At 40.6% G+C, this 144179-nt stretch overlaps 1 protein-coding gene across 2 annotated transcripts; it reads left to right on the top strand.

Annotated features, from left to right (window-relative positions):
• Positions 1–28670: 28670 nt before the first annotated feature.
• On the top strand, positions 28671–122328 carry PLA2G4A (phospholipase A2 group IVA). Of its 2 annotated transcripts, none has more exons than XM_075096754.1 (19): positions 28671–28759; positions 45595–45691; positions 45856–45996; positions 52911–52992; positions 72652–72800; positions 76400–76513; positions 79883–79920; positions 82073–82214; positions 91224–91360; positions 95365–95587; positions 97630–97744; positions 101963–102100; positions 102418–102510; positions 107817–107888; positions 109531–109773; positions 115028–115212; positions 117700–117895; positions 118104–118261; positions 119645–122328. In XM_075096754.1, the coding sequence occupies exons 3-19, from the start codon at positions 45964–45966 to the stop codon at positions 119774–119776; spliced, it is 2250 nt and encodes a 749-aa protein (XP_074952855.1). In that variant the 5' UTR covers positions 28671–28759; positions 45595–45691; positions 45856–45963; the 3' UTR covers positions 119777–122328. The 2 variants fall into 2 exon arrangements, with proteins under 2 accessions (XP_074952855.1, XP_074952856.1); XM_075096755.1 differs by having other exon boundaries at positions 118104–118322; positions 119645–119736.
• Positions 122329–144179: the final 21851 nt, after the last annotated feature.

Raw genomic sequence — 144179 nt, 5'->3', positions numbered from 1 at the left:
TGGGTTGGGTTTTTTGTTTTCCTCCTGGAATTATCAAAAAAAAAAAAGCGTAAAAAACAGGTGGATGAAACAAAAAGCTATGGCTGATTTAGGCAAGACCTGAGCAAGTTTAGGCCCCATTTTTTTGTTTCACCCCTTTTCAAAGAGGCTTGCCTTTGCACTCCAGCTACTGAAGGAGATACATACGTCCACTGCTTGTGTTTTATTTGGAAGCCAACAGGAATTCTGGGGGATGCTTTTCAATATGGAAGATTGTCATTGCTACAATTAATGTCTGCTTGGAGTAAACCCTGTTCAAGTAACCCATTCCACGCTTCTGTTTTTATTAGTGTCTCAGTTCTTTTATTAATCCTTCAACATTCTTGACAGATTCGGCTAAGAGTTAAAGGCTGAAGTTAAACTAAGCTGAAAAGAGTGACTTTATGTCGAAGTTAACTAGTGAGATGAGATGTGAAATGAGATATCTGTACACTTCATCATTCTGCGTCGTGGCCAGGTTTTTCCCAGGTAGGCCTGTTTGCTTTGCAAATTCTTTGCTGGTTACCTGTATTCTAATGTGGCTATAGGGCATGTGCACACTTCTTGGTACGTGGTGTCAATTTTTCACAAAAGTAGAGAGAAAAAGAACAGAAGAATTGCTCATTAATAGCAGCTAAAGTTTGAATCTCCACCTTATCCAAAGCAATGTTGATCTCCTTACTTTGGGAGGTGACTAGACATTTAATTCACGTTATTGTAAATGAAAGTTAATGAATGAAGCCTCACCAGAATGGCCTCCAGAACTGTTTGTTTTGGTTTTTAGATGAAATGTATTAGACAATATTATTCTTTTCCTCATTTGCAAACTTGGTAGTCACAAATTCAGTCCTGCCTGACTAGTTCCTGAAAAACAAGCCCTAAATGACTTAAACTCAGCTCGAAGCACTTTAGGACAAACTTTTTCCAAGGCATGTAGATGAATGGAGTACATAACATTTCTATCCCACATGGTAGTTTGAGTTTGAGGCAGAGGCTAACTCTGAAAATTTCATCCTAGCTATGATCGGTCCCATTATTTTTAGGTGGCAAGACTTTTAATTCCTTTTTATGGTGAACTTAAAGGAAAAGGCCATAAACATAAGCTATTAGATTTTGGCAGCCACAATCTGGATCAGATCTATGGATTTGTTTTTGTAAGTTCAAATATTTTTTCAAAGACCTTGTTTGGGTACACTCATCTCTGGGATTTTCTTCCTATTTGAACTGTACCTTTTAGAATGGAAAATATTTTTCATTGTTACTTGAATGTAGAAAACCTAATTTTCTTTATTGGCAATTGGGTACCAAACAAACTGTGAACTTCTCCACTATTGTGATTAGGTTTTCTGGGGTCAGAGCCCCTGTTGTTTTCTCCATGCAGCCTCAACATGCTTTGCATTTCCTCTGAAGACATTTGATCACAGTTACCTCTTAAAATTACATCATGAGATTTTGTAATTCCCTTATATAAGGAAGTGTCAGCTGACATTTTATCTGCTTTTTGTCATCTCACGAAACGGCTGTAACTCCTATTAGCGTAATTGTTTCTGTTATGCCATTTAAGTAAGCATTGTATATCAAAACAATTAAAAGGCTATCTTTCTGTGGAAAACCTCCACAGAAAATTTGTCCATAGAAAGAAGATTTGCAGATATTTTGTTTCTCATTGCAGATGCTGGTATTTTCTTTTAACTACTTTCTGCTTAACTTTTAGTGAATTCTTTCATCTAGTTTCATGCTCTTTTGTTGTGCAGCTGCAAGCTGGTCTGTTGTTAGGCAGCGAACACCATACTTCGTAATTTTCCTTCACCTTCCAGCATGCTGTCTTTACACTGGATAAAGGAAACTGTAATAGGTTTTACTGAGTAGTAAATAGTTTCAGCGTAATGCTTTTTTACGTAAAGCAGCTCTTTGGGTACTAAAGTTTATTTAGTTTTATTCATTAAACCCTTTTCATATTTAGTTTACAGAAAGTAAACAGTGTTTCTGCAAAGATTTTTTTTCCTGCAAGTGCATTTACCAAATCAATTTGCAACATTGCAAAAGCTGCTGTTCCATATAGTAACCTCTGCTCTGCAGGGTTTTGTAAGGTTTTCCAAGAATTCATAGTTTCATAAGGTGAGCTGCCTTTAGTCCCTCGAAGATGTCCACAGATCCTGTAGATACAGCATTCATAGGTGTATTCATCAAACACTCGAATATAAGAGCTGAACCCAGGGTGTGATACAAATACTCTTTTGTCATGCAGCTGAAACCCAGTCTTTTGTTATGGAGAGGTATATTATATCTCAGATATAATCAGTTAGCAAAGGAGAAAAACTGAAAAAGACAAAAAAGGGGCAGCACTTCAGCATAAACTGCATAAAACTAACCATGATAGGGTTTACTGCATAGAAGATCGAATCTAACTCCACTTAAAACATTTATCCATATATATATCTATCTACACTATATATATATATTCCACATATATAACTATATATCACTATAAATCATCTGTATTCACAGAATATTATGATCAAAGACTCAAAAAGAAAAAAAACCAAAACCAAACACCCCACTGCCTAAGTGCAGCTATGTACTTCTGATGTAGACATTTGTCTGATGGGATGCTGAGTTTTTTCCTGGAAGGCTTTGATGTGCAAAACTATGCAGAGTCATGCTGTCCTGTGGGCAGTTACAGTCTATAAAGGTATGTGACTGCTGGTGACTGTTCAGAGATGGATATATTAACTCATGCAGTTCATTGTAAACTTCTGTCCTTAAAGCAATTCTTAATAGAAGTATTGGGATATTTTTACAACCTTAAGTGCACAAGTGTAACATCTCATCATGGTTTTCCACTCTCTTAGCTATGGATGAGTTTTCATCAAGATCTAATACATTGCAATAAATTTTCTATATATGAAGATCTCATGTGAATAATAATTGTGAAAGCTTATGTGTACAGTGCAGTAAGACTTTTTGTTAGGGCTTTTACAGTTTCAATACATGATTGGACTTTGGTGATCAACAGCAGAATCTCACGAGGTGGATATACCTACAGCACATATTATAATATTCAGTGGAGATTTATTTTTGTGTAAGTCTGTGGAAGCATAAACTGTCCTCAGCTTGCCCTCTAATTTTCAAATGCTGCTTTGCAAGTATTGCACAGGTTGCTGTGTTGGTTGCTGTGACACTTTTGTACTTACTGTGATCAGCAAATTAATTTTCAAGTAACTACATTGGGGATCATAGTATGATCAACAGTAATGACATTCAGGGCTTTGAGAAGGGGGCAGCTCCACTCTGCAGCTTCTTGTTGTGAACCTTCACTCAGTGCCCACAGAAGAAGATGGCATCAAGATATATTTTTCATTGAGGACTAGATGAGGATTAAAAAATGTTGATATTAAGATGCTGAGTTCATTAAAACTGACTCTGGCCCTTCACAGCTGGGAGGCTAGAGGAGTCATCTGGTGTCAGACAAACAAAAACGTTCCATGACACAAATCTCATGGCAGCTCTTTGGGATGGACAGTGGAGACCATGCCTGCACAAATTATAGTAATAGCTTACACCAGGGTGGGGAGGTTCCTGGAGAAGGTTGTGCCCAGTGCAGGCTACCTGAAGTCCCAAAGGACTCAGAGACCAGATAAAAACTGTGATCCTTTTCATTAAAAGGCCTTTAGAAACTCAAGCAAGTGGGTAACTTGCTGTAATTATTTGTAGTTACCAGTGGAAATTGACGGAACTTTAAGAAATATTGCGAGTTAAACTACTCAGGTTGGAACAAGACTTTTAATCCAGGAAGATTCTGCCAAGAAAATGTGTGGCTTGGGAGAGAAAATCTGGAGAAAATCCTTTTTTCAAAGTGAAGTTAGGTGATTGTGAAGGAGACATCACATCATGTTATGTCTTGCCAAGTCATATGATTTTAAGCAAAGGCAAATAATTTAGAAATTGTTCAAATGCTTTTATGCTTTTTGAGACAGCCAATTATGTAATGGCATAAAAAACTGGCTGGCTCATTGGGCTCAAAAGCAAGCCTCCGAGGCAAATAATGCCATTGTGATACTCATCAGGAAATAAAGTCTCGCTGTCTTTAATTTCTTTTCCGTAGAATTTACAATTACTGAAAATGTATAGCAATTGAAAATATAAAAATAGAAGATAAGGAAGTACAAATACTGCAGTGGGTATAAGACATCAGACCCACAGCCCTTCTAGTTTAGCATCTGCTAAACTAGGGAAAACAACTGACATTTCTTTTTGACGCTTGAGCTCTGTTACAGGTTGAAGCCAGTGTGCTGCGAAAGGAATGTCATCGGCGTATCCTTTCTATTTGCGTATGCTAGTGAACAAGAACCCAGTGACCTGCACTGTTGCAGAGCACCTTTTGCCTGTAGGAATGCCCCTTTACAAAAAGCAAAATGAGGGAATACCTCCTGAAAGGATGTTTTCTCAGAAAAGGGTATGTGTTTATTTGTTCCAGATACTGAATTTTCAGCATACAGGTTAAAAGTCTAACTCATGTCTCAGTGGACATCTCATTACTGTTTGTAAGAGCAACGCATATGATCTTGTGAACAGTTTTTATTATTGTACTCCACACGATTCGTCCTATATCATGAATTTTGATGTTGCTTCTTTGTGGAGCTACTGTAAATTTGATTTAATATTGACGTGACTCTCTTCCACTATTTTCCTGTTTACTCAGAGGTGGTCTCTAAAACATTTTTGGATTTATTTCTCATCCTAACCCTCAGTGAAAAGAAGATAAATTATACAAACCCAACTGAAAACATTTCAGCTTGTCTTGTTCAGTTGTTTCCACAGCTGTGGAAATTCTGTGCTGGTGCCACTATTTGCCTTGCTGTGTGCTCCTTATAGGTAGTTCATTAAGTAAATGAGGGCTTTGCAACATGTTCTGGCAATGCATGTTATTTTGGGTTTTTATTTTGCGTGGCACTTCTCCTGGGATTGTTTTGGAGAGAGTTGCCAGAGACCTTGGGCCAGTCAGCCCTCAGCTTTGGCTTCAGGCCAGGTTTGGATGGAAATAGCAGGGTATGTTTCACCATTATAGAGTTCTGTCTGGGGAGCTAATTTTGTGCTCGTGTCCCCAAGGAGTTGTTGCTTCTTTGAGCCACAACCAGTTCCTTTGAAGTGACTGGTTCCAGACCATTGCAAAGGCTATCACAATCTTGTGATAGGCCTTCAGTGGTTTCTAGGTCAGCAGATGGGTGCAGGGCTGATGGGGATTACCGTTCCCTGCTGGCTCCCAGTGAGCTTTTCTTCCTTTCCTGCAGCTCCTTAAGAGCTTCTGCTCTTGCTGGGAAAAAAAAACACCTGACATGGCAGTGTGTGTCTTTCCTCTTGACTTGATTTTCATAAGGAAGGGCCATAGCTCCTGTGCAAATAGCTCCCCCATAGCTCGCTCTAACCACAAACACAACTCCCAAAAGGTTCCTCCACCCTGTCTCCTGGACTCAGTGAACTCAAATGATTCTGGGTCAGGCCCGTGGGCACCTCAGAGTAGCTGTTAGTGGAAGTGTGGATGTGGCAAGCAAGACCTTGTGAACTTCCTCTCGATGAACTAATTTGAAATAGCTGGCACTCCTGCCTTGATCAATTAAATATGGAGTGTTTCATGCCAAGTAGTTCTTAGGTATTGTAACTTAGCTCTTGGGGATTTTGAAATGTTTATAGACTTTCCAGAGGGTAGGAAAGAGGAGAAATATTTACATGTAGAAGATTCTGTTGTTTCACTTACCTGGTGAGAATGATTAGCCCCCTTGCCCAAGGCTCCTTATCCCCTGCTCTTTAACACTAATGAATGTAAATGACATAAAGGCAGTACTGTGAGAAGTCATATATTCTTGTCACACTATGAGCAATACTGTATGGGGAAGGAAAACCCCCGACAAATGCAAAGCACTTTGCACAGCAGGAATTACTAGGTAATCCGGGTAAGATCCTTTTTCTATTTGCTGCACTTCACTGTGCATACAGTATCATGGTATCAGTTGATTTGTTACCCACTCCCAAACAAGTCCTTGCAGCTCAATGGAGATTTACATTGTGACGTTTTGGAGTTATGAGTCTTACCCCATGGATGGAATATTTTTGCCAGTTTGCCAATTAGCTGGAAGTCCTCCTCAGCACAAGGCTGTGTAAGATTAATGTGAAATAAAGAACTCATGCACAGCATCAATATTTGGACAGTTAAAATGTTGTGCCAAACACGAGTGAAACAAGCCTGTATTCAGAACTCCAGATCAAATCCAAAAGGTCTCTTATGCTGCTACCAGCCCATCAGCTGGATAACACTTACCAAACTGTGCAACTTTGGAACCAGTTCCTATGCAAAAGCTATGACTTCAGGCTTGCAGTCATCAAAAATAGTGTTGATTAAGACTGGATTTCATCCAGGTGAAAATCTCAAAACCTCCCCTTCCCAGGGTGTTCTGATTCCAACTTAATTAGCAGGGTGGTTTTAATTTTCCTCTTGCTAAACTGTTCCTTCTTGCTCAGATGCTTAACTAAAATATTAATAAATTGTTAACCTCCTGTGGATTAAAAACAGGCTTTTCCACCTGGCATGTCCTTGTCTTAAGGTGAATCTTCTTCCCTCACTTTGAACTTCACATTTCATATAGCCATTTTTAACCATGTCTTTTAACTACCAGCGTCTGGGGTCAATGGCAGTATTAGTCCTGACTTTGGGATGGAGTGCTCAGCCCTGAGCTCTAATCCCAGCTGAGCCCAAGGCCAGGCATTCATAAACAGGAGCACTGCTAGGAAAGCTACAGGACATGTTTTTAAATATAGGGATCCCTGCCATATCCATCTTCCCATCCAGGTCCGAAATGGTATATTTGAAGCTCACAGCAAACATTGCATTCCACATTTGCATAATTTTTGTTTAAAATACACCACAATACTTTTTCTTGACTATACATAATGTGCTTTGTTTTAACAAAAGCTGAAAGTATTTTAGTCCAGCCTGGAATACATACTTGCTCCTCTGCTCATTCCATGCATGCGTCATCAATTAGAAGCGTGGCTCCCTACAGAGGTTTTTTGTGAGTATGGATTAATTTTTTTCAGCTGTTTGAATTGATGCTGGAAGACAACAGGCAGTTAGGAAAACATGAAAAACAGAAGCTGGAAAGACAGATTTGGAAGAAAACTTGCTGTTATTTTATGTCCAAGAGCACATCTAGAGCAGGAGAACTATCATGGTATGGTAGTGCTACATGGTTTTTCAGATAAAAGATGGACTGTGGCCAAAGAGCTTCCAAACTGACTTTAATGGATTTGCGTAAGGACACATAAAGCATTTCATTATGTCTTGCACTGGACAGAGGATTTGAAGGATTCCTCTTGCTTGTACTCACAAAAGTTATGAAACAAGAAGCTGCCGGTATATCTGATACCAATTTGTGCCTGATTCATTTGGTGGATTTCCTTGGCCAAGAGCTGATTTATTTGCTGAATTAAATATCACTTCAAAAGTAACTCTGTTTCTGCTAATTTGAGAGTATGAGTCATCATTTTTGACTTCTGTACAAAAAGGAGTAGATAACAAAATCTCCTTTTCTCCCTCCTTCTAGCCTGTACTCTCATCTTTCTTTTTCCAGTGAGAAAAAACTGAAAAAGCCTATTTTGAGAGTTAGTATAACTGTTGGGTATTGTAGCTAAGGGAGAAGATATATATAAAAACCTCTGGAAAGAAGAACAAAACCCCATAAAACCCAACACAAAACTTTATTTTGCTAACTTCAAAAATAAAAGATTATAATTGACATTAAGGTAAACAACACTAACAGAAATAAATGTTTTGTTTGGTTACTGAATAAAGTACCATTAGGCAAATTAGATTACAAATTTGAATTGACATGCACATTGTGCAAGGAATTAATCCTAAAATAATCCATACAAATTTTGTGGTAGTGGTAGCCACCTTTCTTGTTCTTTGAATTCACACCACTTCCTTTTGTCCATAAGTACATATCATGGTATGGGAGTTGTGTGACAGAGGATTGGTTGCCTTCTCTAGTTACAAGAACTGTTCAGCTCACAGAGGTTGACAAAAGCCCCACCTCTTGAAAAGTTTAGGGATTATGGTGAGCTGCAAGCTCTGCAACAAACACCAGGTTATTCCTGTGTAGCTGCCATAGTGTCTTCAGTTCAGAGATTGGACTTAATAAATGATGGGCATGGCGAGTTGATCATTTGTGGCTTGCTGTTGTTCTTTTGTCTGTTTGACAGTCCAGAGAATAAGGGTGAAAACTTAGCAAGACTGAAAACGATCACCTGTTTGCAGGTTCTCCCACTTCCTTTTCAAGAAGGAAAAATGTTGGTTTTCAAAATATTTGCCAACTGAAAATGCCCAGCAAGTTGCTCAGTTGGGTGTGTGCAGGTATATCATTCAGGTCCCTTTTTGCTGAAGCTCATGAGAGTGTACAAGTCATGTATTGCAATGTACTTACGTGCCGCCTTCTATCTCTTCTCTCAGGTTCTGACCCCAACATTTTACTTTTTTTTTCCAATTTTTTGTTTTACAAACTCAACTAGATAAATATGCATAAGGCATGCTGAAGTATTTATAAACATAGGAAATTAAAATTAATTGTAAAAAAAGTAACAAAAAGAAATAATATAAAACAAATTAACATTTTGGGGAGAGGACACAAAGTTTATCCACATAGCCAATAGCTCCCAAAGAGATTACTGGTCTGCTTGCCAGGGAATATAGTTAGAGAGGGCTTATGTGAGTAGGGCCAAACTACATGCAGGTCATCACAGCCCACGCAAGTTTCGCTGTATGAACTAGTGCAGTGTAATTTAAACTGATGCAGCCTTTTAGATTTTTCATACTCAGATATACATAAAAATATGAAGATTTTCCTTTGGCATACTTGCTCTTATAAACAATGATGACATTGGATAAAGGATCAAGCGTCGATAGTTGGGGATCCACTGTACAGGTATGATTCGTATCATAGAATCACAGAATTATATAGGTTGGAAAAGACCTCTAAGATCATCAAGTCCAACTGTCAACCCAACACCCCCATGCCTCCTAAACCATGTGCCGAAGTGCCATATCTACATGCTTTCTGAACACCTCCGGGGACAGTGACTCCACCACTCTGGGCAGCCTCTTCCAATACCTGACCTGAAGAAATTTTCCTAATATCCAATCTAAACCTCCCCTGACACAACTGGAGGACATTTCTTCTCATCCTCTTGCTAGTAACTTGGGAGAAGGGACCAACACCCACCTTGCTACAACCTCCTTTCAGGTAGTTGTAGAGAGCAATAAGGGCTCCCCTCAGCCTCCTCTTCTCCAGGCTAAACAACCCCAGCTCCCTCAGCTGATTCTCATCAGACTTATTCTCCAGACCCTTCACCAACTTCATTGACCTCCTCTGGACACGCTCCAGCACCTCAGTGTCCTTCGTGTCCTGAGGGGCCCAAAACTGAACACAATATTTAAGGTGCGGCCCCACCAGTGCCGAGTACAGGGGCACAATCACCTCCCTGTTCCTGCTGGCCACGCTGTTCCTGATACAAGCCAAGATGCTGTTAGCCTTCTTGGCCACCTGGGCACACTGCTGGCTCATGTTCAGTAGGCACATGCTCTGCTGGGTCTAGCTAGGCGTATGCCTGCATACTCTTCTACAAATATGTGCTTGAGTTTAAAAATGTGAATACCTAGACTAACAAGTCATAAAGAGCCCAACACATCTCTGTATAGCTTTTCAGGGCAGCCAGATTGAGAGGAAAATGCCTGAGCAAATCATAAAGACTCACAGATATTTGACAGGATAGAAACTAATTACCACCAGCTCCCAAAGGTACAGAAGAAGACATGGCCAAAAACCAGTACACCCTTGACAACATCAGATGAACAGAGGAGCTACGATTAAGATTTGCTAGCCATCATCTCTTATCCTTCATGTCATGGAAGGAAACCTGACTGCAGAACCTTGAAATGCATTCTTGGTGCATGAATGCTGATCAGACTGCTTGGACACACACATCCTAGTGCTTGCAATCCTGTGGGTATGAGAGTGTCAGTATGAGTAACTGAAATCAGCTTTGCTTTAAAACAAAGTCACTGTCCCCTTCTATAATCTTTTACACTGAGCTTTGATCCATTGTTACTGAATTGTTATATCCTCCACAGTTTGTTTTTCAAAGGCAGCAGTAGGTTTTCATACATATTATTTGGGTGACTTGGGCTTTCTTAGGCTTTAACTTTGTCAGAAAAAAATGTTTTCTGTTCTAATTTTTCAGTGACAAATTTTTTCTTCATTTCGCTTATCCAAGCCTTTAAATGCCTTTCAAAAAGCTTCTGTGAAGTAGTGGTTCTCTTAGTGCTGTCTCACTGCAACTTAAGAATGGGGAAGGTTTGGGCAAAATAAGGTTGATCTTGTGAAGGACTGATTTAAACACATCCTGTGAATATCTACATTGGAAGTGTCATGACCTTGTCCCCAGGCTTTAGCTTTAATATACAGAATTATGATGAGGAAAAGTCATTAATTTGCCATTGTGATGGTGTGTACAGTATGTAAAGTCTAGTCCATGAATTTAACGCTCCCTTGCTGAATCTGGTTATATCTGATACTGTCGCATGCTGACTTGGGCTGACATACTCTAAATAGCCAAGTATCTCTATAAGTGTAACAAAAATGGGAGTTAATACAAGTGGGATCCTACTGGAACAGCTTTAGAAATAGCTAAACCTGGAGGAAATTGAATGGGAAGTTGTTTTTTATGCTACTAACGCAAAACCCAGCACAAAGATAATGTACATGTATGTATTATGTTACAGATTTTTGTGTGATGCTTCTGCTGCTGTTCCAATTTGTGACCCATTCAGTTTAGAGGAGGGTGAAGATCCATCTATGTATTTCCATACACCAATCATAGATATTTATGTTCTGTGTTTAGGATTAGCGATAGTTACTTAAGGAGATGTATATTCTTAAGAGCAAAGCCATTGCTGTCTTCTCTATTTATAGCATAGAAACATATGGATCATATGAACATTCTCAAATCTTGACCTTATCACAGCCTCAAAGCTTCTGTCATTTGTGACCAAATGTCTAACTTGTTCTAGCAGAACAAAAATAAATGGGAAAAAAAATAACAGGGTTTTATTTAAAAGAAAGCATTATATTAGGAAGTGAGTAATTATTTTGCATGTTTCTAGTGTGTTACAGATTTCTGTGCTTGCCTTTTTACGTGAGGCACTGCGTTATTGTGTTAAGCCTTATTAAAGATATCCCTGAAGAAATGTAACAACCAGGATAAGTGAAACAGTTCTTCCAGAACGGCAAGAAGAAAGATGACTTTGAGATTAAAGTTAGGTTTTTGCCATTAGCTTCATGTGTAACCTGGTGAGAATCGTTCAGGCTCCTGTGCCAAATTCCTAAGTGTAAGCGCAGAACAGGACTTTTTTGTCACGTTTGCCTTGTATTCTGGGTGGGAGCGCTCTTCAGAGTTCCTACAGAATTTAATATACCTGGATTGCTGTGTCAGTGGGAGTCTCTGGTGTTATAATTTGCAAATAATCTCCCTAACAAGATGGATTGAACGTTTATGATTGTAAACGCTGACATTAGGTCTGACTTATGCTCATTGGATTGGCCCTCTAGACATTTTCAATTAAGAAAAATTTTCAGGTCCGTCTTAACCCATGCTGAGGAGAGATCCGCAAACATAATTGGAGAAAATTTTTTGGAAAGCGCTCAAAATAGTCTAAATTTAAAATGTAGATGAATACTGTGCCTGATACATGGCTGTTGGATCTCTACCTTTGACAGGCTTAGGTGTGATTTAATGACTCAGCTTTCTGTCTAATATGGGGTATTTGTCTTCTAATAGCAGCACTAGGTGGCACACAAGGTCAGATCAGAGCACCTCACTTCAGGAGCAGGGGTTTACCTGCTCCCCGGGATCACCTGTTGAAATGCTTGCAGGGAGCCTGTGGTTCACACTCCAAGGCCTCTTGCCATCTATTTCAGTTTACTGCAAAATCCAAAAGATGCTGAAGCTGTTCCTTATGACAGCTGCGTTTATGTGCCATAGCCATTTGCCACATCTGGATGTACTGTATCGTCTTCCTGCAAGCATAGTTAATTCTACTCAGACTTTAAAATGAAAAATCCCCTGAGAGTAAAGCGCACATGACCGAGAAAAAGCAGCCTCAATGTGAAAGTTCATCCATTCTTGCGTCTCATAACTTATGTCTTATGTTATACAGAAGAGCGGCTGGCTGCCAGAGAGTGATGAGTATCCTGATGGAAAGCATCATTGTTAATCTTCCAGCTTCATTAACAACAATTTGTTAAACCTGAGCATGTCCAGTTGTATAGAGAAAACCTGAGCTGGTAAGTATTTCTGTTTTGGTTTCTTTTATCTTTCTTGCTTGTGAGTAATTGATATTTTACACTATGTTGCAGATTATGTTTGCCATGCTTTTTGTGCATGTTACTGGCTCATACTGTACTGGACAGATGTACTTAAACTGACACAGAGAGAGTGTGTGTGTGTGTGTACATATGTGGCACATCCAGCCACATAAACACGTACTTACAAGATTTTCTGAGAGTCCGGTGTGAAAAAATACTATTTCACATCATTTATTCCTGCATTTCATGTGGATGAGAAAATGGCACGGCTATTGCTCTGTTCTGGGAAGGATGTTCAAGACTTCATGTATGTACACTGGGCAGCATAATCTGAGGCACTGCATAATACCAATAAAAAGTTGTTTTGGCATTGTAAAAGTTGTAATCAAAGAGAAACAGCATGCTTTGCTAGAACAAACAGTTCCCTATTAATACACAGTGCAAACAGAGAGACGTCCTCCTTGAGATTCTTTTAATTCTGTAGAGCTTTTACCATGGTACTAAATTTAAATTGGAAATACCATTTCCATTTAATTATTAGGAAAAGAGCGGTTAGGTTTTATTACCTAATCTTTCCTTGCTAATAACCCTCTGTGTATGCTGGACTACTTCTTATTTTCTCTCTGAGCCATTACACTTGTCTGGCAGATGAATAAAATGTACTCTGTGTGTAAAAAACTTAAAAATCTACTGCTAACAGGTATTCCTAGTGTGAAATAAGGGTACTGCATGTGGAGTAGGAGTTATTTCTATTCAAGATTCTCCTAAGCTTCAGTAAGGAGTCAGGAAGAATGGGTTCACTTTGGCAACCAGTGTCTTCTGACAAGAAAAGCAAGGACTGTTAACCTGGATTTATAAACTGTGCTGAGTTTTAACTGTAACGATTGTGAGCTTCAAATTCTTGCTCAGTTCTTAGATACGGTTAAACATCTCAATGTTTTTACAGTGAAGAATAAAAATTTCAAAAGAAAAATGTGTAGGGCAAAAGCGTCTGGATCCAAGACATATTTTTAGGACTTCAAAAGTGAATCAAACTTTCAAAACTTCAGGTGTTGTTTGATTCAAGTTTGGGTTAAAAATGCCACTGTAGACCCAGGAATAGTAATCCACTCCTCCAAAATTCTAACATTCCTTCTTAAGGGAGTTTTACTCCCTTAAGAGTACTCCCATGGCACAACTTGAGGCCATTTCAGGATTGGAACTGCAAAAACTTGCAAGTAAAAGAAAATAATCTGAAATGTATAGAAAGTAAAGGAGAAAAATAGGGAAAGAATTATGCAATTGAAATTCTGGTATAACAGTTCACAGCAACTTTGTCACAAATCCCCAAAACAACCCAGTATGATTTTGAGGTTGGTCCATCACATACCAGAGTGGACTGTAGTAATTTTTAGTGCACTTACACCTAGATCATGGTGTTCCCTTTTGAGCAGAAGACAACTGGAAGAAGTTCAGAGCAGACCTGGGAATAAAAAAGGTAATTGGCTGGAAGGTTTGGGTTATGAGAGGGTATTAAAGCAGGTAAATATACCACATAACTTGGCTAAATAACAACTCACTGGACAACTAACTATCTATGGACATTGGCAGGGTATATACAGGAGGATGAAGGAAGAATTTCAGGTATCTTTAAAAACAGCAGGCAAAATAATGGAAGAAACATTCATCTGGATAAAAGGGAGGGGATCCTTTAAAAATGATGGCTTGCAGGCCATCACATTCTTTCTCTGGGAAGTGGTGGAAACATATGAGGGTGCTGAACAGCTCATGAGGAATGGGGAGGAGGTGGCCTGGTAGTGAGAAGCAAAGCAGACACAAACAAGAGACAGGAGAGGTGGAGGAAAAGAAATATCCTGTTCTCTCCTCTTCCCACCCATGGTTGGCTGGTCCTATTGTTACTGCACTCAACTGACTTCCAGAGAACAACTGTTTTGCTGAGCAGCGGTGGTTTAATCTACTAGAGTCTTTCCAGGTCCAGCTTATTTGAACATTTGAACTCAGTGACTGAGAATTCATTCAGTCCTGATTAGAACATACATTTCATATGAATGACAGTGGATTTTTAGTTAGCAGCATGCACATTAATTGCCTTTTTTTCAGGTGATTGGTAGCAAGGAGCTCTGATGTGAAGAGATCCTGAATTCAAGATTAGCCTTGGACCAGAGAGGATGCATGCCAATCCAGAGCAGTCAGAGCAAGAAATGCCCATTGCCTACAGTGACAGCAATTAATTGGATAGTCATTTTAGAAATGATAATATTCTGTGTCTGTTCTTTAGTGATGTGTTATATTCCTAATGGGCCAACAGAAAAGAAATCAGGCTTGAGATCATAACTGGAAAGATGGAGTATGAGTGGAAAAAGCTTGTGGCAGAAGGATTTGTTTGGTGACTTTTACCCGTTGGTAGTGTTATAATAAATTCTAAGGAAATACACCTATGAAATTGGTTGTTTGAAACAAATGATGGCCTGAAGGAGCAGTTTGCAGCCTTAGGCAAAGCTTAAAACCAAAGACGTAGAAAAATAATTATTGACCACAGTAATGATTTGTTTTCAATGATTTATTGTAAGAAAAGCAGTTTTTAAATGTCATCTCTGAGAATTATTACTCAAGCTTTAGATATTTCTCCTGGTTAGGCTTAGGATGGTTTACACATACAGAATTAAGAAAGGATTTTGTCTTGAAAAAATGAATGTGTGAACAGAAGCATTAATACCCCTGAAATACAAGATCCCATAGGATTTTGAACAAATGTAGAAGGTGGCCATCTATGCCCCATTTCAGACCAGTCTTTAAGTGTACAATTAAAATAAAGCATATGCTTAAATTTCTTTGATGTCAATGGGACTTTAAAAGGTCTTAAGTGAAGTCCTGATTAGAGAAGCTTCCATCACCTCATACTTCTGCTGGTTTAAAACTGGACTAAAACAGAAGTCGTTAAAGCCTATGACCCTTTTATGTGGTATTCAAGTTCCACGGGCAAATATGTGCACAATAGAATAAAAATGCAGTGACAAGTCATATTCAGCACCAGAGCTAGCTGGATTATTTATTGCAAATTTTTACATAGCTTTTGCACAATTTTCTACACAGGAAGCTTCATCTGGGGGTGTACAGAAAAGTGTTTCATTAGGGGGGAGGCAGCGGGGAAGATTTTTACATTCATTGAATTAGATGTCATCCTGCCAGATGAGAAGGGAGGGAGGAGGTAGCCAGGAAGGAAACAAGAGTTTTATTCTGATAAGCATAATGCTGGAATAAGCTCTGTGCTCTTGGCATCAAATTAGAGGGAATAGTGATGTAAACTGTGCTGAACTTGCTGTGAAACCCGGTTTGCTGTTAATCAAGAAGAGTTCTGCTTGCTGAGATTTGAGTATTGACAATGCTTGCTGAAGGCTGGTAATGATTTATGTTACTTCTGTAGGTTAAAAAAAAAGGGGGGAAGCAGAACAAAAGAAGAAAGGTTGGGGTCTGTAAACCCAGAAGTGAAGAATGTAATTATTTTTCTTCAGTTGTTTTACTTGGCAACTTCGCAGGAGTAAGCCCTGTTGTACTGATGGTAAATACGGAGTTATGTCCCTTAAGAGAATTTAATTTGGGCATATCCAGGAATGTAAAGAAGCATAATCCTTGAGGACTAAGCTGTGCACCCATTTAGTCATTATTAAAAGAGACTAGGCTTTATCAAATAATAACATTCTCTATTAATTTGTGTATAAGGTTTGTTTTATTTGGCAAATAACTGCATATTCTTTTCCAGTAGATAGTGATACTTGTAAGGGGCAAGTAGATTAAGCATGAAGCTAAAGGGTATTTCAGAAGTTGCAACACTATGCTCTGATATATTTAGGCTGTATTTACTTAAATGCAGCCTTTTCATAGAGCCAAAAGGCTTTTCTTGCCTTGTACAGACTTGAGCAGCTCCACTAGGGATGCAAGACTGGGGTGAGGCAACCTGCTTTGTGCTGTTATTGATGTACTGTTACAGTCTTAGACTAGTCAGTTTGGCATTCCACACTGCTAAGCACTCCTCCCACTTCTCACCTCTTTAGACTAAATTGTTTGGAGAAACACATCTGCTAGCTGTGCTTTTGGAGGTCAGTCACACTGGGGCCTTAGGCTTGGTGGAAGCCTAACAAATAACAAGAAGATAGCTAATAACAGAAATTACAGCTCTTTGGAGGAAAAAAAAATTAATCGGGCCCTAGAAATTTTCAGTCTGCTTTAGTCTTGATGGAGCAAAGCACATTGTGTGTGCATCTGCCTGCAGGCTGAAATAGCCTCCACTGCGTATGTTCCTGTTTTAGAGATTATCTTTATTATTAAAAAAAAACAACCCCACCTGAAGTTTAAGAGAATGACGGAAGATATACGAAAATCACCTGGAGTGACTCTAAGTTGTGCAAAAAGGCAAATCAAAGCATATCCCAAGCCCCAGGTTCTGAGACATGCAATGCAGATTTTTTTTCTTGCTATATTGGGTTGCCCAGGTTTGTCTGTAGAATTTTAAAAAACAATTCTGAATGCATCATGTGTTATAAGCATTTCCATCTTGATGTCTCTGTTGGTCGCTTCAGATATTTCTAGGTTTTACTTCTATTTCTTAACTTCTACTTGCAAAGCTGAGTGTCAGTTTGTTATTTTGAGGAGAGTGACAGATTGCTGCGGGGTGAGGTGATGTTGGTGATGTTTGTTTGGCCTTAACGTTTTCCAGCCATTTCTGGGAGCAGCTGTCTTTAATCATTAGAATCCGTTACTTCAGAAATAAATAACGGAAGTATCCATAACAGTACATAAAATTAACTGCCAGGAGGAATTTGATAAGTAACAGCAATTCAAAAATTCAGCTTTCAGATAGTGGGAGGTTTTGGGGTTTACTCTTCTCCAGGAGTGCCTTTAACCATTTATAAGATAAAGACAGGATTTCAAAGTTTCTCAGTGAGAGATATTTAACTCTGTATAATCTCTGAGAAACAGCTGGCTCCTGATCTTCTTGGTTTTATTTGTATATTAAGGCAAATATTTGAGACATGTTTAACTTCCAAATGATGTATTCCTTATAGTATAAAACAAAAACAAAGCCAGAGAAAGATACCATTTTCTCATTCTGCAAATGTAAAAATTGTTCCTTCTGTGCTTATTCTGCACATTTGGACTCAATTCTTCCCAAGCTTTAGAAGTTCAGGTTGAAATATTGTTCAATACAAGACTTATTTTTGATTATTAGATGCTTGGTACCAGATAGCATGTGTACCTTGCAGTTCAGCTGTTCTAGAGGTATTCTGAAAATTCAAATGTCTCCATTTCTTTATAATAGAAAAGGACTGCAGGTCCATAACTCTTACTGGTAGAACAATTTCCTATTTAAGTTTAACTTGTTTTACGGAGTGTTTCTTTGTGTTTAGGGAATATTTTTATGTCCTTTGCTTTTTGTCATAATAATATAGTAGATTTAGAGCACTAGGGAGTAAGGTTTCCTGGTAATCAGAGACTCCTTAATGGTATCTAGGAACTTTACTGAATATCAGAACATATTAAAAAATAAAGCCACCTCTCTGCCTAATGTAGTTTCTCATATTGGTCTTTGATGTAGGCTTTTTATGTCTAACTTAGTTTACAGACATAAGACAAATGAAGTAACATTCAGGAGAATGAAGACAAAATAGTCCAAAGAGATTAAAGCAAAATTTATCAGCAGAAGATGCAATACTCAGCAAAAACATTTCTCAAGAGCTTCCTCGTGTTGGTCTGTCACACCTGGATTCCTAAGCAGCGAGCTCTCCCTGGAGAATTATCTGCTCTTTAGCAGCAGGAAGTAGCACCAGAGATTTTCACTACTCCTAAGTCTCTGTGTTAATTTCTGATATGGGTGTTGAATCTTCTTTTGTGATCACAGCAAAGCTGAGATTGATTTTAGCCAAAGGAGAAGCAGGAGAGTAATGGGCATTGTTAGAAAAAAAAATTTTCTTTTAGCATACAGGATAAATTGGAAACCAGGGCTTAAGTAACTAAGACAGCAGAGAGGACTGGAGTTGAAATGTTCATTAAAGAGGATGCAGCTGAAAAAATGCTTCACCTTCTTATTGTCACAGATTTTTAATTTTCTTAACTGCCTGAGCAAATAAACTCACTACAGACAGAATTGTATTAATCTGAATAAGAAAGACATTTCTGGAGGATTTTAAATGTTTAATTGAAACAGACTTATTTACTGCAAAGGAAGAAACACTTAAAAAATAAATCAGATGGAAAATTAATGCCAAAACGAGACACTGGAGGTTTGCTTACAGTGGTATGTTACAGTAGTGGAAATTTTGTCGGAAATAATACAATAAGGATCTTTGTCATTAAAAAAAAATAAAAAGGACATTATAACAGAAAAGCACTCATTTAGGAGAGGAAATGTGCAAGTTACCCTTTAACTGGAGTATTGCCTTTGAAGAACCTGAGCGAAGTATGCAGAAAACCAGTGACCCGCGATGTTAATAGTCTGTCAAGAGAATGTTTATTATGCAATAATTCCTAGAAGGACAAACAAGGTTGTCCAAACACTACCTTCTGCTTTTTAACAGAAATATTTTACCTCCTGAAAAGTGTCTCACAAGTGTAAACGATGGGTTTCCTTCAGTTTTCTTGTGATACTTGTGTGAGTTCTTCGCAGAAAACGTCATTTGCTTGATTGAAACCTTAGTCCTCTCCAGAACTATACACTCAAGCACAGCAAATGTTCTAGCTGCTCCATACTGTCAATGTCATAAACATATTTCTAAATATTCCATATTTTTTTAATCATGCAGTTTTTCCATAAGTCTCTTTGCACATGAAACACTTCCAAAAATAGAATAAGCAGTGAGTCCTGTGAATACTTGTTCCCAATACTAGTAGTGTTTTCTTTATTTGAGCAACTTGCATGAATAAACGTTTGTCAGAAGGAACATGACTGAGAAGGATGGCACGTGACAAAGTCCCTGAATGCCCTATATTCATATTCTTGTTATTGCTGTGATGAACAGAGTACAGTCCCAATGTGTACTTCTCTGCTTTTTACTGACATGGCCTTTCTAGCTCCTGGATATTTTGCTTTGAATATTTTCTACCACTCTACTGTTTAGTAGTGGGGTCAACTTAACTTCTTTTGATTTCTGTGTTGATGCAGTTTTTTCAAATCATGAAGTCTTCATTAGTTATTTATTTTTAGTTTTCTGTTTACACTGTCTTTTTCTATTCCTTTAGCTGCGTGCAAGGTGTAACAACAGCACTCAAGGACGACAGCAAAATGTAGGAAATCTAAATACATTTAATGCATCCACCCTCCATAGAGCAGAGTTCAGTGGGATTCCCACAGTGGAGCCATTCTGCACAGGATGGGGTTAGAGGGAAAGTCTTAGCAAAAGCATTTTGGGTCAGATTGATAATACAAATGTAAGCATAGCCCATGTAGCAATATTTTGAACTGCTGATTTTGATGTGTGAAGCCTATCACTTGATTCAGTTTCACTGCGAGGCCAGTAGCCAGTGTACTACTGGGTTTTTTGAGAACAGTTGTAAGGCAGAGCTGAGACTTAGAGACCAGTAAGTTCTTATTTCTTCCTAGGCAATAAATTATATCTATGAATATGTGACAGCAACATAATTTTTTCAAGGGGAAATCATGCCTCACAAATCCACTTTGAACATGTCAGCCACTCTTTAGGTGATTCAATTTGATAAACTGAGATTTTTTGAAAAGAAAGTAAAATATCCACAGTCTTCTCATGGATTAATAACTGGTTAAAAGAGGGGGAAAAGGATAGGAATGAGTGTTCAGTTTTTGTAAATGGGAGTGATAACCAGTGGAATCTCTTGCTGGAGCCTGTGCTATTTAATATATTCATTCAGGAAAAAGAAAGGTTTAATAGTGAAGAAATCAGCTTTGAAGCTAACTGAATTACTCTGTGTAGCTAGAACTGCAGTACATATACACAGATGTAGATCCAAATTCAGTATTACTCTTTAGGAAGGAGAGCTGTTCATCACTGTAGCTAGCTCAGCTAAATGAAAGACCAGTGACTTATGCACCTCAAGAAAAAAAGTAAATAAATGGGGATTCTTCAGCTTGGAAAACAGGTGACAGACAAAACCCTGTATGTGGTCATTTGGAAAAGATGTACAGGAAATTACTTGATGTTACTTACAGTATAAAAACTCATATTCAGCCAATAAATGACCAACCTATAGACAAGCAAACAAACAAAAGAAAGTAAGCTTTCTATTGATGCAAATTGTGGAATTTCTAGGCATAGGAAGGTACAGAGACTGAAGGTATTCCATCAAAAAGATTGGACAGATATGATAAGAGTTATGTCAGGGAAAGGAGCATGTTACACTCTTTCTGGTTCCTACATTTTTTCCTGAAGTCCCACTACTGGTCACAGTTGAAGACAAGATACTGGGCAAGAAGCAAGGTGGAAAATTACAGTGAGGACAGCAGATCTTCAGAATAATGAACTCGATATCATTCTTGGTGTTAAAATTATTTTTCTTGTCTATTGCTTCTTTTTGTGACTGATTTTTGTTTAGACTGAGGCAACTTTATTTACTTCTATAATGTAAATTGTACCCCAAAGTATAATATAATACAATATTTAGTCCTGTACTCATCTCCTCTAAGTGGTCCTAGTACAAATAAGGTCAGCTTAGTGTATAATTATTCTAATTTGTTGAGAAATAACATTATTTTCCTGTCAAGCATGTGGCAAAGAAGGTGGTAATACCATGTATGAGTTTTAAATAATGTAAAACTACCTTGAAACATCATCTGCTGTGAGATTACTTAAACTGACCTGGTAGCTCACAAACTGGCTATGAGGAGCATTCAGCTGGCCCTTCAGGTTGTGCTGATTCGGGGGAATCCAAGTGATGTGTCACTTTGTGATAGACGCGGTTGTTCGCCAAATCAGTATCCAATGTGATTTGTGGGGAGCAGATCGAGAAGATGGAGTCAGGTCCTTCACAGTGGTACATGACAGGGAAACCTCAGACGGTGGATGTGAGTTGAAATAAGAGGGGTACAGAATGGATCTAAAGAGAAACTTTTCCTCCACAATGACAGTCCAGCCATGGCACAGGCTGCCCAGAGAGGTTGTGCCATTGCTGACCTCAGAGGTTTTCGTGTCTCTGCTGGATCAAGCCCTGGGCAACCTGGTCTGACCCCAGAGCTGCCTCTGCTTTGAGCAGGAGGTTGGACCAGAAACCTCCTGAGGTCTCTTCCAGCCAGAGTTATCCTATGATCCTATCATTTTATGAGGTCAGACGTTATAGATATAATAGCAGACAATTACAGAGACTAACTTCTTCCTTAATATGAAGGTTTCACCCGATGTGCTGTACTTCAAGCTCTCAGAAGATATTTCAGGATTGCAGGATTGTGTCTGAAACCTGCTGTTATTTTAGCCCTTTGTGTTTGTTTCCATAACTGCCATGGGTGACTTGGCCACAACCCCAGAAAACCACCATGTAGGTGGAAGGAGGGACAGAAAGAAGGGGTCTGCCACGGAATCAGACACCTGAGCAGAATTCCCTTTGAGTGCAAATTTTCCTCATTCACAGTGGAGAGTCCTCCAGAATGAATACTTATTTTTTAAGTGATAGGGGAAATGTTTGCATGTGGATGTGGGGAAGTAAGTGCAGAGGCAAACTGGCTTAGAGGAAATTTCACTTTTCTGCTGTACCAATATTTCTGATAAATTGTCTTAGAGGAGCAAACTGGAAATTAGAGTACATTTATTCTGCCAAATGTCAACTGATAGGAGACATTGGATAGCTGCTGCTAGCTGAAAACCCAGCTTTAGGCAGGGACCCAGCTACACCATTTCAGGTTATGCAATTGATAAGCAAATGGCTATTTTTCACTAGAAGCAATCTTAATAGCAAGATTTACAATTTCTCTCCCCTGTGGTTTTATATACAATGGATTAAATTATTTTCATGGCAGAAAGAGAGAGATTTTATCTTGACAAGAGCAAATGTCTCAGGTCTCATGGAGGCCTCTGGAATGTGGAGCAGGAGGTAGTCCTCTGTGAAACACCTGGGGTTTGTAAGCCTGATGAAAAAGTGATTTTTTTTCTGATACATAGTGAAGTGTCTGTGCTTAAAAATGACTGGAATAAAATACTGGGTTTGTGTTCAGCGTCTGACAAAATATCCCTTTTTGTTTACTTAGTTGCTTATTTGTCCTGATAATGCCCAGTATTGCTTTTCCATGGTTTGCCTAAAGTTCTGTCTGAGCTTTGACGCTCTCAGGCAGCACACTAAAACACCCTCTCTAATTTGTCATAGCTTCCCTTACAAGTCTGCTTCAGGAAAGACCTTTGTCTGCTTTGTACTTCAAAATGCTGTTTTCCACACCCTCTAATTGCCTCACTGCAGTTCAGGGCTTGTTTCCACTGTGGATGAGCCGCTGTCAGGGAGAAAAGCCAAGGAGGCAGCTTGTGGTCTGGGGGCTCTGGCAGACTGAAACAGTGTGTGTTGATCAGTGGAAGGCAGAAGTGACATCTCACACTGTGGGGTATTGCAGAATGAACAGCAGCAGCAGGTAGTTGTTAGTGGGTTTAAATTGTCTGAAATAAAAAAAAGACTTCACAAAAAGAGAATGGAAGGAATCTTAACCGATGTCATTCAGAGATCAGCTGATGAGGCACCCCACAAAATCTTACACAGGTAAGGTGAGTAAGGAGTTGCAGTGCGTTTGAAAAAATGAGACGGGGAAGGCATCTGCTAAACTTGTTTTGTCACGGGAAAAATCATTAAAATGTACCCGTAATTTTCTTGAATAAATAGATAAAAAATAACTTTCATAGTTAATATTACAAAATAACAGGAACAGTCATAATGTAAAAGAAATCTTTTCATTTCTTCTTGCGTCAAAAGAAGGGAAGAGGAGTTTTTTCTCACTAGTTAGTCAGCCTCTTATCAACAGTCTGTGTTGTTTCCTTGGACTGGGAGAAATTGGAGTTTTGCTACTCAGAACTAAGTCATGGAGTTTTGACAGAAATACTGGAGTTCCCCTATTTGTTGGGTGTTGTGTTTATTTTTGCATTTGCTATCTCTGAAGCCACAAAGAAAGAATATAACCAGAGCCATACCCTGGGAATCATGTTTTGCATAAATTTAAAATGCCAAGAAAGAGAGTTGGAGATTAAGCCTCAGTTTGCAGATAACCCTTCCCTGGCACAGTACAGGGAATCAAGCCTGTCAGCAACATGTGGCTTCACAGAAGTTTGTACATGGCTGGAGTAGGACTGTGCCAGGGTGGAGATGCCTGGGAGAAAGTTGAGCAACAAGACCCCTAGGAACACAGCTCATACCTGGGCTGGAGTGGTGGGTGCTTACGGTCACCTCTGAGACATACACACCTTCTGGAAACTCTGCCTCTCCAGCACTCAGCACAATGTAGTACATCTCTTGGACACTTCAAAATAAGAAAATTTGGGGGATTTAGAGCACAGGAAAGATGGTCATACCCTCAGCCTTGCCAATCAATCACCAGTCAAAGGGAAGAAAGAAACTTGCTAAGAGCAATCATATTCATGCCCTTTGTCATTTCTGCATGTCTCAAGACCATTACTGAGCTCTTCTGACACATTTTAAAGAGCCTTTCCTACCAAAAGATGAGTTGATGGTGATCTTCAGACAGTAGTTGATGTGGAAGCCAGAAGAACCTGAATAATGACACTATTGTGGTTTTGCTGCGTTTTCCTTGTTAATGTTCCCTCAGAAAAAAACAAGGAGCATTTAGGACCTTTGGAAGAGGGGCAGGCAAGTCAGGAGGACTACAAAGGTGTAGCAAGGTTATGCAGGGAGAAAATTAGAAGGGTCAAAGCCCAACTAGAGCTTAATCTGCCTGGCTGCTGCCATAAAAGACAATAAAAAGTACTTCTATAAATACATTAGCAGCAAAAGGAGGACTATGGAGAATCTCCAGCCTTTAGTGGATGCAGGGGGGAACCATAGTGACAAAGGAAGGGGAAAAGGCTGAGGTACTTAATGCCTTCTTTGCCTCAATCTTTAATAGCAAGACCAGTTGTTCTCTGGGTACCCATCCCCCTGAGCTGGAAGACAGGGACAGGGAGCAGAATGGAGCCCCCATAATACAAGGGGAAATGGTTAGTGACCTGCTACATCATGTAGACACACACAAGTCCATGAGGCCAGATGGGATCCAACCAAGGGTACTGAAGAAACTGGTGGAAGTGCTCACCAAGCCACTTGCTATCCGTTATCAGCAGCCCTGGCTAACTGGGGAGGTCCCAGTTGACTGGAGATTAGCCAATGTGACGCCCATCTTCAAGAAAGGCTGGAAGGAGGATCTGGGGAACTACCTGTCCGTCTGACCATGGTGCTAGGGAAGGTTATGGAGCAGATCATCTTGAGTGCCATCATGCAGCATGTACAGGACAACCAGGTGATCAGGTCTGATCAGCATGGGTTTAGGAAAGGCAGGTAATGCGCAGCTAACCTGATCTCATTCTATGACCAGGTGACCCACTTAGTGGATGAGGGAAAGGCCATGGATGTTGTCTACCGAGACTTTAGCAAAGCCTTTGGCACCATTTCTCACATCATTCTCCTACAGAGACTGGCTGCTCATGGCTTGGATGGGCATACACTTTGCTGGGTAAAATATTGGCTGAATGGCTGGGCCCAAATTGTTGTGAATGGAGTTAAATCGAGTTGGCGGCCGGTCAGGCCCCCAAGCGGTGTTCCCCAGGGCTCAGTGTTGGGGCTGGTTCTGTTTAATATCTTTATCAATGATCTGGATGAGGGGATTGAATGCACCCTCAGTAAGTTTGCAGATGACACCAAGTTGGGTGGCAGTGTCAATCTGCTTAAGGGTAGGAAGGCTCTACAGAGGGACATGGACAGGCTGGCTCGATGTGAGGTATGAGGTTCAACAAGGCCAAGTGCCAGGTCCTGCACTTGGTCCACAACAACCCCATGCAAGGCTACAGGCTTGGGGAAGAGTGGCTGGAGAGCTGCCTGGCGGAGAAGGACCCGGGGGTGTTGGTTGACAGCCGGCTGAACATGAGCCAGCAGTGTGCCCAGGTGGCCAAGGTGGCCAACAGCATCCTGGCTTGTATCAGGAATAGTGTGGCCAGCAGGAGTAAGGCCATGAAGGCCAGCCCCTGTACTCGGCACTCGTGGGGCCACACCTTGAATATTGTGTTCAGTTTTGGGCCCCTCACTACAAGGACATTGAGGTGCTGGAGTGTGTCCAGAGAAGAGCAGTGAAGCTGGTGAAGGGTCTGGAAAACAAGTCTGAAGAGGAGCAGCTGAGGGAACTGGGGTTGTTTAGCCTTGGAGGAGGCTGAGGGGAGACCTTATCGCTCTCTACCTGAAAGGAGATTGTAGTGAAGTGGGTGTTGGTGTCTTCTCCCAAGTTACTGGCTACAGGATGAGAGGAAATGTCCTCCAATTGCAACAGGGGATGTTTAGACTGGATATTAGGAAAAATTACTTCACTGCAGCATTGTCAGATATTGGAAGAGGCTACCCAGGGAAGAGGTTGAGTCATCATCCGTGGAGGTATTTAAAAGGTGTTTGGATGTGGTGCTTAGGGACATGGTTTAGTGGTGGACTGGCAGCATCAGGTTTATAGTTGGACTTAGAGGTCTTTTCCAGCCTATACGATTCTGTCTATTCTGTGTGAAATAGGCATGATGAGGAAGTGGGTGAAGAGATTGTCCACATCAAATAAGTGCTTTCTGAGCTGGCAGTCCTAGGTTTACTTTCTAAACATAAACTTGCCTTTCTTTGTGACAGCACTTACAGGACAGCATTTTCCACCCATGCCTTTTTTTTCTTACAAGACAAGACAGAAAACTAGGTTAAAAGTAATGGCCAGAGTGCTCAGCTCTTGCAGTGCATCATAGGAGGCGACCAGTAAGATGATGGAGAAAATGAGGTTTTTGGCTTGCATTGCTTTGCACCAAGTGGCTTGCTGTCCTTTAATTGTAGCTACCAGTTTACTACACGTTAATGAATCTTGTTAACAGAATGTGAATGCCACTTACTTACCTCTCATTTGTGGAAGTGTACCCTTTGGTTTTCTGTGCTTTGAAGGGGTCCTAGCTGAGTCATTTAAGCCATTTTTTTCTTTTATCTCTGCTTTTTTATGGGCACATTTTTAAAAGAAATGAATTCCTGTTTAGACACTATGTGCAAAGCCCCAGCAAATTCCACCATAAAACTTAAAACTGGGTTTTTGGAAAGAGCTTGATGGCACAATCAAAGTGAAACTTGGTCTCGCCTTTTGATGTCTCTAGAGAACTGTTTTGTTTGAGATGTTATGTTGAGAGCCCTCATTATGGGCGAGCAGAAGCTGAGGTTCAAGTCTGTCATGGTCTCCCACTGACTCACTGTGAAGTCCACAAATGCAGATGGGAAATATTTATTTGGGTGTTAATGATGCAGCAAATAACACAATACTTTAATTTATAAATATACTTCAGTATATTTCAGAATACTTCGATTTTAGGTTCTTTAAAGCAAAACAGAAAAAATGTGGAAGGGAAACTTAAGGTCATCTTAAATCTTCACAAAGGGCAAAAGTGATAGAATTAATAAAAATGGCCATTAAAAACAACCAAAACCTGCCAGCTGCTTCTCTTAACCTCCTTCTTCCCACTTCCCTTTCCTCCAGGAAAGACCATTGCACACAGACAAAACGTGCAACTCTTAACTTCGTAAGTGGCAGATGAGAAGCTAATGGCATAATTTGAATAATTTGATGGGGGTGTGGTTCAGACTAGAATCTTTAATAATGCTGAAATGTGAGGGGAAGCAGAAGCCTGACAGTGAAAATACTTACAGTGACAAGGAATGACTTCCACGTGTGCATAAGCTCAGTTGCTTTGCATTTGTAAACCTTAGGGTGGTAAAACACTAACTTGAAAGTCAGATTCTGTGCTGCCGAGACTTTCTTCTTCCTGAGCTGAAGGATTTCTATATGGACCAAGACACAGAGACCTCACAGGCAGCCAGCCAGCAAGGCCATGCATGTGGTCAGCGCAGAGCCATGCAGTTACGCCAGGCTGGGCGCTGACCCCAGACTAATACCGCACATCTCTGGTTGTTAGTGTATGACGTTGGTGTGGAGCTTCTGGATCCAAACTGCCTGTTTACTGCTCTATTGTCCTACTAATTTAGGTATCTCTGCATCAAAGCGGGCATAATTTCATTCTGCCAGTCTCCTGCTTTGATGCCTTTTTCTGTATTTCAGGCCCATGGAAGGGAGGGGAAGCATCACCTGACAGTTTTAAAATGAGGTTGTGGTAAATGTTGTGTTTAATGGACAGAATTGCCATTCCTGTCCATCGCTCTGAGATTTTGGATGCTTTTCTGATACACCCCTGGTGTGGGGCCTGAAATCTGCTGCTGGGTCACTAACCAGAGCGCTGGTGCTCTTCCACCCACATTAGGAAGTGGTCACCAGCTGCAATGGCTGCGCCAGGTTGGGAGATTCCCGAGCAGGACTCGGGCCCTCGGCCTCCCTGCCGCTGCCGAGGTAAGTACGGCTGCCCAAGGCGCTGGGAACCGGCTGCTGAGCAGGGCCGTGGCCACCACCGGCTGCGTGCCCCGTTCCCACAGCACCCAACGCTGCGCTGCTGCGGGTGCTTCGGACAGCAAATGAACGTGGTATTGAATAACACACATTTATTCCTACAGGAAAATCCACATATTGTTACTGCAGCAATGGAAGATATGGATTTTTTTGGGAAGTTATTTTAATACAAACTTCCCTTTTCCGCCTGTTAGATAACTGAAGGTGGTTTTTTTTTTTATTCCACTCTCACAGTCAGTACCCGGTTGCTTTCTACGGCTCCACTTAACGCTGGCGGTGGAAAGGTGCCGCGGAGAGCCGGTGACCCCTCGATGGGGGCCGTCCCGTCCCGTCCCGTCCCGTCCTTCACCGTCCCCCTCCTCAGGGGAGCGCGGCCCGCGGCGGTGGGGCGGGCAGGTCACCTTTAAGGCTGGCAGGTCACCTTTAAGGCTGTCCGCCACTGCTCAATACTGCCTTCCCCTCCGTAGAGCCCTGACTGCCGCACCGCTCCACCTTCGCCGCCGTGCCTGCTCCAGCAGCGGCCGAGGAAAGAGAACCGTGTCCCGAACTCAGCGCTCTCCCTGCCGCAGCCGCCGGAGCCAGCCGGTGCCTCACGCCTCCTTAAGAGGCGGCGGTCCTCTTGGCGCCTCCCCCGCCGCCCGCGTGAAAAGTGCCGTACGCCCGCAATGGGGAAGGGACGGCGCCCCAGCCGAGAGGGACGGCCGAGCCCGCGGGACCCCAGGCGACCGTAAGCGCGGTGCCTCCTTCTTACGCGCTCGACAGCTGCTCCTCGGCGGGGTGGGAGGGGAGGTCTGGCAGGGCGGCCCCGCGGGGCGCGGAGGGCCCGGGTGAGGCGCGGCGGTGAGGAGAGGAGCGGAGCGGCGACGGCCGCCCTCTCCCTCGGCAGGGCCGGCGGCTGGTCAGCCGGATTCTGTTCGGGGCGGCCTGGGGCGCGGAGCGGCCTCTTCCTGCCGGGCGCCTCGTCAGGCACCTGCCCCCGTCCCCACGCTGCCCGCCCGTTCCCGGGCCCCGCTGCGGGCAGTGCCGCCGGGGTCGCCGGGGAAGGCGCGCTGACCGCCCGCCTCTCTGTCAGACACACGATCGCTGTGCGGCGTCCTCCCTCCCCCCCAAGCACATACGCGTGTAAAGCGAAGCTTTCATAAGGTAAAAAAAAGACAGCGAGGGGTAAAAAACGCCTTTGCGGCGCTCGCCGTGCGTGCCAGGGCAGCGCAGTGTGTGCAGCGAGGGTACGAAGGCAGGCCCGCGGGATCGCGGCGGGTGGAAGGAGGCACGCCAAAAGCTACATAACGGCATTACTCGCTACCGGCCCCTCGGTCTTGAGGTGGTACGTTCGCGCTTGCCTTCATTCATTGTGGCTGAAGCTGATTTTTGGCAGCAGTTACCGCGAACTGTGCCATCTCACTTACTTATCCCCACATAGTATGTGTGATGAAGCAATCCATTTTGAAATTTATAGGGAAGTAAAACAATGCATCTGTTAAGGAAAAACTTGACAAAATGTCTGCGACAGCAGCTTTTCTTTTGGGTCTGATATGAAAAAAACATGCGTAAGAGTTCCTGTACGTGACTTACAGCAGGCATCTGTTAGCCTATATTAGAAGTATGATCACAGACCATAAGCCCTTGTTTTCATGGGTTACATGTTCCTCTTTGGGAAAAAGCTTGCAAGCTTTTACTGGTAGAGATAAATTTGTTGCCCTGGTTGACCTCCGGTTAGTCCTGCTGCATTGTTTGGAGAAGCTGCTCCTCAGTGGTATGACCAGTTCCTGTGCTGGTGGTTGTGTTTCCCCCCAGTAGCTCAGGGGTTTGCATTGGTACAAAGTCAGTCACCTTCCCTCGAGCAGTTACTGAAAATGGGTTTGAACTGCTGTGCTGGACTGAGAACTGGAGCTGCTGAGGCTCCAGCACCTCTTGGTGTGCGACCCTGCAGAGCAGGTCACAGCTTATCTGTTGGCATTTTGTCATACCTTTGGGGAGAAGCCCTTCGGCCTCCTGAACTGTGGAGTGTGAAACTTTCAGTTTGGAGGCTCCTTTGGAGATGAAGGTGTGCTGACTCTGAAACTAAATGAAGATCTAATCCCAAGTGAGGAGCAGTGGTATGGGTAGTACTTCCAACGGCAGTGGATCTTGCTAGTGGGAAGATGGTTTTCTGCACCTCAGTAGGCTTGGATACGTAGTGTATTAAACAGCTGATTCATAAGATCAGCTTCTTTGTGGTTACTAAGACTGCTTCAGTATACTGAGACTTCTGGAGAGAAAATGTGAACCTAAAACTGATGTGCTTATTTTATTTTCTTTCTGTTAGGGGGAAGGTTTTGAATATCTAGTGCAGAGTTAAGTGCTCTTCTGCCATTGTTGTCTCTCAAAATCCCCACCTTGTCCCTTTATGACCACCTTTCTGCACTCTTTTGTTCTGCTATGGCAGGGATCCATAACAAAAGAGAAATGGAGATATTTATGCTCAAATCACATAATTTAATCTCTTCCTGCATGGCCAGTTAATTTGCACTGGAAAAATACCAGGTTGACTCTTGGCACCAAGTGCTGTTTATGACTTGTTTTTCTTAGAAGAATTAGACAAAAGGAAAAAAAAACTAATGCTGTTGCTTTACTCAGATTGTATACCTGAAGATTACATCTTAACTTGAATGTATTTTATTGAACATAGTTATCACAAGGTGCCCTTCTTGAATTTTCATGATACTTTGAATAGATAACTTTTGTCAGCTGGCCTAAAATAGCCAGGATAGGAAATGTTTCAGCCAATCTGTTTTTGCCATAATGTACTTAGGTGCGTAGCTTTTAGTCATACATAGGAGGAAAAATAATGAGTATGGAGTGAGACCTGACTGTTTCCTTTAGAGGTGTTCCTGCAAAGCCATTGAGCAGGCTTCACTGACATTTTGGGTGACCTCTACTCTTTCTTGGCATGTTTTCTTGACAATACCAAAGAACTGAATCCAGTGCAATGTAGCAATGACTTTTTTGACTTTCCAGGCGCACATCACTTCAGGAGTAATAGAAAATGGCTCTCTTTGGGCCTATTTTAATTGACATGCAATATTGAGGTATGTGGCAACTTCTGTGACTTGCATATAGGTTGGAAGAGGACAGCGTTGGCAGTAGAACTGAAGCTGTTCTCGATGCTTGGGAACGATGAGTTCAAGTTAAATTATTTGACCAGCTTGGGCTGGAAGATATCAAGGATAGACTTCTGTATCAGCCAGAGAAGGAGGTGTCTCCTGCTTCTACCCAGAAATTCAAGCATATGAAAGCTGACTACAAAATATGAGAAAACACTTAGTTTCCCATGGAAACAACAGGTAGAAGCTCAGAGTATGGTATAGCCCGTGGTTAGTGTGTGGAGTTGAGAGATGGGAGACTAAATTCAAATTTATTGTTTACCTGATGCAAAACACTGATGTGGATCAAAGTCTCCATATCCTTCAGGACAGTATCGTAACAACAGGAGTGACCTTAAGGGAGCAAACCCAACTTTTTGGCTAACTGTTTACTTGACATTGATGGGGAAGCCCACATTTCAGTAGTTGCTCTAAGACAAGTACATGTCAAAAATATGTGATTTATAGTCCAGAGGTGGTTTAACCAATAAAAACAAATACTTTCCTACAGTTCTGGTTCATCTGGTGTTTCAGCTCCCAGCGAAAGCCTGGGGGACCAGTCACGAGACACATTTTTAAACTGAGTTTACAACTGGTCTTTTTTTCGTTTCATTTGCCTCTTTCTAAACAGAAGCTCCATATAATCTGTGGAAGGATTTATCTTTGACTTCATGGGCAATGGCAGCAGAACTAGCTATCATCTTCCTGAGAGGTGATGAACTCTCTCGTGTGTTTGCCGTGCTTCAGTGATATAACTGTGTCTTTCTGAGTAGTTGTAAAAACAAATCCCAGAACCTGTCTTAGTAATGGAAATGATCTCATCACTGCCCTAGGTTATAATAACGTGATGTAGTAACAAAATACTTTCAAAAGAACTTTTTTTTTTTAAAAAAAGAAAACAAAATCCCCCAAAATGCAAGGAAAAAACCACCCTGGTATTCAGTCTTTCCTGAGGACTTTCATTTACTGTTTACCTCAGAAATGATACGAATTTTCTGACTGTACTGCTTTCCAGTAGCCTGTGTGTCAATGTCTAGAGCAGCATTAGTCAGCCCATGGTGCAGGGATGGGAGGTGGTCGGTAGGACATGTGAAAGCAGTTCACAAAGGATCAAACAAAGCACCAAGAAGCTCCAAATAAATTTTTTTTTTCAGACATATTGTGGGGGAAGTAAAAATAACTAATGAACATTTAAACTTCAGCCTAATTTCTTAAAAGGGAAAATATTGTGGCAATACTGCAAGAGAGAATTGGTGGACTTTCCTTAGAAAGATCAGCTACTTCTTCAGCTTGAAAGCACTGTATAGAATGAGATGATTTCTGTAGAAAACAAGACCACAGTGTTGGTGAGGGGAAAAAATCGGACATACATTGACAGAAGATGGGGCCATCCCTGTACAGATTTTACTTGTTCTCTCTAATGTTCATAGTGAGATCCATGGGCTGTTGCTGGTGGTAACTCTGAAGCCTGTGTTGGTCCTGTTTCAGTTGGCAGGGGCATGGGCACTGCAGTTCTCCAAATATCTTTTCCTTTCCCAGAAAGATGGTTGCTGAGGTGACACTTTCCATCTTGGCTCATGCTTTTGCTGCATGCTGGGGCTTCCAAGACTGTCAGCATGTGTAGTGACAGAAGGTTTTGGAATCTGGACTGGCAATTGTAGACATTGTAGAAGCTGATGTGTGAGTTGCCCAGACTCCTCAAGTAATCTGGGAGGAAAAACACGTGCTTTCAGGATGAAATTAATGTGATCCTAAAGCAGATATCCAACAGGCCACATAAATTATGTGCTAGGAGTGCCTCTTTCTCTCTACTAGCTAAGTACAGATGAAGACTTACATATGGTAGGGCATTTGAAGTTAAGCGACTCCTACCTCTGGGGTCTGTATCTCTGAGCACAATAGTCTCCTGTGCAGGCTGCATAGCTCTGTTTGCAAGCATTCGTTTTAAGTTTTGAGATGCACTCTCCTTTCAGGTGAGTGGTAGCACTGGTAATGGTGCATCCTAAAGCTGAGTGCAAAGAACATAGTGCTTCTTTTTGTCTGCTGATACCAAAACTACTTCAGCAGACACTAACAGGCTGAAGTACTAAATTAAATGTTACTCATTGTTAATTTTTACCACTTCAGGATGCCAGAAGCATATTTTTTTGAAATATAAAGTAGGCTGTTTGCAAAAAAGAATCCTTGTCTCCATCATTCCAGCTTCCATCCCTGAATATGCAGATTTAGGAAGACAGAAAATGTAGTGTCAAAAGCTTCCACATAGACAAACTCAGAACTATACATGATTTGACTCAGTCACATTTGTGTTTTTTGTGGTTCTCTGATAGTAAAGCCATTGAACTGACTCATCTTTGATATTTATCTAATATTTTCCTTAAAAAGATCTCAGCATAAATCAGTAAAACTTTTATTTTTTTGCCTACTGGTATTATCAGACATTTATAACAGTGCTTATGTCCTTAGCCAAGATCTGTAGGAATGTGCACTTCCATAACAAATTATCATTTTATATTTACAGCGATTATGAAGTTATATATTTATTTGCCCACACACAGGGGTTACAATAAGATCTGTACAAGTGTGTATTTATTGTAGTAAGTGTCAGGCACGGCCCCCAAGGGATTGCATTTTAAAAGACACGTGTGCTGAACAAGACTGGTAAGTGGAATGTTGGGGTAGATTGAGATGATGAAGTAAGGAGCATGGTGAATACATTTGTACGGGCGCTCTTATCCCATCTGGTCCATTGTGTTGGCTGCACTCTTTTAACGGAAAGATGTGGCTTTCGGAATGTCTTGTAGGTTAAGTGTGGGGTTTTTTTTGGTTGGGTTTTTACCCCCTCTTCTCTTACTATGCCCATGTCTCCACGATATAGGCTGTAAATGGGGCTTAACTACGAGAACTGTATTTCTCATGCATTTAGCTTATTGCATTGTGAACTGGACGCTCAGAATAAATGTCCCCAGGTAGAGGATTCATTTTGGCCTGTTGCACATTCCATTAATGTCAGTGGGTATACAAACAAAGACCACTTGTGGGCAATTATTGTTCCAGAGAAGCTCTTGCTGTGGCCTGAACTGTTACTTTGCATGCTCTGTCAGAAAAATTGGGCCTTTGTACTCAACATGCAAAAGTGTAACTCTCTATGCAAAATCTGCAGCTGCTGCCTAACATTGCAATTCTGTTAGAAATCAACCACAGAACTACAAACCATTTGGGGGAGTAGGTGACTGTAGATATACTCTTCGAATGTAACTAATTAGAAATTTTCTTGTTGTTACACTTGTGTACCATCTTTTAAAAATAACCTATAATGGAGAATTGTAAAAGATAATGCACTTTAGAGCCACTTCTATTCTTAAAAGTTTCATAAATATAGATGCCTTCTTAAATGAACAGCTGGAATAATGATGATATCTTGACCTAGGCAATTTCTGTAACATATGAAACAAACTATTATTATGTAGCTGTTCTGTTTGAATCCTTCCTCCTAATCCAAAGAGCATTGATAATGAGTTTCTGACTGGAGCACTAAGTGCAACACCCCTTTGCCTTTTGATAAAGGCATGAATTTGCTAAGTTTTTACAACCATGGTGTTTTTGGACTGTCATCTTCTGTGGAAAAATACCTTTTCTTCACATAACCAGAACCCTGCTGCTATGAATCAAGAACAGCACTAGTGAAAAACCTCAAGTCAATCTAGAACAGTAGCTTGTACAACATCTACCAGGAAGATGATAGGAAGACAGTCCTAGCTTTTCTTATATCCAGTTCATTCTTATGGGCTTCTGTGTGCTTAGTGATGATACTTACACACTAATTTTTTACCAAGCAGTTTAACCTTAAAACTATAGGAAGCTGGTGTGATGTCTGTGCTGACAGTAATGAAACCCAGCGTTTTTTTCTAGTTGCAAAATTTTACAACATCTCGCATTTCTCTGGCATTTTCCACCTTGAACAGCACATGCTCACACAGACCTTCCTGGTAAGTGACTGATTACATTTAACTATGGCATACTTCCAAGTATTAATTTGCCTTTTATACTTAAATTCCTTTTTCCAAGAATCCCAAATTTATTAATTTAATGAGCTCTTCAACTCTTCTGTGGCCTAGTGAGTATAGACTTAATTTTTAGAAGGATGTTTTTGATATAGAGAAATTAAATAGCTTCTTCCTAGTCATTAAGTCAAATCTGGATCAAAATTGTGTATAAAAACCTGAAACCATGTGTCAGTCTCACCTTAGACACTCTCCCCTCCCAAATCCACAGTGTTGTGAAAAACGGCCGCTATAATTGCGGTGAATTTTATTAGATACTGTTGTCTGAAAAAAATTAAGGTGTGAGTTTTGGTGGTGTGGTGTGGGGTTTTTTGTTTGGGTTTGGGTGTTTTGTGTTTTTTTTTTTTCCTTCTATGTGTTTCTGAGGATTATCTCTTCTATGTTAGGAACTGAAATAATGCAAGCATGAAAAAGATGTTTGATATGGCTAAAATGGAAGGAAAACAGGTTTTGTTTCTTCTAAAACTTTTTTTTCCACCAGTGAATGCAAAGTAAGGAGGATCATGTGAATTGACCCTGGCTTCTCCCTTCAGTTCTTTCTCCTCTTTAAAATTACTATTTTACGTAGGTCTGTCTATGATCAGCCATAACATTGTATAAATGTTTCTGAAAGAAGCTTATAAAAAATGATGGTGCTAAGTAGAGCAGAGCAGGACAGTGCTGGCTAACACACCCCTGTGTGCGGGAGGAGAGCAGCATCCAACCTGTTTTCTGCATGGTTCAGCTGAAGAATTTAACCCTGAATGTTTTGCATGCTAGAGAATAATATATGTTCGGTTGTGGGGCAGTCCTGCTTATTGGTATCACTTGCTATGCATAAATGAAGGGCTAGAGAAGGAACAAGCATTGGGGATGAGGGAGACCAAAATTCATATGCCTACTCTGAAATTAATTGTATGGGAAGGTGAGGATTATTCTTCCCCAACTGAGAGTGACCTGGCCATGTACGGATTGGCTATTTTGAATTAAATTAAGTTTTGAGTATAGCTGTGATAAACTCTTCTCCGAGTTTTATTAAAACTGATTAGTTCTTTAATGACAGCTTTTTCTTTGGCAAATTGACATTAGCTGAACAAAAACTCTTGTTGAAAAGTACTTGAACATCTGCACTGGGGATTCCTGTGTCCTGTAATACGTGTCAGTCATTTCCCTTTCAGCACAGGGTGGGCACATTAGATGGTGTTTTCATGTGCTGAGAGAGTTTGAGTTAGCAAGGGAGTTAGTAAGCCCTCGGTGTCTTAAGAAATAGTTAAAAGCTTAGACAGTTTGGTAAGAGAGTAGTCATAGCTCATCTAAGTTTTGCTGAACTTTCTCTGTCTGACCAATCCTCTATGCCTCAGAGAAGGGCATAAAAGTCCCCCTTATGCCCCTACTTTTTGCAAAGCAGTTTTAACAAGGGAATATGCAAATTTGGGGGTTCTTCCCGACTTTGACTGCAGTCCATTTATTTCTTGAGTCATTGTTTGTGGCTCCTTAGTGAATTGGATTGTTTGTATTGCATTCCGGAAGGCCACATTTAAGGTCTGGGTGGCTAGCAGTTACTACATTTTTGTTAGTTTTTTGCGTTTTGTTTGCTTTATGTAACCATTAGCGTAGGTAACCTTTTGGTACTGGTAGGATCAGATCATAGTAAGGCTTGACATATCTTCTTGCTTATGATAAATAGAATTTTTTTCCACAAATATATTAAATATAAATGTTATTTTCAGTTTGAGCCCATCTCCAAAGCCTTAGTTGCTAAGGTTGCGCATCTGATAATAGTGGCTTAGATCCTTCTCCTGATCTTCTCAGACCTTGGCTGTGTTGTTAACAGTAGCACTTGAGGTAGTTGTCTAAAAGTGAACCAAGCATCACCCTATTCAAAGGTTTCTTCCTAAATAATCAGAGAGATTGTACTAGAGCTCTTGCAGCAGCTTGGTGTTTTTGCTGTTACTCTGAACTCAGTGGAAGTGGTGGAGCAGAAAATTCATGCCATTTTGACACTGCTATTATAGCCCTGGGAAAAGAGCAGGCACAGGCACTTGTTGGCTGGAGCACAGATGGCAGAGATGATAGGGTAACAGAGAGCCTTGGCAAAGTGGTGAGAGGCATGGTACAGAAAGAGGAAGCTCAAGAAGGGGCAGAATAACGTGCTACTCCCTTGTGCAGTTGCCAGGCAGGAAGATAGCTCTCTGCTTGCCCTCTTCAGCAGGAGAGGAGGGGACAAAGTCTTACTTGAATTTGTACAGAAAATCAAAAGCCCTGAGTAAATGCTTTGCCAATGTAAGTTTGGCTTCAAACACAAGCTCGTAACTTGGAAATTTTTTGTAACAGCTCAAATCCTGGACTGAAGGCCTTTCCACCTAGAGGCTTGGCTGTGTGGGCTCAGGCAGACCTTACCCCAGGCCATGTGGAAGCTGGGTGTTAGATACCAGATGAAGGACACTGGTATGATGCACTTTCTATAGCAAAAGTGTCCCACTGCAGTCTTCTCAAGAAAATGGATAGGGCAGTTGGACTATTCTGCTAGGCCTAGTATTTTTTTATTATAAAATTATATATTAAAATTGCAAAGAAATCTTTCACAATATAAGTTTACCACTTAGTCTCTCCCTCAAGAATAACGTATGCAGGAGGGGTGTCTATGTGTTTGTGTGTAAAACAAGTTTATGTTACTCACTCAAACTCCAGCTTGGCAGTAGCCATAAAGTATTTCTATATAAACTTTACTCACATCATTTAAAAGAGGCTGAAAAATCTTAGCATCAGAAGTTTGTTCATGACTACTTTTACTAGAAAGCCCTGAGAAATTTTCTTGAGTCACTCTCCTTCATCATGCTTTTAACGTTATGATCATATAGACGAAAGGAAGTGCAGCACAATTGTCCCCTTTTATTGCAGACGGTGACCAGAGCTCATAGCTTGACTAAATAGTCCAAAACCAGAACATGGAAGTTGTAATGTTGAGTCATGTTGTACAGACACAGAGTATAAGATGACAAAATGCACCTTTTGTGTGCAGTCCTTTCTCCATTGCTGCAGTGCCAGCATGACAGCAGCCTGTGTGTGCTGGCTGGTGTTACAATTTGCACTGAAATGCCAGGAAATTCAGAAGAAAAGAGCAGTTTAGATAAGTTGCTTTGGATACCAACTGAATTGAAAAAGAATTGAAACAGAGATTAAAGGAAATGTTTGCCTAACTTTCAGGTAGATTTGTTTTATTGTTGACATGTGTTACCTGAACAGAAGCCAGCTGTTAATTTCACCAACTCCTTGCATTTTTAGCTATTCTTGTGGTTGTTTTTTTGTGTGTAATCACTTCATAACTATAATGCAGAAGGATTGTCATCTGCAATTGAAGCCTCAGAGCATTGGACAGCTTTGTGTGCTTGTCTCTTCCCCCAAAAGTTAAACATAAATACTTAAATAAAAATTTATTCTAATATTTTCCCTAGAGTTTTTTTTTTTTAAACCATCCCTATTTTACAGCAGGAAAGCAAAAGAAGGAATGAAGGTGTAGATAAGTTAAAGATATATAAGAACCAGACTTTCCATTATTTTAATAAAATCTTTAAAAGGTGTTGGCCCAGAAATACTTAGCAATTGGGTGACATCCCTGTTGTCACCAAGGGAGAGTGAAGGGTTTGGATTCAGATCGTTGGAGTCTAAATCTAGTGCCCTAAAACATTCAGCAATGGTTCTTTCCACAGTACCAATGAGCATTCTTAAAGGCTGTACTTGGAGGTTTTGGCAGGCAACAGCCCGTGGCCAGCGTACTGCAGCACAGTAGAGGAAATGGAGAGTTTTGTCAAAGATCCAGGTAAGAGTGAAATGCAGGGGAGTTTTTTCTTTTCTTCCCTTCACTTAAGTTTTAAAGGACAACAAACATCTTTGTCCATTGAGGTGTTGCACTTGAGATGTGTATCGATTAATTTTTAGAAGTTATTATTTAAGTGTTTGCATTTTTGGCAACACTTTTAAAGCTGCCACTGGTATTGAGTTTTTCCATTTTGGAGAGCCTGGCTTGAAACTCCAAACATGCTGGGTACTTGGGGCACCCATTATCTTGAAGTGTGAGTTTTTGTTTGCTGCTGCCTTGAATTGGGCTTCCAAAAGTAAGAATACCCTGAAATGAATAACTGGCATACATAAATAGTTTATTTGTGGAATAACTAAATTCCAAAATCCTACTGTACAGAAACGCTGGGCATTTTTTAATCTTGCTTTTTCTTAACTGCAGTGTGCATGTAGCAAATAGCCTACATAGATGATCTTCTTGAAATTGTGTAAATAATAGAGGGACTTGACTAGTGTACTGTAACTGTTTTTGTGGGTAATATATCCTAAAAATTCTTCATTTTCATGGATCTTCAATCAGGTTTTTCACATTCTTCTTTGGTTTTTGGCCGCCTTGCTGGAAAAACAAGCTGGCTGTTTCCCACGTAAGCTACAGGGAGTGTGACCTACACAGTGGGGATTACTAATCAGCTGCTTCAGTTTTATTTTTTGCCAGATTTTGAGACTGCCACCTGAACTATCTGTTTTGTGGCTTGGTTTTCTGTAGAAAGACAGTTATCTTAGCCATTTTAAATGAATATTCTCAGCGGAGGGACTCCAAGCTTTTTTTTTTTACATTCCAGGCTGTTTCTTATTTCTAGTGCAATTTCAACTGAAGTAAAATATAAGACATTGGAGAACAGCTATGTAAAGGTATTAAGAAACTCTTTCTTTCTCAGAATAAATTAATTCCTTACTTTGTATTTACGCAGTTCCACTTTCTAATATTTCTCAAGGTTCCTTGTACAGTAAAATCATGTATGATGCCGTGGCTTTTTCTTGTAATGTCTTGCACACTGTTGCAGTGAGTGTTTTTTGTTAACTCTCCTTTGTGTAAGAAGTGTAATTGTAAGGCAGCCCATCATGTCCTGAGTCAGTTGCTGCTTCTTTCAGGCCTGTAGTTAGTGTTCGTGGCAAATATACAGTATTTGGCTGGATAGGGAATGTACTGGGGGCTTCATGACTGATGTGAAACAGGTGCAGGTATTCAGGCAGAAATTATTCCAGCCTCTGGACTATTCCTGTTGGTAAGGTCTTACAGAATGTAAGACAGGGATTTTTTTTTTTTCTCTTGGACTAAATCCAGCTTAATTAAGTTTATTATGGGAACGTGTTTGATTTCCCCTGAATTACCAAGTCTGGCCTTCTGTTACAGGAGGTTACAGCAATGTGGATCTCTCCAGGAGGTACTGGGCAGCTGTATATAGAGAACTGGCTTGGTTATTTTATCACTTCTGTCTTTTGCGCTCGTGGCCTCTGAGGTAGCATCCAGTACTAGATAAGGTGTAAATTTACCTTGCTAAAGGTTTGTGACACTTCCAGAGTTTCAGCGCTGTAAGGGTATTCTATAGTGCTCTCCTTCGGTTGAAAGGAAATCTTAATTAGTGCATATCATGTGTAGTTTCAGTAATTGCTTTACAGGCTGATAGGTCATCTTTCACAAGGAGATTCACAATCTTTTCATCTGTTACGTCCTCTTTAGCAGGAAGTCAAACGTGGTTTCCCAATCTTAAAATCTCCTGTCTGGCTATTTATGCTGTGTCAGCTTCCTTGCCAAATTTCACCCCAGAGCATCCTCCAGAAATATGGCACAAAGGTTGAGCTTTTTGCTTTTCTGCTCAGAATCCTTCCTTCCACCCATGCTCTCTTAGCAAGGCATGGGAAGAACAGTCATTGCACATCAACAAAGAATATACTTTCTCATTTGTGATGAAAATGAAGTGATGGGTGCTCTACAAAGAGTAAGAGGTAAACCTTGTTTCTTGTGTGGGAAGACCTAAATTAAGAAATAACATTACAGTGATTTTCCAGGATGGTAGGCAAAATCATGTAGAAACAGATTATTTGTTATTTCTGTTCTACAATCGCAGAATCAATCTGTAACCAAATAAAATTCTGTAATATGATTTGATAAACATGGATGGCGACATTCATACCAAAAGCCTGAGTCAATATGTAGTTTATTCTGTACCCTGTACTCTTATCATATTAGATTGAGCATTAATGACTGTACTGGTGAGTCGCACTTATTCACTTATTTTTTTTAATTGTCCGTGTCTTTGATTTTTTAAGAAGAATTGGCCAGCTTGATATCAACAATCTCCTTTTATTAATTTTCTTACAATCTTGAGGATGTGTTCTGGTGGTGATATTTATACTGTCATGTGCTTTACTCACTTTCAGAGCTTTTCTGTTTGGTGAGACTAACTTGTGGAGTAAGCTCATACTCAGCATGAAGTGGAAAAATCTCATTATTTTTCTTGTCCTTTGTCTTTGACGTATCCAGTAAAACTGAATTATCTGTAGGAATTTACTGGATCAACACTAAGAATGAAAATGTTCCAGTAATAATCTTTGTCTGTGTGTGTAACAACTTTTTGCAGAATTGCTCTGTTATTGTTGGTCTTTCAAGACAATAATCCCTTATCCGTTTCAGTCTGCCATGTCAAGTGAAAATGAGCTGACATCATAGAAGAGCCTCGATTTAAACACCAGTCCGCCTATCCACTACTAGCTTGTTACTTTTGATGTTGCTTTTGATGTCTGACACTGTGTGTTAATTAAAATGCTCTTGGACAGGCAAAAGTAGAGTTCGCTTTTGGGTGAAAGTGAATTTTAAGAATGTAACAGGAGCCTGTCTGTGTATTACATGACCAAGTTAAACTGTGGCCTGGTCAAGAGGCTGTTTGCTCTGGTGTTTTGTAAACTTCTACAACCTGTAAACTAGGACTTTGTCAATAGAATTCTGGCCAGCTTAGCTAATTTTGGTGATACTCTATGAATTGGCAGAATTTATGCTTATGTTGTTGTAGAGGCACTGCCTGTGAGGCGCTTTGCTAGTCCTTCAGGAAGACATGCTATCAGCCCTGGGAACAACACAGTTCGCAGACAATGCCATACCACCAGATATCAGGGAAACAAAACAATACATGTTAATAATATTACAGTGTCCTTGAAGATCTGCTTAGAGGTGCTGCTTTCCCAGCAATCTGTCAAGGTTTGGTCTGCTGCTGGCTTGCCCTCAAGTTCAGTTCTTTGTATATGCTTGTGATGCAGTCCTTAATTGGTTGATGATTTTTCCATTAGGCTTTGTGGGATGGACAGTGTTAAGTGAGATGATTTGGGGATCACAACTCTGTTTACTGCAGATATTTGAATTAAACATTCTTCAAGACTTTCTTTAAGGCTCTTTGATGAGCATAATAGATATCTTCTGTTAGTGCGGTATTTTGGCTCCTCTGCCACACTAAGACCTTAAATACAGAAATATATTAGTGTGCTTAACCTGTACTCCATTGATAACATAGTGCAAGCTTGTGAAGGGTATGGTGTAATTTTATTAGGGTCAAGTAACTCTGATTTGAATTAAATCCACTGTAAAGGACATAAGTATTCAAGCCACTTAAACATGGATGTCTGTTCTACTTCAGATGTCCTGCTGGCTTCTGGCAGAGCATGGATACCTGTCCATCTGCCAGCCCCAGGCTGCCTCTGGTACAGTCACATGTCTGAAATGGCACTGGGTGCCTGTTTTTGGGTACCCGCCTCTTTAACACATCCTGAAAGACTGATTAAGACAGCAAATCAGGAGCTCCAATTTGGAGTGATACCAATGTGTCTGGAGCTGGCATCCATCATGCTATTGGTTGGAGCTGTATGGAAAACAAGGATGTTAGGCTTTGTGTATCACATCAGTGTCTACTTGTTCCCTGGCCCTTTCCTCCCTATTCAGAGACTCTGCCTGCATATCTTTAGCTTGCAGTTTGTGCATGTGTGTTTGTGATACAGTTGTTAATTACGTGATTGCATGATCGTTGCCTCATTCATCAAGGACGACAGGCGGCACGTGGGGATTCGTTACAGCTCTGTAGTCAGAGACACTTGTTCACAGGATCACAAATGTGTTTCCTGTAGATGTTGAAATAAATGAGGCAGGGGGTTATAGGAAAAGAAAGGATGGTCTAATGTCTAAGGCAGTTGACCAGTTGAATGATGATCTGGAGAACTGGAACTCAGCCTCTGGGATGCTGGCAAATAACTCAGACTAGGCTTCTTGTCCTAGACCTAACCCATTTTCTTATTTCCACAGATAGAGCAGTATCCTCAGGTTAGTTTTGTGTATCTTCTCAAAATGCGCATGGTAACTTGTTGGTAGTTGGCTGTGTAGTTAGGGTAAACAGTGTATTTTCTGTTCTATGACTTACAAATTTCCTCTTCATTGCAGTGCTTGGGTAGCCCTCACTGTTCCCTTTTCTTGATTGCCTTTGGAGTTTGCAACATTTCCTCAAAAACTAATATGGCAGGGCTTGTTTACCAAGGTCCTCCAATGTCCTACTTTAAGTAGGACAGAGGTAAAATAAACTTGAATATAACAAAGCAGTGATACAGTGTGCCTATAAACACAATGCTGTTTTCTTCCCATCTGCCTGTTTATGCCACTGCTGAATTTGGCTGATAAAATTTTAATATAAATAAGTCTTTGCAATTATTATTACAGTAGGAGAAATAATTGTGGATTTGTGTGTTTGAGAGCTTCCTTTAAGTCTGAAAAGCTACTTGCTTTCTGTGATAAAGACAGCTTGTTCCTGTTGCCCTGGCATTGAGCTGCCTTAAATGAAAACTATGAACTGTATATAAGCTAAAGTCTTTCAGACTTCCTTAGATAATAGCAAATAAATAAAACCAGGGTAATTTCTCTTCTCAAGCTATTGTTAGGGCTGTCAGGATCAAAGAAGGGATATGGTAATGCTGTAATGACCATAATGAAACAAAATTTTTATGGGAATGCCTGCATATAATTGCTCAAGAGCAAGGGTTTTGGGAGTGACATAAATCATCATTCTTTAGGGCTTATTCTGCCCTTTCAAAATTGGGGATTAGGAATCATTTCCTTGAGACCACATGGTGCTGCTCTTGTTTGCACTAGGAAGCTTCTGCTGATGTTTCAGATCTGGCTCTGGTCCAGCTGACTATGAGAACTGATCCTGTCCATCAGTTTCTGTGGTTTTTTAGAGATGCAGAAAGGGATAACCTCTCTTAAATATATTTTACCTTGATAGTTGGAAACAGTTATGAAGTTTAAGGCCTCTGGTGCCCTCTGATTTCAGTAGAAGTTTTCACAAAGTGTTCAGAAATAGCCTGGATTTGGCTGGGATAGAGTTAATTTTTGTCCTAGTAGCTGGTACAGTACTGTGTTTTGGATTTAGTATGAGAATAAGGTTGATAACACACTGTTTTGCTTTAGTTGTTGCTAAGTAGTGCTTAGGCTAAATCGAGGATTTTCCAGCTTCTCATGTTCTACTGACTGAGAATGCTGGAGATGCACAAGAAGCTCGGAGGGGACACAGCCAGGACAGCCGACCCCAACTGGCCAAAGGGATGTTCCACACCATATGATGTCATGCTCAGTTTATAAACTAGGGGAAAGCTGGCTGGGCATTGTTTGGCAGGTGGTGAGCAATTGCATTGTGCATCACTTGCATTGTATATTCTATTATTACTATTTTATTTCAATTATTAAACTGCTTTTATCTCAACCCATGAGTTTGTCACTTTTACTCTTCTGATTCTCTCCCCCATCCCACCCTGGGGTGGGGGAGCGAGTAAGCAGTGTGGTGGTGCTCAGTCACCACCCAGGATTAAACCATGACAAGAAAACTGGCCTATGAAGAACCTGTTTTAAATCCTGCAGTCTGCCTATGAAAGCCTCTTGTGGATCTCTGTAGACAGCTGGGGTGGCCAGGGGGCTTATACAGAGCTTCACTTGGAATTCCCAGGTTTACAGAGGGCACTATTGCTTCTTGTTTATAGTTAAATGAGCAGCTGCCAAATGAACTCTCCTGTGCTGTTGCTGTGGATTAGATGCGGGAATTTGTTTTCTATTATTAGACACAGTGAGGTGCGGCGTGAGGAATTTGCTGTTTGTGGAAAAAGCTTTCAAAGTGAAGGTATGGAAAGCTGCATTAAAGTTGCTAAACAGACCCTTACTGCAGAGGGTTGCAGTTGTCTGGTGCAAGTTGCTGACTGTTGTGCTTGTGCTCTCCAACTGGCTTTTCAGTTCCGAAATTCACGTTCCTTGGTGTGAGTACAGGACACATCCTTGTACCTCACCTTGTATCATGAGGAGGATACAAAGAGGAACTTCATCTTTCTCCTGTCCTGACCATGTGAGCATCTTAATATAGAAGCAAAGCATGGGAACCAAGAATTTGTCACTATAGTAAAAAGGCTATTAACTAAACACGGATTTTCTTAACTAGGATTGTAATGCATGGAAGCATATACATTTGAATGTTTGTAATGGATAAACGTAATTGCTGTATTCTTTTGTTTATCTGTAGAACTGCTAGAAACACTTGGATGACTGCAATTCAAGATATTTGTTTCATGCTTTTACCCTGAGGTAGAGGAAGTAAGCACAAGAAAGTTCTAGTTCAGGCAAGTAAATATCTATACTTCAATAACTTATATGAAATTCAGTTCATGGTAAACAAATGAATTGTGAGAACAGTCCTAATGTGGAGGAACTAATTTGCTCTGTAACAAACTATAGTTTAAAAGGAACAAAAGAATTTTAATGATTTTTTTTCATTATTTAATAGTTAAAGGATCTGTTATACTGAACTCTGCTTTGAAAAACTGGGAAGCCTCTTCCGCGTAGAATTGAAGTAGACATTTGACAGTTGTCTTGAATAAAACTTAAGGCAAAAATGTCTGTCATAGATCCCTATCAACACATTGTGGTAAGTAGCTTTGACTATTCTAGTCATACTGTCTTGTATAATAAATACTGTCTCTTTTAATATATCCTATTAGAAGTTATCCTAAATAAACACACAGCATTAAAGTTATCATTAATTCCTTAAGGAAATGGTAAATCTGGTTAGAGCAGATTTCTTCAGAAATTTGGATGAACTTTGAAAGATTCAAGTTAGTTTTTCAAAAGTTCGAGTGTATTTGCTCATGGGTAAGTCAAAATGAAACTAGGCTCCTAACAGCCTCATGGGTATGATGTCATAGGGTATCTTTCTGAAGGACTTGCCTGTTCAAAGTGTTTCAGCAAGGTCCCTGTAGTTGACTATTTCTTACAAGTTTTTCCACATGCTGATTGTCAAACTGAACTGTAGTCTGCAAAAGTAACATCACATGTCTAACTTTCTCTGTTGCAGTAAAAATTTTTTTTTATAATTGTAATTACCAAATAACTCTTATCCCGCTATCCATACTGATGAAAAGGGAAAAGTTGGCAATTTGGGGTATTTAGGTCTTAAACTAGTGTGTACCAGTGATGTTGATTTAAAGGCAATCTTCCAAATACAGCCTGCAATCTCTAAGTAAAAGATCTGTGCCACTCAGTGACACACTGCTGCCAAAAGCTCCTGCTCCCTCATTCCTGCTTTATTCCAATGTTCCTGCTGCATCCCTTGTACCAGCTCACAAAAGTATCTGATCAGAGTGAGCCAATTGACCTTGCTGAATTGGCAGAAAAACAGTTCAATGCAAAAGACTAGTTCTCTGCTGTCAGAACTGCCCCAAGGGAAGGGTACAACCGTATGAGCACAACCCATCTCAGTAGAAAAGTAGGGGCAAGTGTAGGAGGAGCAGGGAAGTGGGAGCAGAACTGCCCTTTATATGGCAAGCCAGCGGAGTGGCTCAGCATCTTGTTGAACACTGTCTTTTGGCTGTAATATTCACAAATATCTATGCTTCAGTGACTTTATAAAGTAAAACACCGAAATTGCAATTCCTGCTCAGACTGAAATCTTGAAATAAGCTGGGCGTGTTCCTATCAAGCACTTTTTTTAACAGTCCCAGAATCTCATGGCACGAAAGGTGACATATACTCTCAAAGATAGTTACCACACTTGTCATAACGTTGAACTTTTATGTTGCTAAAAATACAGCATATGCTTCCTTGAAATGATCTGTTATCAGTGATGTGGTTTCTACCTCACGCAGTCACATCCTTTGCAGGAGTTTGCAGCCAGCCGATGTCAAACTTGAGTTTTACTCACTCTGTAGTTCTGTGAATGCTGCTGTAAAGACAACTTTCAGGTTGCTGTGTTTAACAGTGTTAAAACAATACACTAACTTATTCTTTTCTGCATCGGTGCCCTCTCCTGGATGGAATGCTTGGTCTGATCTGTACCTATATGGGAGGGGTCTCTGAGGCACTCAGTTACATTTCATTAAATCACTAACGTAAAAGATTTTTTTGATATCAATATGTAAACCATAATGAACAAAATGAGCCTTAGAAGTACTCATATTTACAGTTTTCTGGCAATGCTGAATTGCTGCCGTGGGAATGTTGCTAATGCAGGAAGAAACACTGTTAATGCAAGAGCTGATCCTATAATTGCTTGAGAAGTGAGTGGAAATCTCTGAGGTTTCTTAATTTGAAAATTGAAGTTGCATGGAAATTCTTACTAAAATTTAAAACGGTTAAGGGCAGCAGGCTCATATCAATGCAAAAATCTTGGATTTTTAATGACATTTGGCATTAAAAGACTCAAAAGAATTCTGCATTTTCCAAAAGTCCTTCTGCTAACTATTATGTGTTTTCCAATCTCTTTATTTATCTTTTCTTTTTCTCATTTTATGAACAACTCAGAGGAATAAAATAAGGCTTTCACAAAGTTACTGCAGGTGCAGACAGAACTGACGGCACCAGAAATGCTTTTAGATTCAGAGAATAAAGATGTGTAATACATCTTCAGGTACATTGATATGGGGGATAAATATAACAGTAGGAATAATCACTTCAGGATAAAAATTGTGTGTGTGTATGCACAAATGTTTGTCTTAATTGTAATTCCCTGTGAAAGAAGAGCATGGACTTTATGAAAATCTGCTACTTAAGAAAACAGGCAAACATTTTCATTTGTCCAGCCCAATCATCAGCTCAAGTGTCCTTAATGTTAAGGAAGTAAGAGTAATAAATACTTATTACACAATCTATCTATACCAGAGCTTCCTGATTGGTATTTCATGTGCAAGTATATCTCCTGATTGAATTACATTTTGTGACTCAGCATTCTGGGATATGAAAAATATTATATTCAATGCATGCAAATACCTTGCTTTCTTAGTGAGTGTGGAAAGTTAGTAGGTAAAAGCCAATGGTGTTACAGGTGATCTTAGCATATTGTTCTGTTTCCCAGTCCCGTGGTGGGAAGGTAATGATGTTTATGTACATACAAATGCAGTAATATGTAAAATAGAGGAGATCAGATAATTAGGGAAATTTTACTGTGAGGGAACAAAGCAGTCACAGGTGGGAGAGGAACAAAGGAGGCAGGACGAGGAGGAGTTAGAGGTGGAGAGCTGTGGTGTGCGAACAGGAGGTATTGAACCATGGCTGTGCAGGATACTTGCAAAGTGTTGTGGATTGAACCAGTAGAGAGCAAATACCATCTACATGAGTTTCCATAATTCAGAAAACCCTTGTTCAGGGAAGGCATATTGAAAACTTTTTTCCTCCTTTCTTGTCTAAATTTATGGATAAAGAGGAGGTAAAATGGAACACATATGTAAAGCTAGGTCACTTGGATGATAGGATTCAGATTTGTGAATTATTTGTGAGTTTCTGAATTTTTTAACCTGGCTCAGATTTTTTCAGAAGTATGCAGATGTTGCTCCACTCAGTGTTGCAATGGTTAAGTGATTTATATACCATCGTCTTATTTTTCAGAAGTAATTGAGGAGTTGGCAATGTACTGATTTTTATCAAGACTTAAGTTGAACATAAGTCACTTCAGAAAATGCAGCTTAGTCATCTAAACTAGCAAGGGCTGGATTTATGAAAGTATTCAGAGTCAATATACTTCTTGTATTTTCAGGGAGCATCTGACTTCTTTAGAACTCAGTCTTTCCAAAGATGCTTCTGAAAGTTATGTTATCTGTTAATATGGACAATTAGGCCTCAATACCCTTAGAAACTGGATCCTAAGTGGAAAATTGCCTTAATTTCCGATTGCACTTAAATTGCATAAAAACCGTTTATTTTGGGGTAAGAAAAGGTCTAGGCTTTTGATCTTCCTGTGTATCTTTGTGTATTTTTTTGTGTTTTACTGAGGGAGATAATATTTGGCCATAATCACATGCTTGGAAGAAATTTGCAACTACTAAAATAAACTAATAACTCATAATTATAACCCTCAGTGTGTTATTTTGGGTGAGGCACGGGGAAAGAAGATAATGTTTTTCAGTTTTGCCAGACCTCTCTGTACTTGCATTAATTTCAGAGGATAGCAGATCTTAAACTAGACTTAACTTCCATGGCAGAACAAGAGCTGGAATGATGGTTTGCTGCGTAAGTCAATAAAAAAAGCAGTTCTCATAATAACATTAGCAAAACACTTACCCAACTTATAATGGAAAATAATGATAATGTCTATACTTCTCTAATGAGAATACACTAGTAAGAGGTGGTTTGGCCTTGTTTTGATGGTAGGCATTTTATTTAGGCATATAAGTTTCATAAAGAAGACTAAGAGATGCCAGAAAACTACTTTACAGAAGTGCTTTTTGTCAGTGAGCAACATGGAGTATCCCCATTTTGCAGCCAGGATTGAGGGGCACCAGAGTTGCATGAGTTCCACACAGCAGCTGAGAACTCAATTCAGGGCGCCCGTGTCCCGTACTTGTAACTTAATTATAGCTCTGTCCTCCTCTTTGTTGCTAAACGTTCAGTGATCTCTGATTTGTGGTCTCCAGTGAGGACAGGCTCTTTCTTAACAGCTAAGAATAAGGAGATGGGTGGTGTGTTTGTAGTTTAGGTTGTTTCTTTTAATTATAAGCTTGTATATGGCAAAGGAACTACATCAGTCTGTGTGAACAGACTCTGGGGCCAGTGCTGTATTGTGAAACCGGCACATCAGGGATCTGATGTGCGTGCGAAGGTGGCACACACTGATAAAGCAGTTTCAAGCACTTTCAAGAAGCAAACTGAAGCAAGGGACAGTGGGAGTTTTCTGCAGATTCACAGCTTGTAAAAATTCTTGAAGCAGGGTAAATGACAGAGCTGGGATAACTTTACATAGTTGTGTTTGCAGTAGTACCAGCTGTTCCCAGGTACCTGCTAAAATCCCCATTTACCCTGCTGTGGTGGAAAACTCTGGACTCTTTTTGCCACATGGCAGGGGCAGAAGTTTGTTCAGAAAGAAGTCCCATCTTCCTTCCGCTTAATCCATCCACTCTTGGAAGCTGCAGTGCATAAGGTGATGGATGTCGTGAAATCATTGGTATGCCTTCATGTCAGCACAAGGCAGGCTGTTAAATAGGTGTTGCTTCTTAATAACTTTGAATTCCCGCATCTAAGCCCTTTCTGTTGGGTTTGATACTCTTGAAGTGAGTTAACAGTCCCAGCTGGGAGAATTGATTAGAGTCTGGATTCCATTTTTACTGTGGTTGGTGAACCACTTACTAAAATAGTCATTGCACAGCATACCACTTGTAACAGTTTACATTGCCACAGTTTTCTTCCTGCCTGCTTGCTTGTTCTTTGAACCAGACAACTCCTACAGCTTACAGGAGAAAAATTACAGAGTTGGCATCTACTGCTGGGCAGACTATCATGAAATGAGCTTCCAGCAGTCATCACAACATGTGGGTGATTACAGCCTTAATAAAGATGTAACGATTCAGTGTCTGGGTCAGGCAGTGTCTGCAGTGAAGTCATAACCTTCAGTATCACTGTAGGCATTTTCCCCTAGATATTTTGCTACGGTGACGTGGCTATGCCTTTGCAAACCTGTAGACTACAGACTTGTGGAGGAGTTTGTTGGTATCATTTGCATTGTTTTTCAATGTGTCCTGACTCAACTGTTACTTAAGCATTCACAAGCTACTTTTGCATTAGAAGATTGCTTTGGGCTTTTTTTTAAGAAAATTTACAGTTTCTTATAGGTTATATGTAATCATTTTTTTGTTTATTTGTATTGGAAGGATCCCATTTGGTTCTAGTCTCTGGGTGTAACATGTTGTAGATGTGAAATAATGAGGCCTGGCTGTAGCAACCAGTTCTGAAATAGTTAGGAGAACCACCTGAAGGTCATTACAAAGTCTAGCAGTTGAAGTAGCAGTAGCTTAAATGGTGGGATGTGCCACTGCTGAAAGCTAAGCCTTGTGTGGATTGAGGGGTTTTGTTGGCTTATCTGTTCATTTAAAAAAAAAAAAAAGTATCCAGATGAAAACTTAGCAAGAAAGCACAAGGCACAGCTTGAATAAGTATGTTGCATGTTCCATATCAAAGGTGTTGTCTATCACAGTAAATAAATATCAATGAATTTCCTGATTCTAGTACTTCCCCCTTTTCCTTCTGATTAGAAGATGTTGTAAGACTTTAAATATTTGATTAGGTGTTTTGGGGCCTAATGACTGAGAGGCAGCGTTCATTTTAATGTATTTCAGAAAGTGAACGGGTGGTTAGAAAAAGATAGAAAATATCACTCTTTGATTTTTAGAAATGGAAACCTGAGGTAGGGGTGTATCACTATATGTTATAGGTGACTATCTAAGGTCCCCAGGAGGTATGCTTTTGGTACAGTGGCTTGAGCTGTAAAAGCCAGTCAGCTTGGACCTGATGCTCTTTGTAGAGGCTGAGCTCAGGTGTGAGGTGGCCCCGCCTGGTGCCCAAATTTCTGTTTCAGGAGAGTGAGCTGGTGCCCTCTAGGTTGTACCAGTGCATGAGTCAATGTCTAGGCACTGTGGGCAGTCAGAGTGTCTTAAGTCTTTAAGATAGCAGTGTAGATGTAAGTGCTGAGAGACAATTGTGTGAGACCTAATCCTGGCTAGGATATGTAAAACTTACCCCTGAGCCCTGTACTGTGTCCCTGTAAAGGCCAGTATTGTCTGCCTTGCAATATGCAATTGTGATTCTCATAATGGTATTCAGCAGGTTGTACAAATTTATGGCTATGCAGATAAAGTAACAATAGGTGTGAATTACTGACCTCTTTTCATTAAGGTTTTGTTTCTTAATGTCATGCCTTTTTCTGCTTCCCTAGTTTGTTCAGGACAGACCTGCTCCTAGAAAGGCAGCTCTTGCTGTGTGCTTAGGCTTTGCAGGAAACAGGAAGCTCCAGAAACTGCATCAAATTTGCTTGTGAATATTTTAACAGCTTGCTTTTCCCCTTCCCTCCATTGTCTTAAAGACACTTGCACTTTGAAAATTGATGGGTACTAAAAAGTTGTATTCCATGCGTTACTAACTATATCCCTTGTGTGTGCAGTATGCATCTATCTGTTCCAGAACGTATACTTTGAAATAATTGCAGCCATTATTTTTACTGGGGGAGGGTAATTACAGAGACAAGCATGCTGTGAAATAGCCCCCTTTTTATTTTTTTTCTTACCGTACCAAGTTGTCCCTGACTGACTAAATGCCTTAAAGCAGGTTTTGTAGAGGGGAGGAGTGTTAGTCATTGAGATTAGTAGGTGTGGCTGCAGGAAAATCAAGCAACCCTAGTATAAGGTCTGACCTTTCAGTAAAGCTACAGGGTGCAGTTCAGCTTTAAGATGCTCTATCCAGTATGAATTTCACTTACATTTTGACTGGGTGATTTCTCTCTCTGTTTTTGGACAAAATGAAACCTATTTTGATAGGTGGGTTTTGGTTCTGGAGCTTAATTGCCTTTAACTCTCTGACTTCCAGGTGGAACACCAGTATTCACATGTATTCACTGTGACAGTAAGGAAAGCCACAAATGTCACAAAAGGAGCGATTGGTGACATGCGTGAGTATTTCTGTTTTGTCTTTCTTCTAGGAGGCTGTTGCCGTAGGCAGGGGCAGATGACACATCATGCTTGTCATGCATTACATGATCATTAGTGGGTTGGTGGGTTTTTTGTCTTGCTTGTTAAAGCTAGGACAATGTACCCATTTTATTGCTCACTCACTCTAACTCAGAAAGTAGATTTGCTGCTCCTTCTTTCCAGTGATCAAGAAAAGCTGAGTGAGTTGTAAACAATTTGCCTACAAGCAAGCACCACCTACACGTAGTGTTTTGGCTGTCGGAAGCGCTGTTCTGAGAATAGTGAAACTGGAAATTGCTGTATCTTCAAAGGCTGTGGTTTGGTGGTGGGAACACTTAAAAAGAAAGAAGCCCAGAGCTCTGCTGAGTCAATACAGTAAGAAGGAAAAAGGAAAAAATATCCAAAATGGATAAGCAGATCTCATGGTGGAGAGCTATACTAAGACACCAGCACTTCTTCCCCTTTCTGTAAGGCTTCTGAGCCTGTGGACTTAGCAGCTGAACAGGAAACCACTAGGAAGAATGACCCATGAAAACTCCTGTCTACTCTTAAGGGGGGAAACATATATTGGCTGAATCTGTAAAAAGAATATTCCTGCTTCCTTGATTAGGACTGTTTTGCTGTCAGGTCATCTCTCCCTTTCCCTGGTGCTTCATGCAGAGCATTGCATAGCCCAAGGCTTGCAGGCTGGGGCTGGGAGGATGAGTGTGGTGCTTTGCTCCTGCTCTCTCATCAGGCTCATTTGACACAAAATTGTTTCTTCCCCAGCACATTCCTGGAAACTGCTTTCAGGTCAAACTACAGCAGCTGCTCTGACACACAGCTTTGCCTCAGTGGGTGAATAGTTTTTTTTCATAATTAATGTCTACTGTTGATATTAAACTTGGGGGAAAGTGGGAGGGGCAGTTGGAAGGGGAATGTTCAAGAGCCTGAAGTTATGAGAGGAGAGAGGGAAGCCCTGGCAGAACGAGGGAAGAAGGAATTGGTAATCTATTTAGCATCTACTATGGGGTGAAGGAAGGGAGCTCACAGAGAAGATGCAGTGGGGTGTTATCCTGGTGGCCTCTGAGAGGGTCGTCTTTATATAAAGACCTTGGGAAAAGTGCTTTAAAGAGTAGAACAAGGGGCCCACAGGTTTGTGACTGTGTAAGAAGGTGGGTTAAATAGAAAGGCACGGGCTCTCAGACACAGAAGTCTGTGGCATGTGGCTGTGTGGGGAACATAGGAAGGGAAGAAAGGGAATTGAAATGGGGACCCCATGGTATGGTATTAAAGGGAGTATATAAAGGGTGAAGAAAGCCAGAAGACCATGGCATTATTTCAACCTCCTCCCTACCCCAGGACAAGTATGGTCCTGTAGTATAAATTCCAAATATTATCCATCAATGTAATTGGATTTTTTTTCCAGACAAAACTCTTTATCTTACCAAATCATCAAAACCAAAATGCTGCTTGGGAAGATCTTTTTAATTTTGATAAAACCTGACAGAACTATGCTCAAGGGCCATTGAAACCTGCTTGGTTTCCTGTCTGAGGCAGCTATGAGTGCTCCATAGCCTGAGGCACCTGCAGTCTTGGGCATCTCTGAGTGAGCTTCCAAGTTCCTGGGGTTTGTTCTTGGAGTCCTGGCAAATCCGCTGAAGTTGGGGGGGGAGAAAAAAACAGATAATTTGTTTCTGTTTTTACTTTGGGAAAATGAAAAATGTTTTTATTTCCCATGTATATACAAATCTTGGTGTGTTGGAGCCTGGAAGCTATTTGATCAAATCAGTATACATGTTAATTACTTAAGATGCATGAAGCTTTGAGCAGTGGAGGGTCTTAACAGTTGATTGTGCCAGTCTCCCTCTCTCTGTATATATATTTAAAAATATTTGTTTTCACAGAATGGTAGGGGTCGGAAGGGACCTCTGGAGATAATCTCATCTGACCCCTTGCTTGAGCAGGTATACCTAGAGCAGGGGGCACAGGACCATGTCCAGGCAGGTTTTGAATGTCTCCAGGAAAGGAGACTCAACAACCTCCCTGGGCAGCCTGTTCCAGTGCTCTGTCACCCTCAAAGAATTTTTTCTCACATTGAGGTGGAACTTCCTGTGTTCCAACTTGTGCCCATTGCCCCTCATGCTGTCACTGGGCACTATTGAAAAGAGCCTGGAAGCATCCTCTTTACACCAACCATTTAGATATTTGTAAGTATTGATGAAATCCCCCCTCAGTCTTCGTTTCTCCAGGCTGAACAAACCCAAGACTCAGCCTTTCCTCATAAGGGAGATGCTCCAGTCCCCTGATCATCTTGGTAGCTCCATGCTGGACTTGCTCAAGCATTTCTGCATCCTTCTTAAACTGGGGGACCCAAAACTGGACACAGTACTCCAGATGTGGTTTCACTAGGGCAGAGTAGAGGGGGAGGATAACCTCTCTCGGCCTGCTGGTCGCACTCCTTTTAATGCATCCCAGGATACCTTTGGCCTTGGCCACAAGGGCACAGTACTGGCTCACGGTCAGCTTGCCATCCACCAGCGCTCCCAGGTCCTTCTCAGCAGAGCTGCTTTCCAGCATGTCAACCCCCAGCCTGTACTGTTGCATTGGGTTGTTCCTCCCCAGGGGCAGGACCTTGCACTTGCTCTTGTTGAACTTCATGAGGTTCCCCTTAGCCCAGCTCTCCAGCCTGTCCAGGTCTCATTAGATGGCAGCACAGCCTTCTGCTGTATCAGCTGCTCTTCCCAGCTTGGTGTCATCAGTGAACTTGCTGAGGTTACACTCTATCCCTTTCTGCAGGTCATTGATGAATATGTTGAACAGGACTGGACCCAGCACAGACCCCTGGGGAACACCACTAGTGGCAGACCTCCAACCAGACTCTGCTCCATTGATCACGACCCTCTGAGTTCTGTTCTTCTGCCAGTTCTCTGTCCACCTCACTGTCCACTCACGTAACCCACACTTCCTAAACTTACCTATGAGGATGCTATGGGAGACAGTGTCGAAAGCCTTGCTGAAGTCAAGGTAAACAACATCCACTGCTCTCCCTTCATCTACTCAGCCAGTCATGCTATAGAAGACTATGGGTCAAGCATGATCTCCCCTTCATGAATCCATGTTGACTACTTCTGATAACCTTCTTTTCCTCTGCATACCTGGAGATGACCTCCAGAATGACCTGTTCCATGACCTTTCCAGTGATGGAGGTGAGGCTGACTGGCCTGTAGTTCCTCAGGTCCTCCTTCTTGTCCTTTTTGAAGACCAGAGTGACACTGGCAACCCTCCAGTCCTTGGGCACCCCTCTTGTCCTCCACGACCTTTCAAAGATAATGGAGGGTGGCTCAGCACGAATATCCGCCAGCTTCCTCAGCACTCGTGGGTGAATCCCATCGGGGCTCATGGATTTGTAAGGATTCAGTTTGCCTAAATGATCTCTGACCCAATCCTGAACCAAGGGGAAGTCCTCCTTTCTCCAGATTTTTTTCTCTCACCTCTGGGGGATAAGATGCCTGAGGGCCAGCCTTAGCAGTAAAGGCTGAAGCAAAGAAGGCATTCAGTAACTCTGCCTTCGCTGCCTCCTGCGTCACCAGGGCACCCACCTCATTCAGCAGTAGGCCCAGTTTCCCCAGTTTTTCTTTTACTACTGATGTATTTGAAAAAACTCTTGTTATCCTTAACATCCCTCACCAGATTTAATTCCAAGTGGGCCTTAGCCTTCCTCGTTGCATCTCTGCATACCCTGACAATGTCCCTATATTCTTCCCAAGTGGCCAGTCCCTTTTTCCACATACTGTAAACCTCCTTCTTCCATTTGAGTTTTTCTAGAAGCTCTTTGGTCATCCATGTTGGTCTCCTGGCTCCTTTGCTTGACTTCTTTCTCACAGGGATGCACTGATCTTGAGCTTGGAGGAAGTGGCTCCTGAATACTGACCAGCTCTCTTGGACGCCCCTGCCTTCTAGAGCCCTAGCCCATGGGATTCCTCCCAGCAGGTCTTTGAAGAGGCCAAAGTTGGCTTTCTTGAAGTCCAAGGTTGTAACCTGACTCATAGCCCTGCTTCTACCTTGCAGTATCCTGAACTCAACCATCTCATAGTCAGTGCAGCCAAGGCTATCCCCAACCCTCACAGCCTCAACCAGACCTTCTTTGTTAGTTAGGATAAGGTCGAGCAGCACATCTCACCTTGTTGGGTCTTCCAGCTGTGTCAAAAAAGTTATCCTCAATGCTCTGCAGGAACCTCCTGGATTGCACATGCCTCGCTGTGTTGCTTTCACAGCAAATATCAGGGTGGTTGAAGTTCCCCACGTGTACCAGGGCCTGCAATTGTGAGGCTATGTCCAGCTGCCTGTAGAAGGCCTTGTTGACTTCCTTTACCTGATCACGTGCCCTGTAGCAAAGGCTCACAGCAGTGAAACCCATATTTGCCAGCCCCTTGATTTTTACCAACAAGCTCTCGACTTGTTCTTGCTCTACCCCTAGGCAGAGCTTGATACAGTCCAGTTGCTCCCTCACATAAAGAGCACCTCCCCCACCTCACCTTATTGGCCTTTCTTTCCTAAAAAGTATGTAGCCATCCATGACCCCATTCCAGTCATGTGAGCTATCCACCATGTCTCTGTAATTGCAGTGAGATGATGGCCCTGCGACTGCACATAGATATCTAGTTCCTCCTGTTTATTCTCCATGCTGCATGTGTTGGTGTAAAGGCATTTCAGAGAGGTAACTGAGCATATGGGTTTCCCCAGAGGTGTGTATGAGGACACACTATAGCCATGCAAATCCTTGAGGTGGTTGGTCTTCTGATTTGCTGAAACTGTAACTTGTTGAAAGAATTTCTGAATTTTTACATTGGGTTTCTGGTTTCAAGGATAGGCTTCACTACCAGGGAGCGTGGCTGTGTTAATACAATCATAAAATCATTAAGGTTGGAAAAGACCTCTAGGATCATCAAGTCCAACCATCAACCCAATGCTACCATGCTTCCTAAACCATGCCCTGAAGTGCCATGTCTACACGTCTTTTAAATACCGTCAGGGATGGCGACTCCACTGCCTCCCTCAGCAGCCTATTCCAACACCTGACCACTCTTTCAGTAAAGAAATTTTTCCTAATATCCAATCTAAACCTCCCTTGACACAGCTTGAAAGCATTTCCTCTTGTTCTATCACTTGGGAGAAGAGACCGACCCCCACCTCGCTACAACCTCCTTTCAGGTAGTTGTAGAGAGCGATAAGGGCTCCCCTCAGCCTCCTCTTCTCCAGGCTAAACAACCCCAGTTCCCTCAGCTGCTCCTCATAAGACCTGCTCTCTAGACCCTTCACCAGCTTTGTTACCCTTCTCTGGACACACTCCAGCACCTCAATGTCCTTCTTGTAGTGAGGGGCCCATAAATGAACACAGGATTCAAGGTGTGGCCTCACCAGTGCAAAGTACAGGGGCATAATATGAGATGCCTTGGTCGGGGTGGGTACCTGACTGTTGCTCTCCCATGATGGACACTACTGAGCTTTTGACTCTTCTGGTGGGTTTTTCCTAATTTATTCTGTTGTTGTTGCTCCAGTTTGTGTAGGCAGTGACTGCTTTGTGGGTAAGAGAGGTAATTTACATTGTGGTGGTGATGGAGGTCCTGGGGAACATGAGAGATTTTATATAATGTTTTGCTCTTTTTTTTTTTTCCATGTCAGTCTTTTCAAGACTTTTCTGGAATAGCTGTGAAAGATCTGAGTTGATCTATGTTTATTAAATATGTGGAAGTGCTTATAATTTTGCTGTTCGTGTGATATTTTTCATGTTAAGGATTTGAGGTCTATCTCTACTGAAGGAGTTTTAGATGATAGGCCTATTGTGCACAGTGCCCCAACTCTGTGGATGGGCACGGAGGGCCTGACTTCTCTGGCATAGTTATCCAAACATCTGTCTCCTCAACCCTAGACTGGGGAGATATGCAGTATTTTAAGCAAGTTTTTCAAGACTTTTAGAGCTCTAAATTAATGGAGAGCATAAATAGTTGTGTCATCCTTAAAACTAGGTAATAGATGCCCACTACCCTGTAACTTCCACAGGCAATATGTTTCCTTGAGTGAACAGTTCACACACAGCACTGCTGATTCAAGATGTATTTTTAGTGCCCTGACTGATCTGGGTGGCTGGAACAACAGAGAAAGCTGACGCTAGGATAGCTTCCAGCCCTCTATTTTTATTTTATTTGGCTGAGGTTTCCCATTGTTTCTGTAAGCTTTAAAATTTTTGTAGCGTGATCTGACAAAGACAAGCAATCAAATCTGAATCTGGGTCACACCAGGATCTGAGTAGCTAAGCTACTGTAGCTCCTTTTGTTTCTCACTGATAAAGCTCTCAAAATAAATGAAAATGGCAATAGTTGCATCATAGAAATTTTCCATGCAAATGCTTTTCATATATGAAGGAAGTTAGTCTACTTACACCAGTTTGTCATTCTGTGAATGTGTGTTGGGATGAAAAATCAGAATTGCTGTAAGAACACATGACCCAGGTGGGGTAAGTTTTGAGAGCAGACTCTCTCTTTCCCAGGAGTTCATTCAAGTCCCTTCTTATTTCAGGTATCTGCCTGTTATTTCAGGTACCTGACCACTTACTGTTGCCATTTATAGGAGTACTTCCTTTATTTTCCTTGTTTTAATTCTATGGTGTCCCTTTCAAGGTGACTCTCGCACTTTAGATATGGTACTATCAATATCCAGTCAATGCAGCTTTATCTTTACAAATATTTAAACTCTGTTTTAGTGACTGCTGTTCTAATAGCTGTGCTCGACTCTTCTGGCTAAGTCTTTTTACAGGTTGGAAGATTTATGAGATGACCAACTGCAGCAGATATGTGATGGGCTGACCTTGGCTGGCTGCCAGTTGCCCACCAAGCTGCTCTATCACTCCCCCTCCATTAGCAGGATGAGGGGGGGAAATATGATGAAAAGCTCTCATGGGTCAAGATGAGGACAGGGAGATCACTTACCTATTACCATCATGGGCAAAACAGACTCAATTTGAGGAAATGAATTTATTGCCAGTTAATAGTAACAGAGTAGGATAGTTAGAAATAAAACTAAAAACCCCTTCCCCACTATACCTCCCTTCTTTCCAGGCTCAGCTTCACTCCTGACTCTTCTATATCCTCCCCTCAAGCAACACAGGTGGATGGGGAATGGGGGTTTTGGTCAGTTCATAATACGTCTCTGTCACTCCTTCCTCCTCACAATTTTCCCCTGCTCCAGCGTGATGTCCCTCCCACAGTGTGAAGTCCTTCATGACCTTCTCCCGTGGGGGTCCTTCCCATGGGCTGCAGTCCTTCAAGAACTGATCCACCATGTACCCCTTTCCATGGTGTACAGTCTCCAGGAACATACTGTTCCAGCATGGTTCCCACATGGGCTACAGTTCCTGCCAGAAAATCTGCTCCTGCATGGTCTCTTCTCCATAAGCCACAGCTCCTGCCAAGAATCTGCTCCTGTATGGGCTCTACACAGGCTGTGGTGTCCTTCAGGACACATCTGCCTGCTCCAGTGTGGGATCCTCCACAGGCTTCAGTGTGGATCTCTTCTCTACCATGGCCCTCCATGGGCTCAGGGGGATAACCTGCATCGCTATGGGGGAATCTCTGCTCTGGCAGCTGGAGCACCTCCTCCCCTTCCTTCACTGACTTGGTATCTGCATAGTTGCTTCTCTCACATTTTCTTCTTCTCTTATGGCTACTGCACTCTGTTTTTTTTTTTACCCTTTCTTAAATATGTTATCACAGAGGTACCATCAGTGCTGCTGATGGGCTCAGCTTTGGCTAGCAGCTGGTCCATCTTGGAGCCAGCTAAAACTGGCTTGTTTATGGCATGGGGGCAGCTTCTGGTATCTTCTCACAGAGGCCACCCCTGCAGCCCTCCTATCCCCCTGCTGCCCAAAACCTCCCACATGAACTCAATACAAGATGGAATATCTCACAATCTGTATGTTTTTGGTGAGGATTTAATTATCTTAATTGCTTAGCTCTCTGCTGGTTGCAGGGGTCAGTAGACCCTGTAAAATCTCTTCTTTGACTGGAGGTTTTGGAAAAGACCTTGTCTTCAGTCCATTGAGTTTTTTTGTATCGTGGATGTTTAGTTTTGAATCTACTCCAGATACCACACCATACTGTAGAGCCTTTCCTTACACCTGTGACAGTACAAGAACTTGCAGAAAAAGACAAGACTCTGAAACTACAGCATTCTGGCAGAGAAATGCTTGCAAACTGTGGTGGTTCTTTCCATAGGATCTGTCCCCTTCTGGATTTTCAAGTGGCTTCATGGAAAACTGGGCCAAAGGAGGCACTGTAAAATTTGTCTTACATCTTTAGAGACCTGTTTTTCTTTAAGTATATGGACTTTCAAACCGATTGGTAGCATCTACAAAGGAAACCAGTTGTATGACTCTACTCTTAATGGTCATTAATCTTGCTTAATCCTGGTTTGAATTTTCAGCTTTTAGTTGCTTCATCTACTTTGGATATTATGATAATTAACAGTGTAATTCCAGGCATTTTAAGGAAAGTCTTTTCTTAAAAATAAAAACATTTAAAGTTTGGATAGCTTGTGCCACTAGTACTCAGCTTCTCTCCCTGTTTCTGTCCACCCAGTTGGAATAAAGGATGCACTTCCACTGTAGTTAGGATGCTCAGATAAGCAAGTTAAAGTATTGGGAGCATTCCTGTCAACAGAGCTCAAGCCTGGTTGCAAAACTTGCTAACACGGAGGTGGAAAGCAGCTTCTGTAAGTGGCTCTTGACGTGGTTAGCTCATGCTGCTGCAACCAGGAGGGGATATTCCCCACAAGTCTAGGAGGTGCTCTTCTGCTGGGGCAGTGTCATCGATGTGCTTCCAGGTTGCCTCCTGTATCTCTAAAGGGAATGAGGAGCTGTGGCATTTTGTGGGATCAGTGTTCACTTTTTCCTGCCTGCAGCATGAGCCTGGCCCTGGCCGTAGGATCTGCTTCAGCAATGTGAAGGAAAAGAGGAGGCGATGTCCAGTGCAGTTTCAGTCACCATTTCTCTCTTCATACGCTTTTACCTAGTGTTCCCTTTCAGCCATAGATCTCGGTGTTGAAGCTGGCTCATTTAAAGCCAGAGTCACAGTAGTCTAGTTCAGTTTAGGCATACATACGCGGTATTCTAAACCTGAGCTAGCTAAAAGGGAAGGAACTGGAGATTTGCCTGCTTGTGTTAGAGCAGGGACAGAACAGTCTGTGTTACAGCAGCTCATTTGGGATTAACCCAGCTCTTCTCTGTATCACAGCTCGGTGGTCTTGCACCCTGACTTAGCTACAGTATACTTGATTTAACTCTTGAAGTGTCATCAGATAATGCTCTTCCTGCAAGGCTGTGAAGCAGAACCTGATTTTTGCAAGGGAGCTTCAAGAGGAAAACAAGCCAAACACCTCCCTTTCCCAGCCTAACAAGCTGGAAAAAGTAGGTCAGAGTTGGCCAATCTTCCAAGTCCTAAAAGCTGCACATGCAGATCCTCACGTGGCCAGGAGCCATAAGATGTACTGCATGTCTAAGAGAGCAAAGCAGAGGAGGAATGCTGGAAGTATCTTACAGGAACGAGAAAGAAGTGTTCCATTTGGACCCATGCTGCTTCATTCTGTGCTAGGATGGCCTGGATGGGGAGCTGAGCCCCAGGATGACCAAGCTCTGTGGGCTTCAGCAAACCCTTTTGATTTGACTCTTCCTGGCAGCTCCTGTACCAGCCCTACTGTTGGTCATGTCCTGCAGTGATCCATGCTCCGTCGCCAACCGTAGCAGCTCACTCTGGCTCTAGAGCCATAGGCTGGGACTGAAACATGTATCCTTAAAAGATGCATATCTTCAAAAATGAACAACACTAGTAACAACTGCTCAGGAAATGCCTACTGCAGATCTCGGTCTAACACTGAGGCCGTTGTAGACTAGATTTCAGTTTCCTTGACACATGCAATATTTTTGCCTTGCTGTAGGGTTAGCCAGAAGCAGTGCTGAGATGTGAAAGTTGTGTTGGAAACAGGCTTGTGTGTTCCACAGTGAAACTGATCCAGAAAATGCTGCTCTTTCCAGTTCCAAAAATATATTTTTGAAGAGAACCAAATTCTCCCTTCTGAACACTTGCCATGTAGTTACTGAGGCAGGGATTGCTTCTGTAAAATGTTAGTGAAAGCTTGTAGCCATACTAGAGGAAGGCTTTCCTGTTATTCTGTTTCACTGTAATAACATCAAAGCAGTCATGCTGGCTTAGACCAAGGATCTATCCTGCCTGATATTCTGGTTGAAGGACCTCCTTGTCTCCCTTCCCTTGCCATGTTGTGACTGACTGCAGCCCCAGAAGGGAGGTTGTTGGTGACTGGGACCTGTTTCTGTTTCATATGCTGTCATGTCTCCAGCCAGAACTTTGTGGTGGGGCTGTCCTTCAGGGAGTTCTGGATACCACTGTTTCTCCAGTTTGAGCCTTTCTCTCCTTCCATTTAGGAGGGGACTCCCTCCTTTTATTCCATTTGTCCTCTCATAATTTGATTTCTTCCTGCTTTCTTTTCTTCTCATCCCCCTTTCCAGGGAGGGCTTTGAAGTTGTGTTAGGGTTGGGCTAATGCCTGATCCTAAGGGCAAGTCAGGAAGAACATCAGTCATAGTCAGATACAAAGGAAAAGTAGGAACAGGGTAAGCATGTGATAACTTTCCTCTGATCTTCTCCAAGCACTCAGCTGTCTTCAGTAAGGGACTCTCTGAGCTGGATGTGCTTCTGATGTAGCCTTCACTGGTTTTCCTTGAATCGACATAAGTCTTCTCATCCATGGCTCCTTTGATAAGGAGTTCTACAGGTTGCTATCTACTGCATGAAGATGACTTCTAATATGTTTTGAAAATGGGTTTTTAAAAGTGCGATTTGAAGCATCCTCTTGTTACTTGCATTTTGTAGGATAAGTGTCCCACATATCGGTCTATACTAAAGAAAAGTTCTTACGCATAAATAAACGTGCTAATTTATATATTTGTGACTGAATATACTCTGAAAGGGGGGGAAAAATAATTTAACCTTCATCACTATGGAAAGAAACACTTGTGTAAAGCCTGTCACTAAAAAATACGCTCTGTTAAAGTGTCCAGACAGCAGTGTTATAGGGCAGTTGAAATACAGGGAATGTCTGCTTAATGCTAGGTTATGTCCTGCTTAGCTGGACAGATTAACTCAGATGAACGATCATCCTTTTCCCTTTATGGATCTGTTAATGTTGGTGTGCATATGCTGTTCTGACTAAGTGCTTTGCAATCCATTCTTCAGGCCTGTAATAACCTGACTGAGCAGCAAGGTTGGGGCAGACACAGTTCACAGGTGTCACTTTATTTATGAATTTCCTGTAATTGCTTGCAGTAGCAATGATGATGGTTTTACTAAGATGTGATGTTTACGTAGCCAGCCTGAGCCTTTACTTAGCTATGGTTCTGCCCAGTTAGGACAGCTCCAGCTTTTTAAAATGTTCCTGACAATCATTCGAAATAAAAAGGGAAGAGCCTCTTCTCACTCAAAGGCCTGGAGGCTGCACTTCAGCAGTCTAATAAATCAAGCTCTAGGCCTGCTGGTAGAAGACCAAAACCTTTAAAGCCTCATGATACCAAACACAGATCCAGTGTAAACTTGTTCTGTGGATTCAGAAAACGTTGCCAGTTTAAATTTGTATTAGCAGACTTTATGCCAGACTAGGAATAATCTATACTCCATTAGCGAACATAAACATGGAATAAAAGTCATATTGTGGGTTTTCAGTAATTTACCAGGAATGTGGTGATATGCCTAAACCTACTCTAGACCACACCATCACTGCCCAGGTCTGGCTTTGCTATGGACCCACAGTTATTGCTGAACTAGGCAGCTATGCCGCCTGTTTCTTCTCTCCTGCTTGTGTCGTTGTTGGCAGAGTGAAACGTTTCACAAGTTTAACACTGAAAAAGCTCTTGAGCACTAGGCATTTCAATTAATTAAAAAAACCCACACAAACCCCTTAGATTCTGGCACACTACTAGAAAGCCAGATTTTTCTCTGGGCTATTGCAAGCTAATGTTTTAGTCACTTTTCACTGCTGTCTGTCTGGATAGGGAAGTGTACAGATAATGTAGAAGAGTGAATATTTTTTTGGTCTTGGCACTTCTATAAATTCAGTTTGAACCTACTGAAGGGTTCAGCTGACTTGTTTAGGTTTTTTTCCTTTCAAGGCTGGATCAGCAAAAGTGCTAGTGGTGTCCCACCCCAGTAAACTGGGTGGTAGTGCACAGCCTGTGCTGGGGAGTTCAGTTCTTTCCTTCACTTAAGTAATGCTGGAGAAGAAAAGCACTGTAATAAAAGGCACTAATAATCTCTAATAAATGTATTACCCAATGACAGGATTTCTCAGAGCATAGCTGCTGCTTTGGGAGTCATTAGTAGTCACCTTCTCCTCATGAAATCTCACATTGCGTCATCCCCTTTGCAAAATCCCTCTTGAAGATGAAGGCCAAGAGCCCTAGCATTCCCTATAGTACCTTAAACACAGGCAGAAAATAACCTGTCGCCTCCTCCTTAGGACCCCTTACTGATAATGTCTCTGTGTACTCCTGGATATTTTAGGTTCCATGTGGCCTTCTGGCATGTCTCCAGACTCTTAGTATAGCATCTGTATTACTGCTAGACTATGAATTTCTTCAAATCTGTTTGAAGCCTCTCAGAAGTATCTGCACCAAATGAATGGGAGGACTGACTTTATAGTAGACTCAGCTACAGTCCTCTTTGAAAATGGAGATTCAGAACATATCTAAAAAGACGGATCAGAAGTTCCACCTTGTTGCTGTTAGTTGCTGCAGAGTATTATTGTATTGAATGGAGGGCTTGTGATTGTGCAGCTGCAGTAGTTTTTAACACAAAGATTACCTAAGAGAGTGACGAGATGCATTTGTATGTGGCAGCCTGACACAGCCAGTTCTGCTCCCGGCATTCCCGGGCTCCACCTCTTCAGGTGGGAGAAGAACTTGGTTTCCAAAATCACACTGCCAGCAAGGTCTCTGCATACTTATTTGTTGCCTATGAATTGACAGGGAGGATGTACCAAACCGATGTCTTACCCTGAGCACTCAGTAGTCTAATCAGGGTCTTTACCATCCCATCACACAGCCAGGTCGCGTTGCTGGCTGCTGTATGGGGGACCTTGTGGCCCTGCCTTTTTTCCGTTCCTCCTTGCCCATCTGATACTGAATTAATTAATCAATTAGTGGTGCTTATGTTCTCCTGAACACAGGAAACAACTTTTTTTTTAGGCCCTTGAGTTAGTCTGTCCTTTCAATAGTGTGCTGCAGAGCAAGGGTAAGCTAAATCTAAGAATTCATATATTTGCTGATATGTTGTTTGGGGAATATTAATTATTTGGGAATTACTGATATTTGACAATTATTGATAAGTACTTTTTAAAATAATTCATTTTCTAAAAACTGGAAAATCACATTAAACTGGGAAAAAAATATGATTTTAAAATTCATTGTGTTTTCACCTGACTGTGGCAGAGAGATCAAATCATATTTCCGTGCCACTGTGAAGCATATTGTCCAGTGAGCCCTGTAAAATTCACTATTTAAATAAAAATTCAGTCATTATTTTTAAATACGCACCAAAACTATGTTTTTGGCCTAGGAAGAAACTCATGTAGCTCATCCGTGTGACAGGACAAGTGGTAATGGTTTTAAACTAAAGGAGGGTAGATTTAGACCGTATATAAGGAAGAAATTTCTTAAAATGAGGGTGGTGAAGTGCTGGAACAGGTTGCCCAGAGAGGTGGTGGAGGCCCCATCTCTAGAAACATTCAAGGTCAGGCTGGATGGGGCTCTGAGCAGCCTGATCTAGTTGAAGATGTCTCTGCTCACTGCAGGGGGGTTGGACTAGATGGCCTCTGAAGGTCCCTTCCAACCCAAACCATTCTATGATTCTAGCTCGTGCCATGCTGGTTTACTGTGGTTGGTACTAGCTAATGTTCCACCTGTTGAAAATACCTTTGTGCTCCCTGCTTCAGGTTTCCCTAGGGAAATGGTAGGTTTCATAACTTTCATAAAATTCAGCAGACCCCTACAGCCAGACAGCAGTGAGTATGCGCTGCACGGCCTGCTTGAACTCCCTTCCCCAGCCAGAACTGCTTGTGCATAAGGCACAGCTCACATTTTTTATCTTCCTTCCATCCCCTCAGAGGAGAGGGAGGTAGTCCATCAATTCCCGTTATTAGCTTGGCCTCAGTCAAGCTGCTCAGCTGCGTGTAACTTCATGCTAACCAAGTTGTGCTGTAGTGCACTAAGCCAAAAAAATGGTGGAAAGTAGATACAGATAGTAATTTGGGACCTAGTAAGGTTTTATGAATGGGGTTGCATGTAATCATGGAGGGCATTGGTTAACCAGAAGGCAAAAAACTCCAATGAACCAAGCAAACATAGCTCTTGAAGGAAGTTCTGCCATGTACTTGCTGGAATATTCCTGTAATTGCATAAGTGTGGAATCTGGAGATCATGGGTCCAAAAATTCTGGACTCAGATTTACTTTCTATAATGGTGATGCAACTGAATTATATGCAGGGGACTGGAGCATCTCTCTTCTGAGGAAAGGTTGAGAGAGCTGGGTTTGTTTAGCCTAGAGGAGGCTGAGGGGGAATCGCATCAGTGCTTCTAAATATCTAAATGGAGGGTGTAAAGAGGATGGGACCAGACTCTTTTCAGTGGTGCCCAATGACAGGACAAGGGGCAATGGGCACAAATTGGAACGGAGGAAGTTCCACCTCAATATGAGGAAAAACTTCTTAGAGGGTGACAGAGCACTGGAACAGGCTGCCCAGGGAGGTTGCAGAGTCTCCTTCTTTGGAAATATTCAAAACCTGCCTGGAACCACCTCCAGGCTCCTGTGCCCCCTGCTTTAGATGTCCCTGCTCAAACAGGGAGGTCCAGAGGTACCTTCCAATCCCCACCATTCTGTGATTCTGTGAAATTAAAGTTGTTATAGTTTTGTTTAATATCTATTATGGACACCAGTGTTTATGACATGCTCGTGGAAAAAAAAGGACAAATTCTTATGGTGTGGAATTTTTTTGTAGCAAACCAGATTTTGGAATACTTCAAGAACTTTACATTTCTTTCAACTTTTGATGGACAAATGAGATAAATTTTAATGTATTATGTAGTGGCTTCATCCTTGGTATTTTGTATTTGAAGAGGCTTTCTATAGTTTCTTTATGTCTATTATGCTATTGAAATAATTGAAATTGGAATGACTGAAATATAAATTATATGCCTGAAATATTAATTCTATTAATATGAGAGTCTGTTGACAGTCATCTCACCAAATTAGTAACATAAGATCAAAGGGTCTCCAGTCATTGTAGAAAATTTTACAGGTTTCTTTAATAGACAGATTGCTTAAAGCATTACTCATTTTTAATGTGAAAATGATTGATCTTAATTACTGTCCATTGTGTGTTTCACTTCATGATTCATAATGTAATTTAGAGATAGAATTCTATAGCAATTACTTAACCAGGAGATAAATCAAATGAGGAAAAGTCATTGAATCCTTACTTCCTACCTCTCAGACATTTCTTAAGCCAGTGTGTTTAAAAATAACAGTTTAGATTCTGACTCTGCTTTTGTTACTGGATATCTGTCTTCAAGCCCTGGAGATTTGGTGGATGCTATATATCTCACAAAAGGATTATTACAAACATTTTGTTAGTTACCTTTATAATTCATCTATGTATAAGATGCTAGTTGCAGGACCCTCTGTTAATTCCATTGACATCAATGCTGAAACTCTTAATTTTATTTTTTAGTGTAAAGGTGGGGTTTTAGATACGCTGTACTTAATTATCTGTTCATACCCATTTTTTCTTGAAAAATACTAATGGAGTCTGGCATCTCTATTCCAAAGCATTATCTATGCTGTTATATATAAAGTTCTTTGACACTGGAAGAAGTATGACATTTTAGTTGCGTGCATGTTGAGGCACTTACTGTAAATACTCGAAGAGTGCGAGGAAGAGAGGAATATGGAATCATGCCTTACAGTTACTGTCTTATGGTAATGCATGTGTCCATTTGCAAACCTTCCAAGTTTTCCATGTGCAAAACTTCCAAATGTTACCTACATTAAAAAGTTGAGATGCACTGCAGATAGCTAGCCCACAGATAATGGAGGAGTCATGCAAGAATGCTTGCGCAAAGAATAGCCCAGAGTCTAGATGAGCTGTATAGAAACTTTTTCTTCAGAAGTGTCTTGAGGAAGAAGTACAAATTCTTACACGTTGCTTCTTTTGAAAAGTCTGTGGTTGGTGTTTCAAGTAGGTTGCTAAAATAAAAAAGCAATCCATGACAGTGTTGTCCTCTATATAGATAATTCTCTTGTGCTGATTACACTCACAAGACATCAGCTTTTCACCTGTAAACAACTTCATAAAGATGCTTCCTTTTAAAATCGAAATATGGATAACAGCAGTGGTCGAGCTACCTTTCACTTACATTTTCAGATTAGTTTTTTTCAGAACTGTACCTGGCAAATCAACCAACAAAAACACAAACAGAAATAAATACATCCATGCAAAAGGATGCACACTCTGTCTGTTTTATCTGTGTTTGATAAGTTTGTTTTGAACTACATTAAGTGAATACTATTGTTGTTACATGCCAGATTTCTGGTAGCTAGTTTTTGGTCCCCAACCAATAATGAGGAATAAGATTTTGATTACTCTAGTATAGCTTAAAGCAACATCTTAATCAGAGCACACAATCTTCCAGTAATTTTCCTCTTCATCTGAAGAAGGAAGTTATAAAAGAATTGATTTTCATTTTCTTAATTGAAAATAGCACAAAATAAACTTTGAAACATGAATGGGCAGATGATTAACTCTTTACCTTGGATTAAAAAAGATAATAAGGGCAGGGAGTGAGGGGGTGACTTGGCAATACTGACTTACAAAGACTGATTTTTCTAATTTTAGTTTTTCTGTGCCTTGGGTTTCATTTCTGCTTCAACACTTATTTGGAGACTGATAGGAAGTTAGTGATGGCATCTGTATGCCAGCTCTGCAGCGGTATGGGGTTCCCACGAGCTTCGGGATTTTGAATACAGATAGGAAACCATTTGCTTTTTGTGTTTAAAAGAAAAAAACTAGACTTTTGTGACTTAGAGCTGATCACATAATCACATAAAAAAATTGAATGGAAAAGGAAGCATTGCCATTTTTGCCCAGAACACTGTTCAGCACCAGTATTTTGGTTAAAAACCAAGCTTCTGTAGGCAAGTTCAGTTCCTTGGCAGAACAAGTTTGTAGAGTTTATTGCCAAAGTAGTGCTAGATGTCCAGACTTACCAGATGAGATCTTGTCACTGCTGATTTTGGTAGATATTCAAGGGTCCTTGATTCCCTTCTTTCTGGCACAATTTTGTGTAGTAATTCAAGGGAGCTAATGTATTCAGTAAAAGTTGGCAATTAGTTACATCTGCCAGTGAGAAAACATTTAAAAAACACTTGGGGGTTGATCCCCCGGTTCCCCTGACTTTAAATAAGAGACAAGATCAGACATGCATTCTTAGGAGCTAATAAAGATTGCTATTTAAAGGCTTTCCACACTGATCCCCAACCTTAAATAGCTGCTTGTTAATTATACAGATAGCAGTGTGACCTGCCAAATCATGGCAGTTAGCGAAGCCCAACAGATATAAAGCACAGTGCAGAACTCCCTAAGAAGTTCTGGGGAGTGTTGTAGCAGTCCAATTAATTTAATTCTAGCATGAAGAGTTAATCCATTCTAACTTCCTTAAGAAAAGCAATAGCCAACCTTCCAGTTTTAAACTGAAATTAAGAGGAGCATGCAGTATCCTCTCCCCATCTCCTCAAAATCTCAGACCCTAGGTGCAGCAGATACAAGTAACAAAAAGAAAAATAATTTTGAATGAGTAAAAAATATTTGAATCACAAAGTCTACTTACATACAAAATTTTAATTGAGGGAGCCTGAGTCTAAGAGGAGGTTTGTTTACTGTCCCTAAAGTTACCTTAGTTAGAGGAATACTTAATACAAAGCATGTTTGTGTTATTGCATGTTATTCCGCATCTACAGAGCTATTTGAAGTTCTTTGTGGGTAAGTTCAGTATCTTTTGTGTTTGGCAAGGGCATCTGAAGGTGTGTTAGGTCTGGCTGATATTCCCTGCTAGAATTGCCAAGAGGCCAAATGTTTTGTTTTGATTCTGTTCTGCCCTGGTACACATACAGAACCTCCTGAGTGGTTTCAAAAAGCCTTTTTTCGGTCGGTTGGTTGGTTGGTTTTTTTTTTTTTCCCCTGCAAGATGATCAATTCCCATTTGGAAGTGTCAAACTTTTTTGATTTGCCCTTTTCGTCCTTCCAGCTGAAGTGACCATGTGGTTCTGGACCTCAGCAATCTCACTGATGATGTTTTATTGAAATCCAAGACTCTGAAAACATTTGGCTTTGTTGAAAAAAGTATCTTTAGACTTAAAGTGTGTACAAGGAGGAATGTTCAGACCTGTTTTGCCTAGCAATGGATTTTAATCTCTTTCAAAAAGAGACCTTTAAGGCAAAGATTCTTGTTTGTAGCGGGTATTCTATTTGCTTGCAAATGTTTCACTAAAGCAGAGGACAGACCTTGAAGAAAGGATGCTGGAAGGATATGCGTGTTTTACCACAGCAGAGCAGGTGGCTTTTCATGATCACCAAAACCACAGAAATACCTTTCCATGCTTTCCTGTGAAGCATCTGAGCAACGTTTTAAAGAAATCTGTAAAGGGCTACATCAACCTTGGCCCAATTTGACAGAAAAAAAATCTCATTGGACAGAAGAAACCTCATTGGACAAAAAAAATTTACATGCTTTAACCAGTGCGAAAGGTGGGATTTTTAGGACTGACAGCAATGCATTCTTTGCTCTCAGGAATGGCTATTATTAGACACATCAGATGAGTTTTGTCAACATATATTATCCTCCAACTGATAATTCTGATTAGCTCTAGTTGGCATACGTTTCTATATTTTCAGTTACTGTTCTGTGCAGTTTTTATTGAAATATGCTGTGTAAATAAGATCTTGATTCTGTGGTGACCTCCACAAAGTTCTGGTGATTGCGGTGGCTTCAGATTTGAACAGCACTCCGTACGCTGTGTTTAGCAGTACGTAAGTGGCTTGACTGATTTCCCTTATGATTGCCAAAGCACCAAAGGTGAAAGAGGATCCAAAACTGTATACCAAGCTGCTTGTTTTCGTTATTAACTGAAGACTGTTTTTGTGGAATACTTACTTCTGTGACACAAGCCAAAGTAATTAAACTCTAGAAGGAGAGGAGGGGGCAAGAACTTTTAAAAATAATTATTTCCAGTAAACGTGAATCAGTCCCAGTGCCATTCTGTTTGTTCCAGGCTTTTCTCCTTCCCTTTTAAAAGTATAAAGTCTGTTTCTTTTGGGGAGATTGTTAATATCATTGTATCGGTCATGACATTGTATACGTGTAATTTGTATAATTTAATATTTTTCTGTCGTAGACCATGAGGTGATCTGTGGTTTCACATAATTGTATTGATTATTAGAACCCAAAATTTAGTTTTATCTAACTTGAACATCGGTTTTGCTCTGTAGTTGACACTCCAGATCCCTATGTCGAGCTGTTCATCCCATCTGCCCCTGATTGCAGGAAGAGAACAAAACATTTCAATAACGATGTGAATCCTGTGTGGAATGAGACCTTTGAGTTCATTCTGGACCCCAACCAAGAGAATATTCTTGAGGTAAATCACATGGCTGAGCTGCATCTGGGAAAACGGAAGATCTACAATGTCTGGAAGGTTAAAATAACAGTAGCTTGTATGTGTACGGCATCTGATTTCTCAAGATTACAACTTTTTTTTAAACATTAAAGGCTGGTTTTTGCCTTTAGGCTTGGTGCTAAGCAAGAGGTGTTGAATAAATTGTATTATTCAAGGAGTAGCCTTGAGAGTTATTGTGAGTAGCCTGTGACTAATCTCTCGGACTGCTCCTGAGGGCTAGTAGCTTCCTATTTTTCTAATCAGCCATAAATTATTTTCTCCCTGCTTCCAGCACCGATTCAACTATTATGGGCAGTGAAGAGAGGGGTGGGGGAGGGGGGGGCGGGTAACGTCAAGTCTCTGCCCATTCCCTGCTTCTCCCTGAGGAGACAGGAAGCAGAAGGTTGGTTCTGCTGTCTCCACTACGCCTGGGACCAAGGGCCGAGTGGCCCGCCGAGTGATATTTTGGGTACTCTTATTCCAGGGGCAAGCTTGTTGACTAAGCCACCCTTAAGTCTCAGTATGTTAAGCCTTTCTGGGTTGTGTACAAAAGGTGAGTGTTAAGTGTAACCATTTTATAAGTGAGTATGGCAAGCGTTTAAGGTTATCTGTAGTCCTTCGTTAGCTTGATTCTTCACAGGGGATGGCCTGAACATGTGAAGTCTTCTGACCCAAGCTTATGGAGTTTCAGTCTAAATTGGTCAACTGTCAGTTGTTGTCAGAGGTTGTGAAGCTTTTCATTGAACTAGTCACCATAATCTCTTGGGACTAATCTGGTCAAGATCTGAAAATTGAATTGTGCTTCCTACAAGGCTCCCTGTGTTCCTGGGGAGGGGGGTAGGTTCTGCAGTTCGGGGAGGAAGAATCCCATGGTCAGCTGAATGGAGCATGAAGAACTATCATATGCATCCTGCACAAGAGACAACAATGTTAGGGAATTCACAGTAACTTCAACTACAGTTTTGCAGAAAGCAGGTTACCCAAAATAGCTTCCACCAGCTAGTCAGGTGCAACAGTCACCTGAGTTGATTCTTAATGTATGTTTTGGTTGTAGACATGCAAACTGCCATGTGAAACTTGAGAAAAGTGTGAAATTTCTAACTTAGTGCTTGCTTTCTAATGACAAGGCAGGCAAGTAGAGAGCAGGAATTAGAAAGAGGAATGGAGTGATTCTGACTGCTTTGTAAGAAAGCATTTGTGGAACTAGGAGGAAGAAAAGAACAACTTCGGTTCATCAGCTGTCTTTGTTGCAGTATGGGAACTAAAAATTGATTTGATTTTGCCTGATAAAGCCTTTGTGGATTCTAACAGAAGGCCTGGGACGGAGACTTTTACCTGTCTCTTTGCAGATCTTGTGGTTTTTTTGGACGATCTGCAGGAACTATGGCTGGCTAAACAATTGATGATCTTCAAAAGATGGTAAACTGAGGAATAGCAAATAATAGTTAAAATCTTGGTTTTACTGTCATTGTATAAAGACTGGGTCAGATTCTGCTTGTAGGTACACTTAGGCAGCTTCCCTGGTAATGTATAAATTTGTTGAGTACAAAATTTTGTTCAAGGATTTTTAAATTATAATTATTAGTCACAAACAGTAGCCAATGGCTTACTTGCTGCCTTCTTGGGAACAGTCACACCTCTTACTCTCTGAATCTTTATGCATTCTGATGTGAAGAAGTTGAGATGCTGGCAAGTCATTACTTTCTTACTGTTACATGATCTCAGATATTTTTGACCATGTGGAGGTCTGGGTCATTCACTTCCTTCTGTGGTAACAATGTGACTAGCTCATTTCCCACGAGGGTGAGAACCCCCAGTTACTAAAACATCTTTTGTAATTTGTCTAACATTTTGTAAGGTGTTTCTCAGTTTTTAGTATGGTTTTATGCAGTCATTATGAAGTACAGGATTTTATGAGCTGGCATGCAGTTGATTTCCAGAACAGTATGGCCATAGCATACTGCCAGGTTCTGCAAGTGTCTGTTTCCTGTAACAGAATGCAATAAGATTGATTAGAAGTAGAATTTGGAAATATATTTTTACAATAAATAAAGGCTGTCTCTTGCCTCTGACATACATGCTATAAAATTCCATTAAAATTGCCTGCAAAAGCTGGTGATACCATGTGATAATGGTTAATTGTGGACCTGGTTGATATATATATTTGCATACACATATATGTGTTGTTCACGATAAATGTTGTCTTCACCGTGAAAGGCATAGTCTTTAGGTTAAAACTGATGTTTGCATTCTGCCATTGTCATACACATCCTCAGTGCCCAGCACAGTCTTTGGATTCTGCATGGAGTCCAGTGTCAGAATTCAAATCTGAAACCACCTCCCTATCCAAAACCTTTTTGTGAATTCCCAAGCTCTCACAGACTGCACAATCGTCTCAACTCCTCAGATTATTTTAATCTACATCTTTAACTCTATCCCAAGTGCAGTTTTCACTCTGAAGTAAAATATGCTCTCCAGAATCCCCATTAAGAAGCTTTTGCTATTGCTGTTGGTTTTAAAAGACAGCCCTCAGAGATTACAGCAATGAGCATGAAGTTCTCCAAGGAAAGAGAAGACTGTAGATGCTGTTAAAGTGATGAGTTCTGTCATAAAATGCAGTTCATCATTTCAAAGGGTTGCTTGTGGCACAGGATGAAGAAGATTCTTTATAGCTGAGAAGAGGCTGAACCCAGATGTAGCAACTAGTTATTCAAGTGATTGTATCATAATTCCATTTGGTTTATGCAAAAGATATGGTCCAAGCCGCAAACATATGATATTTTAGAAGATACAGTTCCACAAAAAAATCATAAGCCAAATGAGTTTGGAGAACTCATTTAATAGAAACCATGTAAATTGTGACTTGAAATTAATTCTGAATATCTTGAGAACTTGGAAAGCTGCCACTGAGAAAAAAGTCTGCTAGATGTAGACCCAAGTAGATTAGAGCAAAAGCATTGAACAATGTTCTGCGGTATCCACATAAATTTTTGAATAACATCACATTTTGAAAAGGTATGTGCTCTGACATGGAGAATATGAGAAGAGACTTGAAGATCTGGCTGGGTATAGAGAAAGACTTTGTGTAATTTGGAATGCTGCATATTTTGCCAAATGATTGTTATAAAAACCTTGGTCTGTAGGTACAAGGCTGGGGTGTATAGTTTCTATCTTCACTAAAACGTGGGGGTTTTTTGTGTATCACATTTAAAACTGTATTAGTTTCTCCATAGTGAAGTTTTACTAACTGGAAATTTGAAATAATTGTATATTTTATATGTATAATTTGAAGTTATTATGTCTGCTTAGAAAATGGTGATTTACTGACAAATGTGCTCAGATGAAAAAAGCTTTGTAGATGATACTGTCATACTCATTCAGTTGAATGTGTTGAAGGTGCCACCTACACTATACATGAACTTAACTTGTTTAAAAGAACATGTCTGTTGGCATTGGGCGTTGACTGGGTTGGGTTAGGCCTATTCCTTTTCCACATAATTTTGTTTTTACTTTAGGCATAGGCTGTATGGAATTAAAAAGGGATTTACTGAAGTAGAATTGAATACTCGTGTCTTTTTTAGGTTACTTTGATGGATGCCAACTACGTTATGGATGAGACTCTTGGCACATCCACATTTCCTATATCTTCTCTGAAACTGGGAGAGAAGAAGGAGGTCCAGTTAACTTTCAACAACGTAAGTTGCAACATTCATAGCTTTGCCTGTGTTGGTGCAGCTTTGAACATGATGGAAAGTTCTTAAAAGAGCACCTGAACTGAGACACCTAAACTGTTGTGTAGACCAGGATGTACCACCTTTATCAGGTGTCTGAATTTTCTCTGTGCCACATTCTGGTTTGATCTTCACAAATCAATAGAGGATGGTGCTTATAAAGGCCGAGTGATGTGTCCTAAGGACTCTCATTGAGGCTGATGTTATGCAGAGTACTCCCTCAATCATTTTGTTGAAGGTTAAGAAAAACATTAGGCCTGCCCTGAGGTACTCCTCAGTAGTACATGTTCCTAGATGAAAGGAAAACCAAGATCCCGTCAGTCTGCCTCAGTACTATGTATGTATGTGTTTTCTTAATGTAAAGCTAAGTTTTGAATTCAAGAAGGGATTAGAATATATCATGGAGGGGATAAGGGTGACAGCCTTTCAGTCACAGTATGTGGGTAGGGGCACAGGAGGATCTCAAGTGAGGGTTGTTCTCTTCTTACCCTGTTCGGAAGCTTGTTTTCTAAGCATTCACTCTTGCCATGGTTAAACAGAGAGTACTGGCCTAAAGGCACTGTAGTTATCTTCTTACAGTCCTGCTGAAAGGAGAATTAAGCAGTGCCACTGAATGTCTTAGTGTCCCTTCTGAGAGAATCCTCTTTGAAAGTCTAGTTTCAAACTTTCACTTGCTAAACCAGTTTCTGCACCACTTGGTTCAATTTAGTTTAATGGTCTTTGGGAGCAGAAGAGGTTATGCAGATTTTGCTGGTCAGTATATTACCTCTGCTGCTGATGCCTGTGGCTTCTGGAAAGCTGATGGAAATTCTTTTATTATTATATGTTTCACTTTCAGTAAATGGCTTGTTGTAACACAGCCCTAGTTAACATGCAATAATGCACTGATGTGAATGCTCTAAGAAAAGGCAAGTCCCAATTGGATTAGTCTCTTTAAACACGTATACAAAACAGATGGAGTCAGTTTAGCAGGGATTGTCTGCCTGGAAATTGTTGTTAAATCCGTGTGTAATTGAGCTGTTCTATAGGTATTAAAATATCATCATTTATTAGAGTAACATAAGGCCATTCTGAACATAATTCAGTACTTTTAGTTATATCCATCACATCTGATTATCTTTATATGCATATATATTGTATGCATATACTGTATGTATAAATACTGTCTCCATTTCTGTTTTCGGCTATGGTTTGTTATATGATCAGAGGTCTTGATTTGTGACAGCTCTGCTGTTTTCCATGTGATGTAACTTCAAAAGTGCGATTATAGCAAATCACTGGTTAAGGCCTATTTATTGGAAATTGGAGAGTTTCATATGTAAGGTTTAGCATCTTTGTTTATTGAATAATATATACTATGTTAGTATTTAATGATATATATTATTTATATATATTTAGTCCTACATATAAATAGGATTGTTTTAAATTATAAAAACCTATAAAATATACTATTTTGTATATAAAAATATAGTAAATAATAAAAAATATTCCTTTAATTAGGCATAGCCTTAGGGCGTTTGGGATTTTGATGGCCTCATAGTTTTTTACCTTTTTTTTTTTTAGTTAATGCATTTTTTGAAGTTTCTGCATATTTATTTCACTAAGCGTTTCAGTAACTTGGGCTTCTAGAGTGTGGGCTGGCTGCGGATGGCTGGTTCTACCAGGCATGAGGTGAGGTAGTGAGAAAAAGCTGATGAATAAATTTTGAAAACACAGTTTACAAAGCCCATTCCAATAATATAAGGCCTTGCCACATGACAGATGTGCTTTAACTTCTCATCAGCACACAGCAAAGCTTGGTAGAATACACAGGAGGAAAAAAAATCAGTGAAAAAAGCCAAATACACTCTGAAATTTATAAGCAAATGGTAAGTGAACATCAAGTCAGGTTGAGCCCAATGTAGGCAATTTGTATACACAACATGTATTCCTGAGATTTCTGTGGCAATCCATATAAGGTACAGAAAATGGCATGCTATTTCCCTGTTGGAACATTTCACTTCAAGGGTTTATTTAATACCGTGTGCGTACACCATTTTCAACCATTTGATCACTGCATGGTTTCTGAAGTGCTTTCTAAATTAGTAATAACAGGTGTTGGAATAACGTAATTACTACCTTGTCTTTGAAGTATTTCTGTAAATGACTCTTCACTCTGTTTCTTCATGTTCTCCCTTTGTAATTTCTTTGCCTTTTCTTTTTCTCACCACCCTGTTAATGCGCCACCTCATTTACAATTCCCCTTTCAGAGGGCAGGAGTGGAATGCCAGGTTTTACCTGGCCCGTCAGCAGGTATGTGGGATGTGGGAGGCCAGAGGCAGCTTTGCACTTCCATGCCCTTAACTACTCTGTATAAGTGTCAAGCAAACATTCAGTCTGAGGCTTCTAGCTCCATTCCTAGTGATCACATTCCACAAATGAGGATATTCTGTTTATAGCTAGAGGCAGAGTGAGCAAGACGCCGTGTGTGAGTGTGTTACGTCTACAAGGCTGTACCAGCGCATCGGTGGCCATTGCATATGAGAGAGCTCTGGGAGATGAAAATGCCTGTCCATTCTGTCTTAGTTCTAGCAACCTTGTACTCTTGAATTTTGCCTAACAAATGCAATTGGTGCTTTAATAATAATTTTTTAACCTTTTAACCATTTACCTGCAGGGAATGACTTTAAGTGCTCTATGAAAGGCAGAGGAGACCGACCCATAGCTTATGGGTACAGGAGCTCTATGTGGTCTGCAAGTGAAATCATTATGTAGTGACATTTATTAGTTTACTTGCATCTTTCAGAAACTTGTAAGCAATCACTCTTACTGATTGATAATTTAAGAGTATTTAACTGTGGAAAGACACTTGGTGGCTCATGAAGAACACAGAGCAGTCAACGCCTTACAAGTCTGTTTCAGATACAAGTTGAGTATGAAGTTTACCTGGTGAACTAGGAAGCAAGTGGCAGATAGACTGTGACTGGGAGCAGAAACAGAGGACCATAAGAACATGAAGACAATTAGATCCCTTCAGGCCAAAGACGAATAGCACTATCAAAAAGTGATTGTCAAGAAGAAAGCCAAGACAAGGGGACCTGATGAATTAAAGTCAGGACCTAGCAGCACCTAGTAGCATTTTCTACTGTATTCAGTGGTAGTGGTGTATTTTGGAATCATATTGTGTGCTTTTAAAGAAAAAGATCTGCAGAAAAGAAACTCATATTTAAATGTCCTTCTTTAAAAAAATATATTTAAATTAAAATTCTGACAGTAATAGTTCATGTTCCAGGTGTGTTTGTGGTTTTTTCCCTTTGTAAGTGGTGTAACCATATTTGAATATTTCTTGTTTAGGTCACAGAAATGACTTTAGAATTGTCTCTTGAAGTATGGTAAGTATCTTGTGTTTAAAAAAAAAGGTAGAAAATGTCTTAGCAGCAAAAGTATTTTTTATTTAACTCTGTTCATTAGAATTTTCCTAAAAACATGTCAGGTAAGGCTTCCTTGTCTTAACATAAAAATACCAAGTACTGTAAAATCAAGAGATTTTAAAGTTGAGGGTTGTTTTCACATTGTAATTCTATCATTGAGTTGAACACCGTTACTTTTACTCATAGGTGTGCCCTTTCCAAATGCTTGCAGGAACAAGGCCATCATACATGAATTTCTCATCCTGGTTTATGTTCATGCTTTCTTTTTCAAGATCTTTTTCCTCTAATAATTTCATAGACATCAGGTTCAGCTATTATCCTCATTATTTTACCTGCTTTGGTAACTACCTCTCAGGTTAACTTCCAGCATATATGGATACTCAATACAAAGCTGTTGCTGAAATGTATTTGAATGTTAATACCACACAGTACTGAAGTCAAAGGTGGACATTGCAGTAGGGCCAGGATTTCACCATGTGTAAAGCTAAGCAGATGCCTACCTTTTTTTTTTCTCTCTAGCTGTCTTTCTCCCTCTTTCTTACCCTATTTAGGTGAGAGACCAAAAATCACCTTGAGGCATAATCAGAAAAATATCTTTTAAGTCTAAAAATAAATCACTGAGAACAAGGCATTTAAAGTTTCTTTTTTTGGCTGTTATTATAAATAGCAGTGCTGAGCATTGTAACTGTAAATGTAGAACTTTCTCATAATGACTCTGGAGACTGGCAAAAATCTGCCAGGGATAATTTCTGCTCATCATTTTGTAGTAGTAAAGATGCATATGTGGGTGGTCCTTGAGACCACCCCTAAACCTTCCAGGTCTTGTACATTACAAGTGTTTCATATCTCTGACATTAAATGAAGAGAAGATGCTTGCCGATGTCTTGCTGCTCTTAGGCAGTAGGCTTTAAAATATGTTAAACAAAATGATCTCATCAAGTTCTGTTCTGTTATTCTTGGCTGCATGGACTTCAGATTCTGCGTGGACCTCTTGTTCATATACCTTCATGGAACATTGCTTCTAGGCAGTCTTTCTCCCCTTTTCCTTAATCCCATTATTTTATTACACAACAGGTTTTTTAAAAATCTGAGGAATTATTATCTGTGCCTAAATAGATCCATTTCACCATTTTATGCTTTTCATAAGGACTCTTAAAAATGCTGGCTTGTAACTAGCATGTCAAAGTATCCACAAACATTTTTAGCTCATATTCGTAAATACAGGAATTTCAATGAAGTTAAATATTTCAATGAAATGAATACCAGAACAAATTTGTGCACTCCTCCTCACTGCTGTCTGCTAGAGGCAGTGCTCCTGGGGAGGTATTGTAGTCAAACCCTTTGAAAAACATACAGACTCAGAGAGTTAACTAGTGTGAATGGGGTGACAGTTCAATTTGTTTATCCTGCCTTGATACCTGAAATAAGAAGTGGGAGCTGAAGTTGTAGCTTTTATCGCAGTACTGAGGTCTTTATGCAGCTCTCTGTACATTTTTGATCACACAATGTGGGAAAGAAGCTAGAGAAAACAGCTTAGTTTTTCCTGTGGCCAGCCAGTAAATTTGTGCTGAGATCCATACAGCTTTTGATTGTAAGGCTGAACAGATACAGAGTTAAAATCACCCTCCCCTCCCTTAGCATGAACCTCTGACTTAAGAGTAGTATGTGTTAGTAGGAATGAATGAAAATTTTCCATTGCAGTTCTTTGTTCAGTGGATAAGTAGAGAATTCAAATTTTTAGACTGTCAATGTATAATTGTGTTGAGTGGTGAACTCGCTGTATTTTAATTTAGGGTTTTTTTGAGACCACATAATATACCACTAGAAGCTGCGTATTTAGTGTTTGGTTTTCACTAGTTTATGAACAATGAGGATTCTATATAAAATGCATACCTTAAAGATACAGTGTGCCATTATTCTTTGCATCCATCACTTCATGGAACCAGCTGATGCAATTGTATTGCATGAATAGTCATAATTTTATTTTATTTTATTTCGTCTTATGTAAGTTAATGAGGAATTTACTCTTACTTCCTCTCATTTCCCTAGGTGATATTTTTAATTCTGTTTTGAATTATGCATTTTGTTAAAGCCTGTCTGTTTTGCAAAATAGCTCTTCAACTGATCTCCGGTTCAGCATGGCTCTGTGTGACGAGGAGAAGAAATTTCGGCAACAGAGAAAAGATAATATCATGCAGAGCATGAAATCATTTCTAGGAGAGGAAAACAGCAAGAACTTGACCACTTCCCGTGATGTAAGTTTGGAAAGTTCATATCAAGATTAGTATCGCCTTTTGTGTCCTGCATTTGCCTCCTGAAGGAATGAAACAGACATGTGAGGTACAAGCGTTCGATGTAAAAACAGATGGCAGAATCAAGAAATATTTATTTTTCCTCTATGTGCATACAGTATTTAGGCTGGAGAATAATTTTTCTTGTGCTCTAAATTTATAGATTAAAGTTTAAGGAGACAAAATCCTGTGCCAAAGTGAAGCTGCCCTTAAATAATATATGCCTGTTATGTTCAAAACGACAATACTGCGTAAATGCCTTTGTAGGACAAAAGTCACAGGTTTTCATTTGCTCTGGCACCTTAAACAAAGTGCAGTAACTTTTATCTGATTCGTTATTGTTTTAATCCTTAGGAGGCTGTGCCTAGGTTAAAACTGGGCAAAGGAGATAAATCCACGCTTTTCATTTTGCTCTGATTCTGAATTCCATGCTTAGTTAAGGTGTTGGTTCTGAGCTGAGATCGTCATCTTAAAAATGCCTAAAAGGCATGTGAAATACCTGCTGCACAAGACGTGTGTGGTAGCTCTGGGCATGCATCCAGCTGCAGAATCTGCCCTTGCGTGCTTGATATCCAGCCTGTGCTCTTAAAATGGCCTTGGCTCTATGGCCTTCATGTCTAAAGGGTTAGGCAGGAAATGAGCCGTTTTGATGTTAGAGTCAGCTTAGAAATTAGTTTCTTTCTGTCCTTTCTTCTTTTGCTTTAGCCTCTTCTGTAAGATTAGAATTATGAAGTTTATTTCTCAGAGAAATTTCTTACAGAGCTAGTGCTCTGTACCGAGCCAACAGATCTATATGGACTGATGGTGGTTTGGGTCACATTAAAATGAGGAAAGGTGCTGAATCCTACTGATCTTTTCAGTGATTTCCTAAAACACTGCATTATTTTGAATTAATTAAGGATACACTTGGTACAGATCCACTTGTTTTGTAGTAGCTTTTCCATCCTCCTCTTCCTTGCTTGTTCCTAGTCCTGTTCTGCTCCCAGAATTGTGACAGGAAGACTGTGTATATGTGGGGCGTGTCATGCAATGAACACAGTCAATGAATTAATCTGGGTTGATAATTCATTGATATTGATTCCTTTTGTGCAGTTTTAGTGCAAGCAGAATGTAACAGTCTTTTGCAGAAACTGAAAACAATACTGAAGAATTCCTTTAAAATTCCTATGAAGTTTTGAGCAGGTGGTAAATGTGTCATTGTTGTATACTTTTGAGCTCTGTCTTGTGTAGTAAAATGTGCTTGTGTGAGTTTTCTGAGGAAGATGAAAGAATTTGACAAGTATCATACATATTTTATTTGTAGAGCTATAAATTGTGCATGTCGTGAAGAAACATTTTCAAGGTTTTTTAATTTTCAGTTCAGTTATTTTAATCTGAACACGTCCAAATCTTATCACAATAGATATTTGTGGATGTGACGTTGGTCTGATCTTCTACAGCAGAATAATATCTTTCTCAGAAAGGATGCAGATATTCTACCAAGATCCAGTTACGACTGGAGTGATACTCAGTGCCTGAAGTATCAGTTCTATGCAGGTGGTGTGTGCGCGCGTGAATTATTGTAAAGGCTAGGTAAGATTTCATATTCTTTTTGTAATCATCTTCCCTTGGTATCCCTCACTGTCTCAAATACTGAAGGCTTAACAGTTAAATTGCATCTTCCAAGACCAGACAGTAATCACTAATTGGAGGCCTATCAACTCTAGGAAGGACTGAGGTAATGTGATCCTCCCATTTTTCATATGTCAAGTGTGTATTTTTAAGCTGACTTGTCAGAATTTTTAGCTGCTTCTAGCGATGAAAAAAACCTTTTTGTTCAAATTAAAATATCATTTTGTCCTTATAGCCTATCATTTTTACTTTTATTGCTACAGATGGAAGATAGCAGGAGGATTTATAGGATGTTTTGTAGTCTTAACATGGCATCAGAAGCTGGGAGACATAATGAGTATTCTTAGCTGCCTGTGAGTCATTGTTTAATCTTAAACAAGTCACTCACTCAAAGTTCACCTAAGTTTCTTCATCTGGGAATAGCAACATGTGTGCCTTGCAGGGGTGCTATGAGACTTTAATACCTGTGAAATAATTATACATGCTGGCATGGGGAAATGAGTACTTCTAAATTTCCTTCCTTAATCTTCAGGCACATTCTGAAAACACAGAGGATGAGACTTCTTGTACCTGTGTTATTGCTTAGTTTATTTTTATGATTTTTGTTGCTTTAAACAATTTTCTAAAAATACCATAATCAATTAAAGAAGGCATATAGTGCCCTAAGACTTGATTTGCACAACAGTTTTTTAATAATTATCTGTGTGCCCTATGGCAATTTTTTTTCCACCATAGCTATTCTTGTCCAGATTTTGTGCACTGTGTTTCCAGGCATTTAGATAAAAACAGATACACCCATTCCCAAGATCATTCCCAAAACAAGATTTAATACATATTGGCTTTTTTTGCCAGATTACAGGGAAGTATGATTGAGATAATCTTTTCTGAAGCTTGCTTTTCTTAAAACATATCTTGTTTCCCAAATCCTTTTCATTTTCATGACCAGTTTGGTGGTTAAGCAATCGGCACATGTTGAGATGAGGCACCCGTTGATGGAAGTGGAACCATATGATGCTGAGCTTGTCCACGCAGTACAGTGCCCCGTGGATCCTAAAGACAGTGCAGATGTATTGACAAAACACTTCATCTGTGTTGGTATATCCTGTTCAGTGGAGTTTGTTTGGATGATATCTAAGCTGGTTTGTTCAAAACTAGCTTGGGTCCCTCAGCATTGTGCCATGCATAGGAACCATAGGAAAAAGAAAGCCATGCTGGCATGGCCTTTTGGTTGTTCAGAAGAGGGCACAGCCTTATATAATTGAGTGTGGCAGAGTGGCCAGGAACTAGAGCAATGGGCCTTTGTCTCCAAGACTTTTGAATTCAATTCACATTTTTGCCATTGACTCACCGCATCACTTTCTTGTGAGTCACGTACCCTTTTGGTCTAAATTTACTGATCTGTTTCAATGGGTTTAGTACCTCTACCCTGGTTTTACTGATGATGTATAAAGGACTTCAGGTTCAGAGTGCCTCAAAGGGTGGAGATCGTCAGCCCCAGCCTGTGTACATGGAGAAGCGTGCACGCCTTGGTATCCTGTCTTTTCTTCATTCTTTCTCAATTGTGATGTGGCTTTTTGTTTCTTTTCCCTTTGTACTCTGCACCTATAGAGAGCAGGTTTCCTCCCTGCCTCTGCCCTATTTATGCTAGAGGGCAACTTTTAAGATGGGTGTATGTAATTTCAGATTTTACCATTTCTTGCCCTTAAGTGTGTTGGAAACTGAATTGCAGCTAAAAAGCTGCTTTAACAAACCTACCTGCTTGGAAATGTGGTCTACCTTCCTATGCAAAGCAGGAAAGCACTCTTAAGCTTCATCACCTGACTTACACATGCAAGTCAACTTGTATTCAGTTGGCTGAAATAAATGAATGTAAATATGCAGTGGATGCTTATCTTCAGTTATTTTTCATCGTTTAAAAGCTTTATTTACTGTGGGAAGCTTACTTAAGCTGCTGCCCTCTGCTCTAGAGCTCTTTAGTTGAGTTTCATTTCTGGAAATAAAGTAGCGATTGCACCTCTTCATACTTTGCTTTGGTATCAAGTGGAAATGAAGAAATGTTATATATACACCTAATTCTCAGTATACCCACCCTCCCGCAGTATAGGAATGTATGATTCCCAGGATGCCTGTGGATTAAGTCTACAGGAAGCACTTGCCATCAGGGTGCTAGTGACTCTTCTCAACATTCTTTATTGATCCTCCTTACAGATTTCTCTGCATCCTGAAGAAAACTCAGATTTTCCCTTGTGCTCATGCCACTGCACTGATGAATAGATTTGTTGAGTAGTGGTGCTTTGGAAGTGTTCTCACATACTTTTTCCAGGCATACACCTGCAAACCACTGTCTTCATCCTGTTGGGATTTGTCTGTGTAAGTTAATTAGGTAGTGTTTGTAAAGAGCTTTCAAAGCCTAACATACATTATTAAGTTTGTGATTAGTAATGTGGCTCTTCTATTCAAAGCAACTGCTCCGTTATTGGGGTGTTGGCTTAACAAAACAGGCATGTCCTAAATCTTTACCTTTGTTGTGTCATTTATTTATAGATAGCTATCGCTGGAGGTGCATGATGAATGCTGATGCCAGTAAATACCTGTGGTTTCTATTACTAAAGCTTAACACTTACAAAGATAATAAAATAATCTTACTGCAGCAAGAATAAGTAGTTCTTGTGGAATGGAAGCCTCCAGAAATGTCTCAACATACCTGGTCATTGTGCATGGTCATTTCCATGTGACTGTGCGTTTTCAGTTCACAGAGGAGTTTCATGTCTTGGAGTGTAGAATGTGCAAAAATAAACTGAACTCAGTAGTCATATGGTTCCTCTTCTTATAACTAGTCCCATCTATTGGCACCTTAAATTGCGTTTCAGTGAAATTTTTGATTACCAGTTTGATCAGATAGGGGCTTTCTGCACAACTGTGTAATTCTTTTTATGTTTAATAACAACCAAGATGTTGTTACCTTACCACCACTGAACAGTGGAAAATTCTTCTAGGTTTTGGAAACTGGGAACCAGGGACTTTGCTGAAACACTTGATGATGGTAGCATGTTAAGTTTTAGAATCATGTAATCACAGACTGTCTCAAGTTGGAAGGGACCTATAAGAATCACAGACTGTCTCAAGTTGGAAGGGACCTATAAGGATCATCAACTCGAACTTCCCGCTCCTTGCAGGACCACCTAAAACTAAACCATATGACTAACAGCATCGTCCAGACACTCCTTGAACTCTGACAGGCTTGGTGCTGTGACCACTTCCCTGGGGAGCCTCGTCTGGTGACTGACCACCCTCTCCATGAAGAACTTCCTCCTATTGTCCGATCTGAACTTCCTCTGTTGCAGCTCCATTCCATTTCCTTGTGTCCTATCACTGGTCACCAGAGAGAGGAGATCAGCACCTCACCCTCCACTGCCCTGCTTGAGGAAGTTGTAGACTGCGATGAGGTCACCCCTCAGCCTTCTCTTCTCCAAGCTGAACAGGCCAAGTGACCTCAGCCGCTCCTTGTAAATCTCGCCCACAAGACCTTTCACCATCTTGGTTGCCCTCCTCTGGACTCACTCTAATAGTTTGATGTCCTTCTTATATTGAGGCACCCAAAACCACACACAGGACTTGAGTTGAGGCCTCACTGGTGCAGTGTAGAGTGGGACAATCACTTCCTTCGTCTGGCTAGTGATGCTGTGCTTGATGCACCCCAGGACACGGTTGGCCCTTTTGGCTGCCAGGGCACACTGTTGACTCATATCCAACTTGCCATTAACCCAAATCCACAGATCTCTTTCTGCAGAGCTACTCTCTAGCCTCTTATCCCAGAGTTTTTATGTACAACCAATATTACCTCATCCCAGCTGGAGAATTCAGCACTTGCTCGTGTTAAATGTCATATGGTTGGGGATGCCCAGCTCTAGTCTATCCAGATCTCTCTGTAAGGCCTTTCTACCCTCGAGGGAGTCCACAGCTCCTCCTTGTTTAGTATCATCGGCAAACTTGCTTAGTGTACATTCAATTCCTGCATCCAGACTATTTATAAAATATTTAAGAGCACTGGCCCTAAAATTGAGCCCTGGGAAACCCCACTGGTGACTGGCTGCCAGCCTGATGTAACTCCATTTACTGTAACTCTTCGAGCCTGACCCATCAGCCAATTGCTCACCCAACATATCGTCGGCTTGTCTAGCTGTGTGCTGGATGTTTTGTCCAGGGGGATGGTGTGAGAGACAGGATCCAAAACTTTGCTAAAATCCAAAACCCCCCACATCTGCTGGCTTCCCTTGGTCAACAAGATGGGTGACCTTGTCATAAAATTGTAATTAAGTTGGTCAAGCAGGAATTTCCCCTTGTGAACCTGTATTCTTGCTGTGTGGTAATATCAGGTGTTTTTATTATAAAATGTGTTTTAAAACTCCTAACCAAAATATTATTTGTCTCTCTTCTGTTTCTGATTAGTAACATGTACTGCTTCTGGCTCTGTCACAAAGATATCATTTGGATTAAAGCTGGTGTTTGGATTGCTTTAAAGATTTCTGTGGCTTTGTAACTAAACAGTTTATTTAAAAACTAAATTTAATATCTTCTCTATTTTGGATTACAGATAAGAAGGACATTCTTATGTCTTATCCCTAAAGAAATTCTGAGTATATTTTTATTTAGAAATCTTGCTGCAAGTGGCGACTTCTTCAAATAGATTCTAATTCTTCAGAAAGTAGGCAATTAGAGTTCTAAGTAACAGGGCCTTGGGGGGGGCAATAACTTGCTAATGCCGAGACCGGACATGATTAATTCACTCAATTTGTGGACTTGTTGGTTGTATTTTAAGGTCTGAAGCAGTGCAACAAATCTGTGCGAGTGAACTGAACTTGGAATTCCATACATTATTTCCGTAGACGGGAAGCTAAGGAGGGTCATAATGATAGTATTTGACCTGAAGAATCAGAAAAAACAGTCATTATCTTTCTGTGCCTGTAAGGAACGTAAAATGGAGGATTCTGTGCAGTGATAATATTGTACCCTATTAGGAAGTAGTATGGAATAAAAATTACACTATAATGGAGCTGTAGAAGTACTGTTTGGATGGAACTTCTGGAGGTTAGCTAGTCCCAGTTGTCTCTGAAGGGAGTGCTATTGCCAACACTCAATTTACTGCCAACAGAGAAAACTGGGGGGATTGTGCCTAGTGAGACCCAGAACAACCCAGAGTTTAGTGAATTCCAGAGTCCTAACTCTGGTGCTCACTTCCCAGCCTTGGTCTGATCCTGAACTAAATAACTTTGTGAGGAGTACAACCCAAGCAGCTCCCAGTGGCCACATTTGCCCCTGGTTCTTTACTATTTGTGAGCAGCAGGTGAGGTACAGCATTAGTCAGTCCTCCAGCATGTGCATTAGGAAATTGTCACCAAGGCAGTCTACAAACTTCCTGGATGGCTTATGCAGTGCTGACCTTTCAGCAGAGGGGTAAAATCCCCTGTGAGGATCGCAGCCAGATCAGGAGACTTCTGTTTTTCAGAGAAAGCCTTACCCACTTCATCTCATTGGTGAGCAGTCTGAGTCTGACTGCCACAACATTCTTAGCATTACCTTCTGTCTGATCACGACTCAGAAGCTCCCCAGAGGTGTGTCTCTGGTTGCATCCTGATGTTCTCTGCAATCAAGGAGCTGCTTATACCCTTATACCCTTATATCCCCTTATACCCTTTCTCCCCACCTGTATTCCCAGCTGCCACGCATGCTGTTCCACCAAGTCTATGGCATTCTAATTGTGTCATAGACCTGTGGCTCCACTTGAACTTCCAATTTTTCTTGTTTGATGTCTCTGCATCAATATAGAGACATTTGAGGTAAGCCTCTGAAAACACTCTTACTTCTGAGCAGGAACTTGCAGGTCTCACTGCTAGCTTTCTCCTGTGCACCCTTCCTGCATTTGCAACATTTGCACCATTTAATCACTTAGGTCCCTGTCATTGAAGTTAGTCTAAAGTTGTCCTCATTAAATTAGCAAGTCTGTTCGTGAAGGTGTTCCTCACTCTGTTGGTCAGGTGGATTCTTCATTTTTCCATACATGATCTTCATCAGGAACCAAGTCTTCATGGTCAAGAAGCCAAGAATCTCTCTAGTGACACCACCTGAGCCCGATAGAATCTGCTTGAACCTTTCCTCTTCCAGAATGGAAAGATCAAGTCCACAGGCCACAGCCCTGGGTGCCTGTGCCTTCATTCTTGCTCAAAGAGGGGGCAAAGCACCTCTCTTCTGCTCAGGGTCTCCTCAGCTTGTATCACTGTTGCTCACATGGATGAGCAGTGAGGAGTAGCAGCTGGAAGGCCAGGTGAGACTCAGCCATTTCTCCATGCCATCATGGATCTGGAGCCTGGGCAAGCATCAAACCTCCCTAAACAATCAGTCTGGCAGGCAGGCTGCCTGTATCCCATAGAAGAGGGAGTCATCAGCTACTGTCACTTGTCACTTTCTTATCCGGTAACCTGTGATGTCTGGTCCAAAATTGTCCCTGGCAGCATTTGTTCCTTCTCTGTCACCAGAGCTCTGAACCGAGGTGAAAAGCTGCAGGTGGAAGGGGAGACTTGCTGTGAGCAGCAAGCTTGCAGCTCCCCCTTTCCTGGGAATTCGGGCTTTCTTCCTGCCCTTCTGTTGCCTCAGTCATACCTTGCTTCTTGCCTGCATGAGAGCTAGGCACATTTAGCTTCCCTTTATATCCTTGCATGCCAGGTGCTTTGTTACATGCCATCTGTTTGTACCTACTGGTTGCTAATGGTCCCTAGGTACAAGATATATAGGAAACTGGAAGGAAGTCTGCTCTGCCTCTCTGTGATTTCCACCTTGGCAAACAGGACCTCTCATGCTGCTGGCTGGTTCCTGGCTTCCCCTGCTCATGATGCGCAGCGCTCTCCTCCCATGCTGCAGTCCAAAAGTACTTCTGCCATCCAGCTCTTTGTGAAGCAGAAGGGACTGAGTAAATGACATACAGATATTGTACATCACTCCTGGGCCCAGAGAACCTAAGAGAGACAGGCAGCTTCATGGATGGGATTAGGATACTTTTCATCTATGTACAGTGTTTAAAAGTCATATCTCAAAGTGCTTTATTAAAGTATTTTGCCATTCTCTGACACATGTACCACTATACCTTCTTTTTGGCTTATTAGAACGTTTGTGCACAGATTTGTAAAAGCACAGGTTTCTCCTCTGCTATGAGGATCTCTGGATGGTGATCAGAGATTGCACAAGGCTGGTATGTTTGGCCAGTGATTGATGAATAACGTTTATTTACTACTTTTAAGTCTTTATCAGAATTGATGTGGTGATATCAGAATTGATGTGGTGATGTGGCTATTCTTCTCATCTATGCAGGTACCAGTGATCGCGATATTGGGTTCAGGAGGTGGATTTCGTGCCATGGTAGGGTTTGCTGGAGTCATGAAAGCACTTTATGAATCAGGAATTTTAGACTGTGCAACTTACATTGCTGGTCTCTCAGGATCCACGTGGTAAGGGTTTTTTCTTTTGTTTTTCTTCTGTTTTTCTTCAGGAAGTTCAAGAACAAATTTTCATGAGAGTTGACTTATTTCTAAGGTTATAATTCACAGCAAATTTTACACAGGCACTATCGCTATGGAAAAGACATATGGAGACAGCTGTCAGTGGGGCAAGACTGCTGATGGAGGTGTTTCAGAATGCCTCGAAGGGTGAGCACAGCTCAGTCTCCAGGTGATCTTTCTGGGAGCTTTGATAGCAGGAAGGGATGAAAAGAAGTGCTATGCATTTGCACCCATGTTTCTGTATCAACAGCTAATACTCTGCGTAGTAGGACTGTGTAACTGATTGTTTCATCTTGGTAACCAAAAGTAGGAATTCAAGCTGTTGGTTAAATCCAAAATATTTTTTGTGTTGCTTTATTTTCCTGATGAAATGAAAAAAAAAAATTCCTTGCGATTTGAAGATGATGACTCAATCAATCCAAAATGGATTATATCCTTTTGGGACACTTTTCAGAGATTCTCAAAATCATTGAAAGATCTTTTGCTCCATTTTAGACTCAGTAGTCCCCTCCTAAGTGGATTTACAGGGGACATCTAGGACCTGTTCACTGATTCTTTCTTAGCATAAGGAGATTAGAGCAGATATACTTAAGCTTGTAGGAAAGAATACTGACTGACTGCCATCCGGCACGGCATCATGCTAGGGATTGCCTTGTACCACTCCTATTGTCACTGTTTAATTCAGAAGTTACATCGTTTTTAAAATAGTGTGTTAGTCAGATGGGAGAGAAGATCTTCCAAAATGTCTCAATTAGAATGCGCAGATCAGGTGGTTATGATGTTCTCCTGTCTGACTCAATGAATTCTTCAGCCCATTAACAGGAATAACATCACCAGGAGAAAATCAGAGTGACTTCACTGGGTGAAAGGCACTCTCTGGGCATTATGAGCTCAAGGCTTTGGAGGCAGCAGAATGCTTTGAACCCCAGTAATATGTCTGCCTCAACCACTCTTCTGAATCAGAGGGTTTCTCTTCTCCCTGCCCAGTGCTGTGAACCTGCAGCCTTTTGTTTCTTTGCTTTTATAAAAATTGTCCCAAATCACACTTATTACAAATGTTGAAACTATTTGTTTTGACATTTCTTAAATGAAATGATGAAACATTTAAAGCTGCGTGATTTTCATCAGCCAAAGCCATCTGACATATTCAATCCAAATTTCGTAACTGCTTGGACTCCTTAACACTACATTTTTTTCATTAACTGAAAAATTGTAGACTTTTTTTTGTCTAACTTTAAAACTTGCTTTTAATATTAATGGATCAAGTTGCAGTAGAGGATGTTTTAACTTAAGAAAATGTTGACCTTTTCAAGGGAGTATCCCAAATGTCACAAAATACCATTTTATCATATCCAGGGGGGTTTTTTATATACTAGTTTGAATACTGGAGCTGCATCTGAATCCAGTTTAGGGCCACCTAGTACAAGAAAGATGTTGACAAACTGGATTAATGCCATCAGAGTGCTACCTAGGCAATAAGTGGACTGGAGCACATAAGAAAGTGAGGCAGCTGGATTTATTTAGCCTTGAGGAGTAGGCAAAGGTAGTGGTGGCAGGAGATCTTGCTGCTACCTTCAGCTACCTAATGGGTAGCTGTAAAGAAAGCAGACTTTTTTTTGGAGATGCACAGAGAAAGGACAAGGGGTAGTGGCCAAAGTTAAAGCAAGATGAATTTGATTAGCTATTAGGAAAATTATTTTGCAGTGAGAGTGGTCAAGCACTGGAATGTATTGCCACATCCTTACTTGACTGGACTGGGTAAGGTGTCACCCTGTCTCTCTCTGACTCAGTGAATACTTATGTGAAAGTAGAACTTGCCTGAACAAAGCCCTGAGCAACCTGATCTGACTTTTAAGATGGTTCTGCATTGAGGAGGAGGTTGGAATAGAGACCTTGAGGTTCCTTCCAGTCTAAATTACGATATTATATAAATATCTCATTTCTTCAAGAGTAAGGGAAAAAGGCTTTTATTGGAATAAATAAATATAAGTGAGCAGGGAATCCCCCTGGGATGTGTTATATCCCCTGGTTTAACTCTAAGGAAGCACAGGAGTTTTGGTTCCACGTGTTCTAAGGAAATACTCTAACCCCAAAGTTGTTAACTCTTTTGAAATAGATAATGATCTGTTCTATTCCTTGTGTGGCTTTTTTCAATTATTCTTCGCTTGTGTGAACCTTGCTTCCCCCCTCCCAGACTAGAGAGAAAGCTTTCAGAGTGCCAGAAGGTTTTGAAATGCCAAAAGTGCCTGTGAACTAGTAAGTTTCTTGTTCAGATTGAACTGTAAAATATTGGCATCCCTAGAACCTGGGTTTTCTATCACTAGTGGTTGGGGAGCAGATTTATCACTGTCTATTGAGAGACTTGGATGTACTTTTGCCAAATTGCAAAAAGTGGTAGATACAATTTGGCAGGATGAAGAGCTATTGAATAGTGCAACGCAGTTTGAAAAGATTTCACTGTGTGTCTAGGGAATGGTATGTAGTCTGTGTTCTGAAAAGATGTCAGTCAGCTGGCCATGAGGTCCTTTTTTGGGAAAACCCAGGTGTGAATACATAGTTGATCTAATGTAAGCCTATAAAATCTGTATTAAAATAGCAAGATTATCAGAACTGATTCACTCAGGAACATATGTTGGAAACAGTTATATTTAAACAAATTTGCTTTTGCTGTCTTGGTGATGTCTATTCAGACTTACCTTGCTTGATGAATAAATAGATTGACGCTTTGGCACTGCCTTTCTTTTCTTTATTTCCATGCAGTCTGTTACTTGGGAATAATGCTCTTTTTAAAAAATTTTTTTTTCCCTGAAGGGTGGAGAATTCTTTTCCTGCAGGGAGAGGCAGGTTTTTGCTTGTTCACTCAGATGCATGCCTAACCTTGGAGCAATGCATTTCCCTCCCTGATCATTTCTGTCATCTTGCTTCAACCTTGTGCCGAATTCTTCATCCTGCAATTTCCTTTCTCTTCTCATATGGAAGCCTGCTGCTGTGCTTGTTCCACCCACAAGCTGATGAGCATGCTAAGCTTTAGAGCCTGTGCAAGGACTAATGAATCAAGGTCTTACATCATGCATGTGACAGGGTTCATCATGCTGTCAGGTAAATTGCCAGGCAGTGATCTCAGGGCCAAGCTTACACAGAGTGTATCTCAGTACTACGCAGAATTATGCCTGCAGTATGTTATGTATACCCGAGACAGCTAATTGAATAAATAATAGTGAAATGAGCATCTGGTAGATTGGGACAACCTGTTTTGAATCTTCAACCATAGTGTTACTTAAGCCAACCAAGTGCAAACCACAGCTGTCTGCATGTGTGTCTAAACTTTGTTTTGAGTAAACATAACTTCAGTTTCCAGAGTTATTCAGTGGCAAAACCAAGATTTGCCTGATAGGCATCTTCTGAATCCTGAGGGTCAATTAAATCTCTGCACAGGTTGCAGTTATGTGCTTCATCTTACTTATGAAAACGACTAGATCCTGGAAAGCATGCCATTACTAATATATGTTGGGAATTTTTGAACAGTAATAATGAACTGGAGAGTGACAGAGAGAGGTACATCTTAGAGTGAAAGAGCTGCATGTGTATACTTATAGGGCCTCCAGTCTGCCAATTTAGGTATGCTGTGACAACTTGATAAACTGTTTTTTTCAGCTTACGATGATTCTGTCCATTGTCCCTTAAAGAGATAAATGAGGAACACTTAATCTTTTACACCATACACATTATGGAAATATATGTTGAGTCTTTGATTGTACGCTTACATTTAGAACAAATTGTTTAGCTTTCTATGCCTGGAGAAAAAGGAAATGACAATTTACTTTATAAATAATGAGTAAATTAATCTGATTTAATCAGTAATTGTATCAAATTATTTATGAGCTTATTGTATGTTTCAGCCATCTGACATTGAACCAGGCTTTGATACTTACAGAGCCTATTTTCCATTGCAGGTACATGTCAACTTTGTATTCACACCCGGACTTTCCAGAAAAAGGACCAAAAGAGATTAACCAAGAATTAATGAACTCTGTGAGTCACAACCCACTTCTGCTGCTCACTCCTCAGAAAGTCAAACGCTACATTGAAGCACTGTGGAATAAGAAAAGCTCAGGCCAGCCTGTCACCTTCACAGATATCTTTGGAATGCTAATAGGTGAAACACTTATTCATGATGTGAGTTCATTTTTTTATGATTATCAAAGTCATGAAACTACTGCATAATAACCACTGTTACTATTTTTTTTAAATTACCTTGGTAACATTTAACAAAGCATGTTTAGCAAAAGGAATATTTAAAGTTATAGCTGAACAGATACTGGGTAAGAAACTTATAAAATGCTTTCCTTGCTCTGGGACAGGGACAGTACTCGTTTCTTTAAGAGCTAGGAAAACGTCATGCAACAGATGCATGTGCAACAGAAATTAACTCAACTGCTGAGTACTTGCAGCAAGCTCTTAACATTGTGTATCATCCATTAAAATTACTGCTCAAGCAATTTCAGCAAAAGAATTACAAAATGTGGTAACCCCTTTAAGCACATTTTGCTATAAGCAGCATTTGCTTAACAAAATACTAATTTCAAGGTGAAAGATTCACAACTTTATTTATTATTACTTGCTTTTCTGAAAAAAGAGACAATAGGAAGGCTTCACTGAAGGCTACATAGAGGGCTACAGCAGCTGTCCTGCTCTACTCTGCGCTGGTGTGGCCTCACCTTGAATGCTGTGTACAGTTTTGGGCGCCACAGTATATTGAGGGTATAAAGCTACCAGAGAGTGTCCAGAGGAGGACCACGAAGCTGGTGAAGGATTTAGAGGAGAAGCCATATGAGGAGCGGCTAAGGACACTTGGTTTGTTCAGCCTGGAGAAGAGGAGGCTGAGGGGAGACCTCATCGTGGTCTACAGCTTCCTCACAAGGGGAGGAGGAGGGGCAGGCGCTGATCTCTTCTCTCTGGTCACCAGTGATAGGACCCGAGGGAATGGCAGGAAGATGTGCCAGGGGTGGTTTAAGCAGGATATTAAGGAAACATTCTTCCCCCAGAGGGTAGTGGAGCACTGGAACAGGCTCCCCAGGGAGGCAGTCATGGCACCAAGCCTGACGCTATTCAAGAAGCACTTGGACAATGCTCTCCGAGATGTGGTGTGAATTTTGGGGTTGTCCTGTGCAGGGACAGGAGTTGGACTTAATGGATCCTTGTGGGTCCCTTCTAACTCAGGACATTCTATGATTGTATGATTGGTACCTTTGTATGTTATTGTTGACAAATCCTAATTGACTGAATCAGGCACACAGACTTCAGATGAGTCGGGTGAGCAGAGTTTGGATTTGATCTTATCGTAAGATTGAAATGTGTAAATAGATTCACAGACTTGTTTTATACACTTGCCCCTTTCATGAGTATACGTTGCCATTAGGTTTTAAATACAGGCAATACAGCTTTTAGTAACTGATATATAGGGTGAGTTTCTTATGATAAAGGGGTGTTAATGATCTGTGGGGTTGATTAGACGTCCCCATTTTCTAAGGAGTTAAACAAAGGCACAGATATTTGGCTTAAATCTGAACCTGACACAATCAGTGAAAAATGAAAATAAGGCTCTTGGTTATTCACAGATAGTACTATTAGTACATCTAATAATAGTACATCTACATAATAAACATCTACATAATAGTACATCTTAGTACTATTATGTCATAATGACTTTCAGTCTTTCTTGACTGCAGACTCCAGAATATTTTCTGGGGGAGATGCAGATCCTTGGTTAGCAAATATAAGCCTCTTAATAGTCCATTTGCTTTTCTTCGTTATCTTTGTTGATCTTTCAGAACCAGCACAGATAGAAAAACATTACGCGATCGTTAGTAGCAGTTTTGCCTAGGAGGTTTTTCCTTGTTTTTGTCTTTTACAGTAGCAGAGGGAAAGGATCTGCCTTGTCCAGCAATGCTGTTTTCTTTTTGGCCACGTTCTTTTGGATTCTATAACACATGCTTATTTCAGCTGCCTGCTGTGTCTTCTCCCACTCCTTCCTTAAGTATTAAAAGTATTCAAACAGATCACTTCCTTTTACAGTTCTTCTGTCCTGTTTTTCTTGGAAATAACTGAGTTTATCCATTTTCCTTCTCTTTGACGATTTCAGAGAAATGAGTAGTCTCCCAAATACCAGCAGGCCTCTATAGGATCTGTTTGGATATAATGTCTTTCTTTTCATGCAGAGAATGAACACCACTTTGAGCAACATGAAAGAGAAAATCGATAATGCACAGTGTGCTCTCCCACTCTTTACCTGTCTCCATGTCAAACCAGATGTCTCAGAGCTGATGTTTGCAGGTATGTTTTCAATCTGTGTATTGAGTAACTTGTGACAAGAAGAGACAAGTGCGTGGCTGAAAAGCCTATTTTTTATTACTTCTGTGAAAATTGTATCCTGCAACTTGGTACATGTTGAAATTACTAGTCTTATGGCAAGGATTAGGAAAGAATTTGCAATGAGATGAAACATTCTTCGGGGCTTAACAAAATTTGCTTTGTTATGAACAGAGTACAGGGACATTTTAATTTTGAAAAGAAGAGGAAGTTGTGATGTCGAAGGATATATCAAATAGGAACATCATAAGTACAATTCTGATAGGTTTTAAAAGGTGATGGGGAAATGGACACATTTGTGTTCAGCACCTTCTAGGAATCTGACAGTAGAGACTGATAACAAGAATTTACTCAGGGATAAGTGATCACATACTTAGGTAGGTGGATACTTATTCAGTTGGTGCAGTATTTGCACCAAGGTTAAAGGGTTGTGGAGAGCAGGCATCAAATGGACATGTTCCTCACAGCATACGGTGGAACTGAGCCTTTTCTTGGCTTTTAAGATGCATCTTTTCCTGTCCATGGAAAGACAGACTGTAGTTTAGGTCAATGGCCTTTTATTTCACTATCATTCTTGGGTTTGGAGACTTATTCTTAGAGCATTTTGTAAATTTTTTTTTCTTTTTACCTGAAAATAAGTCTAACACAGTAACAGCCTCTTTAGGTTTCTGTGAAATGTTAAGTGGTGGCCAATTTTTATTCTCTATATGTTACAAAAGAATTATTTCCTACCAATTGAAAAGAATATTGCTTATCCATGAAGTAGCTAACTACATTGCAGGAGCCAAGACAGAAAGAAAGCTTGTGTTTCTCCAACAGCCGACAGCTGCGTAACATCAGTATATCAAACAAAGGGAAATGTCTTCAGTCATACAAGATTGTTTCTCTCTCTAAGGAGGATGACATTCAAATTGAACAAACATATTAGATATACTCCCTCTTTTTTACTTCTTGCACAATGTAGAGTACTGTGCAAGTACAGAAAGTGCAAAGAACAAAAGGGGCTTTTGCTTTTCTTTATTCCATAGGTTTTAATCCCATCTAAGTGTCCTCAATTGAGAGTGGTTCCAGTTGTGCTAGATGCTGTACAAAGAAAGGGATATGTATGTCTGTGTGGTTTATATATAAGACTGAGAAGGGAAACACCAAGTGGCTTGCCCAAGGTTTATAAGTCAGAGATTGTATCCACATTTCCTAAAAAGATAATTTGGTAAAGTTGCTGTCAAAACTTGTTTGTAATGGAAAATGAGGTTGTAAATTAGATTAAATTTTTAATGGGAGAAATTCTACTTTCCTCCTTAGGAAACTGAAAACTTTTTGTTTGAAAAGAAAAGTATTTTGGTTTTCTATGAGCTTCTGTTTTCTGAGACATTTTATTTGGGTTACTTATTACCATTTTAAAAACAAAATTATCTTTAGTTAATAATGACCTTCTCTAAGCAAGACCAGAAGCACCTGAAGGCTGGTCTAATTCCTCTAGCCTTACCAACTGGTCTAAAACAGGTATTGCCTCTGCCAGTGGATTTTATTTTTGCTTTTTTGAGGCTATCATCTATAGCATTATATAGGTTGCTCGATCTTGATCATTTCTATTGTAAGCTTTTTTTCTCCTTATAGAACTCAACAGCTATTCTTTATATGAAATACATAGTAAGTTTTGAACAGAAATATTTGCACTTTGTTATTTATTAGATGTAGGTGAGATCATTGGTGATGTTTCAAGTTGAAATGCATTAATTATATCAGATAACATTCCTTCCAGGAGCGATGGTGCAAGATTTCATGCAGCTCCTAATAGCTTTAATGCTCCAGGCTCTGCATGTTTTCCCTTCCAATAGCATTTCTGACCCAGGTGGCGCCAGACATACCCAAAACTGCACTAATCATTTTAACTGAACATAATTACAGTGATTTAGTTAAAGACAGGGGTGTGTTTTGTTTTGTTTTATTACAATAGCTTCTTTAATGATAAGACATGACCTTAAGAAACTGATATTACTGATATCCATTGTTAAAGAGGGGAGTGGAAGTTAATGTTTGGCTTTGTATCACATGCTTCCATCCCCTAACAGCCTTGTTCACCAGCTTTGCTGCTGATGCAATGCCAGACCAGTCAAAATTTGGATTTTTGGGTTTTGCTCTTATAGTAAACTTATGTCTGTGAGAGGGTGTTTGTGTGACTCCATACCAGTAAGTGCTACAGAATTCATTTGGGAAGCAGGGCTGTCTTCAAGTATGGATTCATAGCACTCAGATTCCAGGTTCCATCCAGGTTTCAGAGGGATCCTTCAGTCAGTGCTCGGTTAGCCATGTTCATCACACATATACTGGGTTGGGTATGATTCTGATCTGCCTGCATGCAGCAAGGCTGGACTGTAAAGTGACTCTGGTCTCAGTGTGTGAGTACAGTGCATGTATTTATGTGCCCAGTAATGTTGGCAGAATATTACCTCTCTGTCTTCCCTGCTGCGAACAGGAAAAATCTGTTGCATCTTCAGCTGATATGAAGCAGTGTAGAGTTATGATCTAACTTACATCAGGGCCACACACAAAATGCAGTGAACACAGCTGAGTGGTTTGACTTTAGTACATTTTGGATTAAGCCACAGCCAAGGAACTAACCCAGTTTATACCCAGAGGTATAAACACTAATTATTTCTCTTGGTACAGAGGTCTTCTCCCTTGGGACATTCAAGTCCTGCTCATTTAAATGACCATTGTCTCAAGGAGCTTCTGGAATGGCAGAAGCTAATGCTGAAGCCCTTTAATTTTAAAGCAGAAATCATATTTCCCTATGCAGGGTATGTGATTTGAGAAATCTTCTTCAGTGCAAATACAAAAATGAAAGTGGATTATCACAGATTAAATTCATTCTAATTCTGAATTTAGTTTTGCTGTCAACATGGTTCTGAATACATATCTGCCAATTCCTGCTTATATATCTAAAGGGAAATATCATTAAATTCCTGGGTTGGGTCTTCAAAGGAATTTCCTCCTCTTCCAATAAATGTGAAGATTTGTGGGTGGTTTATTTGGAAAATAGGATGTTGTATTTGATTTAGGAGAGATAAGCATTGCCCCACAAAGCCAAACTCAGCAGTCGTGATTAAATCTTTCCTTTTCAGGATGAGTGGTTTAACATTTCAACAGAAACACTGAACATCTCAAGAAGTGGATGACATCCTGTGATTTGTGGGGCTTTTTTGAAGGCGTTTCTTTTGCCTTTCTATTTCAGAATTATTTCTAATTTGTCTACAGAAGCAGTCAAATCAATCACTACTTAAAACATGGAACATTAAATAGATGAATGGATGAAATGCTAAAAATGTAGGGTATTTTTTGTTCCTATTGCTGCCTTTTTGAAATGAATTCTCTGATGTCAGCAACTCCACTGGTATCAATGAAAATATTTCAAAATCAGCTAAAATCCATTTTCAAAAAAAGGCATACATCTTAAAATGTACGTCACTTCTGAAATTTTCTGCTAAGACCAGAAAGTGCATTTGACCATTCTGTTCCATATTTTTATTAAGGCTCTCCAGTCAATAAAATAGCATGTATTTTTATGTTTTGTATTGTTTGGTATTAATAAATTTCTCAGCTGCCTCTCACCTTTCCTTTTCATATTGGATTTCACTAGAAACTTTACGGTTTTGGTGGAATCCAAATGCCTCTCCTATAATCTTTCACAGCTTTTGTGACATTAAATAATTTTGCTGCTGCTTTTGTCACTGCCCTCCAAGTTTTTGTTAGGATCACAGTGAGAGAAAAGAAACTTGGAACTCAAGAGAAAAGAAACTCGGAACTTAGACACACGTTGCATTTCAGGGAATTGTATCAAAGCATGAGATGAAAACCAGATGTCATTTTGTTTTTCTCATTTGTGATTGCTGCTTTTGTACTTCTGTTTTTACAACCTCGTATTTCTTCACCACAGTTTGTTGTGATAAGAGAGAATGAGAATGAGAACTCCTTCTCTGCCAAGATGTTAGACTGTCCATGTGAAATAAAAATGTTGACTTCTGCTCAACCTAAGAGATATTCCTGTTGGTTATTTAGCTTCCCATTTAACTAAAATGTCTTTGCTTGGAGAGAGGTTTCATTCATTTATGTATTTTCATCCTCTGTTTCTATTCAGGTTGAGATTGCTAACTAAGCAAAATTTTGTTTCTTGTTTTGCAGACTGGGTGGAATTCAGTCCGTATGAGATTGGTATGGCAAAGTACGGCACTTTTATGTCACCTGATTTGTTTGGAAGCAAATTTTTTATGGGGACAGTGGTGAAGAAGTATAGTGAAAATCCCTTGCATTTCTTGATGGGTGAGTATGTGACAGAAAGAGACTTTAAAATAAAACTAGTTTCAGTAGTTCATGGACAAGGGCTTTTAAATACAATCACACAGAGTGTGAGACAAGAAGCAGAGTTCTCAATTTGTTGGAAGACGTCCATTTGAATGATTTGACAGACGTAGATTGGCATTCCCTGTTTTTTTGTTTCCAGTATGTACATTTGAGCTTATGACTTAGCATGTTCTAAAATCAGAGGTGTGTTCAGAGAGGGAGCAACTGCTTAAATAGTGCACTATGTTTTATTTATTCTACCAGCCTCCATTTATTGTTTACTTTTTCCCTTCCAGGTGTCTGGGGCAGTGCTTTTTCTATATTATTTAACAGAGTGCTTGGCGTCTCTAATTCTCAAAATAAAGGTCCCACCATGGAAGAAGAACTAGGTAGGTAACATTAGTAAATAATTCTTCTACTATGCAAAACAATTACTAGCAAGATTCAGTGCACTATTACTCTGTGGAAGGATGGCACTCTGCTGGTAGTCATTTTAAGAATGTGGAATTCAAGTAACTTTAATAGCTGAAATTGGTCGATGGTGATGAGGCATGGGAAAGAGGGTTAGTAATTTTCTTTATTTCTCTTTTGTTTCTGATCAGTGTCAGAGGTACTGATAACAACTTCGGGTTGACAACTTCTTGGTACAGGTACTAACTGAACTGAACTTAGGGTACTAAGGGAACTGACCAGGAAGGGTGCCTTCCTGGACTTGCTGCTTACTAACAGAGAGGGCCTTGTGGGTGAAGTGGAGATTGGGGACCGCCTTGGCCACAGTGACCATGAAACAGTCAAGTTTAAAATCTATGGTGATAGGAGGGAAGCTGCTAGCAAGACCTTAACTCTGGACATGAGGAGAGCAGACTTCAGTTGCTCAGGGAACTACTTAGAAAGGTCCCCTGGGAATAAGCTTTTGAAGGTGCTGGGGTCCGTCAGTGCTGGTCGCTTTTTAAGTACCATGTCCTAAAAGCACAGGAGCAGGCAATCCCAAAGTGTAGGAAGTCAAGCAGGTGAGGCAAAAGGCCAGCTCGGCTGACCAGGGATATTCTTCTTGAAATAAGGAGGAAAAACAAACTATATGGCCAGTGGAGGCAAGGTCAGGTGACATGGGAGGACTATAGAGATGCTGTTCACCACTGCAGGGAGGAAATATGTGCAGCCAAAGCTCAATTAAAGTTGAAGCTGGCCAGTACAGTGAAGGACAATAAGAAGGGCTTTTTAAAATACATTAATGGCAAAAGGGAGGCCAGAAATAACATTGGCCTGTTGCTTGAGGAGAATGACCACCTCACAAGAAGGGACATAGATAAGGCAGAGACATTTAATACTTTCTTCGCCTCGATCTTCAACACTGATGGTGGGCTTTGGGGGCCCCAGAGCACTGGGCTAGAGAACCGTGCCTGTGGGAATGATAAACTCCCAGTCAAGCCTGAACTTGTGCAGGACTTGCTGCTCCAGCTGGATCCCTACAAGTTGATGGGGCCTGATGGGATTCATCCAAGGGTACCTAAAAAGCTGGCTGATGTCATAGTGAGACTTCTCTCAATGATTTTTCAATGCTCTTGAGAATCTGGAGAGGTCGCAGTTGACTGGAAGCTGTCAAACGTTGTCCCGTTGTTCAAGAAGGGCGACAGGCATGACTCCAGTAACTGTAGGTCCGTCAGTGTCCCTTGTGTGTCTGGTAAAATTATGGAGAAGATTGTTCTTGGAGTTATTGAAAAACACCAGAAAGACAATGCAGTCATTGGTCCTAGCCAGCACAGGTTCACGAGGGGAAAGTCATGCCTAGCAAATTTGATTTCCTTCCATGGCAAGGTCACCCACCTAGTTGACCAAGGAAAGCCAGTTAATGTGATCTTTCTGGATTTCAGTAAAGCTTTCGATACTGTCTCTCACAGTATCCTCCTGGACAATATGTCCAGCACACAGCTGGATAAACACATAATGCAGTGGGTGAGCAATGGGCTGATGGGTCGGGCTCAAAGGGTCATAGTAAATGGGGTAACATCAGGCTGATGGCCAGTCACTAGCGGGGTTCTGCAGGGATCTGTCTTGGGACTGGTGCTCTTTAATATCTTTGTAAATGACTTGGATGCAGGACTGGAAGGAATACTCATTAAGTTTGATGACACAAAGCTGGGAGGAGCTGTTGACACTCTCGAGGGCAGAGAGGCCCTGCAGAGGGATCTGGACAGGCTGGAGAGCTGGGCAATCACCAGCCATATGAAGTTTAACAAGGGCAAGTGCTGGATTTTACATCTGGGGCTTGGTATTCCTGGCTGTACAGACAGGCTGAGGAACGAGAGGCTGGAGAGCAGCTCTGCGGGAGAGGGACCTGGGGGTTCTGGTCGACGGGAGGTTGAATGTGAGCCAACAGTGTGCCCTGGCAGTCAAGAGAGCCAACCGTGTCCCGGGGTGCATCAAGCCCTGCATTGCAGCCAGTCAAGGGAGGTGATTGTCCCACTCTGCGCTGGTGCAGCCTCACCTTGAGTGCTGTGTGCAGTTTTGGGCACCACAGTACATTAAGGATATGAAGCTACCAGAGAGTGTCCAGAGGAGGACCACGAAGCTGGTGAAGGATTTAGAGGAGAAGCCATATGAGGAGCGGCTAAGGACACTTGGTTTGTTTAGCCTGGAGAAGAGGAGGCTGAGGGGAGACCTCATGGCAGTCTACAGCTTCCTCACAAGGGGAGGAGGAGGGGCAGGCACTGATCTCTTCTCTCTGGTCACCAGTGATAGGACCCGAGGGAATGGCAGGAAGATGTGCCAGGGGAGGTTTAAGCAGGATATTAAGGAAACATTCTTCCCCCAGAGGGTGGTGGAGCACTGGAACAGGCTCCCCAGGGAGGCAGTCATGGCACCAAGCCTGACGCTATTCAAGAAGCACTTGGACAATGCTCTCCGAGATGTGGTGTGAATTTTGGGGTTGTCCTGTGCAGGGACAGGAGTTGGACTTAATGATCCTTGTGGGTCCCTTCTAACTCAGGACATTCTATGATTCTGTGATTCTAAACTGAAAGTCACCTGCATATATCCAAGTATTTTCATGAAGTTAAAAGAATCCAACTCCCTTTTTTATGTTGTTATGCTAGTTTCTGGAGATCAGAAGCTGACAAATACTTGCTGGTTACTTGTGTAATCTATTGACACTGGACTGTTTTATTCAAGGGATTAGTAAAGTAAAACCGGGTGTATCATCTCTGGATTGTTAGATTGTTCCATTCTGACCATAGGTCACCTGTTGGTATCTGATCCTTTGCTTACTAACTTAATTATTTCAGTTTCATTCCTAATCCACAAATAATGTAATGACTCTAAGGAAAGAGTTGTAGCTTGGTTTGAAGAGACTTTATTGTGTTTTATTCAAGAATGCAGTTGATAACAAAAGGGGGGGGGTTACACTTTTTTTTCCTTTTCAGAAGACAGCATTACAGGGAAAATATAACCAATAAATAAATTGTGCTAGACAGCCAGATATTTCTGAAGAGTGTGAAGAGAAAATGCAGATCGATTTGATTTAAAAAACAAACAAAAAAAGCCCCAAGCCCCTTTGCTGTCTGTCTCCTAATAGATGGTATGCAGCTGTTTGATAATGTGCTTAATTGTGGAGGAAAATGAGACATGTGCCTCCAGGTTCATATTTCTGATACACCTCATGAGTATTAATGCCTAGTAGTGGAGGAGCTCTTCCAGTAGATTTGATAGTGGAAAAGACTGTTACAGCTTTTTAAGATGTTTAGAGACAGAATGTTATGACTCATCCGTGGCTCATTTCACCTATAATTTAAAAAGTAGGATCTGAAGTGGGATTAGATGTGAAAATACTAATGTGACTTGAATCACAACCTATTACCGTAGCAGTAGATGTCCCAGTGAAACCTTGGTACCACCAAAGTGAATGGCAAAATGCCAGTAGACATCAGGAGAGGCAGTGTTACACACAGCATGTATAAATCACACCTAGAAGTAGTAAATAATAAATTTGGCATGCGGTTGCTTTAAAGAGATGTTTTGATGTCCAGAAATTGCATTTATTGTTTTTGTTAGCTTCCTTTTTCAGTCAACTACTTCTTATTTTGACCGGTCTCCTATGTCATCGCTCAAGAATTCGTACATGTTTGTCTTTGGTGTGTTTGATCATTGATGGTGTTTGGTATATTGAAGACCCATTGAGTATTAAAAAGAAAAAGTATTTAAGGAAAAATACATGATGACTAAGCTCTTCTGTTTCTGTGGGGATTTTTACAGTGTTGTAAGTCTAAGAGGGCATAATCCTCTTTACAAAAAAAGCAACAGTGGTGCTCATTTGTATCCAGCATTCTTTACCAAGGGTGATAAAGCTGTGATATTTTACACTTGACATTACAGTGACTCTTTCTTTAATAATCTCTTTCAGCCAGATGTGCTTATAGGAATTACATAGACTTAAGCAAAAAGTGCAAAGTGTAATTGACATTGTTTTAATACTGCATTTGGTAGGAATTACAGCACTGCTGGAAATTAGAGCCCGAAGCACAGGTGTGCCACCGGGGACCAACATCTACATTATCCTTCTGTGAGAAAAAGTAGATATTATTTTCCTTTTTTAATGGAAAAAGCAATTAGTTGATAACATATGTTCAAGCTCATTAGGAAACAACCCTCATTCAGTTTATTTTAGCTGGCTTCAAATTTCAGTCAGAGATGATTCCTAGCATACATTCTACTAGGGAATAAAGGGCTTTAATTTTCAAAAGTTCTCATGGATACAGTTGCATCACTGGGCTTCAGTCCCTGTCTCCAGTCTCTGTAGGATATAAGCTTCCAAGATGAGACTGCTCGTAAAACATTGCAGATTTACTGTACTTCAAGAAGGGCTTCCCTCTATAGTTAGTGAAAACAATATTTTCAGCCTAAAATCTATTTTTACATGAATTCCCCTTCACTACAAACCTTACCTGAGGAGTGGAATAGGTTGCTTTTTCAGTACTCATTTTGACTTTGAAATAATTGCTTGAGATAGTAATGAACAGTTAACAATGATTTTGTGATTGTTTTGGAAACAAATCTGTTAACCCTAAAAAAAGGCAGATTTTTGCCAGGGAAGTTCACTTATTTCTGTTTTTATTTCTCTCACTTAATGTTATGAGATGAAAACCATTGGCTTTTCTACCCATGTAACTGTGTTGGCCTTTATGTTTTAACACTAGTTATTATTCATAACGATCTTGGCTTTTGAGTTTTCCCCCACTATTTTTAAGGGTAACCATACATACAGGTATGAATGAGGTTAAGCATTCCTCCCTTTTTAAAAAATTAGCAGGTAATTAACAGAAATTATCGTCATCTTCCTAGTTCACTAAGAGTTACTGAGAGGACAGAAGCTCTACATCTAAATTTTAATCAAGGTGAAAGAAATGCATCAGATATGTAGTGCAGAGGTGAGTGGTAGGTACTACTTTAGGATTACATTTTGTTTTCTCAGCCCTTTGGCTAATCTCTTTAGTGCAGGAGCTTTACAAAAATTGCAGGCTAAAGCCAGTATATTCTGTTCAGATTCTGACCGTAGAGATCTCCACAGCAGATTGAATATCTTAGCTGTATTTTCTATTAAGATGACTGTGATAGTTTTATGACTCAAATTGTTTTCAAATCCTTAGCTGTTCTGATAATTAAACCCTAGCAGTTTAAAATAATTTTACATTTCTTTCAACAGAAAATATTAGGCTGAAGCACCTTGTAAGCAATGACAGTTCAGACAGTGAAGATGAATCACAGCATCCAAAAGGTAAGGAAATCCTCACATTTTATTTCATAGTTTACTGTTTTCATCAGCTTTCATGTAGCATGGTCAAGTTCATGGATGTTGGTAGCTGGCCATGGATGTTTTTCCTTAGTCTTACCAATAGTCTTTTCTAACTGAGAGCTCTGCTCTCATTTATACCAATGATAAAACTTACTTGCCTACCCTCGGATCTTAAGGGAGACAGTGGCTCAGCAGAATAGAGAAATGTTGAGCAAGACACCTCAGGAGGGCCTTTGGCTTGACTTCATGCCTCCTGCTCAAGCTGGTGATCAAATTATTCTCTGGCACATCTTCAATTTTGGCATCAGCTCAGCGGGGCTTCACAGAGGTCTGTGAATTTCACATACACCCCAAAATAAGATTTCCTAGCCAGGAACCCCCAGAAGGCTATTGCCAGCAAGCTACTGAGCTCAGAACCATGTTCGAATTATTATCAGCCCAGAATACTAGTGCTATCCATCATTTTCAAGGGTTCCTTGATCAAATATTAGTTTGTGTTTCCAGCATTCATAGATCTATTCTAGCACCTTTACAATTTATATCAGATACAGGAAATTCCTAGTGCTTGGTACAGTGTTTTAAAAAATGCCTAAGTCCAGTTTCCCAGAAGAGGCACAGCCACAAGGAAAACACGGGGCAGTGGGAAGAAAAGACCATATTGAAAATTATCTTTAGGTACCTAACCATGTGGGTTGGATGAGTGGGCAGGGAGGTAGATAGAGAACTGGCTCAACAACAGAACTCAGAGGGTCATGATCAATGGAGCAGAGTCTGGTTGGAGGTCTGTCACTAGTGGTGTTCCCCAGGGGTCTGTGCTGGGTCCAGTCCTGTTCAACATATTCATCAATGACCTGGATGAAGGGACAGAGTGTACCCTCAGCAAGTTCGCTGATGACACCAAGCTGCGAGGAGGGGCTGATACAGCAGAAGGCTGTGCTGCCATCCAGCAAGACCTGGACAGGCTGGAGAGCTGGGCCAACGGGAACGTTATGGGGAAAGGCTGAGAGACTTGGGTTTGTTCATTCTGGAGAAGAGAAGACTGAGGGGGGATTTCATAAATACCTATAAATATCTAAAGGGTGGGTGTCAGGACGACGGGACTAGGCTCTTTTCAGTAGTGCCCAATGACAGGACAAGGGGCAATGGGCACAAGTTGGAACACAGGAAGTTCCACCACAATATGAGAAAAAACTTCTTTCCTGTGAGGGTGACAGAGCAGTGGAACAGGCTGCTAGAGAGGTGGTTGTAACTTGAAACTCAGGTCTGTTCCTGGAGTCCAGGAGTTTGCAGTTTGGATGCTGGCACCGATAAAGCTGTATCTTTGTTGCCTTTGCTGTCCAGACTAGTTAAGTCCAGCTCAGGTCATTTAACACATTCCCAGTCTATTTTCCTGATGGACACATCCATACTACTATACTGCAGATGAAGTTTCACTGGCCTGTGAAGGTAAGAGGATGGTTTTTCTCCATTCCTCTGAACACTCAGTCCCTGGCTCCTTGAAATAAGGCTATGACCCATTCCTTTTATTTTAATAGGTTCTTTATTTTAGGAGACCCAGAAATCTTGGTTTTATACTTTATGTGTTAAGTGTCTCACAATTGGTTGTTTTCATTTTCCTCTACAGGCACTGAAAATGTTGAGGCAAATCAAGAATATCAGAACAACAGCCAAGAAAGCTGGGTGCAGCGAATGCTGATGGCTTTGGTGGGTGATAGTGCCCTTTTCAACACCAGGGAAGGGCGTGCTGGGAAAGTGCACAACTTCATGCTGGGATTGAACCTCAACAGCTGTTACCCGCTCTCTCCTCTGGCAGACCTTCTTACTCAGGAGTCTGTGGAGGAAGATGAACTAGATGCAGCCGTTGCAGGTTAGTTTGCAGAAAGCCTAAGTTGCTGCATGTTCATTAGTAAAACCAGAACCGGGAAGTTCTCAGTGTGGTAACATCTAACTATGAGACTTACAACAGCAGGTACCTGAAGGCAGGAAAACACTTCTGTAGCAGCAGTTGTGAATATTGATCAGCAGCAGAGGTTATGAGGTGACTGGATGTCACAGAGGGCACCGCATAGTGACTTCTGACTGCTGCGTACCTCCCATGTCCCCTGGCAGAGTGTGCAGAACAGTCAGTACCTTTTGGAGGGGAAGTGGCTCTTTGTTTTGAAGGAATTGCTGGCAGAGGTGACCAGGTTGCTTTTATGTATGGTGCCCTTCATTAAGGCCACTTTCTCACTGGGCTTGGATTTCTCCAAAGGGTATTCTGTGTTGTTCCTTTTCTCTTATTGGTGCTAAGCCTTCTGGTGGAAATAAAGCCTTTCCTTGTCCTCCTACAGGGCTTCCCTGTTGCAAAAATTTTGTAGCTCTTCTGCTGTCTTTGTCTTCCTCTGAAAAATCTGTGGAGACAACACACTTCTTCATGTGTAGATCCTTGCTTTGCTGACACTATGTTGTTCCCAGTGCAACTGATCTGTCAGTTGCATTCACATTTCACATGTGACTGATGAGTAGATGCATGCACATTTCATGTTGGCATAAGCAGGAAGCAGAAATGTGGATGGAAAATAAGAATTTCAGAAAAAAGTTAATTTGCAAAAGACTTTCAGTGTCTTCCCCCACTCTGTGAAGTATATGGTGTCTGGGACAGTAGCTGCAGAGAGTTAGGAATCATGTTCCAATGATTCTTAGTATTAGTATTCTTAGTATTCTTAGTATTCTTAGCCAATGAATTTCTTAGTATTCTTACGCTGGTGCTTTTTTTTAACTTCCTCCGTAGGCAACAGAGCACTGAGTTAAGGATGTGAGTTTCCTTATAGAAAAGTTAGGTCAGAGTGAAGATGCATACTTGGTGGAACCTCTATATACAGTTTCTGTGACAAAAACTGTAGTGCTTCTGGATTATTGTGGGTTATTACTGACATGTATCAAGCGGAAGAACTACAGGTCTCTGAATATGGTGTTCCTCCCATGTTCTTGTGTAGCGGCACAGCATTGCCAGCCATCCCTCCTAACAGCAGTAGTCATTTCAGCCCTTATTTTCTATTCAGAGGAAACAGATTGTCCTAGCTGCTCATTATGCAATATAAATACCAGATGTCGTTTAAAAGCTTAAGTAGCTGATGCGTTCTAATGTGTATTTTTTAATGTAACAAATCCCTTTGAGTGGTTGTAGCGTAATTCCCATCTGTACTCCACTTTCTAAATATTTTTATCATCTCAGAGGTGTTTACAACTGGGTAATCTTAATATTTATAGTAGTTGTAAAAGAGGCAGGAAAGTGGGTAGTAAATTTGTTGTTGGAAAAAATGATACTTGATGAGAATTTTGCATAATTAAGAAGTGGATAATCTTCAGAATCAATTATCAACTTCCTGGGGTTTAATTTCAATTGAAATTAAATGCTGGTTTGACAGAATGAGCCTGCACCTCTGAGACAGTTACTTTTGAGTGCCAGAAATTTCTTCGGGTAAAATGTCTGGGAAAAGTTTGAAATAACTGTGATTTTTTTAGTCTTAGATGAAGCCCACACTCATAAACTGAACTAATGACCCAAATCTAACAACTGTATGAGTAGTTGCAATATTATGGTCAAGAATAGTTAAAAAACCCTTGAAATTTCAGTAGTTAATATAAAATGTAATAATTTGGTAGTGTGATTAAGTGTATCCAGATTTTAATGCTGTGAATTTTGCTAATATATGTAAGAGCCTAAGAACTCAGAGGAGTAGATAGAAAGGAAACTTTGGTGTAAATTTCAAATATTATGTATTAGCAAGGCTCTGGAAGCATTTAAGCTTTTCATATTTATTTCTACCATTAGCAGTTTACCTATCAGCTTGAGTAGAGAGAGAAGTCTGAATTGCTTTTTCTTTATTGCCAGCCACTCCGAAGGAGAAACAAATAAATCAAAAAGGATATAAATAATACTTTACACCTCCAGTTATCTCAGACCTTCTGTAGACCCACTGAGTTGCACTGCAGAGGATGAACTGTCACAGACCTAAGCCAATCTTAACAGTCATTACTGAGGATTGAATTTAGGTTCTGCAGTGCCTACAGCAGAGATCCCAGCTACTTGATCTGAAAATGAAATTATTGGCTTTGCTTTGCTATGGATTCTGTTTATGCTGAGCATTTTCTTAATTGATCTCAAATACGCTTTAAAACTTTACACCCCTTGAATGATTTCATTGTGAACTCAGAGTTGTTCTGCTTCTGTGCCTTGATATTACAACACACAAAAATCACTTGAGAAAATGCCAAGTGAATAACAATAGGGAAAAAATAACTCATCATCTCTGCTTCCTTATTTCAATAGTTATGGAAACTGTGTTATAGTAAACTCACGTCAGTAGCAAATACCCTTTTCATCTCCCAGAATTCCATTGAAGCTGCCATCTGTGACAAAGTTTGGTCTCTAGAACATGCTCTCTTTTTTATTTCCAAACAATTCTTAATATCCATTTGTGTATCCGCTTACTGCAAATCAGATAGGCATGCTGTGCTGGTTTAACACAGAGCTATACTGTAAAACATCTTGTGCTTCTCCCAGCTGGGAGTGGGGAGCTGGGACTGAAAGCTTCTCATAATATGGATGCATCTTTCATAAAAGCAGTCCGCATGGGCTGAAAATTAATGTCCCAGGCTCTCAGAGCATAAATACTCCATTCAGTCCATACTGTTTGAAGAATAATGATGGATTGACTTACCAGGGGTGCATATATAGAACGATTGTCCTGGATTCTTGTGTTGTAAAGTATAAAAAGTAAAAAGGTTTCTTATCCAGCCCTTCAGAATAACTACAGCACAGGTTATAGAGTAGGTGGCACTTCTTTCAGCATCAGGGATATTTACTGTACATTATACCTCTCCCAGGAACAATTGCAGTCTCACCTGCAGTGTCCTGAGCCACAGTTCAGTCTGCCTGCTTGCCTTGTCTCACTGGGGTATTGTGTGCTGCTTCTGGCCTCTGGCTCCAGATCCTGTGTAAATCAAATCAAATTGCACGCTGAGTCTGCCTTTAAAGACATGTTGTTAAAATAACACTGGATTATCTTCATTGCTTTTTGCTTTTTGACCCCATAACACGGACACAAGTTGCATTTTGGAACTTTTCTTCTCAGTTCAAAGATTAGAAATGTGTTTCTAAAATGAATTATAATAAAAGAAAAACCTTGAAGTTTAATTTCTCCTGTAATCACAGAAGACCATGACAAATAAAAACCATCTATGTGGTCATTATAAATTTATTGATGGCATTATGATGTTTTATCGCGTAAAGTATCGTTAATCTATTATGAAAAATTTGATGCCAGAGTCATGAAGGCTGTAAGCAGTAGGAACCATCTTGTTCTTCAGTGCCTTTTGGGTAGGACATTTGTGTATGTAGTAACATTCCTGTCGCAAACATTATTATAGGTGGTGCTAGTCTTGTTTAAAGGAACACTGTTGACTTTCAGATTCAAATTTTGTAAAAAAAGATAATACAAAACTTGAACAAAAAATGTTTCTGCAATTTTTAAAAATTCTGTTGAGAACAAGGGTTAAATTATGTTTGAAATATTGTCTTTAAAAAAGGAAGGGGAAAACAAAACTGGTTTACTTATGCTAAAAGGATCTGTAGTAAGTGTATTTTTTACCAGTATTTTTTTAGTTACGATGAATTTGATAAACAGTAATTTCTTTTTATCGATGCATGCTAATTCATGGTTATGAAATGTGTCTGGTTCTAAAATAGGTCTATAAACACACTTGGCCGTTTAGCACAATAGGCAATGATTTGAAAGTGTTTTCTCCCTTACAAATCAAGGCAAATATTAGGAAAGTGGTACCTAATTTCTTAGCAAGGTGTCCTAAAATATTAATATTAATAATGATAATAATAATAATAATAATAGAAATAAAAAGAATACTGTTCTGAGATTTTATTGCTGCTCATAGCAATAATTTTTTCTCATGAAGCCTGAAATGATAGGAATGCGAGTTTGAATTATTTCTGATGGATTTTCTTCACATTAACATATCTTTTTTTCAGATTACTTCCATCACCAAGAAGTGGGTGCTAGGAAGTTTAAGAAATAATTATATTATTCTGTTCAGCATTCCTTATATTACACTGCCCTCTACAGATATGAGCATTAGTTTTTAGTCAAAAGGCAAGAACAAGCACTGGAAATATTTTCAAGATTTAGAGCAAGAAAAGACTGTCAGGACAAAAGTTTTAAGTACTGCAGGGATCATTTAGTAGTATCCAGAGACTTGGGTGAGTACAAAGGCACACAGGAAAAGTTGCTTGTTCTTTCCTGAGCTGCTCCCAGGGCATATTGGGGCTAAAAGGGAAACATGATCTTCTTCAGCCCTCAGTTTGGTCATTAGAGATCTTAGGAAATTATTTTATACTATACCATGACAGTAGCAGCAGTAAGTGGCTTACGTGTAATTCTGCCCAATGCTTAAGTTTCAGATATGGATTACTGTTTCTTTTGTTCCTAGTATAGTAGTGAGTATAAGGTCATGAGATTTGATGTAGGTTGAAAAACAAGTCATTTGACTTGGTAGTCCTAATCTTAATGGACAGGAACAGACATAGACAAGCATCAGTCAAGAGCCACACCAAGGCCATTAGGCAAATTTCAGTTATTTGGGAAAGAGGAGCTGGGAAGGATAGGGGGTCTGGGAGGGAATCTTAGGGAAGAGGTTTGGGCAGGGGTTGTAGGACACTGAGGGGATGTATGTTAGGAATCTGTCCCTTAATGTCCCATAAACACTTTCCTTTGTGTATGGGTTGTTAGGGATGAAGGGGTAAAGCTGGGAAGAGTAGGGTCAAATCTGGGCGTTTGTGCCCTTCGGTTTTGCCTTGAGCTGCCCCTGCTTCTGCCTTGGGACGTGGTGTTTGTGTACTTGACCTCCTGAGGTCCCCTCCAGCTCTGATTATTTCCCCTCATTCATCAGCTGTTAAAATGAGAGTTAAGGTTACACATGAGTTCATGGTATGGTTAGCTGGGATACTGTACATTTTGAATACTGTGGAATGTTCAGTACTTGGGGAAATGCTTGAAAGCCCATCACAATTTCAGTTCTTAACTTGTGTGTTCCTGGTTTGTTTTGTTTTCATTTGTTCTGTGCAGATCCTGATGAGTTTGAGAGGATATATGAGCCACTAGATGTGAAGAGCAAAAAGATTCATATAGTGGACAGTGGGCTTACCTTTAACTTACCATACCCACTTATCTTAAGACCTCAAAGAGGTGTTGATCTCATCATCTCTTTTGATTTTTCAGCAAGGCCAAGTGATTCCAGTCCTCCTTTCAAAGTAAGTAAGATAAGCTGTTCCTTTCTTTGTGTTCATAAATTTAAGTTGACTCAGTTGCATTCTTCCAGTCGGGTTGGTTGCACATTTCATGGTTCCAGAAGGCCTTAGTGGTGTTGTATCGACAGCATTGGAGCAATTTGTTTCCACATTAAGGCAGAATATTGCATTCTGCCTCAGTTCCTGTTTACATGAGTCACGTAGGACAACTGACACAAAGAAGGCTAATATAATTTGTTTGAAGAGGTAGCTCTGTTTTTTTTATGGAAGTTTTGCCTTCACACTGAATTGCAGAATTTTATTTTATGTAGTATTAAACAATTAAATAAGTCACTTACCATTGTGCTAGTGCTCTAGCTCTGTACAGCGGTTCCCCTCTGTGGTGCTGTGATGTAAATGGATGTTTTTCTGTCATCATCTTGCAGAAATATGTCTCAGTCACTCTGGTATTGCTAAATATATAACGTTTTGGAAGCGGGGCTAACTGTTCATTTACATCTCACTAGGATCTCTCATCATCCCAGTACACATCTCACATCATCCCAGTACTTGTGTAAGTAGGATTCCTAAATCCATTCAGGCAAGAGCAAAGCAACCACAGAAAAATCCAGCACACGTGGAAAGCACAGCTGTCATTCTGGACGACCTGTACAATCTGTGCATCCAGGCAGCTCCAACTGATCACAAAAATTTAATGATGCTCATTTTGGTAGCTAACACAGAAACAGCAGCGCTTACGAGACCATTGTGAGGTACTCAAAAAAGAGGCAATATTTGTTTGAAACCCATGTGGATTTTAAAACATAATTTTTAAGGAAACCAAGAAAACTTGCCTGTTTGAGAATCAGTTGGCATTCTTTGTTGCTTTACAGAGAAATTTCAATTAGAACAAACAGTATTTTTTTTCCTTCCTCATGCTATCAGAGACAAAAACCCCCCAAAAAATTAGAAAATAAAAGCAGTAGCAAAATGAACTCTAGATCAGTGTTGTCAAATGCAGAAAACCCCAAGCTTCAGGAGAACAAAAAGGAGTAATTTCTGTGATCTCTGGGTCTCTTGGGGACTACCTAGAAGAGTAGAGCACTGAGAAGGCTCGTACTAGTGCTGAGATCCTTCATTTTTCCTTAATTGACTGAATCCCACCCACAGTCTGTTTCTTCCTTTGATTTTCTATTTGTTTAACAATTAGAATTCTTTTGTCATGACTGCGTATTTTCCTTGTCAGCTAAACTTGCTGATGCAGCATTGCCATCTCCTCTGAAACATCTTTTTCCTCCAGCTATGTTGTGTTCTGCACATGGAGTCTGTGCAAAAGGCTGTGTATAGCCATCTCTGTTACTCTCAGCCTAGGCACTGTGCTTTCTGTCTTCGTCAGCTGCAATTTTCTATGCCATTTGGGGAACATAATATAACATGGAGAGATTGATTGGAAGTCAAGTGGTATCCTGAAGGTTTCTTTGTAAACACTAATTTCAAAAAGGCAAAATCCTTTTACTCAAGAAAAAATGGTGGAAAAATTAAACGGTGCCTTAGGTTTTCATGAAGCCACCATTGAAGGGAATGGTTCAGTATTTCCAAAGCGCAAATATGTGTATAATAAAAAGAGTGACATACCTCCAGCTAATACACAGGTATAGTCCACAAGCAGAGGCTATATGCTAATGGCCTAAAGGACAGAAACCAGTTTGGTATGCTGGCTGCACAATCCCATTGGTTCTGCTTGCATTACAAAGAGTAAATGCCAATTCAAGAGTTGGCCTGTATCTGCAGTAGCGCTCTAGTGTACTTTTATTACTCCAACGCACAGGGAAATCAACCAGCTGAAGTCAGTGACTCTAGTCTTGTTTTATCATTTTACACCCACTATCTTTTAATTTCTTGCGTATCCAAAACACTTGCCCAAAGAAGGGTCCTATTTAATTCAAAACCCAGATTAAAGATGTTGACCTTCCCTCTCCTCCCTCTCACACACCCTCATTACACGCTTTTGAGTCATTACTTACAGATTATTTTGTTTACTGAGTTGTCACGAGGAAAAAAAGTCTGTTTTCCAGACTTACTTCTTCATTTAACATGCTTTCAAAATGCTGGTCTGTGTTATGATGTGACTCTGAACATAACAACGCGTGGATTGGTGTTTATTAACTCTCATTGGTTTCCACAGCACTGATACTCAGGTTGCAAGTAAAATTATGGATGTTTTTTCTACCTGTCAGCTCTGTAAATTCATCCAAAGATTTACATGACAGACCAGCTCTTTCCATCCTGTGAATCATCGCAGGTGAAGATTGCACAGGCTGAATTAGGTGCTCTGTTTGCCTTACTTGTTCATCTATACAAAGATTGACTTGACCAGTCCTTCTGCCCTAAAGAAGTATGCATGAATAAAACTGCTTCTAGTAAACAATTTGACTTGTGTCTCTCTGTAAAAAATCTCACTCACTTTGCAGTGGGTGCTTATATGCACCTGAGTCTGTGTTATCTTTTCAGGAAATTTTGCTTGCTGAAAAATGGGCCAAAATGAATAAGCTTCCTTTCCCAAAAATAGACCCAAATGTATTTGATCGAGAGGGCATGAAGGAGTGCTATGTTTTCAAACCAAAGGATACCTCTTCAGAGAAAGACTGTCCAACTATAATCCATTTTGTTTTGGCCAACATCAACTTCCGGAAGTACAAAGCTCCAGGTGAGTACGCAGTTTCCGATGCTAAACCTAGGTGTTCCTTTGAAGCTTTGTAAAGACATGGTGATTATATACTAGAAATGTTTTGTCTCTGAAATAACTCTTAAGTCTATCTGTAGTAGTTAGGGATTTCAGAAGAGCCATTAAAAATAGGTGGTAAGTCCTCAGACCTAATATTTAGATTATATTTTTGTATTTGTTCTGTGTGCAGGTATTCCAAGAGAAACACAGGAAGAGAAGGATTTGGCAGACTTTGATATTTTTGATGATCCAAACACACCGTTCTCTACCTTCAACTTCCAGTATTCCAATGAGGCTTTCAAGAGGCTTCATGATCTGATGGAGTTCAACACCCTCAATAACATAGATGTATGTCTGCCGTGTGGAAGGGGCTTAAAGGGTCTGGATTTTTGAAGGGAAAGTAGATGATGTGAGTTAGTAGATGATACAGAAGGTACAGGGGTTTACTTCAGTGTTTGCCTGATTGTTATGACATACAAAGTGCTTCCTGTATTCCCAAAATCGTGGCTGGATCAAAGCTCATTATAGTTGGTGGCAAAAATCTGCTTTGTTTTAATGAGGGCTGGAGTACACCCTAGGTAAGTTCATATTCTTTTAAATTTAGTTCCTGTGGGTTTTTTGTCAGTTTACCATCAAAAGTCCTGCAGGATAATGGAGCAAAGGTGTCCACACAGAATGTAGATGTTGTGTTCAGGATTTTATACTCAGTTCTATATGCAGATCTTCCAACTGGAAATAACGGAAAATGGAAAATTATTGTAAAGATCTCTGGAGCTGTCTTTGTCAACTAACTCGGTAATAAATATTTTTAATTAGTACTAGCTGTATCATGAGACCATGTTGATCAAAGGACTGGGAAGCCTGCCATACGAGGATAGGCTGGGAGAACTGGGTTTGTTCAGCCTGGAGAAAAGGAGGCTCAGAGGGGATCTCATCCCCATGTACCAGTACTTAAGGGGCAGCTACAAAGAAGATGGAGATTCCCTTTTTACACGGAGTCCCATGGAGAGGACAAGGGGGAATGGACACAAGTTGCTCTTGGGAGATTCCGACTGGACACGAGAGGGAAATTTTTCACAGTGAGGACAGCCAACCTTTGGAATAATCTCCCCAGGGCAGTGGTTGACTTGTCCACGTTGGACATTTTCAAGATTCAGCTGGACAGGGTGCTGGGCCGTCTTGTCTAGACTGCGCTCTTCCCAGAAAGGTTGGACTGGATGGTCCCTGAGGTCCCTTCCAACCTGTGATTCTGTGATTCTGTGACTTGCCATACGTAAATGATCATCCCAGATAAAGAAATTATATTTTTTTTTCAATATAGTGAACAAATCTTGTTACTTCAGGACAAAAGAAGCAAAAGGGAAGATTTAATCTTTCTCAAGATAATAATTATCATCTATATCATTTAAATACAGATTTTCTCAGTGTTTGACTTACCTTCCAGAATTGCACCGGGACTTGGTTTAAATGGTGTATATTCTTGCGTGACTTCTTTGACGTTGGTGGTATTCTGTCATATCTTCATATACTAACTAAATTAAAATAATTGTTTTATGCAATCAAGAAAATAGTACTCATAATAATACTCAGTGATCACTTTGTTCAATGAGGGAGCAGTGATAAAAGCAGGAGCAACAGTTGTTAATATCTGAAGGAGTCTTTCCTATCAGTTAATAAATTGTTAAAATGTTAGCTGTTTCCCTGAATGACTTGTGGTTCACTGTTTTCCAGGTGATCAAGCAGGCTATGATGGAAAGCATCGAGTACAGAAAAGAGAATCCATCTCGCTGCTCTGTGTCTCTCAGCAGTGTTGAAGCAAGGAGATTCTTCAATAAGAATAATCTTAACAACAACCATTCGTAGAGGATGTGTCACAGGTCCCACTCCTTCAAGAAGCTGGTTCTATCTTTATAACTGGAGTTAAAAAGACATTATCAGAGCATCACTGCTCCTGAATAGGGCTGTGCAAAACTCCTGAAAATATTTTCTTGTGAATTTTCAAGTTTCAATAATTGAATTTTGTACTTCTTTTTTTTAAACTAAAAGCATTGAAAACATTTCAGTATGCTGATAGCCTTATTTTAAAAAACATGGAATTAGTTTATTTTTACTATGGTCATTGGGTTCACCGTCATTCTTTTTTCTCAAAAAATTGTAAACAGTGGTTTCTCGTAGTGGGGCAGTTGTCTGATTTTTAGTTGATGTGAACTGGGCATGTCTTGAAATGCAAGATGGAATTGGAAACACAGTAGAATTAAACTTCAATAACAGAGACAATATGCTTGGGCTGGGGCCAGCAAGACCTGGGCTTGGGCCCAGATTCCCCTCTGCTTTGTATCAGTGAGATTTCCTCTGACTTTGGTTTGAAAAGCCAATACTTGCTAACTCCTCCTAGGCAACTGCAGCTCCCTAGTACATTAAGTCGCTTGATTGCTTACTAGCTCTGTTAAGGTTGGTTTCTTATTCTGGAAGGTGTTTTGCTCACTATAACCATTGGCTACATTGGCCTTACCAGAACTCCATCACCAAGCTGCATTTCAGATTTCAATTCTCTTGCATAAGTGATGTCTCAACCCCACCCCCCAAAAAAACAACAAACTGTTGATAACAAACAGGTATCAAAGAAATTGGGTTTATACATCTTTGGTATTTTAAGTGGGGTCCTCAGCTGGTTATTAATGCTACTAGGGCTTTTGTAACTGATTCTAAGAAGGATCTGCTCTTCCATCTTTTTATCTCAAACATTTTCACAAAAACTGAAGTCCACTTTACTACTCTTTAAGAACGTATGATTCCACTCAGCAAAAAATCCAACCTTGTATATTTTGTTTTTCTCTTTTGTTCCACAAAATTACATTGCTTGAATTCCTGAGCTAGTAGCACCTGTGTGTTAAATTATTGTTAGTTCGTGTATTTCTGACCAAAAGTTCTATGGACAAATTAAAAGTGATTTTGCATTTGATCGCGATTAAAAGCATCACATTTCTGCAGAGGGACTGTAGCTATGATTACTGGGGATAGCTAAAACGTTCCTAGGTAAGAATGTGAAGTAGTTCATGTGTTAAAGGCTATTTTTAAAAATATATTTTTAGGACGCTGAATAATAAAGGGCTGTCCATAAACGTAGACGATTTTAGTACCATCTCAACAAGTGTTGAGATAACTCTGTAAATGCATAGAAAAATGCAGATGCACCTCCAAAAACTTCCAGCATCCTTTGAAATAATGTAATTGGCAAGTGTGTAACGTGGGAGAGAGCAAGAGGAACGGACGAGGTCACTGGTGGCCTTGCACTTTGTGCAAGATGCAGGAGTCACATGGTTTTTGGGCGCTTGGCTGCCTCGTTTAATTTTTTTTGAAGTTTGTGGGATTAACTCTCAGCAAATATACCTGGCAGTCCCAGCAGCTCTTTCTTAGCTGCTTTTCTCTGGAGTTCGAAGAAAATGGCAGGGGCTGAATAATTTAAGTCAAGGTGAGATTGCTGTCTGTGAGAATTAATGCAAAAGAGCACACAAAGGTGTTTGCAGAGGTGAGAGGGGAAAAACATATCCCCAGCCACCCTGTGGGTTACTTGTCCAGCACTCCACAGCAGATGGAGAAGAAAAGCACTCCTTTTGCTAGGAATGTCATCATGGTGAAAACAAAGCACGCTTTAAGTAGGATTATTTGCAGTATCATGGTCAGAAGGCACATGTGTTTCCCTTCAAGAACTGCAAGTGGAATTTTGGTCTCAAGATTTCTGTTGATGTTAATAGGGTTCCAGTTTCACCCTCTCTCTTTCTGATAAGGCTGTTGGGATCCCAGCAAATGCTAAGATCGTAGGCATGATGAATGCCATCACTCTGCGCAGAGAGTTTTTGAAGCGTAGCTTATCTTTTGTTTGATAGTTTTCTGACAAACAATTGTTACAGTAACTGCTCGTTTATCAGTTTATTGCTAATTCAGTGGCTGTTCTTTTTATCCTGAATTACTGAGCTATTTTAAATGGCTAAAAACTGTAAGCCCACGGGAAGGGAAGTAATTATAATACATTTCTTTTAACAGCCACTGTACCATCCCTCCTTAAATATACATGCGACGTTACATGATTAATAGCATCTTCTGTGTTGATTAATAGGTTTTATCTCTGAGTTACTGCGTGTTTAAAATCAGGAGAGAAAATAAAAGCAAATTCTCTTAATGCTGCATAATTTAAACACTTTCAGTAAATTTTGGAATACACGAAGAAACTGGTACTGTTATTGTAATATTGTCTTTTAAATATTTTTTTCCTTTGTTGCCATAATATTTGTATTTTTTATTTTATACTATGGACCTACTCTGTTTTGTAGAAGTGTTTTATAATACTTTATACGTGCTTTATGTTATCACAATGTTATCAGACAACAAAAAATAAAACTTAACTATATTTGGCACCTACTGTTTCAGACAGTTTATTTTGATAATTTGCATTATATTTTCGCTTTTATTGTGAAGAGATGTGGGACAGCTCACAAGCAGGAAATTCAAGGTTTTGCTTGCTAGTCTTTCTTTCTAATTGAGATGTTAAAACTAAACTTTTTGAGCAGTACAGTGTGTGGGGACAACACATCAATCCATTTCTATTCCTACAGATACATTTTGGTATCGGCACTCTGCCACATGTTTTGTGCCGTTCTCTTAAAGAGTTACTGCAGCGAATTACAGTATGGGTGTGAGTGCTGAGTCTTTGCTGCCTTTAACCTCAGATTTCTTAAAAAGCAGATCGAGGAGGGAAGTTCCTCCAAACCTCTTCAGATCAAATAGCTGCCAGCCTGTTGCTTCTGTTTGCTGAAAACCAGGAGCCGCCTGTCATTTGCAGGTACTTCAAAATGCAAAGGCATCATTCTGATAGAAAGTGTGTATTTTTAAAATAGCAAAAAAAAAAAAAGTTTTCTCCCATTACTGTATGGTCAATAAGGCTAAAAGTCAGCTACGACCAAGAGATCTAAGAGTAAAATGTTAGAGGCATCAAAAGCTTGGTGTCTGGTCTGTATATGGGGGGAGTGACAAGTGTCTCGATATGCCTAAATTCTCGTGAGCCAACACTGCTGGACCTTACACAGCTGTAGGAACCAGTATACATTTTCTCATTCTGGAGCAGACTGCTAGGGCAGGAGTCCCTCTGCTAAAATCAGATCTGTCATAAAAAAACCTTTTCAAAGGTTTCAAACCTTTTCATAAAAAAAACTTTTTCAAACATTTGAAGTGTCTTGGGCTTCCCAGAAGCTCAATGGCAAGTTCATAAGTGTGAATTACACTACAGTCTCAGAACAAACGACCTCTCTTAATTCTGTGTTCATAAGCTTCTAATGGAAAAATCCATCCTGGTGCAGTCAGAAACTTAGAAATTGAAACCTTATTTCAGTTCAGCTGCGGAGTGGAATACTAGGACTTACAGTCTTAGTCACACATTATATTACAAATTACTTCAAAGGAGAATAATAATGCAGAAGAAACCTCTTCCACTTCTTATAACAGATGTGAAACCAAGAACATGCACATTTTTTTCCTTAGCCTAAAAAGTTAGTCCTTTCTTTCTCGTTTTCCCATCTTTCAATCACTCATTCACCTGTTTCATGCCTGCAATATTTTTTTCCAACTGAACGTGTTATACATAGAAGGTGGGTTCCGAGAATTAATTATTTCAGGTGTCAGAAATTATTTTAGGTGATGCCTGCAGGAGTGACTGCAAACAGCTTGGCCTTGGAGGTAAGCATGGCTCCTGTAAAGCAGATGTAGACTACATGTCTGCCCCACTCCAGGGAAGCCTGGCACCAAACCTGGCCCTGAGCTTGCATTTCTTTTCTGTAGGACCTTTGGGCACTCTCCAGCTGCCAGGACAGGTATCTGAAATCTCTGCTTGTGTTATTCCTTTAGCAGCAGGAGCAAACGCTCAGAATAAAATCCTATTGACCCAGAAAGAAAGAAAGCACGAGACCGTTGACCTCAAGACTGTTTGCATCAGCAAAAAGAAAATTCGTTTTGGCAGGGAAACAGTGCTGGAAATGAACGTGTTTTCTGGTTTGACCCAGCATATTTTGTCCGTGAAATGAAACTTGAGAAGTCAGTGTAAACGGGCTGCAGTGTTCCCTTTACCACAGCCCAGATCACCCACAGATCTCTGCTTTTAGAGCACTGACAGGCTTGTTTTTAAGGAGAGCTGTTCCGCCACTCCGAACACACAAATGGATGTGAGATCAGTAACACTGAGGAGCGAGTTGTGCAACTGTGTGTATTTACATAACACGTTTGCTCTGATGCTCACTCAAAGCAAAAGCACGTAGACGTTTCCTGAAGCTGTAAATTCACCCATCACTCTTACTGCTTTTGCGTTTCACATACAGGCTGGATTTGTGTGTTGATGTGACTCATCCCATTAAGTTATGTACACTGGCTCTTCTCACGCTAGGTAAAAACTGAAGACCATTGGAGTTCACAGGCAAGGAATTTCCCATGACCACAAAAACATGAGACCATTTTGTATGTGAAGAACAGGCAGTGCAGGAATGAAGTTGACAGAGCGACTTGTTAACCTTTGCACTAACCAAAAAGTACAATATTTAGTACAATAGGAAGGAATTCCTTATGTGACCATTTAACCCTTGAGTGCTAAGCCACCCAAACTTGGCTCAAGCAGAAATTAGGGACCAAAGGCCAGGCCAAGACTTCTGTTCTCTTCAGGTTTTGTCAGGAGAGGTATGGGAATAGAAGAAAAGTCCCAAAACAGGAGACCCTAGCACAGGAGGAGAGACCTGTGCCCCAGGAGTGCCACAAATACAGCCAGACCCAAGAAATAGAGGGAGGCAAACGGGGCACTGAAAGGGAAACCCCAGCTGTGACGGGGCTGCTGGGCAGTTGTGCAAGGGCTGGGGCGGAGGGATGTCTGATGTCTGCAGAGGGGAACCATCCCGCCAGTGCTTTGGTCTTCCCCGTGACTCTGTCTGTGCCAGGAGTCGTAAGTCCCGTTCCTGAGGTCTTCCTGAGATCTTCCAAAAAAGCCTCGGGGAACTGAACTCAACTTTGTGCTCAAAAAATATACTGCCTTTAATCAGAGCAATGCTCTTCCAGTGCTTCTTCCTTGAAGCCTGTGGCCAAGCTAGAAACAGAAACCTGAGAGCTTTGGGGTGATTTTGGCCCTTCTGTTTCCCTCTAATTCTCAGCCAGATGTAATTTTCTTCGGCAAGTCAGAAGTCAGCAGGGAAAAATAGGCAGCTCCCTTCTTTTTCAGGTCTGAAACTATAACTTCCACCACTGCAGTACAAGCTACATAGGTAAAGTTATGCAATTTTTTTGTTACCATTTTCTAATTTAGCTTCATATCTGCTCCTCACCCAACTTCCTGGACAGGGTCATGGGGACGGATGGCTGGGGCCAGTGCTTGCTCCGCACCGGAGATGGAAACTCACCTCTTCTGCAAGGCACATCATTAAGTGCCTAAGATGAGGAGGTTAATGTAGGAGGCATGTTCCACATCTAGCTTGTGCTAAATGCATGTTATAGACATTTTATTGCCAACACGTTGCTTGGAGTGTGTTCTGGAAAACATGAAACGGCATTAACGTGATGATATTAAAAGAAATTGAGGCAATTATTTTGCCAGCATGTTTGGGAACTGGAAACAGTGATACTTTGCAGCTGTAGATTTAATACAAATCCTTTCTTCTGGTCCACTTTTGCTAAACCCTGGGAATTGGCTACAGGAGGTTTTTGTATTATGGACAAACACTGTTTATGACACTAATTAACCCATGCTAGCTGACAGCAGAAATAGACACAGCCTGAACTGCTGAGATAGATAGTATCTGTGTGCTGACAGATGTGGATGTGAAAGTCTGTCTGTCCATAGCCCCAGGGCTCTCACTTTTGGGCAGGACATAGCGGGTGATGGCTGTGGAGGAGCTGCAACCTTCTTTACCCATGGATCTTGGGTCGGGATGAGCAAACACAGCGGTAGCGGAGGCTGAGACGAGGTTGGAATCAGTGGGCGAAGAAACTCATTGGTGCTGAAGTGGGACGTATGCTGTGGGCCGTCTCCAAAGTTTGCGTCTACTGTGCTGTTGCAGCACTCGCAGCTGATGACGAAGGCTGGGAGGAATCAACAGCCCAATAGCCTGCGCAGTGTTTGGCATTTTTCCATTTGCCTAATAAAGCTGATGGAAAACACTAGTTAAGAAATTCTGCCTCCAGTAACCTCATCCCATTTTGAACGGGTGCTCATTTGACCTTGGGGAGGTCCAAAAAGTTACTAATGCTGATTAACTCTCATTTCCTATTCTTCCCTCAGTTTCAAGTCTCTTTTAATAGCTTGTTTAAAGCCAGTTTCCAGCCTCCACCCTCCATCCTTATGTGGAGAAGCCTCTTCCAAGCAGGTTTAGAGCAGGTTTCAATAACCCACCAGACCATAGACCTTCTTCTGTTATTGCATGCCCATGTGTCTCTTCTTTCTCTTTTTTTCAGGCAGTGTGGGACAAGGGCTTGCCGGAAAATAAATGTGATAATAATTTGGCATCTGAAATCCTCACTGTGGCTTTGTGGATCACTTCCTTTTCTTCTTTTTTTTTTTTTTTTAATTTTCTTTTTGAGCCTGAACTGTTTCTTCCTTAGTTTGATGTGCTATGCCAAGCAAATGCTGTTTGCCAGCAAGTAGGCGGTGACCGTAGGAGCAATGACATGCTGACATCACATGTGTCATGGCAGGACTGTGCAGCTATGAGCTTTGGCAGCGAGACTGTCATGGTTTTAGCTGGGGTAGAGTTAATTTTCTTCACTCCAGCTGGCATAGTGCTGTGCTTTGGACTTAGTATGAAAATAGTGTTGATAACACTCCGATGTTTTAGTTGTTGCTGGGTAGTGCTTGTACTAGTCAAGGACTTTTCTAGCTTCCCATGCTCTGCCGGGTGCACAAGAAGCCAGGAGGGGAGGTGGCACAGCTAAAGCAGGGGATTCGAACTGGCCAAAGAGATATTACATATCATGTAACGTCATGCCCAGGTTAACTGGAAGGAGCTGGCCAGGGCAGGGAGGCAGCAACCGTGGCTCAGGGACAGGCAGTGTCGGTCGGCGGGTGGTGAGCAGTTTTATCGTTTGTGTTCCTGGTTTTTTCCCTTTTTCCCTTTTCCTTTTTATTATATTATCATCATTGTTGTTATTATTATCATAATCAGTATTATTATCAATATTATCATTATTATTTTATTTTAATTATTAAACTGTTCTTATCTCAACCCACAAGTTTTTTTTTGCTTTTGCTCTCCCGATTCTCTTCCCCATTCCACAGGGGTGGGGGGAGTGAGCGAGCAGCTGCGTGGTGTTTAGTTGCTGACTGGGGCTGAACCACGACAGAGAAGCAGAAGCTGTTCACCAGTGTTGTATGTTCTTGATTTCCCAAGAGGAACATCTGTGCTTTCTTTTCCTGTCACTCTTCTATAGCGCTTCTGAAACAAGATGTGGAAATGGCACCTAGATGAGTGAGATGCTGTAATTAGTGGGATTCATTAAGTTGCTAACGAGTAATGGTTGCATCCAGCAGTAAAGGAGATCATCGAAACCGTGGGTCGCATTGTCAAATATGATTAATAGAAATAGCAGTAGGCCACAGCTAATTTTTCTTTATTCCACAGAAGAACAGCTTAAAATTCAGCTCGCTTCCCTGCCCACCCCAGCATGCTCATCTTCCCACTGCAGCTGTCTGCTCGGATGTACTGTGTGAGAACAGGCAGGCAGTTAGTGTCTGCTGAGATGCTGTTCTCCAGGGACATGTGAGGGCCATGCATGTTTCACCCCTTTCTCATGTAGTTACACAAAGCTTTGTAATGCAGCTGGGATGGCCAGAAGATCCAGTAGCCGGGTGTGGGGTGTTGTGATGGAGCATCAGGCAGCTGCCTGGTAGTTAAGCAGCTCCGGATGTGGCCATGGCAAAAAAAACAACAACAACAACAACAAAAAAAACCACAAAAAAGGTTTCTGGTTCACTGCAAGTTTTGATGTTTTGCAACTCACTTTCAGCATGGAAAATACCAAAGAAAAGAAAAAACATCTGGCCAGCATGGTGACCCTGGGCGACCCTGGAAGCAGCCCTTCCCCATAGTTTTGCTGCTGTTTCCAGCTCCTCTGTTATGCTGCTGGAGCTGTGGCATCTGCTGCCCTGATCCAGACCCTTCAGGTGCTGTTCCCATATCACAGCCCTGGCCCAGCCAGGGGTAGACGTGGTTCTGGTCCTTCTCTGCACTAGACCACCAAAACCAAGGTGTTTCAGCGGAATATGTATAAATAGCTGTATCCAAAGGTCTCCAGGCTGCAAGGAGCTAAAGGCGGGGCAGTGCCTCAAAAGGCTCCCCTCCTCTCTACCCATTGTAGATAAAAACCTGCCATTTGCAGGGCACTTCAGATGATTTCTTTTCACCCGTATTCCACAAAAATATAGGAGACTGTAATACACCATTACTCACCTTAGGCTTTATATTTGCCAAGTGGAGGTATATGGGGGAAATAAGTCAACTGTCTTTTTCACAGATCCTACCCTGTAGCTGTACGCTTCTACGGGAGAACTTATCTTGGGCCGCATATCTCCGGGACACAGGGCTCTACCCACCCTGGGGACAGTGATGCACAGACATCAATATGATGGATACAAAATGTCCGTTTATTTAGCTGCGTCACACGCTTATATAGCTCTTGCGCTTCCTGTTCCTGCCACTCCTATGGGGAGGAGTCTATCTTTCCGTCACATCCCGTGATCTTCCGGTCGCCGATCCCCGTCTATTCCCCTACACTGCCCCTTCCCCATCTGCTTCTGGCTTTCAAGCCACCTCAGAAAAATACAAATCTTCCCTTTACACCCAGCTGCCATGAAGCAAGGTGTTCGGGTGTTTGAAACTATTTTAAAAGGTCTCCACCAACTTCCTGAAGTACAAGAAATACAATCTTTTAGATGAAGAACACATGATTATACCGTTAAATATATATATTTAAAATTTATGTTCACCTTATGAACTGTCATTGCTCAGGAGCAAACCCAACCCACTTTTATTCTCATCCCTGTGGGCAGGCGCATGTTTCCAGCTAAAGGAAATATTAAAAGAAAAAAAGATTAATGTTTAGTTCATGTGTCAGTATAGGCAGCAGAGTGATGGAGTCAGGGTTTGTCTTTTTGCTTGTAAATTAGTGATTTGGTACCAGTAGTGAGAAGGGTGAGTTGTGAATGCAGCAAAATGTGATGGAAGTGACCTTCTACGTTTAATAAGATGGTTAAAAACTGGGACGACATGAAAGGGATACCAGTTTGCCTGGTGTGTGCTTTACACACTAAATGAGGTAGGACGCCTTTTTCCATCTTGAAGGCTGTAGCCTTAGGTGTTTCATACAGCATACACTCTAACATAGATGTTTCTCTTATAAGCAAAGATAACTAGCTGCCCACGATATCAGCCAAATTTAAATCAGTTTGAATGAAAATTCAAAGGCACAGACTTTGGTCTACAATTGTGTTTTGCACAAAAAACAGCCATTCTTTCTTCTGCCATGAGTTCCCCTTCTGTCAAACCAAGACAGTTCTGACCCATCCCTGACATGGCGTAACCCGGGCGGTGAGCAATCTTTAATCAGAGTATTTTTTTTTTCCTTTTTTTTGATGCTTTGTTTTTAAAGCACATTTTGGTACACTGACTTCAAAGGATTTACCAGAAGAGATTTGGACTGGACCAATGACATGGCTGATATACAGAGGAGAAAACAGGTCAGCTAATGTCGGTGGAGCTGATTGAAATAAAATAAACCCAGGAGCATGGTGCTTTTTTCTGCAACCTGAATTGTAACATGTGGATGGTGGTACATGAAGGCTGCCAGAGAGCTTAAGTGACAGGTGGTGGGTTCCCTTCATTGGCTAGCCACTGTAATCTGGTCAACAGGACATGCATGTGTCATCTAAACAACATCCACTGGACATTGTTTTATTTCTTAAACAGCAATTAACAAGAAAGAGGGAACGAAAAAAAAAGCAAGATGTAAACCCAACATAATCTTCCGTGCGTGTGGCTGGAAGGGTGAGGCCAAAGCTCTTCTTGCAAAAATACATAGTGGCGGTTAAGCTGGAAAAACATGCACAGAGAACTACGCACAGAAAAGTTGCTAACTTGAACCTTGCATATAAACCTGAAGAGAATTTGCTATTTTAAATTTGGTTTCCTTTCAAATCAGGATGAGCATTCAGAGTCCTGTAGCTGAACCACTTCCAAACAACTCACTTTGGTAAAGTTTTAACATTTCACTCAAATGTAAAATTTCAACATTTTTGTTATACAGTGTGATGAAAGCCAACTTTTCTGCTATGTTGTGTAATGTAATAAATGTCAGATTGAAAAACTCAACTTAATTGAAACATCTTTTTATAATTGCCCATGATGTTGTGAGATACACTTAGCAAAAATATGCCAACTTAATGGATGCAATTGTATCACAGTTTTCTGATGGCAAAACATCACAGTGGAAAACAGACTTTGCTAATATTTTCCTAGTTCCCTGTGTGGTGGGACACTAAGGAAAGCTCTTGCAAAACACAAAACTTTGTCTTATGAATGTAGAGGTAATACCCAAGTGATGGTCTTTTGCCTTTTAATTAAACACAGGTTATTTAGGAAAAATAAAAATAATTTTAAAAACTGGCCTTCATCTCCCAGCAGAAGCAGGAAATAGTGCTTAAGTGCCTCTCTAACTCCAGCTTTGGCTCCTTTGGTGTCCTTCGCAATCACCATCAAACCTCCTCTCCTTGGTGCTGTAGGCTGATGGTTTTTAGCAGAGCGATGTAATCCTGTGTGGTAAGGACAGTTCTGGGGACCAATGCGCTGCTCCCCGGAAAGCCAGGGCACGTTCAACCGTCACTCATCCCACGGAGGTGATAAAGCCCTTCCCCAAATGGCGACACACAGACAGAACAAGATGCTAAATGCTGTGATTTATTAGCTCAGTGAATGGGGATTTAATGATTCATGAGATTTCTCCTGGATGCGCAAACACACTTTTTGCAGGACATCACTAACACTAAGTGCCTCTGAGCAATCTGGCACTCCTCAGGTGAGGAGGATGTACCCTGCTGTACGCAAACGAGTCCTTCCCTTGACTTGAGGACAGGCCAGTACAGAATCAGTCCATCAAGTTGCAAAAAAAAAGCTAGTTAACCTTGGAACGTAAAATATTTCAATGTAAAACTGAACAGGTTTCAGTCTTCCTTCACAGTACGGCATGTCTGCCAATTTGTCTTAAGATTTTTTTCAGCAATCTTAAACCAAAATGTTTTCTACTTCTCAGTGATATTGCAATAAAAATAATTGTAAGTCTACTTATGTGTGCAACAGAATTATGTATATAGTAATTAGACTTTCATGAGTGAAATGTTGAACAGCTTTGTGTTTTGTGCAGTCTGTAGTTATGTTTAAGGAAAACATGGAGAAGACACTGTCAGTGCCTCCATGTGCTGAGCCTCTGAGCTTACCTGGTTCACTCCACCTGGACATGCTGTTCAAGACTGTTAGTTTCGTTAGTTAAAGTATGGTTATTTGCCAAATAACTTATGTATCAGTCCATGTGCTTCACAGCAGTCTGTGGCTAGAAAAAACTCTTGCCAGCCTGCAACTCATGTTATGAACAAGCACGTAAAAAGCAAAACAAAACAAAACCACTTCTTCCAAAGTAGGAAAATTCAGATTTCCAGTGGTTTTGTGGTGGTGACAAATCAAGGAAGAGCTGCTGGCCCTTTCCCTTATCTAGTAGGAATTGCAGTGAGTCAGTGTCCACACAGAAGAGTGGCCTTGGCCATGTTGCTGATAACTGCAGCGTGTGATCCTCACGGGGGCCATGGCTATACATGTGTCTTACTTTCCTTCCGTATCTGCATATGGGCCGCTGAAGGGCAGTGGTGTCCTCTGGGGTTTCTGCTTGTGTTTTACATCTCATAAACTCCTATGCCACTGTTGTGTTACAAATGGGTTGATAGTAGTTTAAGGTGAATTTCAGCCATAGGCAAAACAAACAAACAAACAAACAAAACCCCACAAAAACCTAGGACATCTATGCACGAAGTGGGTCAAGTCCATTAGGAATGGAGGGTAAATCCATGTGGAACAGGGTTTACTTCACAGGCTTGCTAATATTTTGCTCTGTGCCTTATTGTTTTTCTTGCCTTTAGGTATTTTCAGCTGTAAAGACCTAACAGATAGATTGCTAATATATTATTATGTATCACTCTGGTCTGAGTAGTCAAGAAAGAATATGAGACTCTGTAGCTGGACTTAATTTTGACACATAAGAATTTTCTATGTAGGTACACACACACATACAGATATTTATGGCGGTTGTTCTTTAGAAGTGACATATCCAACATAACATTCAGAATGTGTTGGATTTAATATCAGATGGTGGAGGAACTCCTGGCTTTTTGTGTCTTGGGCAATGCCTTCTGGCTGTACTCTACTGCAGGTTGCTGCAACTTCAACTGCTGTCATTAAAATACCATACTTTAATACATAAAATCTGTTGGTTTGCTATTTTTTTTAAAAACAGGTTGATTCAGATGTAGTGTAGATTATTTACATACACTGATAATATGATGGGAGGTTTTGTCTCAAACCCTTTTTTTACCAGTAGTAAAAATACATTCCACTATTTCCTAAACTTGCTTGCTCTTCTCTCCCGTCTTTATTTTCTCCTGCTTCCTATCCCATGTAGGCTATGAGGCTTGAATATACTACCTAGTGGCCTTTGAGACCTTTTCCATTTTGTAAGCAGTAGGTTAAAATCTCTGATTAAATATATGCTTTATCGGAATTTCATAGTGAGGGGAGTCACACAGACGCAGGGATGTGGGAAGAGCAAGAAGACCAGAGGTTGACAAAGGAAAAAACAATAAATTTCAGCACATTTTCCCCACACATAGCCATAGGTATCTCTAACAGCTGGACATCCATCAATGGAATGTCCAATGACTAATGAAATTCATCCCGCCCTTTTTTCCTAGTTGCTAGCTAGTAGCATTTTCAAAAATCCCCAATTCTTCAGGCAAACAGGAATACTAATAAGCCGCTATGTTTTTCCCAGGTGTGTAGAGTATTGTTTTAAATCTCCAACCCAGAACTAAACAAACTTTTAGTTCCTTCTTACTTAGTATTTACCTGTGCAAATAAGGCTGTGATTATTTCACAGGTCGTCTTGTAATAGTTACCTGTTTTATTTTCTCTTCCCAACAACAAATTACAAAATCCTGAGGCTGGAAGACAACTGAACCATTGTATCAAACTGCAGCTCATATTCATCTGGATTTCTTCTTAAGGACAGTCACACCGGGATCTGTATTTTTATCCAAAACAATCTCTATCCAATTAATAGCTAAATTTGTTTTGGAATTCACCAAATAAATCCATAATCAGAGGTGTTTCAGAATTTAAGGAAATTCAGAATTCCGTAAAAACTAAGACATGTCTACAAAAGTAATGAGTTTTATCAATTACCTTAAGAATTCCTTTTTTTTTTTGTTAGAATTAATACAGGATATTTTCATTTGATGTAAAAATAAAAAGAGTCAGCAGAAAGTTTTGTCAGTGCAAATAGGTTAATTTAAAATTGGATTTCTAGAAAATCTTAATTCCGTATAATGTTACTTGGTAAGAGTTTGAACCGATGAGGCAGCTGGGGGTAAGGCTTGGTGCTGAAATCCCCCGTGCTTAAGGTTCTTCAAACAACCATAGTGATGATTATGGAAGGATTAACAACATATTAAACTTTTTCCTGAGTTACTTTTACAGACCCTTGACTCCAAGATGAGGCTAGCTCACTCATGTGGAATACTGTTGTTATTGCAGTGAAGGTGTTAATTAAAATCAGTTTTAGCTCTAAAATGGATGTGAATGTGAATTTGCAAGTTAAGTCTGGCCCTGCCCTGACCCTATAGAGGGGAAACCAAGGAGCATTTCAGCAAGTGTTGGTTGCTTGGAGGGGCTTGTCTGGGTACGTGGCTCTCCAGCGAAGACCACTTCCCAGCAGAGAACAGGTCCTACCATCACTAAGCCAATGTTGGTTGTCAGCTGTTTGGCATCTGGCTGCAGAAATGGGGTTGTTTCAGGGGGAGCTGGAAATGATCCTGGTTGGCAAAGAAGTCACTGCACCCCTCTGTGTGGTGGTGTGTCATTTGCCGTTGCTGTTGAGGATGGAGCAAGAGAGCAGTAAGGCTAGACCTACGTTGGGGTTGGGGCTGTGCCCTGTGTCTCATGAGCTGAGAGCTGCTGCTTTAGCACTGAGCTGAGCCCAAAATCCTTCCCTCTTTTGAGTTGCGTGCAGGTGACTGGTATGAATGCAAATGCTACCCATGCCTTATATAACACCTCACTTGGGTTAGTCCATCAGTGGCCCAGACGTCCAACATTTTTTCACTGTTTCTTTCTAAGTTCTGCCAGACCCTCTGTTTGCAGTACTGCTCAAATTTTGCTCCTTTTGCTCTTTAAAAGAATGTTTTAGCCATACTGCATTAGTTGCTTGAAGGTCCATCCAGCTGATCCTTCCAAAAGTGTTCAACTGTCCTCTGTATGTTGTCACCTAAATCAGAATGATAGGAAAGATAAGGCAGGCCCAGTAATACAGGGTGGGAAAAAAATACGTCACTGTAAAGACTTTTCATTCTGGTAGGCAAAGTGTTTAAATTCAAATATCTTTTTTGTAAGTACTTTGAATAAATTTGTTTATCTGTTACACTGCTTGGCACTCACAATAAATGGTGTAAATAAATACAGAGCATGAACTTTGTTGGAAAAGAGGTTCATTTTCTTGTGCTTGAAAAATCTCCTAGTGAAGATGGAGAGTACTCTTCTAAAGTAATTTATGCTTAGGAGAAAAATGTAAAAGGCACGAAAAGTGGTAGAGTTTTCCGCTGATTGCTTGCTAGTAAGAAGATCAAGTAAATTACAAAGGCAGCTGAAGGTGACTTTAGATGTAAGTCAAAAAAAAAAATGCTATAAGGAATGGAAGAATATAATAGGCTTTTGCCACATTAATATATGCATGAAAGACTCCCTTTTTAAGGGAAATAATTCAACCGTAATGTTAAGCTTCATGGGGAGAATAAATATATTCTCCCGTTTGCATAATTTCCAGTTAAATCAGCACCTTACTGGCAAACTAGCTACTTATATCTGTGTTGGTTTTTACCATCTTCGCATGAAGATTGCCCATTGTGCTAATGGCTTTTGAGTCTATTGTCATCCCACTGTTAGGTGGAGAGCAAATGAAGGGGAAAAAGAAGAAAAATAATTGTACACCATGCAGGTAGAGAAAAAACCTAAGCTGTGGGATGAAAAGCAACCCATAGACTTCAGAGGAATTATGTGTAAAAGAAAGAAGACCGTGTGGCTGTATTTTACGTTACCGCTCCACTGTCTTGCTATTATGCCATGAAAATAGTTTAATTAAAACACTTACAGCACTCCAGATGGACACATGGCTTTAAAACAGGTGTATACAGCATGAAGCCTACAGCGTGAAACCTCCAGAGCTCTTTTTCCCTCTTCAAGAGACAGAAGAAGGTCCATTGGGTTCAGTGCAGAATGAAAACTCAGAATTATCTCAAAAGCATGTTTAAATATTGGCAGCCCCCCACATTTTTTGCTTTTTTGTCAAGTGATGGCTATGAGGAAGACTGCTATGAATCTAGACAAATACCATTTAATAAAATTGTTAAAAGATTGCTTCAGCTCCTTTCCCTTGAGAAAATCCTTGGGTGGCTTTACAGAATGTTTTCTTTGCTGCTAATTGGGGTTAAGCTTGAGATGTCCTTCATGAATACAAGGAGATATAGAAAAGTCAGCCCACAATACTTACAGCTCTTAGTCAAGTGACTGGGTACTCTGAAGTACTGGCTTACCAATTTACCCAAATCCTGCAAATATATTGTTTATTTGTATAAAAATCTATTTTTAAATGCTTATAATGTCTTGGCTTTAGTGAAATCTCTTGACAGTGAATTTCATAGACAAATTTTAACCACTCTCCCCCCATTCTCTTCTTTTTTCCCTTACAAAGTATTGCTGATTGTCAGCCTGTGTTAATAGCATGAAAGAGCAAGAAGTGATAGACTTGCACTTTGATTTGTTCAGCTTTATTAATTTCTACACTAAAAGGTTTATTTTTCTCTGGCTGGGAATATACTGAAGCTGCAAGTCAAGCCAGCTGCCCGTCCCTTCACCTCCCCTATTCAGGAAAACCAAGGCACGTGGTGATGGAGATTTCCCCATGGTTGGCTGGCAGCTGACCCCTACAAGGTTACATTATACTATGTTTAGTATTTTCCACCCTGTTACTAATGAATACTAAATGTTGAATTCTTATTTTCTGACATTACCTTGAAAGGACTTTCTTTTTGCCAGTGTATTTTGTGCATTTACTTTTATTTTATCCTTGAATGCTCCTGTTGGCTGTTTGTCTCCAAACTGAAATATATGTGAATATATGTTACTCAACCACATCCATATTGCAGTGCCATGGTATAGAAATGCAAGACTCCTGATCAAGATGCCAAGAGTATCCAAAACTTCAAAACAGTATAGTCAAACTATTTGAATCTGGCAATTTGTGCCTAAAATGTGAATACTGGATTTTCACTTCTAACTTCAAACCTGAGAAATTTCAGCTTAATTAAACTGGAATAGGGACTGAAAAAGACTATAGGATTTTTTTCTATGGAATCTCACATTTACTGTGTTCAAATGTTCTTCTAGGGAGTGTATCAAAACTGAAGCTGGAGTCAGTAGAAGAGGCCAAGGGCCTGTCTTGAATAAATCAGTCAGCAGAGATGTGGGAAAGGAGCAGATTTCTTATCTGGGCTATGCAACGCTGCAGTGATCTGAGATATGGCATGCTTGGAGGCTGAGGAGTCGGGAACCCTGCTGAATCGAGGCTGGAAAGGGCTGTTCCTCTTTTTATACAGTTTACCAAAAATCTGCCAGGTTCTGATAGTTGTTTTTCACCTGCCTTCATAACCCTTATCCCAGCAGCATTCTGCTGGGCAGTTCCCCCACCTCAAACCAGTCCCGCAGGCAACACCTACTGGTTTCCGGGCGCCACCTCTTGGCCGCTCGGGATGGAGCATTCCTCCTGCTGGGTTTGAGGAGAAGCTCTTGTTCTCGACAAGCTCTATTCATTTCACACTGGGCTTTCAAGAAAATAATAGTAAAATAAACGTAATGCAAATGCGAACTTTACACCAGCATTTTCCATATCCTGCTCTTAAACTTCTCTATACGATGCTGAGATCCGGGAAGTGTGGTCAGGTCTCCTCCATTCGTTATTGAGCGTGGGGCTGATGGATGGGCTGTGCCCTGGAGTTCTGCTCGTTGGTGAGGAGAGCCATGAACGTGAGTGGCAGCAGCTCATTTGAAACGTCCCTGCAGCATCAGATGGAGGTTTAGTAACATCAGTCCAAGGAAATGAGAAAAATCTGCATCTCTGAAACCAATTCCAAACCTGCCTCTATAAACCATACATTTGTGAGCAGAAAAAGAATCTAATCAGATTGGATCAGATCAGGTTTGTCTAGCTTTTTTGTTTGTTTGTTTGTTTTGGGTTTTTTGTTTTGTTTTTATTATTCTTGTGGAGGTGTTTAGTCCCTACAACTAGACCAGGCCAAATCTTTCAAAGAAACCCACTATACCCTGCAGGGAGAAGGTAGTCTGATGTGAAAACAACAAAGGATGAGATTCAGCATCCTTTTTATTAACTCACAGAAGCACAGATGCAGTTCTGCGTTGCCTTTCTTTTCATTCATCCAAATTCTTACATGACTGATTAAAGTTTCAATGATCAATTAAGACAGTGCGTTTCAGTTCCTTTGTAGCTGTTCTCAGGAAAGCAGACTTTCCCAGCATCTTGTGTGTTGGAGGGTTTTACATGACGATCTGTGAGCCCCTGGTGGCATGTGAAGAGACGACTGAGCAGATGGTAATGGCTTTCCCTTGGGATCCCACATTAACACTTGGATGAAAATCTCATTCGTTAGTTCCTTAATGTTGAGTGCTTGAGTGACTCTTGGGGCATTATCGGAGGAATTGCAAATGAAGGAGGTCTGCATAACCACGGGTGGGATGGAAGGTGTGCAGTTTAGCTTAAAATGAACCTTTTTGCCCCGTGCCTGCAGTATGTAAGCCATTGCAGTATCTGAGCCCTCCAATATCATCATCCTTTGAGCCTTCTCATCAAACAGGTTCACCTCCCCACTCTAAATTTACTTCACTGACTAATTAAGAGACTTGTGCCTTCAGGCCACTTTCTACCTTTAAAGGGCAGGAATTGCAGCACTATTAGTGGTGCTAATTAGATAAGTAACAGTTTTGTAGCCTGCCTCAAGTCCTTGAAAGAGGAGCAGAAATGGAAGGAGTTAACATCTGCTGCTTTTTACAACAGGGATTTGCGTTGCAAAGCTCTAGGAATGACTTGCTGACTTATGGTCTCCCTCTGTTTGCAAGCTTTATGGTGCCACCCAGGATTAAGTGATTTTGCCATTAAAGGGAGATAAAATGATAAAACTGAAAAGCAGTCTGTAAATTCCAGCAACAAGGGGTGCCAACCTCTGCGTTTTGTAATGGATGGAAGTTTGACATTTTTATATTCCTCTTTATTTGCAGTTTGGCTCTAGCTGGGGGAGACAACATTAATTGCCAGGAGGTAGAGAAAGAACAGTGCAACTAATAACAAGATGAGTTTATAGGACTGTGGAACAGTCTGGAAAAGCACAAGGATATTCCTTCATATTAGCCTACCTTAATCAAGTATTAAAGGTTCATTAAAGGAATAATAGAAAGTTTTAAAGGAACTGTGGAAGGCCTACAAATATTTAGAGACTAGGCTGGAAAGTCCAGGTAGTGAAGGCAAAGCAAAAAGTAATGGGATTAAGTTGCACCAGTAAAAATCTAGTGCAAGTGTTCCCCCCACTTCGCCCACGCAATCTTCATTCCTCTCAGATGTATGACTTGAGCATCCATCACACCTGAGAATAGTCCCAGATTTTACAACCAGAAGTGGAATAGCTTTCAGCCCTACAAAACCTAGGGCTGTCTTTCATTGCAGGGTACCTACACCCTATGTTTGGAGAGGTCAAGCACCGCTCCCTGCGTGCTCTGAAAGTGGGCAGCAAGCTGCAGGATTTTCTTTGCTGAGGGGCACAGATGAACTGTGTTCATCGTTAGTCAGGCACGGCAGACCTCGGAGACTTGGTAAGCTGATGTTTTCCTCTTGGCACAGCTTGGAGTGTCAACATTGCATTTTGTGGTTTTCCCCCCCTTTCAGAAAACATCTGGCAGAACTCTGCTAACTTATGGCCAGAGTCAGTACAATCATTAAGAAGGAAAGGAATTGGAAATTGGTATCCCTCTGACTGGGCCATCATTTACTCTTATTACAGCTTGAATTAACTAGGACAGCAATACCAGCGTGGCAGGAGCAAAACACTGGGGAATAAAGTGCCAGGGTATTTTCCTAAAATCAAAATGGGATTGTCTGGCTTTATTTCAGGTGCTTAATGATGACTGTCAGCTCTACAAAATATTCTCTTACTCACTGTCTTCCGCTGCCCCAGTCATAATTCAAAGGACCAGCTTTGTTCCATAAAAGTAAAATCATTGTGAATGGATTATGTTTCGAGTTGAGTTGTGAGGCATGAATTGCAGACTAGTTTTCATCAACAGATTCCTTCTGCTGCAGGGATTATTACTCACCTTGGGTAATATACTTTACTCTTATAATCTGAGCTAGGTACTGAAGACAGAAGAGGGTTTAGATAACTGTAAAACATTCATGCTGAACCAGTTTATTCAGCCACATTATCCTATGGACCACCCCATAGGATGGCCTTAGATATGTGGCATTACTCATTTTCCATATGGCATCTCAGGGACCTGTATTCTCCTTCTCTGGCTGGTACGTACAAAAGTTGTGCAGCTCAGATGGATCTTTCTGTCTATGCATCCAGATACTCTTAAGGCTTCTAACACTACAGTATCTTGTTTCTGAGTATTTGATTTTATCTGCCTCTAGCTCCTGTGTGGCAAGCAGTAGAATTATTCCACCAAATCTCCTTGGCTTTTTGCTTACCTAGAAAATAAAAAGTTTTCCTTGATGGAGTTGGGGGAGGGGAGAGACAGAAGAAAAAGACAAGGGAATGAAAAGAAAAGGAGGTAGAAACTGAGTTTGCTAAAAATAATAATAAAAAAGTGTATCTCTTATTTGGTAGGACCCTAGAAACAAGCTGAAATGAAATCACTAATTTAAATTTTTTAATCTGGAGATTAAAAAGCTATGTGAATGCAGACTTTTATTTTGAAAAGTTGCAGGTAAATTTCCAGGTGAATTTAACACATATATCATGCCCATGTTGAGGAAATGTGAGCCAAGATACAGGCTGCAGAAATTAGTTAGCTAATATGGGATTTTGAAAGTCTGGGTGTATATCCTGGGCATAATACAGACTGAAATTTTATTCCACTTATTTATTCCCATAAGGGGTAAGTTGGGGAAAACTGAAAGTGTCTCAAAGGACGGTTTAACTGATTACTGCTTTGATCTGACCTTGCCATGTTGAATTTTGAAGGAATACTATTATTGAGTATCCCAAGAAGTCAATATGGATGTATTTGTATGTACAAAATGCTCTGAATTTCCCTTTCTAATTTTAACCTCAGTTTTGACCATGGATCATTATTTTAGTACAAACAATAAATGAGAAAAGATAGATTAACATTGAAAGAAGCAATCTGTAGTACAAGCAAGCAGTAGGTAACAAGCTGAATTACTCTTAAGAAATTATTCTTTTATCAATAATGTCAGCTCATAACGTCTTGCTCAAAATTACATTTTTATCCCTTTGATGGGAGGGAGTCAGAGCGATTGAGACAGGGATGATGCTAATGCATCACTTTGGGGTCTGGCAAGCCTGCACTGAATACTGGGATATAGATGCTATCAGATGAATTCTCATTTGCACATTCATGTTTCTAAATTGGTCTTCTAGTAAAAAAGAATTTAGCCTCTTCTAGATATCATATCTATCTTTAAAGCTAGAGGACTGAAATGTGACACACTTTTGTCCCTCAGGGCTGCAAAGCATTTCAACTGAAGAACTCTGAATATTAAATCGGATGGTCCTAAAATGGAGTGTTTGGGAATTTTGCTTTCAAGGCTATATTATTAGTCAGGTCGTGGTTTGCATGAAGTACCCAAGGCTGCCTCCAAGGTGATATAAAGCTTTATTGCTTTCCCAGTGGATGGAGCAGTGGAGAAACTCTCTGCGGAAATATATTTACTTGAAATTTGCTTGGTTAGCACACTGTAGAATGCAATTTTTTTGTTTTGTTTTGTCTTCTGGAATGAAAAGAGGGTGTAAGAGTGTCGCTCCAGGTAGCCTTTAACTTCAACACTGTTACTGACCTCTTTCTTTTGGTAACTCAGTCCGCAGGAGTTCCCCAGGCCCAGCACGTTTTTGCAGTGGGTCCCTGGGCACCCCTGCTTGAACAGGTATATTATATTGAGGTGAGAGCTGGTCTGCCTCATGGGGCCCCACTGGCTGGAGTAGCTGATTTCTATTTCTGAATGCCACTTCCAGTTTATTCCCAGCAGTAAATTTTTTTGTGGCAAACTTGATGAAGTTTTTCTTGCCTTTGGGAAATTAAAAATAGTAATCACTTATTCAGAGCTACTCTAATATATTTTCAGGGATGACAGGAAGAGAGTAGAGGGGAAGGGAAGACACCTAATGTGGTATGAGCTGTCGGGGGAAACCAGACTGCAGCAGCCTGACTTCTCCAACAATGAGAAACTACCCAGAAACAACAATCCCACCATTGATTTGACTACTGAGAAAATCATCTCACAATTCTTGATGTATTTAAGAGTTAGCATAAGATCACAATAGGTGGGATCCAGAGTCCAGAAGAAGCTGTTAGAAGCTGGTAATCATGTTAAAACACGAATGGAGCATCTAACAATCCTTCTGGATGCTTCCTTTATCACAGCGAACTTTGCGAAAGGAGCTAGAACAAAACCTGACGTGAGCAATAATGAGTATTTAGGAAGATGAATAAATGAATCTAAATCTGAAGGTCCTGCAAAATTTGCCCCGGAGAGGGAAAGCTAAGTTATTTAGATTTAGTTCTTTAGATTTGTAAAAAAATTTCAAGTATCTGTTAATTACAGTTTATTGGGTGGTTCAGAGAAGAGTCTAGAGTGAGTAGAAGGGGAGTCTTAAATTGCCAAAAGATTGAAGGAAACTGAATATCAAGATCTGTTGGTAGTAGAGTAATTTAGAGATGCTTGGTTTCATGTGTAAGTAAGAGAAATATAATATTTCCTCTAGAGTTTGTGGGTTTCCTTCTAGTTCTTCACCTGGAGGTACCAGCATGAAGGAAGCTTTCTGCTATGAGCTCTCTAGGCGATGTGACAGTCCAATATGTTGTAGAGCAGAACCGATGGTATACCAGTGAAATTGCTGTAGGTATTACTGTATTGTTAGTAAATGGTTACCAGAGCAGTGAGTCTATGGGCATGTGTACCTTCTAATGGATCACTAACTTTACAGAGTGCACCATTCAGTGACAGTGGAACAAGGATGTATGTGCAAGTAGCTTGTGCTGATAACTTATTAGCACACAAAACATAGAAGATAATAGCAGACGGCTCCAAAAATACAAGCACAAGATGCTATAGAGGCCTTGAGAGTGTGGTGCATAGAATCATAACTATTTTTAAACATGTACCATGAGTAGTCATTACTGGTCCTTGAAGGATGTAACCATGGACACCAGATAAAGCTGATTTTAGGTATAATAAAGAGAACAAAGAACAAATATCCAACATAGAGTAACTACCAAAATCAGTAAAACTCAATATAGCACGGAATTTATACACCAAAGAGGAGAAAGCAAGTAAGAAAACCATTAGGAGAGCCAGAAAAATAACTCGCACAGGCTTAAGAGCGAAGCGAAAGAAATCCCATTATCAGCGTTATAATCCTCTTGGTGAGGAGTGTGGGATGCGGATGATGATGTAATGACGTTCAGTGAAGGGTGGGCATAACACCAGAGAAAGGGGTAACTGGGAGAAAGTCCTGCATGTATGGATTTTAATTATATCATCATTGCAAAAGGGATGTTATAATTGGATGCTTTGGACTGTAAGTGTTTGTATAACTGTAATTGCACTAATAATAATTCTTGGATTAGACTGTCAATTCTTTAATTAGACTATCAATAATTTCTTGGCCCTGCATATCAGGTGCATTTCTTTGGCTTACACAGGTTGAGTGGGGTGTTGGTAGGGTTGTCTGCGCTTGAATGCTGTTGTAAAATCTGGATGCAACAATATGTGTGATGGATAAAGGGATTTTTTGTGATCTTCCAAAACAAACAGAAGAAGTGGTACAAGTGGTTTGTTAAAACTAGATATGTCACTACTAATGTAATAGTTAAAAGAAGTTGTTCTTGAAAATGTTAATATTTGTGATATGTACCTCTAAAACAGAGCTATTATAAGGCTAGCCGTGATGGAATGCCTACAAGAACCTAGTGAATACTGTCACCCAGACCAGCTAACAGGGAGCTACTTGACTGTAAAGAACAAATTTGGAAGAGAAAAGTAAAAAAAACCAAGCTTTATGAAAGTTTGGCTAGTCAGATAGCCGATAGGCGGTTGTCTCTTGAGTATGTACTAATAGTGCTGAAAAGCTTAGAGAAAACAGGTCCCAATGACTTCACATATTGATTGATCCTATGTGCTGAAGCTATTTGATAGTAGGGACTTTAAAATTGAGCCATGCATGAATATTCATTATAATGTTGAGGACTATATACCATTCAGCAACTGGGGAAAAATGGAGTATAGGTAGTAGAAAATCTTTCAGCTGCACTGAATGAAATTCTTCTAGGTGGAATGTATTTCATTCCAGCTGATTGTTATTGCACCACTTTCAGCAAAGAAACTGCAAGCCCAGCTGTAGAAATTCCCTTCAAATATGTAGCCAAGATGAAGCAGAAGGGCTGGAGGCAACTGGCTTTCAGTGGAGATGTGGTCCTCTCTGGGCAGAAGTTGTCAGCTGTTATCAGCTGCATGTTTAGGTAGGCTTTCAGTAAAGGAAGAGATAAGGATTGGTTGAATTCTACTTGAGAAAATGGTCCTGGGAGAATTTTTGCTGCTGAAGCCTTTATGAATCAGAAATATCTGGATGCTC

This window comes from Phalacrocorax aristotelis, chromosome 6 (genome assembly GCF_949628215.1).
Source record: "Phalacrocorax aristotelis chromosome 6, bGulAri2.1, whole genome shotgun sequence".
Taxonomy (NCBI): Eukaryota; Metazoa; Chordata; class Aves; order Suliformes; family Phalacrocoracidae; genus Phalacrocorax; species Phalacrocorax aristotelis.
Note: the sequence above shows the minus strand (reverse complement) of the source record. Positions and strands in the feature narration are given on the sequence as shown.

Coding starts and splice junctions, on each gene's coding strand:
- PLA2G4A (XM_075096754.1), top strand. CDS start 45,964: ATGTCTGTCATAGATCCCTATCAACACATTGTG. Junction 82,215..91,223: donor ACTTGACCACTTCCCGTGAT/GTAAGTTTGGAA, acceptor TCATCTATGCAG/GTACCAGTGATCGCGATATT. Junction 109,774..115,027: donor ACTAGATGCAGCCGTTGCAG/GTTAGTTTGCAG, acceptor TGTTCTGTGCAG/ATCCTGATGAGTTTGAGAGG.